The sequence below is a fragment of the Mytilus edulis genome, chromosome 6 (genome assembly GCF_963676685.1).
Source record: "Mytilus edulis chromosome 6, xbMytEdul2.2, whole genome shotgun sequence".
In the NCBI taxonomy this organism is placed as follows: Eukaryota; Metazoa; Mollusca; class Bivalvia; order Mytilida; family Mytilidae; genus Mytilus; species Mytilus edulis.
In genome coordinates, this window is record NC_092349.1 from 42,091,080 (window position 1) to 42,231,468 (window position 140,389).

The window sequence follows — 140,389 nt, forward strand, 5'->3', positions numbered from 1 at the left end:
GGATAACAATTGTCATATTCTTGACTTGGTTCTGACATTTTCTTATTTGAAAAAAATGGGGGATAAGACCTGGTTTTACAACACAAATGTAGTTACTTAAATGACAGTAATATACAATTTCAATATATTGACAATAGTATAATGTGAACTACATGGCATAAACACAGCAAAACAAAATTGTCTTAGTAAGAAGATAACTCCATGGATCATAATTATTCCATTACATAAAAGTTAAATAACAAAAGTTACCCAACTCCCATGAAAATTTTAAACGGAAAGTTCTTTGTCAAATGGCAAACACATCAAACGAATGGAAAATAACAGACATGTTTTCGACTTCCTTATTTAGAAAACTTTGAATTGAACCTGGTTTGTGTAGAAAGCTTAACCTCTCACTTTTAAATTATCCTGTCTCACAACGAACTGACGGGGATATGTTTTTTTCTGTTCGCTGTAAATACATGTGTTTCAATGAAAATACATGAATATCCGAAACAATCTTAACAACAAAATAATGCAAAGTATTGAAACGTATCCCAATATTATATCCAAAATATAACTTCATCAGTAAAGGGTTTCTGTACACAATGCTTACACAATAATTACAGATATTTGTCAAAATGGACTACCGTTGAAACGGGTTTCGTAATAACTGGCAAATCAGTGACATAGTAAATCAGTATCTACAAACGTGCTATGAACAAAATGCTCAAACTCAATTACCAAATCTTTATGCATGTATACATATAAACTTGATTATCTGATTTATCATGCGAACCACAGAAATATTTCCCTTTTGGAGCTTTTTATTTCGTTTTTAACAATTTAAGATAGGATATTGATAATAGGTATGCAATCAATACTAAAAGATGGCTCTGTGTCAAGATTTCAGGGTTTTGATATTTACCTTGACATCGGAATTACGGGGAAAATATAATCATTGGCTTCCAATAACCAGTGAAATATTTCTATCTAATCGGCATTGGAAGTTAAAAAATCAGAATCACAAGTCATTGCAAAAGTCCCTTTTTATGTCGGATTTTTCATGTGACATAAAAAGAAGCATACAATTCTATAGTCTTTTTATATTTGAAATGAAACCAGAATAAATGTCGAACATGTAGTTTAAAACTAGTCAAATATTGTAGAAGTGTAGTTAATAAATACAGATGGTGTGGCCATGACAGTTTTTATTCATTAGCTTCATGTGTTTGAGTTTTTTATTTTGCCTTTATAGTAGAATCAAATGGTTACTGTAAAATACTGTAAAACGATCATAGCCTTTACAAAGAGATTGTAGATGAGAGTTTTGTTAGAATTAGAATTAGTGATAAATGTACATAAGTTTTTGGGTGTGGGATATACTCGAAAAGAGAAGCACACCCACTGAACATTGGCGTCATGACTTAAGTAACTGTTATACAGTTGAACTGAAGAGCACAAAATCAATGGTACATATTTCTGAATAGATTATTCCTAAACCAAAAAATGCAAACAAAGATTGTGAGTCCAGTTATTTCATCTTGATTTGACAGCTCAACGAATATCTATTCAATTCTGGTTATTTCTATTACAGCAATAACTTTGGGTTATATTATCTAAAATTAGTCCCACAGTATAACCCTGAAGGCTCAATCAGACAGTTCAGAATGATAATTTGTCTTACAAAAATGCTATTTTGAACTACTAGTCAATCAAACTCGGTTCAGCCATCTCATGTTGTTAACTTTTTTCCGCATGACCATACAACTCATGCTAAAACGGGGAAAATATTTCCTATTTTTATTTATATATTAATTTTAGATTGCTACTGACAATCTTTTGCCAGAACCACTGACATTTTCACGTTTGATTTTTCTAATTATTGTTCATCGACCACAATAAAAAGCTGCAGATTTTGACAAATATTTGGTTGTGCAATGTTTAGTACAACAAAAACATATTTTAACTCTCTTTTTTATTCTCCCCTAAAAACTAAGAAATAAAGGGAAAAAGGAAAGAATAAAATAATGAAAAATACACTTTTAATAAACATCGCAAGAATATTATAAATATTGTGTGCTATTTTATTCTTTGTCAATTTGTTTCAAACTTGTTCTTTGGTAAAAGAAAACCGGAGAAAAAACATCTAGATAAATTATGGCAGAATGAATAATGATTACAGTAAATCAACATATTTATTAAACAAATTGAACAATAAATTACATGACATAATACTGCGGTTGACAAAATGTACGTAATGCTATGTGACTAGAATAAGTAATATTTTAGAGACCTATACAATCGCACTTTACTTAAGATCATCAATTATTGACATGTATTTACATCAGCTACACATGATAGTCCTATCGCTTCTGACTGGAGATTGAATTCGTCTTTTACAAGCGCATGTACATCCGACAGATATTGGTTCGAGAATATTCGTAAAAACCGTTGGATCACTTCCGGTATTTCGCTTTACCCACGTAAAATGTTTGATTTCTTCACACTTTTGACGTCTGCAACCGTTAATTGTAGACCCAAGACAGCTCGCAGTACTACACTGGGCTTCGTATATTTCTCTTGGAATTCTGTGTTCGTCAATATTCAGAACAAATCTCCAAGGACAAGCGGTTCTCTGGGAAATGTGGTTGTATGCTCCAGGGATTGAACAATCCATAGCCAAAGTCTGTTTAGTCATGGTTCGGTACTTTTTCTGTATAATGGGTAACTGACCGTTTTTATAGCTAAGAACTTGTCCTGGTAAAATTGCCTTTGACTCAAGTTTGAGTGATTGTAATGACCTGTTACCACAAGAAAGGTCTTCAGTTGAATCGACGTTGAACGATAGTTGAAACAAACATAGTAAGTGTAGTATCTGAAGAAGAAAAATGAAAAAAAAACCATAATATTATCTTACAATCATGGCCATTTCGACCTTTTGCTTTTTGGTGTTGTGTCGCTCTTTCCTAGTTGTGTGTGTTGATTTTGGTACACTGTTCGATAGGAAATAATTCATGTAAGTCATCGGTTTTATTTTTTGGAATTTACAAATTGCCAGAGTCATGATATTCGAATTTTGTTCTGAACGTTAGATTTACTTGGGAGGTATATTGTACCAGCCATTATTATGTACAACTCTGAATCTGCGCTATGTAGAGATATATCGAGAATTTGGAATGTTGTTGTTTACTAAGCAAAAGCAGCATTGCATATATTAGAATTATCTTTTCGCCGTCTTGGTCATTGTGGTTTTGATTTCATCATCTTCTGATATCCTATCCCACTCAAATTAGAATCTAATATTATCACGTGAACGTTTTTCATTTAAATGCGATTTGAACACATCAAATTGTTGTATTAAACATAACTTTGAATGACAAACGTCCAAATGATCATTGTCATTTTGAATTGATGATATGAAGTCTCGTGATTGTCTAGAAAATATAAAGATATAATACGGAAGTATTTTGTATAGTGTAGACGATTTTAAGTAACATGAACAGCTGTGTCTTTATTCTGTTCTTATTTTGGTATTTTTTCTGATACTTTTTAAAGTTTACTTTTGAACCTCACTGCTGTTGAAAGCCCAGTGAATAGTACTTCTATTTAAAGCAACGAGCACCAAATTTAACCAGTTGTTGAATGCTGTTTTATGGTTTTAATGTTAAAATTTGTAATTGCCTCTAGGTGTTATTAACTTATTCGTCCACATTTCTGTTTTTTTTTTTAACATTAGATTACTTTTTTTCTAATATAAGTATATTTTACTCTACTGCCATTAAAGATTCCCTTATTTGAGTTCATCTCTTCATGTAAACGTTTGCTTTCGTGTGTGTATATAATACTAGTCATTCTTTAATAAAGATATGTACAGTACTTCCAATCACACCTTGGTGTACATTTATGGTATATAGCATGATATACTTTTTGTATAACAATAGAAACAGATGTATAAAGTAATCATAAAATATATATTAACTTATAATTTCACTTACTAAGGGATAAAATACAGTTTTGGAAAATACAAACAGCTTCGAAAGGAGTAGGTCCGGTAAGGACTCATTTTGGCCTCAAATTTCAGTTTCATCTGACGAAAGATTGTGACCACTTTTTAAAGATCTAAGTGTCTATGTCACTTGATTTAATTAGTATAAGTGAAAGATTTTAACTGATTTAGTCATTAAAAACGATCCGATTCAAGCTCAAATATGCCAAAAAACGTAACTTTTCAGATGGTTTTTGTCAAAAATGAAAGTGGCCGCATCCGTGTTCATCCACAACCTTTATATATGTTATGTATTATCATAAAATACAACTTACATTTCAATATTAAGGATGAACACGAATGCGGCCACTTTCGTTTTGCAAGGAAACCGTCTAAAATTTAACTAAAATGATAGAATTTTGAAGATTTCAGTAATTTAGCATGACTTAATGGTGCTACAACCCGATATATGTGCATTGTATTGTCAAAAACAGCCCATATTTATGTAGCAGAAGCATTCAACTGTCAATAAATAACTAAAAGTTTACATTTTAACAATTTTGTAAAACTGTTATATTTTGGGGCCAAAAAGGGGTCTTACCGGACCTACTCCTTTGAATATATTCATCAAAATAACTCCAACAGAATGTGTAACAGTGGTGCGCTTGTTTTTGGTCGTATGTTTTATTGAAGTCAATCTCATTATCATTTGTATCGTTTTTCAAATTAACAATTATAATTACTTATTTTTGGTGCACAAATTGCGACTAAACAATATTCTGTGTCAACCATTTGTAACTTCTAAATTCTGCTACTGAATAGTTTAGTAACATCTTAAAAAAATTGTTTTTGGTAATTCTTACTGTTTTTAAATAAACATTAGGTTTCTAACGGCTTCAACAAAATTTGACTTGAAACGATAATGCAAGTTAATAAGTAAGTAATCTGTTTATTGTAGTGACTTGTGAACATGTATCAATAAATATATTTACGCAATCGCAAAAAAAAAAAAAAATATTTACAACTTGGGTTCTTGACATTTGGATATTAATATGTGGTCTATGAGGAGGTTTAACAATTCAGAAAAGAGAAACGAAAATAGTGAATATTCTATTTGAAAAACTTAAATTAATATCCACGTTGTTTTGTACATTAGGACAACAGTTACCTTGTTTGTTCTACTCATTCTTTAGATATTAATAGCTCGATGTTTCGACTTGTTTTGATAAATGATATAGTTTAGAACCCTCCTTATATACAAGCGAAAAATATTTTTACTATGGTGGATTTTCTATATGATATTTTGGCTAATTATTTATAATTATCGTCTTTAAAAAAAATAGCATGTAGGAGCCAGTGCTCTTCATTGAACGTCTAATTACTTAACAACTTCCTTTTAAAAGAGCTTTGTGTTGTGGTCTTTCTTGTATGTTAAATGGTCAAACAGAATTAAACTTATACAAGCTATAAAATGGGAAACTTGAAAGGAAAGATTAAATATGTTGCAATATTAAATCAGAAAGCGGAAAAAGTAAAATGATGTTCCTTCTGAAGATGGAATTTAGTTGCAATACTCTCCCAGTTTAACGAGAAACAATTGAAAAACAGAAAGTTAAATGTAACGCCTTTTGTTTCTTGTATCTATAAATGGAATTCGAATTTAATTCATCTTTTTTAAATAAAAACATATAATTATTCCAAAGAACGAGAAAATGGACAATTTTGACTGGTAGAATACGTGATTTTAATGACAACAGCAAAACTCTGTTCGAAGAGTTTTCATGTTCATAAAGCTCATAACGTTTGTACGTATTTAAACATCCCTACGACGAATTTTCTAAGGATTTATAAAAATTATCCCTACAAAAAGTTGTCATGTACATGTAACTATATTCTAACTTTAATACGTACATTCCTACACAGCGTTTTTGGTGTTCATAAAACTCTAACGTTTCTAAGTATTTGTAAATCCCTTTAAAATGTTTAGGTTAAGCGTTCTTCCAAAAAGCGTTTTCATTTTGATTCATTCAAGAAACATTGGTGTATGTGTACTAATTCAATTTTATCTCTTTGTTGCGTTCGTGTCTTTTTTCTTAAAATGCAATTTACATCAGATTTTACATATTAATAATTGTCTTTATGCATCAATTTTTTTTTATGTTTTAAAACCATCTACAAACAAATGTAATACTATTTAAGTCCCCAAAGCCAGAACATATTAGAAAATAAGATGATTTTGTATATAATTCTTCAAAACTTTAGAACTTTAGAATGCCATTGTCGACAACATACGATCCCAATGTTTTTTCTGTCTTAATTGATTTTGATATGTTGAAAATGAATTAATTTTGTATAAGTTACAATATCTCAATAATTTTTATGTGGAGAAAGTATTTTGGTCCGTTTAAAAACAAAAAATGAAAAAACCTATAAAATCTAAGAAACAATTTTTATCCACTGAGCAAACTTCTTTGCCTGGATGAACCAAAAGCGCCATGTTACTCAACTTTCTTCTAGAACGCTTTAATCCAATATAAGTTTGAAAATAGAAAAAATATATAAATAGTTTTATAAATTAACTACGTTAGCATTTCACTGTTTAGTTTATATCCTGTGGTCTTTATCATTATGGAATATGCTCGTGATTCGCATTATGTGGCGTCTGATGTATTATTTGATTTTGCGTTTCTCTGTGATTACATGTGTTTGTGGTATGTTTCTGTCGCGTGATATATAATAAAAGAAGATGTGGTATGATTGTCAATGAGACAACTCTCCACAAAAGACCAAAATAACACAGAAATTAGAACAGATGTTGTCATTTTAGCGATACTTTTTACCTTTTCATAGTGCGGGAGGTTTGTCTGGCCGTTGGAAAAGGTTCATTCCGCCCGTTTTTCTGAAGCTGTCTTGTGTCGAGTCAGGAATGTTCTTTTGAACACTGGTATACTACTGTTGCATTTGTTCATAGTATATGCGAAAAGATGAGACATTTTCTAAATGGTCTTAAGACATATGTTAATGCTATTTAAAGGGTCTCTCGATTTGATACACCAAATTTAGCACCCAAAAATTCATTGATGAAGTGAATTTAGCACACAAAAAAAATCATTTTTTTTTATCAAGCTTTACTTTCGACAGAGTATGTTGAAAGGAATAATTATATTTTTTTTTTGTTTGTTGTTATCTCGATGTTGCTGATTCGAATTTTTACAAATAAGATCCCTGACTTCCCTGACACATTATTTTTTTTTTTTGGTCTAGATTCTTAATCAAGTCATGCGATGCTTATGCGATGCGTTCCTTGCAGAAATTTCTATAATTCTCACAGACGTTTTAGCAGGTTATAAATCCAATTTTATACAACTTTCAATTCGATGGACATGATGCTTGATCAAAACAGGTGGTACTGCTTTTAATGTGTCTTAGTTTAATTATAGTCATAAAACGAGTTCTTGCTTTGTATGTATAGATGATTTGATGAATTGAAAAAAAATCACATAAATATAAAAAAGATGTGGTATAATTGCCAATGAGAAAACTCTCCACAAGAGACCAAATGACACAGAAATTTACAACTATATGTCACCGTACGGCTTTCAACAATGACCAAAGTCCATACCACATAGTCAGATATAAATTGCCCAGTTTTTATCTTAATAAATTTTTAAATATTTATTTACTGTTGAATGAAGTCCCAAACAATTTTCGTATTGGGCGAACAAAATTATATTTGTCTGTATCCGACTTTTTTCAAGAGTGAAATGTTTATCTGAGCTATGCAGTAACTAAAATATACATGTACTAACTTTTAAATACCATTAAAGGTTTGTGTTGTTGGATGGCTAGCTGTCTCATTGAGGTATATATATTCCATTTAGTTAATTCTGAACAGGTTCTGTTATTTTATAGTAATTGCAGGTTATTTGGTTATTTATCTTGATATGTGGATCTTTTCTGGTCTGTCAATGAAATAATACTTACTTCTAAGTCTTTCTATATGTGTTATATATGAAGTTCCAAACCTGATGGAAAACATATATTTAAACTTCTAAGATTGCAATTAGTGTCATGTTCCACTCCACTTCATTTCATGTTTAGATATCCAAACTTCCGGATTTTAAAAAGTGTCCGTCGAATTCTTATCGATTACAAAATGATTAAAGTCGTCGAAAATTCATGAAATATGATTTTTTTTTATCAATATTTTGTATTTTCAACTAGTATTTTCAGTAAAATTGCTTTACAAGTAATGAATTGAAAAGTAAACAAATGCCAAAGCACCAATTCCTGGAAACACGATGCCCTTCTGTTATGTGCAACTGGATAACATTTTATCTGTTTGTTTGCAGTAATGAACCACTTCAAGGGTTGACATTTGTTAAAGCTAAATGTTTTGGGTTCTATTGTTGTTTTTCTTTTTGTGTTTTTCTTCTTGTTGTTATTTTTTTGTGATGTGTTGTTTTTAGTTGTGTGTTTTTTTTCAGGAGGTGTTGATTTATGGAACTTTATAATGACGTTTATCATCCTTCACTGGCTGCCTGTTATGTATGACCTTTTCGGCTGAACTCTGGAAAAGGAGATTAATAGGGAAAAAAGGATATGGAGTATATATCTATCTATTACACACAATCAGTACATGCACAAAAACAAAGCCACAGCGCTTTATTGACATATTGCTTTATCCTAAAACTCCGTTTATTCATATAACGTATCATAGTCTTTCCATTTGCATCAATATAATTTATTCTAATACTATCTGAACATTGTTAAAACGTATTAGATAATAACTTGAAGTTAAGTAAAAATAAAGTCTTGACAACACACGAGAAAGATCGTTTATAGAATAGTATTATATACGGTTTTTCATCAGACTGCAACCTTTATCATTGTTTAAGAGTTAACAGAAAGAAATAGTACTAAAGATGCTTTGGTCAAATCAATCGGGGTAAATTAATCTGAAAAGTTTCACAAATTGTATAAATTAAAGGTTATCTTTCTTCAATTGATATACTATTAAGTCAACTTGGTGAGATGTTGGGGTAAATATTGATGAGACAACAACCTGACAACATGTTCTACCACTAATACTAGTACCAGGCAGTCTGATAGAGGTACTTATTCACATAATACTCAAATACAAAGTTTGATACTCCGCTTTCATATAGTTCCAAGGAAGATCGAACGTTCATACGAAAAAGAAAAACAAATCCTGAAGACACTTTGCAAACGCAAATCAAATTATATGATCTATAAAATCATTAATCTTAAATAAAGACAACAGTAGTATACCGCTGTTCAAAACTCATAAATCCATGGACAAAAAACAAAATCCGGAAAACAAACTAAAACTGAAGGAAACGCATTAAATATTAGAGGAGAAAACCGACATAACATTAAAATGTAACACACACACACACACACAGAAACGGACTAAGCATTAGACAAAATCCTATGAGAATAACAAATATAACATCAACACCAAATACATGAATTTGGGATAGATAAGTACCGTGATACGTCTTTTAGTAATGTGAATTCACACTCAAAAATAAGAGAAAACAAACGACACAACGGAAACACAACGTTAAAATTTAACACACAGAAACGAACTATAATATAACAATGGCCATATTCCTGACCTGGTACAGGACATTTTTAAAAGAAAAAATGGTGGGTTGAACCCGGTTTTATGGCATGCCAAACCTCCCTCTTTTATGGTCATGTGTGACATTAACGGTACCAATTTTACATTACCAGATGAGCGTTTTGACAAGATTGTCACTTTAGTGGTCTTCAGTGATTAACGAGACCAAAATATTTGGCACTTCAAAACTAAAGTAATACTTTAACCCAATAGAAGAAACTTTAATCCTAGCTTATTTCAAAATTCTTTCCTTTTAAAAAAATATCGAAGATATTGGAGAACACTCTTAATCAAACGTGGTTACTTTTTAATGCCATTATTGTGAAAGCTTGGTGAAATCAAATATTTTGAAAATATAAACTGTATCTAAGGGATCAACAAAGTATTCATTTAATGTATTGCATATACTAAGAAAAAAATTACAAATACTGAAAAGACATCCTAAATTTGGAAAAACAAAAACATATAAAGTTATATAGTATCAAATTGAATACTGTTTTTTTAACGATCTATTTCAGAACCGAAAATTATATTTTCATTTTATGTCGTGAAGTCGTTACACAGAATATGTAATTCGACACGTAGTAAACAACGCAATCTTCCTACATTGTCTCTTTCTATGTTTAGGGAAGTCAAACTCATGTATTGGACCATTAAACTTAAGTGTTTAAAGATACAAATATAATGTGTATCTAGCATAATGTCACTTTAAATTTCAAAAGAAATTACACTATTATTTTTTTTCTTTCAGAATTCCCGATTCGTCAATCTATGGATTAAAATTTCTTTTGTAAAACATAATGATATTATAGTTTTACCTATCTTTTCAACATTTGATTAGTTCAATGATGCATACGACTTACGTTTAAAGAAGAGGAACAACAATTGCGGAAACTAAATCTGTAGTTCGACAATATTCATTTGTTAGGTTATACTTAAATTTGACAAAATGAGAAGTTTGCTATAAAGAAAGTGTCAGATATATGTTTTTTACATATATACATTTAAAATTATAGCCACTGTTATACGTTTTCTTATGCTGCAGCATTGAACAGAATAACGGGAATTAAATCGTGTGTACTTTATCAGAATGACGATCCATACATTTAGAACATACACTTTTCTCTTTAAAAATTAGGATTTGGTTTGGAAAGAATTATCATATTTTTATTTATAATTAAAATACTTATAGTTTGTATTTTTCCAATTTATTTGCTAAAGCATTCACAATGCATGATATATATCAAGAGAATATATTTGGTTTTTAGATTAAAATGATTTGTAATCTGAATTTTTTTTACGCTCCTATAGAAACATCCTAAGCTATCAAATAAGACATGTAATGATGTATATTCTTGCCGACAACTTTTTTATAACTATAGTTTTCGAAACACGAGTGGGTTTTGTTTGGGAAATCGTCTGCAAGAAACCCACCAGGTTAGAGAAACATATATCCGAATGATACTAAAGACTTCTTGATAATAAACGATAATATTATTTGATAAATAACTGTTGTATAAACAGAGTCAATGCATGAAAGACAAAATGTGTTTTGGGGTTTTAAGCATTCTGACAACAACACACTCCAAATTCCGAAATAAATATTACAGACCAACACCTTACGCCAACTCTGAATTGGTTAAAATCCAGAAATTAAAGTGTTTAAAGATACAAATATAATGTGTATCTAGTATAATGTCACTTTAAATTTCAAAAGAAATTACACTATTATTTTTTTTCTTTCAGAATTCCCGATTCGTCAATCTATGGATTAAAATTTCTTTTGTAAAACATAATGGTATTAAAGTTTTACCTATCTTTTCAACATTTGATTAGTTCAATGATGCATACGACTTACATTTAAAGAAGAGGAACAACAATTGCGGAAACTAAATCTGTAGTTCGACAATATTCATTTGTTGGGTTATACTTAAATTTGACAAAATGAGAAGTTTGCTATAAAGAAAGTGTAAATATATGTCAGATATATGTTTTTTGTATATATACATTTAAAATTATAGCCACTGTTATATGTTTTCTTATGCTCCAGCATTGAAGTGAATAACGGGAATTAAATCGTGTGTACTTTATCAGAATGACGATCCATACATTTAGAACATACACTTTTCTCTTTAAAAATTAAGATTTGGTTTGGAAAGAATTATCATATTTTTATTTATAATTAAAATACTCATAGTTTGTATTTTTCCAATTTATTTGCTAAAGCATTCACAATGCATGATACATATCAAGGGAATATATTTGGTTTTTAGATTAAAATGATTTGTAATCTGAATTTTTTTTACGCTCCTATGGAAACATCCTAAGCTATCAAATAAGACATGTAATGATGTATATTCTTGCCGACAACTTTTTTATAACTATAGTTTTCGAAACGCGAGTGGGTTTTGTTTGGGAAATCGTCTGCAAGAAACCCGCCAGGTTAGAGAAACATATGTCCGAATGATACTAAAGACTTCTTGATAATAAACGATAATATTATTTGATAATTAACTGTTGTATAAACAGATTCAATGCATGAAAGACAAAATGTGTTTTGGGGTTTTAAGCATTCTGACAACAACACACTCCAAATTCCGAAATAAAGATTACAGACCAACACCTTATGCCAACTCTGAATTGGTTAAAATCCAGAAATTAAAAAAACTCTCAAAAAACTACAATACATGTAACACTGCATTGGTCACGGCCGACACTCGGCTAACCGAGAGATTGGTCGGTTAGTCTATATTGAGTATGCGGCTATATCGGCGGTTGGTCTGTTAATCGGGTTGGCTAAAGTCTGTTAATCAGGTGTTATCGAGAAAATCATTGAAAGTTCAGCATGTTTCATTGTATAACTTTCTAAATATATTTTCATCATAAAAATTATTATTTTTCTAGCTTCGATGTACGATCTATAAAATGGGTTACTCATCAATAAATTTATACACATTTTACACACATAAAATGTACACAAAATGACACATTGGTTAAATTTACTCGCATTCAATATTTTGAACATCAAAAAAAGAAAGGCATTGTTTTTGTTAACCATATTGATATCATTGTGTGAAAAATCTACACGAAAATCTGTATTTTGGTGACATAAATCAATCTTTATTTAAAACTTGGTCTGTTTATGGGTCGGATGTATAAAACCCGGTCTGTTAATTGGTCTGTTAAGAGTTATGAATGGCAATAAAAGTATAATTTTATTGCTATATGGGGTGTTATCGGATCAAATGAGTAGGCTCAAGACGAGCAGCTAAAACATACGAAAACAACACATGAGCAATGAAACAGAACATTTACGGAAACAACACATGAAATTGAAAATTGATAAAAATGGTTTCGAAAAGTGTAATATTAAAGTAATATTAATTTCATCGAAGAATGATCGCATGTATCATATTGATTCTGTTTAATTGTCATGAATGACACAAATTTGTCATCTACATTGGTAACCAGTATATAAATCAGAGATAAGCGTCGTAATGTAACTAAACATCAGTAAGTAATATATATTGGGATGACAAAATATGAAAAATAAAGAAAGAATAATGAGTAAGACAAAATAAAATGTAGAAAAAAATGACATAATAATTTAAAGAATACAGAAATAAACAATTATATACCCCCAATCCGGACCCTCATGGTATACACGAGAATCTGGATGGAAACGCAGAATATAGAATATTATATAAGGACAGTAGAGAGTGATACATTGCTAAAAATGAAAAAAAAAAATACTTGTTTAAGAATACATACATGAAACACCGATGACTGTTGAAACAGTAACGGATTGCGATGTACTTATATTGGTGACAAATTCTAGAAGTTTACATGCGGACAACTATGGTGGCAGGTTAATTCCATTTTGCGTTTTAGCGCTTTAGCGTTTTCGCCTTTCATATTCTATATGGCGAAAACGCGAAATTGCGAAGTCGAAAACGCGAAAACGCGAAACCGATTTCTCGTTTTCGACTTCGTTTTTGACTTTGCGATTTTGCGTTTTCGCCCCATAGAATATGAAAGGCGAAATCGCGAAAACGCGAAATGTAATTTACCGGCCACCATAGATAACTATAGTTCTCCTCTGCACTTATGTAGAAAGGAACTAAACGGAATAAAATTAATTGAAACTTAAAATAACCAAATGTAGCTGCATTCGTTCCTTTCCTTTTACTTGTTTAGAATGATTTGTAAACAACATATGATTAAGTAATAGAAGAGAAGAACCAATTGGATGATACTGACGAATTAGGATTTAACGTCCAGTGACAAATATCATATAAGCAAGAAGATGTGGTATGATTGCCAATGAGACTATCCACAAAAGACCAAAATGACACAGACATTAACAACTATAGGTCACCTTACGGCCTTCAACAATGAGCAAAGCCCATACCGCATAGTCAGCTATAAAAGGCCCCGATAAGACAATGTACAACAATTCAAACGAGAAAACTAACGGCCTTATTTATGTAAAAAAATAACGAAAAACAAATATGTAACACATAAACAAACGAGAACCACTGAATTACAGGCTCCAGCTGACTTGGGACAGGCACATACATAAATAATGTGGCGGGGTTAAACATGTTAGCGGGATCCCAACCCTCCCCCTAACCTTGGACAGTTGTATAACAGTACAACATAAGAACAAACTATAAAAATCAGTTGAAAAAGGCTTAACTCATCAGATGGACAAAAATACAAGTGGACGTGGCCCGGTACTTATACATCCCGACACAAAACGACACAATGAACAAATCTGAGAGTACTCGCAGTTATAAGCTAGTTCAAAGCCACTAACAACTAATAAAAATATCATGCAACTAAGACTAAACTATCAATCCGTTCACATGTTCATATGTGAACGAGAACACGTTATATGTACCCTGTGTTGTATTAGAAAGACACTTTCAGTCGGAAGTAAGAACGTGCTACTTCGAACAAACACAAAAATATAGGCTGATTGAAAATGTCAATTAAAAATTCATGCATATTCCAGAGGCCAATCCATATCACGCTATATTGAAGTGATACACCCTTCAATAAAATGCAAAGAAAGTCAAAATAAAAATGCTCTTTCTAGGATACTGTGGCACCGAATTGTCATTTTTGTTCCCTCAGGAACATCTCATTCTTAAATTTTTCAAGGGGAAAATATAAAGGTAGCAACATTATTGTCGTGGCTAAATAACTGTTAACTGACACAATTTCAATTGACCAACCCATTAACAGACTTTATTCCCATAATTTTCACTAAAACGTGGTATTATTCACGTTATTTTACAATTATGAAATATTTACTAATGTCAATTTATTTTTTAGAACCACAGTACTATTTTGTGTCCTTTAAATAATATCTAAATGTGTTTGTTTCACCTTTTATCAAAAAAATTGCTATGCGTATAAGCATAAATACTACATACTTGCGCGACGCCTTTTAGTTTTACTGAAAACTGCGCAGACTAAGAAATGTTTTTACAAATGCAAAATGTTCTATGATAGATATCATTTTGTCAGACACTTTTCTTTTTTTGATTTGGTTCTTATAACATGCCAAAAATCTGTATATTTAATAGAGTTTAACATTAAATTAAGCGTTTTACTCTTAACAGACGTATAACCAACCCGATTAACAGACCAATTGCCCATATAGCTACATACTCAATATAGATTAACCGACCAATCTCTCGGTTAACCGAGTGTCGGCCGTGTTGGTGAAAAGGACGAATGTATAAAAGTATACACAAACCCATCACCGACAAACTAAATTTTGAAGAAAAAGCATTACATGTATCATAGACACACAGAAAATAACTTTAACTGATTTGTTGTGTTGGTATTTATTTTTTCTTATCTCCTTCTATTTTCATACTTTGAAGATTACTTTAATTATCAAGAAAGTATTTAATTAAAATAACAGAAATGAACAAAAGTGAAAAAGATATGTTAGTATACAAATGATTCAATAGCATCACCAGTGATAAAATAAGTTCCTTATTCAGTTAAAATATGAAATTACTTCCAGTCAAGTTGTGAACTAATTCATCAGATTTTTCCAGATATTGCTGTTTCTTAAAAATAGTTCCTAAAATACTTAATTTCTAAAACAGATCGTGTATTTCACAGAGTAACCCTATGGTCAAACATTCCCTTGCATCATAACTTTTAATCATATCAAAATCCTGGATTTTCTGACTATTCTGGTTTTTTTAAGATAGCACACTTGATAAGAAAAAATGTTGTTCCCTATCATCACGAAATTCATTACTTGTATAGGAAAACTTTTAGAGCAGACAAACCAAACAAGGAATTTGTTACAAGTCGGAAGTACTGATTTCCTATTATCATTTAAATCAGAATATACTGGACAAGAACAATGATTAAAAAGGTACTAAATTGTAAGGTGTATACCAACAATAAACGTCTATCTATAATGGCTATTCTTCTTGTTAAGAAACATTGTGACGTGTTTTTTTTTTTATTTACCTAGCTCAACGAATTACGTTTCCTCTTCCGTGTTCCTTAAAAAAATCGTACTGCTGTAAGCTCAATGAACGGAAGAACGTCTTGCTTGAATCTTCTTTGTATAATATTCTATGTCATTTACATTCTTGTTTTAATTAATAGAACAGATAAATAGGGCAGATTGTGACATTTATCCGACTATTGGACAACCTTGAAAATATTAAATCACCGAAAATAATGCTCTACTTGTTCTGTTTAAAGGCGGACTTTGTATGGCTTTTGTACAAGATACTTCCGTAATGTGTACTCACCGGTAAATATTTACAACATGTTTGATAATGCTATTGTATTTGAAACCTTTGAAGATACGGTCACGCAGTACAACAAGTAGGCATGAACGAGAAAGATCTCATAAAATTGTAACTTTTCGATAACTATGTAATAAAGAGAAAGCGAACGTAAACGAGAAAGTGTTTGGACTAATTTTATATTCTATTTTTTAATGAAAGAACAGTGATTAAAATTTAATAATCATTTTAATTTTACAAAGTTGAAGATGTTTTCCTTTCCTTAATTAACACATTTAACATTTACATGGGCAATCCGACGGCTTTCCTCAGTGTTGAGAAACTCTCCCCTTCCAGAACACCAGATGTCACTACTGTTCCTTCCTGTTCCCCTCCCCCCCCCCCCCCCCCCCCAATGATACAGTAGAGTTTCTTTGACCTTCGTCTTTTTGCGTTATTTTGGGAAAAGATATTCTGTCTCTTACCAACTCATGGTTTTCCATTGCACCATGGTATTATTTATTTAAATACATTAAATCCTTGAAAAAACATGGTAATAAATGGTACATCTAATATTGATATCTTCAAACGGACATCATCCTGACGGACTTATTCTCAAGATTGCACACTTTTCTCTAGTGCAGGATGGAAAATCCGATATACTACAGGAACACAAAAAAGTCCTAAAAAATTGATTTCTATTTTTTTTTATACTGGTTTAAAACTATGAGTGATCGGATTCAAAATAATGTGTTTGGATAAGGTGGCATATGTCTGGCGATAAAGTGATAACTTTAGAGATTATCATAGTATTTTACTTGAGTGTGGTACAGAGAAAAGTGTTTTCTTATAATACCGAGGATTTTTCTGAGTATGCATTAACATTTTATTATTTTCCTCTGGATGTTATGCTCCCATCATGCATCAAATGCAATCAACATTTTTTGTATTGCTTATCAATTTAATTACCAAAATCAAGACACAATAAATTATTCAAAAGATGAAAATTGAAAAAAAGACAAAATAAATTATTCACAAAACAAAATTTAATTTTTGTCCCAGTGAAATTTACATAACTGCTGCCCTTGTCCTTGTAAAGATATTCAATTGCTGATGGATTTTACAATAGAAGTCATCGACAAGATGGCATAGAAATTGACTAGAGATGTACGTGCTAACCAAGGGTCGATTGGTTTGCAAACTAATCGATAGGTTAGTTGGTCATCCTGTTGAGCCAATACAACAAAATTTGTTGCTATTGTAGAACTATCATTGAATTGAATTATTTGAATGTTCTTAAACACCAACACACTATTCATGGATTTCCCTTTCAAAACACTTTATGCATAAATGCCTCAATTGTGTTTAGGAATATTTTCATCATATAAAGTCAGTTGTTACACTTTTCCCGCAGTATAGCTGATTATTTGTTTATATGAAGATTTATTAGTAATTTTGGATGAAAGATTGATATCGTTAAAAATTCTAAATGCTACAACGCATGACTTCAGTTCATGGTATACAATAACGAAATATTTCTTTTATTTGTTACAACATTTTGTAATAATTGAGCGATACCGTATTTCTTCTAATACCTTAAATTAAAAAAATATATATATAAGTATGACCTCGTCGTTGATTCCAGCCGATTGATAAATATAGGCAACAAGAGTATACCGGTGTTCAAAAGTCCTAAATCGTTTGAAAGAAAACAAATCCGGGTAACAAACCAAAACCGAGGGAACACTTCAACTATAAGAGGAAAACAACAGGAACTCCGAAGTGCAACAAAAACAAACACAAACGCACATAGAAATGAACCGAAATAGATAAAAAAAGAAGATCCGATGATATTTTTCCCATGCATTTTCCAGGTCGAAGCACCTAGTCGGTATTGTTTATGAAAGGGATCATTGCAACTTTTTTGGCTTGTCACGGCTTTCTCGAGGGTTGTGTTACAAAATGAGAAAAGGTGATACAAATTGACTTGAGCAATGCATAATAGATAATCAATTACTGTTCTAATATCTTCAAGTTCAAGCGCCTTGTCAATATTTCAATTTTTGGTGATTAATCTCCTTGGTTGATCTTATCATTCCATTTAACATGAAAAATAAAGGAAATTATTGATACAGACCAGTCTGTTTCGTGTATGTTATTTTTAGCCATGGCGTTGTCAGTTTATTTTCGATTTATGAGTTTGACTGTCCCTTTGGTATCTCTTTTAACTAACAGGTTAAGAACTACTAGTAACTTTTATGACAAATAGAGATGATTTCATATTTTCAATTTGTGAACTCTATTTCTATAAAGCTAAATTTTAACAACAAGATTACATGTAGCATAAATATTATATACCTCATCATCGAATATCGTCCACCAAGTTATTATAACAGGAGTAATAAATGTAACTACAATTGGAAACAAACGCGACAGTAACCGCTATTGCAGACTAGGATCAGTTCTGCTTACACTTTCTGAACTCATGAGATCAGCCACAATTTCATCATTGCTCTTTATGGCAATACTGTTTTCTATCTGTTTTTCTTCGACTTGTGATTTTGTATTGTCCCTTTGATATCTTTTGACTCTTTATCTAAAGTTTTATACTTAACTATTAGGTTAAATAAAATTGATGCCATATGTGAAATGAAAATATATAAAGTAACACCACAACATACTAACGTTTCTATAATACTTTTGATTCAAACAACGACTTTTATTTTCGAGAAAGTAGGTATTATTGTTATGTGGTATGGACAAAGTCATATCTATTATTGAAAACAGTAGTTGACCTTTAAAAGCTCTTGGTTTGGTTTTAATGTATTAGTGGGATTGAGTCTGTTTGACATATTCTCCTTCGATGAATTTAATCGGACTAAAAACTGCATGCGGTAACAATATGTGTATGCAATCAAATTGAAAGCCTGTCATCGTCTGGACAAAAGAGAAATAACTCAATTTTAACCAAAATATAGGCAGACAGATCAAAGGAAATGAAATATAGTTTCCTCAATGAAATAAATAGACGCGACCGCATATAGTAATGGATAATTAGTTAACTGTCGTGCAACACTTGATACCCCCGGTTCATTTGGAGTTGAGCATTCATCCGAGTTAATTAAATTCATGGTCAAGTTTTTAAAATTATGATTGTAGGAAGTTAAAAAGTTGTTCTTGTACTTTTATACAAAGAACCAATGTTTCACAAGTGCACGTGTGGAGTTTGAAATGTATTTTGAGAATTATTTCTTGATACCGTGTTTAAATTAAGCTGCACTCAGTGTGGTGTAAGTTTACTAAATACTTAAACTAGTAAACTCTATTATGTTCACATTGACAAAATAAATTGTTTACAAAAAGTTCAAATCAGGTTTGACAACATACAGTCAAATAGGCAATATAGGCCTTGAGTATACGTGGGTAATGTGTCCATAAGTACCGATTATCAGGTTATCTGCATGTTGATATCGTAAAATATCAGCTGCGAGACATACTATGAAGCTTTTTGTCGAGTTAGCGTAGCGAACGAGATAAAAAAGCCTTCATATAATGTCAAGCAGCTGATATTTTACAATATCAATATGCAGATAATCTGATAATCGATTTATCGGGCTATATATGCGTGTTTCAGAAGTGTTTTTTTTTTGTTTCACCAGCACACAAAAGATGACTTGATAAGTTCGGGTCAAAGTTATTAACGTCGGTTCAAACATTATGACGTCGCTGATATGTCCGGGTCAAAGTTATTAAGGCCGGGTCAACGTATTTGACGTCACAAAGACATGATACCGAATAATATTAAGAGCTGAACAGAGTGATATAGACAGTGGGACGACCGATAAAACTAAATATCAAGAACATGGATTTTGATATCGATACTAAAAGAAGTTAGTTAACACACATTGAAATATAATGATTATAATAATATTATAAAATAAGTATTTTTTTATGTCAAAAACTCAAAAAATTTTCAGTTCAAAGCATGTATATATTTAAATAGTTTTAGCGAACCATTTAATTTTCAGTGGGAGGGGGATTTGTGCTGATGGAATATTCATGATACGGCTTATTTATTAAGCACGTAAATTATTTTCACGTTTGGTACACAACTATTTCTTGCAAAGTCCTACAATATTTTTTTTTTTTTTTTTTAAAGTTAGTATCAGTCTAGAATATGAATTTTCAAAATTTTCAAGGTATGTTAACTTAGGTCTTCTTCCGATAGGTAGTAAAAAAAATCACCAAAATTCAAAACGGAAAATCAAATTGCAAAAATCAAAAGATAAAACACATTAAACGAATGGACAACAACTGTTATATTCACGACTTGGTACAGGCATTTTCTTATGTAAAAAATTATGTTGCACCTGGTTTTAGAGCTAGCTAAACCTCTCACTTGTATGATAGTTTCAATATATTGATAACGATGTGTGAACAAAATAAACAGACATATTAGGTAAACATATACAAAATAGGGGTACATCAGTCATTAATGTGTCATAGTTTTAATCACTAAAAAACAAACAAATATGAAACAAAGAAGCACAAAATGGCATATAGACCAAACATATTAGCAAAAATTAAAGACAAGAATACACAGATTTACTACAGTACAATAACACAATGACAGGATGTACAGAGCCCTGTCATATATGTATCAAAGAAACATAAAAAGGCATATAGACAATCCGCATAGCAAAAATGAACGAAAAGCAAGTGTAATGTACACACATGTTTTCCAATAGCACAATAACGGGATGTATAAGAACAGAGTCACGTTAAATGTATCGAAATTAACACCAAAAGTCATATAGACATAGCACATTAGCAAAAATAAAAGACAAGAAAACGAGAATAATTATCATAAACAATAACATAATGACAGGATGTACAAGTACAACATGTATCTTAATCACAATAAAAACAAACAAATATTAAACAAAGTAGCACAAAAAGGCATATATCCCATTTAACAACTTCATTCATTGCTTTAACCTTGATTCTGGCGTAAAATTGTGCGTTTCACGTCAGAATTTAAACGTCACACAGGTAGAGATATAAAAAAATAATTTGTCGTTCAATATATGAAAGAATATAGTCTATAGTTCTTTTATGCATACCTTCTACAGAATGTTAAAGAGAAGTTTACCTTTCCTCCTTGCCGCTTGTCTATATGCTAATTGTGTTTTACTTCTAAAATAAACTCAGTCACGTTTGGTCAGAAGTGGGACATTAAATCCGATACCTCGTGTAGAGAGAGTGTCACTTTTTCTGCATTTTCGGAACCCTTGCAATAATTCTTTCATGGGTCCGTACTAGGCAAATTAACTGTCCCCATCCAATATAAAATTGCCATAATTGCAGTTCGAAATAAGGCAATATTCCAAGATACCTACAGGAATATCGGATAAGGATGTGAAATTTAGAAGTCGGTATTTGGTCCGAGACCAAAATTGTCGTCCCTTGACGAATGTAGTCCGTAGTGTGGACAGTGTGTTACTTGCCAATTTTTTGGTATACCCCTTCCAATTGTATTTCTCCATGTTTTATGCCTCAAATAGCAAGTCAAGGGATGAAATAACACTATTCAAAAATATTTGGTCATGAATTTTACAGTTAAGTAGTGAATTGGTCCAATTGAAAAGTAGTACAACATACTGTAAAAAAAATTATTGAGAAAGCACAGATGGATTTTTTTAATTTCCATTTTTTGTCTAAAAGAAATGCACTACGAACTAATTGTGATCATTTATTGAATATAATACCAGAACCAGTCATAAATGCATCAGATATTTTCCAAAGTTAGCTGTATTTGACAAAGCTTTTAGAAATATTTGGTCCTCAGTGCTTTGTCCTCTATTTGTCCTTTTAAACATTTTTTGATTCGAGAGTCACTGATGAGTCTTTTTAGACGCAACGCGCGTCTGGCGTAAATATAAAATTTTGATCCTGGTATCTGTGATGAGTTTATTTGTTTATACTTGAGTACTTGATGTCGCTCATCCCGACAACAAAAAGGATTGAAGTCTTCCGAATTTTACACACAATCTATTCGAAACTATATGATATAACCGGATATAACCGGAAACAACCGACCTTAAAACGATGTTTCTTATATCATCATATTTGATTAAAACACCATGTAGCAAAATATCTTTTCGAATAAGCAGCTGATACTCATGTAAATGACATATTGCGAGTGGCTAATTTGACATTATTAACAACCATTTTGTGTCCAAAAGCATTTGAGTATTAAAAACAATTTACAGAAAGATATTGTTTTTTTTTAAATATATGAACACACTGCACAGATCCGAACTTATTTGGACAAATGTAAAATTATTTTTTTGTTAGAATAGGCCAAGCATGCAACAATAAATAATCATCAGCCTGCCTGATGTTTATTGTATATTCAAAGGAGAAGAAGTAACAAAACAACAAATAATACCCCCAAAATGAAGTATGGAAAAATAAAACGATATCAATATCATAATTTTATCAGGAATTAACTGTTTTATAAAAGACTATAAAGCATGATTATTTCTTATTACAATTTCGTTATGCACGTAAAGTTGATATCTATTAAACAATATAAAGTCAAATTTGTTCCGCCATAATTTATCTTCCTATTAAGATATAACTAATCCTTAAACAATACTTAAAAGTATGTATATAAAATAATTAAAACAGTGTTTATCGAGCGATCTATAAAAATTTAAATAAATAAATGCTTGTATTTTATCCCATTGTAAACTAGTTTTGTATACAATCAATTAATTTAATATGGTTAATATTGACCAATAGTATGAAAAAAGAAGCAAAAACAAATTTATATCAGACTTATTAAAGGATAAACCTTTTTTACTCGTTTGTCTTATCAAACTGTATATAAAGGTTTGATGCCTTGTTAGTTTTCATTCCCAAATAAACAACAGAAAAATGAATCAGTTTTTAGTATTAGAGGTAAGAAATGAAACGAAAATTTCTTTCAAAATAAGGAAACATTAAAAATTATTTGACCTTATATTACTCCATGAGAAAAGTATGGCCAATTTCTAAAAATGATCAGAATTGTTTTTAAACCTTTTAATTAAATTACGAAAGGGGATTACCGTAAAAAATTTGGTGCATTTTCTGCATTCTATGATATTCGTTTCCTACGGTGTAACTATTCTATTTATCTATACTCCATTCTTTCGCTTTCGTCTTTGTAACATTCCCTTTACTAGCATACTGATTGTTTCCTTCATTTATTTCTGGTCGCTTGCTTTCCTTTCGTTTGCAAACTTGTTTCTGATTCTTTTGAATTTTCTTTTTCTAGTTATACATTATGATGCATTTAACAGCATCATTTCTTACATGTTTACCTATACCAAACCAACTGCAACTTTAATTCTAAATTACAAACACGTTTTGAAGGATCTCAATAATCACGACTTCAAGTCTTAACATGTTGATTGTACCTGTGTTATAGCTAGTTCCCGATTCATGTATAATCCAGCTGGCCACGTTATTTACAATAACATTTCCCTGCAAATTGTGTTATCCAAAAGGGCCGACATACCGTGTCTCTAAATCCATCAATTGGAAAAACAACTTCAAAATACTGATAGATTTAGTGGAGGATTATGAAAGGCAATGGGCTAAACGCGAGAAAGAAGAGGGAGATACTTTTTCCGAATGAATTAAGCATAATTAGTTATCAAAGGTACCAGGATTATAATTTAGTACGCCAGACTCGCGTTTCGTCTACATAAGACTCATCAGTGACGCTCATATCAAAATATTTATAAAGCCAAACAAGTATAAAATTGAAGAGCATTGAGGATCGAAAATTCCAAAAAGTGGTGCCAAATACGGCTAAGGTAATCTTTGCCTGAGATAAGAAAATCCTTAGTTTTTCGAATAATTTAAAGTTTTGTTAACAGGAAATTTATAAAAATTACCAAATTATTGATATTGATGTCAACACCGAAATGTTGACTACTGGGCTACCCTCGGGGACGAAACGTCCACCAGCAGTGGCATCGACCCAGTGGTGTAAATAGTTATCAAAGGTACCAGTAAATCTATCAGTATTTTGAAGTTGTTTTTCCAATTGATGGATTTAGAGACAAGGTATTTCGGGCCTTTTGGATAACACAATTTGCAGGGAAATGTTATTGTAAATAACGTGGCCCGCTGGATTATGCATTAAGCATAAGCAACACGACGGGTGCCACATGTGGAGCAGGATCTGCTTACCTTTCCGGAGCACCTGAGATCACCCCTAGTTTTTGGTTGGGTTCGTGTTGTTTATTCTTTAGTTTTCTATGTTGTGTCATGTGTACTATTGTTTGTCTGTTTGTTCTTTTTCATTTTTAGTCATGACGTTGTCAGTTTATTTTAGATTTATGAGTTTGACTGTTCCTTTAGTATCTTTCGTCCCTCTTTTAAGGTCGTTGATTCAAATAAGAATTAAAAAAACTGTTTAGGTATATCAATACCCATGTTACGTTAATCTTTAAAGAGCCAAATGTTGCAAAACACTTGTCCTACCTCCATGACAAATTTGTTATTGTCTCCAAACAACGTCGTTTTTGTCTGTAAATCACAATTTCATTGAAGTACATATACATAGTCAGGCAAACTATATCGACTTCCAAATAAAATACTGTCAATCTGTGATTTGTATGAAACCTATAAATGAATTTGCAAACGTGATGTTGTTAGGTTCCAAACTCATGGACGTCTGCTTAACATCTATTTCCGTATACATTAGATAATTTCTTAATATTTTTTTTTATAGATTTTTGTTTTTATTTCACACCTGCAAAGCTACCACTCTGCTACTCAATCAGAATGTCGAGAACCTTGTATACTGCCAGATCTTAAGAAAGCAATAGAAGATGTATCTACAGAAACTACTTGGATCCAACCTCATATTGTACCAGACAATACTTTCACAGCAAGGACAAATATCACCTATGAACCTATTGGAGAAGTGAAAAACTGTAGAGATTACATCAAAAGGAACAATGTAGTGTATTCTTCTAATAATATCGGATTTGAACCTGTCTCTATAGGATCAACATGTCCTTGGTACTTTGTCCGTAATATTGATCCAAATAGAATTCCTCGAGTTATCACAGAGGCTGAATGTGCATGTAAATGTTGTGGAAAGCCAGACCATCAATGCAATCATAGTCGTTGTTCAATTTCCCACAAGCCTAAGCTATGCCAAAAAATTTACACGTACAGAAAAGTTCTGAGGAGAACCGGATGTGTGAATGGAGAATATACATATAGTCAGTATATTGAACCAATCAGTGTAGGTTGTACATGTTCACGCTGCCCCAAACCCATTACTAGAAGAATGCATAGTTAAAACCTTTGGTAATTTGTTGACATGTCACAATTATATAGTTACATGTATTGTAACATGATATGTAAACAAAAGTATGATGTTCGATTTGAGCTCTTCTCTATAGGATCAACATTAAAAAGCGGGTTTGTTAAATGCATATGTGTGTTTTAGGGGTAGAGGGTAGTATATTATAATTTGAGAGAGTGAGAGAGAGATAGCGTGACTATAAATAAAATAAATGCCATATGAAAGTACTTGTTTGTTCCTATTTATTTTTTGCAGTTCATGCAAGTGTTCTAAGTCAAACAAAAGATTGGACACGACCGTGGTTTCCAATCACCATTTAAGCTATGGCTTTTCTTCTTTTAGTGTATGTTAATCAATCATGTTTTGTCTCATAAACCGGATAGATATAACTGAGTTGGTTCATAATAAAAATTGTAAGTTTATTAAATTCTCATTACAATGGCAGATACCTATAATGTTGAACAGCTTTTTCTATCAATATTATGTTACAGTTATTGAATATCACATATTTGTGAATAATAGTTACCAATAATATTAAAGTACAGATGCTCTTTTCACGAAATATACTATGACTAAAATTGAATGTTAGATTTATGTAAAACTTAGAACTGCTTTTGAGACAAAATTTCTGTAAGTAATAGTACTTGTTTTAAAAGATAAAAAAAACAGAAATAAAACATGCAGAAATTTGATGAAATAAATTTATTTCATTTAAGGTGTGAACAAATTAGTGGTTTTATATTTTACTTATGCGATATCCTGCAGGAAATGCAAATCCATCATTGGTACCATAGATCCACAATCCAAAGGACGCCCCGTTGGTTGTTTTTGCTTCATGCCTTCCCTGGCTAATGGTTATTGTAAACATGGAGTATTTACTGTGAAATTTTACAGGTTCTTGTATTTCTGTAATTCTACTTGGTGTAATCGTTGCCCCATCAATTTTAAGCGCTGATTTCTTTGCAGTTTCAATGATAATTAACAACGAACTAGAATAAGATGGCATGGTGAAATAGTAGTGGGTTAGATATTTATCTATTCCTGGAATTAATGTCATGAAGGCTTTTTGGTTTGATACTTTATGACTATAGAATTGAACCATTGATGGACAGGACGATACAATGGATGCCATGTTAGCATTATTGACCTCAATAAACCTCTTACTGATATTCAAAGAGACTGTAGAAAGAAGGTTCAGACTAGCATTGAAAATATTGATACTGCATGTCGAATTTGCATATATTCGAACTGATTTAACCGTAATGCCTTTGAAGCTTGGAACAAAAAATGTGTTGCTGTAGTCTCGCATTGGTATAACCATATCTGAAAATGGAGAGCAGCTACCAATGCTGGTGCAAACGATGTTTGAGAAAACAGCAACAGACTTTGATGTTCTGATATAGGATCCACTTATATCAATATGATCATTATTATAATTATCCCATACTATATCTAGGTTTAAACTAGTATTTATTAACGATTTTCCTATTTGTAATATTTTTACATCTGTAGCTGGGTTTGTTGAAATGATAGCTAAATAGGTCCCTGGCTCATGACCTTGATTATAGGCAGGTACAATGTATTCCGTTGACAGATAAGTTGTCGGTATTGCAATATAACCATCAACACCGTAATGACCTTTTTCTATTACATATAGTTTGGTAGGAATGTTACATTCCAGTTTGTATCCCTTTCTGTTCACGTTGCTGAGTGAATGAATGCTTGAGGCATTTGCTAAAATTATTTGTGCATACGTAGGCATCCCAAGGAATTTCAAATTGCAAACTCCTCTTCTTACAGATGAAAAGATAAGTTGTGCTGTTACAATATTTGGTGAAAAATGGATGTAAAATGTATGTCCCATTGGTTCTGAAAAAAAGAAAACGAAAGTGTACACCATACATTTAAGTTTTCCTGCAATGCTGCTATCCAAGAAGTGGAATATCAACCCGGTCACTTCAAATCGAACATTTAATTTTTTCTCTTTACGTTAGTTGGTTGCGTTATTAAAAAAATTATGGATGAAAAAATCAATCGAATCGCCAGTGATGGTGATACAAGGCTGAAAACACATTATGTATATATAATTCGTCAGAATATCAGCCCCAAAAAATTACATTTGATTTAAGGAAGCGAATATTTTGTTCTTCCCTGGCCGGGGTTTGAACTCATGCTACATAGATATCGTGGCACCAAATCGCCTTGCACTGCGCTAGACCATTCGACCACATGGGCTCTACAATAATAAAGCTTTTGCTGACCGGTGTTACCTGTCCTCGTCAGTTTTAATCTATCGCCGTAACACGGTACATGATATATATAAGGCGTGAAGATGGAATTTTTACAGATCAGCTAAATTATCTATAGTAAAGGATCCTACAAGTTAATGTAAGATCGATACAGTCACAGACATAATTATATTTATAAGTACGTCTAAACCAGTGACAACTCTACAACAGATTTATTCATCGGATCACCAGCAGACAACTATGTAGTACCCCGCGTCATGATAGACTAAATATAACCGAAATTCCCCTTTTATATACTTCTATTGAATGGAATTTTAAACCTCGACATATGGAAATATAAAACAACCAGCCTTCTTTTATAGTTGTGATGTTAGAAAACTTAATATCATTCATGGTTCGGAAGTATCATGGCGAAGCTCTTTAAATGCAGATCTGTCTTAATACTAAACTAAATCCCGCATGAAGCTGTAGCCATGCTGTTGAGGATTGTATTTACAATTGTTTCGAGTGCCCATTTCATTCTGAAGCAAGAGAAAAAAAGTTGATTTTAAAAAGATATGTTATACCAATTGAGCTTATATTGGCTGTTCACGGTGACCTTTATAAATTTCAGCAAAGTAAAGCAATTTTTGAATCTGTGCAATCTCACAACAGAATTACACAAAGATTCATATCTTCGCATACAATTAAAATTCTGAATTCCAGTTCACATTTACAAATATATCACGTTGCTTTTCATTTTTATTTATAGTTTGTATTACATGTATATTTACTATTTTGTTATACATTATTTTCTTTATTTATTTTGTGTGCAATTCCATATGCTGCTTTTGAAAATAAAATGTGTTCAAACAAAAACAAAACAAAAACGAAGATAAGTCACACAAAAAAAAAACTGAAAGTAACAAACTTGTACATTTGGTACATGTACATGTATATGTCAAAGAAATCACTAATCGATGTCAATGATCAGGTTTTAAAACAATACACGTGCCACACTCTTTTGATCGTCATCTGTGTGTAATCGATCGAAATTCATGTTCATTCAACAAGACCCTGTTAATAACGCACGTGTATACAGATTGTAAATGACTATATTATCTCAGCATATTATCATGGTTATAGGGTTTTTGTTTTATGAGTCTTGAATTTTGTAAAAAACAGATAATCTACATTGTATGGTATTTCAAAGCACCGCAATAAAAGTTGTTAAACATTTATTATCTAATTTCCAATAAGTTCAATATGGATAGAAAAAAAAGAATATTTTGTATTACACAACACAAACACACAACTTATTTAAAAACTGACTTGCTATTGCTTCATATTTAACTGGATAATCAGAGGTTTTATGGAAGTTGCATGTTGAGAGACCTTAGAAATGAAGCCATACTGACATTTTGTAGAAAACCTGCATACTGCAATTATTTCACTTAAATCCTGCATTTTCAACAATTTTTTTTAGGAGAAAAACAATCAAACGGAAAACATGTTCAATACATGGGAATTTTTAATTTTCCCATGGGAAATGTACTTTTAATCAGCTGTGGCAACAACAGGGACAACGGTGACATGATGGGACATATGGGAAAATTTATTTTTTTGATTATACATCACTTGGGCAAAAAATGTTTGTGATATCTTGTAAACCGACAAAGTCAGATTTGCCGATTCTGGAATGGCAAATTTGTCCCGCAAAGTGTTCATGTCTGCCATGTTGGTTGGCAGGCAGTCTCAGACTCATTTTTAAAAACTAAATACCCTGATGCTTATTTGTGGTCAAGTTTGGTTAAATTTGTGTCAGTTGTTTTAGAAGAAGACTTTTGTAAAAGATTACAAAAATTGACGAAAAATTGTTAAATTTGACTTTAAAGGGGAATGACTCCTTATGGGGTCAATTGACCATTTTGGTCATGTTTGACTTTTTAGTAGATCTTAGTTTGCTGAACATTTTTGCGGTTTACAAATTATCTCTATATATAATAAGATTTAAAATAATAGCCAAAAGCAACAAAATTTCCTGAAATTTACTAATTTAGGAACAGCAACCTAGCAACAGTTTGTCGGAATTGTCTAAAAATTTCGGGACACATATATCTCAACCTGATAAACATTTTTATCAACATCAAAATTGCTCTAAATGCTTTAGTTTCAGAGATATAAGTCAAAAACTGCATTTTAGATTTGAGTACGAATACAACTTTTACTATAAAGGACAATTACTCCTAAAGGGGTCAATTGACCCTTTTGGTCATGCTGACTTATTTGTAGATCTAACTTTGCTAACCTGGGAGAGTGGTGTAACAGTTCAACAGCATTTAGGCTAAGTAATACATTATTTGTTTAAAGGGAAACGATTTCATTTTAACATCAAATAAGTCACAGTAGAATAATGATTTCTACAAGTTATTGTTTAAAGGGAAACGATTTCATTTTAACATCAAATAAGTCACAGTAGAATAATGATTTCTACAAGTTATTATCTTTTTCTGAGTAAAAACTGTACTAGTAATTACAACATGTACACGACATATGTTGATGATAGGTAACACTAGGCCACCAGAATCGGAATTTTTAGTTCATTCAAGATTGGCGAGTGGTCTAGACCGATTGGCACTGTGAAGATGTTGTTGTCTCGATATCTAGATAGCATGAGTTCGACCGAGGGAAGAACAGAGATTTAACATTGTTGTGCTGATATTCAGAGTTATTATGAATATAATAAGTGTTTTAGCCGTGTATCACCGTCACTGGTGATAAAATTGATTGATCTGTTGTAGAGTTGTCGCTTGTTTATACGTACTTTTTTACTATTTTATCCGTTATATATATGTACCATTATACACACTTACAGTATTGAAATAGTAACTAAACATGCGGTAATAGTTCTATCTCAAGTTTTCTTGGGTAATAATTAGACAAACAATTGTAATTATGATTGTTATGTTATGTTGTTTCCATTGGAAATTGCCTCTATGTATTGTATACTTCGTTACTTCACTTTTAAAACCAATCGTCAATTAAAAGTCATTCGTGTATATAATTTCAAAATTCATGGAAAGCCGGGTTCTATGAAAAATCGAAGGGAAACTACTGGTTTTTCATTGGACGAACATATATGAGTATGGTCTATTGATCATTCTTTTTTTAAACTTTTGGTCCTCGATGCTGTTCGACTTTGTGCTTGTTTCGGCTTTCAAACTTTTGTATCTTGGCGTCACTAGTAGATCTTGTGTGGACAAAATGCACTTCTGGCGTATTAAAATTTTGAACTTATTGCCTTTTGTTGGCTGTTGTTCGTGTGTTTCTTTGTCAATTGTGTTCTCCAATTTATTTATATTGTAGTCCTGTGGTGTTGAGTTGTCATTTTAATGTTATATTTCAAATGGCTATAAAAGAGGGAGGTTTGGCATGCAACAAAACCAGGTTCAACCCACCATTTTTTCCTTTAAAAATGTCCTGTACCAAGTCAGGAATATTGCCATTGTTATATTATAGTTCGTTTCTGTGTGTGTTACATTTTAACGTTGCGTCGTTTGTTTTCTCTTATTTTTGAGTGTAAATTCACATTGCGATAAGACGTGTCACGGTACTTGTCTATCCCAAATTCATGTATTTGGTTTTGATGTTATATTTGTTATTCTCGTGGGATTTTGTCTGATGCTTGGTCCGTTTCTGTGTGTGCTACATTGTAGTGTTGTGTCGTTGTTCTCCTCTCATATTTTATGCGTTTCCCTCAGTTTTAGTTTGTTACCCCGATTTTGTTTTTTGTCCATGGATTTATGAGTTTGAACAGCTGTATACTACTGTTGCCTTTATTTAGATATGCTTGAATATGAAAAGTATATAAAACTGACCACAATATCCGCAAGTCATTCTACATGCATTCCTCTTGTCATCATTATTACTTTCACATATATTAGATTCCCTGTTTAGATATTGACAATCTTTCCTAGTGTCAAGACACATATTATTTACCGGTGCCAATTCCGTAGTTGGTGCTGAAAAGACTAACGACCTCTTGGTTACTAGTATGTAAATTATATGCATGTGGTACAATAAGTTTGTTATTCTATAATATTGCCCAAAATATGGTTATTTGGCTTTTGAATTGCATTATCTATCCTTATTTTATTGATAAAATGAATAATCTGCTTACTCTTTTGAACGCTGCTATTCCTTAAACCAATGCGGCATTGAAAATATGTTGAAATTAACTTCTAAGTCATTAGGGTACTGATTGATAGTTGTCTCATTGGCAATACACCACATGTTCTAATTTGTGTGCATATAGCCCTAACGTGTTGGATGTTTTCAATGCACTTGTACTTGTATTTGATGTGCTTTCTAACTGTTTTGATTAAAAAAAAACATGTGCAACTGATGCGTTCTAAATGTACGCACATTCGGTTACTTAATTTTTACGCATGCTTTATGAATAAATTATATTAAATGCTTCGTATAAACTACGTTTCTTATTATGTGGCATCCATAATTTTTTATTAATTCATTAATCGTAGGTATTGCTACCTACACGTTGGTAGTTTTCGAATAAAATGATTGCAGTATGTTACCCACAGTAGAACTTAAGTCTTCCTGTGGGTTTTTGTCAATTACTGTGTACCTACCGTGAGTTTGTTGGGTGTGTAAAATGTTTCTGTGACACTGACTATTACACAAATCATCTGTACAACATTCATTGCATAAATCTTTTGTCAGTCGTTTCCCAAAAATGGGCTTTGCAATGATTGCACCAGGACACACCTTAAATTATATTGCAGCCTTGTAGATCATTACATGCGGGGTATTTTCTGTGTTTAACACGGGGCGAGGGCTTTGAAGTCAAGCCAAAGGTAAAAGTATCAAATTTACACCAAAGAATTGTTCGTACGGAAGTTGTAATTTCAGAGTCTATTTCCAGCCAACAGAAGCAAACGTCCCAAGAGCTCTGTTTTCTCAATCACCCCTCTTCAGGTTTTTGTTTTGCAGATTTTTAGAGGTAAAATTCAAGTTTCAATATATAAACTACGTTGCGGTGACCGATTTTTCTGATTCCTAGCTATAGTACATTATATGGTTATGAATTTATATAATAGAATTAGACCTAATGCCAGCCTCCCACTTAAATTTTGTGGATTTAAAGTTACTTTTCATCAAATAAATGTGTCGCACGGGATGACAAGTAAAGTATCTCTCACAGGTGAATATTCAATTTTGTATTCAGGATCATGAATCGAAAATCATTAAATTGATTAAAATTATAATGGAATGTTACATGTATTACTCAGCATAATCACAATTTCCCAGTAGGTTCGGGTTGTGGTTTATGTGACCACTAGATCAGCCCTTTATTTCATACATTTTTGTTTTTCTTGATCGGTACTTATTTAAATAAATTATGATTTTTATACATTTTCTTAATTTTGACTTTGAATAATACCTTTGATGAGATGTTACAAATATATTTCTTAAACAACATTATTTTGCATCTTCCAGCTCCTAAAGTTCCATTCACAAACGTTTTGTCTTTGTGATGATTTTGTATATAAGGTTAATTGTTTACATTAGTTACAGTTCGGTAGAAGCCTCATTTTATATATTTGTATAATACTTTAATAAACATAAAAAGAATAAGATGTTTCGCAGGTAAACTTTGGGTCAGGTCAAATGTAAAGGGGTGTTCCTTAGGAAACTCAGATACTGGTAAGAAGGCACTTTGATAGAACACCCTCCTTCAAGAATGATACAGTTTAAATCGGGGTATATAAAGAGGAGAGATTCCTAGCTCAGGGTCGATTGTCATAAGTCTTCAGAGACATAAGACCAAGGTACGGTACGTTTATATTCGAGATCGCTGTCTCTTATAATAATTGACAACTAATAGTGTTTGGCGAAAGGTGCTTTATTATAGTAATGCATATATAGTTATACCAAGCATGGTATCAATAAGCTACAATGAACAAAATGTGAATATGAAGCACCTGAACCCCAATGTGGGTAATAATAAAAGTAATTAGAAAAAATTAACAATAAAAAGAAAAAGAAAAAATGTTTTATATCAATTACATAATAAAAGTGGCCTGGAACATGCTCTTCCGCCCAAAACCACATGGCAATACAAACCCGGATGAAGCATCAAAGGGAAGCAATTCTTACAAGGCGTCATCAATTATGTACAATGAGAGTTGCCTCCCATTGTACGCAATTGACAACTAATAGTGTTTGGCGAAAGGTGCTTTATTATAGTAATGCATATATAGTTATACCAAGCATGGTATCAATAAGCTACAATGAACAAAATGTGAATATGAAGCACCTGAACCCAAAACGAAGTCGCCAAACACAGGGGTTAATAATATATACATAAAAAATAAAAAAAAAATAAAAAACCAACAAACCCAACAACATCAAATCAAGAATATAAAAATACACCGGCGAAAATACCCTAACACTAACTACCAATCAAATAATTCATAGCTGACGTAACCCGATACATATCAACACTAGCTTGTTTAATGTAAGTCTGAAAACAATCAGATCTCCAGTCTCCGTGATGTTTCAATAAAATCTCAGGAATACCAGCCTTGGTGGCTAATGTAGCCCCTCCGTGTCTCAGCGAATGAAAAGAATAAACTGAAGGGTCTAAACCAACAAGAACAATTAACTCTCTAAAACGGTTCAACAAAACGGATCTAGATAAAGGCAATAATTTACCATGAACAGGTAAAGCAAAAACGGGAGCATTCTTATCACCAGGTATTAAAGACACAAGATGCTTATAAGCTCGAGCAGGACATATTGATGGCTCAACTGAGCAACACAAAGAAACCTGATGGGTGTAATCATGATTTTGTCTAGTCTTTGACCATTTTAATAAAAGGAGGATACCCTTTTCACTAACAACAACATTATCTCTGATCAATTGTTCACGGGAATTAAAAGATGTAGAGCTTCTGCTGACCAGGTTTGACGCCCTAAGCATACCAAAAAAAGCAAACGTTAGAAAACACCATAAACAAGCATCTAAATAATCATAAATATTCAACAACCTAACAATATCAATTAAATGTGTAGGTAACAATGGTAATTTTGACACAGCCACATGCTGATTCTTATGACTCAATCCTCTTAAAGTCAATTTGAATTCTGTAGATAAAAAAGGTTCCACAGTAAAACCAAAAAGTTGACTCCAGGTCTTAATGCCAGAAATATAATTCTTAACAGATGAAAAACTGCTTAAACTCTTGGATAGAAAACATGCATAAGCACACAATATATCCTTAATACAAGGAAATGGTCGAAATTTATAATAAACACAAAAAATATGGTATGCATTGAGTTGACTCTTCAAATTTGAATAAGTACCAGGCCGAAAGGCTGCACCCTTAGCAAGCTTGACCTCTTTCTGCAAAACTGCTCTTCTGGACTTAAGACCTGGAAGTCATAAACAACAGTAATTAGATAAACAACAATGTCATATTAATTATCAAAGTTAGTCTTATCTGACACTAAATATGCGCAAAAAGAATGTCAATGTATCATGTATGAAAACCTAAATGTTTATAATATCATTAAACATATGACCAACACTTCTTTCTCAATAAAATCTGAATTGTAAAGTTTAGATTCTATAAAAAACTGTGATCTGTTCTTCTCCGAAAGATTCCAACGGGATAGCAAATCCGATAACCTATTTTCAACAGATGCTATATAACTCACACGCAGTTGAACATTACTTGACGAACACAAGTACCATATTTGACGTGCCAAATTCAACATTTCCTGATCACGTCCTGTTCCCCTATTTAAAATTTCAACACATGATTGATTGTCACAAAACAGCTGTACCCGTTTATTTGAGATACTTGATGTCCAGAATTGAATTGCTATGTAAATCGCATACATTTCAAGCACAGATATGTGCATGTCCCGCAAAGAATCCGGTATATCCGAATGAAAAAATTCAAATGTCGTGAAGTTGACACCACCAATACCCTTGAGACACGCGTCAGAGGAAATAATTGCGTCTGGTGAAGACCAATCTACATCGGGAATTATACTAATTCCATTATAGTCATGTAAAAATAATAACCACCACCGAATGTCTTGTCTAAATTCATCTGTAATATGAACACGATAATGATTGAAATGGTATTTTCGTAATGTCTGTAACATGCGTGAAATAAAAAGTCTTCCGCTTCGGACACATTCGGAAATAAAAGCCAACTTGCCAATAACTTGTTGTAACTGACGTTTGGTGCAATGTTTTTTCTTTTCAAATCTTTGTAACAACTCATAAGTCTCTTGTAATTTAATCTCTGGAATTCGGACTGTCATGTCAATTGAGTTATACTCCTTGCCGAGAAATGTCAAAACTTTTGTCGGCGGCAAACACTTTTCTTTGCTGACTTCTAATCCTAACCTCTGAAACAATTCTAAAACAAAATTATAATCATGTTCAGCGTTCTGATTGTCACTAACACCACCAAAATCATCAACATAGTTTATTGTATGAATGTTAGATTTCCATAGCATATAGGAAACAGCATTCGTTGTTCGCTGACATGCCTGTGGCGAAGAGCGCATACCAAAAATAAGACGATTGTCAATAAAAATTTGTCCCCTCCATTCATAACCTTGTAAATGCAAGTCGTGCGGATCTAATACTAGCTGACGAAAAGCCCGGGACAAATCCAACTTCCAAATGGCACACCCACGACCGTGATTCAAGAGCAAAGAAATAAATTCTTCGTGTCTAGGATAATAAAGTTTAAAAGTTTCATTCAAAAAGGTGTCCGAAGGTATGCCTTCATTTATGGACAAATTATTGCCATGCGAACAGTCAACAATTACTCTCCTATCGGAATCTCCCTTAGGAACTGTGAATAATGGTGATAATGTTAAATGACAACAAAGAGGGTTCTTTCGGAAAGGACCATAAATAGCCCCAAGGTCTGATTCTTTTGAAATATATGAATCAATAAAACTTGAAAACTGATTAAGATGATTTTGTCGACGTGTGGGGGGATCGGGCAGTGTATCTTTGATATAGTTTAACGGCCATCCATACTTCAAAAATGCAACGACTATTTTATCATGATAATCTTCTAAAAGTTGTTCCCACAATTGTATGTTGAAATTAAAAAAAATGTAGAACGTACTGGAATTTTACAATATGCAAAATTCGGCTTGCCACTGTAGAACACGGCTTCATGAACACTTGAAAAATTATTTATATTCATTTCACAAAATTTGGTTGATACATCTTTCAAAATATTTCCACTCATATCTGGTGAATACTCAAAATCAATAGACCCTGATGTTTTCGTAAACCAAGGACAAATACTTGAAGCTAAAAGTACATTATTAGTTTCATCAACAACATTGTAATTCATGTAATTGTTATCTTTGACAACAGTGTCAAAATCAGTGCTACATAATAAAGATTGCAATAAATATGAATCATTTTCATAAATAGACACACCTGTAAACACAGGGGACGTTTTTTCACTACAAGCATTGTCACAATAACCAACGCCTGTTAAATTAAAACCTACGGAACTTGACTCGCCTATAGATTCACATGACGAAACATCATAAATATTACTCAAAACATCTGCCTCATATGCAGAGGATATTCCTAATGAATCTTGTGAATTATCAAACAACACACCTATATTTGCAGGGGAATAAGATTTCGTTAACTCATCATACACACCCGAATAATCAGGGGAAGCAATCGCACCTGACATAATTGCAGGGGGTTTCACAACATCATTTTCGTAATTATCACACAATAACACACCTGTAATTACAGGGGAATATAATTTCTTTTGAATAATACTATTACTGATCATTTTAGTAGATTCACAATGTAGCACTGAAGTTGAACATCATTGATGATGCGGACAATCCTTCGAAGGATGTAGCACAGACGCATCACTCGAATCTTTTCCTTTACGGACGCACTTTCTGCAAACATGCAATAGTTTTTTGTCTCCATAGGCTCCAAAATGATCTCCGGATCGACTACAGTTTCCCGCTTGATATGCGCCGCAAATTGGATTGCGATTAACCGGCTTATCCTTGAAAACTGTTTTAGTCGGGGTAGACGAAGACGAAGTGAGGGGGGTGACGAGAGTACGGCCTTGTTCTTCAACAAATGCATGCGACCAATTTTTGTGACCTCTTTCTATGGAACGCAAAACTTCGGCGTGAAAATCCTTTATCTCCGCAAAGGGGTATTTTTCAACGAGATAAAGCAAATTAATGAGATGTTTTTGTCTGTGCACAGAAATGGCTTGTTTTTCAATGTTATGCATAATGAATGTTTCACCTCTGACTAGTTGTGCTAGACCGAAATCTTTATCAGAATAATTGACCGATTTGGTTTGTGCATGCTCATGTGGCCATGGCACATCATATTTAACTCTATCCTTAGCAGCTCTTGCTTCACCGGAAACTGCTGTTCTTTTTTGTTTATCTTTGAATATAACATATGGTAAATCATTACCTTTGATTTGAGCTTTGTCCTTATCCTCGTCGTTATCATTTGAAGAATCAGAATCAGAATCATCGGAAGTGGACGAAGATTGATTAAGCAGCTGTCGAGTAAGCTCTTTAGCCTGTTTTCCAACTTTATCTTGATTCCGTAACTCATTAAGCGATGGAAGCTTTAATGTTTTAACTTTTTTACCATTGTCCTTCGCTTTGGTTCTTGAAGATTCACCACCTGATGTTTTCTTGGCTACAAGGAGCTCGTGTTGTTTCGCCAACAAATCACGTTCCAAAATTTTGTTTTGTATTGTTAATTCTTGAATTGTCTTATCAAGTTCACTCACAATGTTCGTAGATGAAGGTAATTTTGGACGAACGCCAGCACTTGCTTCGTCTGATTTCGGTGTTGATGTCTGACGATGAACCACGTTTTCAGAATTAATTATATCTCCAGCTTCTGTAACTGAATCGAAATCCTTCTGCATTTCAAAAGATGATAGAATAAAGTCTTTTAAGTACGCTGGAGGTTTTCTTGTTCTATTGTTTTCCATCGGATGTCAAGAAAAAATGTTTTATATCAATTACATAATAAAAGTGGCCTGGAACATGCTCTTCCGCCCAATACAAGATTCAAAACCACAGGATTGAAAAATAAGATTTCCAAAATGTAATAAAAATTGAGTAAGAAAACCAAATTGAAAGCAAATATAATAAGCAACTCACAAATTCAACTACCTCATTACATAACGAAACAAGAATGTGTCCATAGTACTTGGGTGCCCCATCCGCACTATCATTTTCTATGTTCAGTGGACAGTGAAAATGGGTAAAAAATCTAATTTTGCATTAAAATTAAAAAGATCATATCATAGGGAACATGTGTACTAATTTCAAGTTGATTGAACTTCAACTTCATCAAAAACTACCTCGACCAAAAACTTAAACCTGAAGAAATGTTTCGCAGGTAAACTTTGGGTCAGGTCAAATGTAAAGGGGTGTTCCTTAGGAAACTCAGATACTGGTAAGAAGGCACTTTGATAGAACACCCTCCTTCAAGAATGATACAGTTTAAATCGGGGTATATAAAGAGGAGAGATTCCTAGCTCAGGGTCGATTGTCATAAGTCTTCAGAGACATAAGACCAAGGTACGGTACGTTTATATTCGAGATCGCTGTCTCTTATAATAATAGATATAGTGTTATTATTACGCTTAGGTAATAAAGAACAGGTTGGTGCCTGTTAGAAATACCGAGTTGTACGTTTACAAGCTGAACCGTATTGTACTGTATAGGACAAGTGTGAGTCTGTGTGACCACCTTGTAAAGTACATAATTGTACCAACAGAACAAAGACAAGTTTGTAAACTCGTAGGGTACATTATTGTACCAGGAGGACAAGTTTGTTCCTGACCCAGAACAAATTTGTAAGAGTACAAATTTATACCAGTGTATATATTTTAAGTAGATTAGTTTATAGACAGTTCATTTGAGATTTCAAAGAGCAGTTGTACATATTTTGGTTCATTGGCGTTAATTTATGAATAAAAACTGGTAACAGACTCATTCTAAAATAGAAACAGACACGCTTACCCTTTGTACACGTTACATAATTTGGTGGTGGCTAGCGGTGGGATCCAAATTGTTCATTTTTAAATGCATAGTGAAAGATTATATTCAAATTTGATCATCTTATAAACTTATATCCAAACTGTCTTGTGAGAATTTACTGTTCACTTTTACACAGATCGTTTATGTTCAAACTGTTCACTTTTGCACAGTTCAAAATTGTCCTGTTAACGTTTTAAATTTCCCAGGTTTAGTTGTGATTATTATTTACATTAGGGATTAACGATCGATAGTGGTATAGGCAATATTTTGATTCACATTTATTACATTGTACATTTATGACATTTATATTTTGTGTATATAAAAAAGAAGAAGTGGTATGATTGCCAATGAGACAACTGTCCACAAGAGACCAAAATGACACAGACATTAACAACTATAGGTCACCGTAAGGCCTTCGACAATGAGCAAAGCCCATACCGCATAGTCAGCTATAAAAGGCCCCGATAAGACAATGTAAAACAATTCAAACGAGAAATCTAACGGCCTTGTTTATATAAAAAAAAAATGAACGAAAAACAAATATGTAACACATAAACAAACGACAATCACTGAATTACAGGCTCCTGATGGTTAAATTGCATATTAAAGTACAAACATGTCTTTTGATGATACATTCGACGAATACATAAAACAATAATATGATATGGAAGAAGGAACAATGTATAGAGACAGTTTTGTTTCATCAACACCAAAAGATCAAGGTGTTCGCCCAAAATATGGCATTGTTTCAAGAAACGATTGGGGTCTGGGATCAAGAGGGTCCTCATTGTGAAGAAAGGGAAATAATCAAAAAGTTGAATTACCAACATTCAACAACCCGAATACGCACAAAACTGTTTAATTCCCACATTGATTTAGAGGAAGGGGATACTTTGCCTTTATCTATAGATAATAGTTACATTAGGGAAAAAGACAAAACTGACAAATCAAAGTACCGACATACTGGTAACACAGGTAATTCTGGAGTAAAAATCAAACCATGTCAATATGATGGTAGCACATCATGGACGGACTATTTGTCCCATTTTGAAATGTTTGCACTTGTAAATAAATGGTCGGAAAATCGAAAAGGGTTATACTTGGCGGTATCGTTAATGGGACAAGCACAGGATGTACTTGGAGATTTACCAAGTGAGAAAAGACAAAACTTTTCCTATTTAGTCAGTGCACTTGAAGAGCGATTCGCGCCTCCTAGTCAAACTGAGTTATACAGAGTTCAGTTTAAAGAAAGACGTCAAAAAGCCAGCGAATTACTTCCCGAATTAGGCCAGTCAATTCGGAGATGGTCCAACTTGGCATATCCTACTGCCCCGTTGGACGTACGATAAACTCTCGGGAAAGAGCAGTTTATTGACGCGCTCGTTGATTCGGAAATGCGACTTAGAATAAAGCAAGTGCGACCGAAAGGTTTAAATGATGCCGTGAGATTTGCCGTTGAATTAGAGGCGTACAATAAAGCCGAAAATAAAGTAAGAGAGGGACGAGGTTATTTACGGCAAACTATGAATAGTGACAAGTTAGATAGGTAAGAAAAGATTTCAAATAGTCACTCGCCAAACAAAGACATTGCATCATGGATGCAAACAATGGAGAAAAGTCTTAGTGCTCTTGCGACTGAAATGGCAAAATTAAAAACTAGTGGTACAAATGAGGGGTGTTCTTATGATTAAGGGAGATATACCCAAAGTAAGAGGACAAATAAGGATTGTTACAATTGTGGCAAATTTGGTCATTTAGCAAGGGACTGTCGTCTACCCCGAAGAAATCAGAACAATTATAATGGAAATAAGGGGGATGGGTCTGTCAAAACATTAATGAAAACTGGGAAACAAAATAACCGTAAGACAAAGGAAGGTGCGGTTACAACAGCATCTGAAGAGCCTGGTATGTATGTCAACCTAAATGTAGGAGATATGAAGCCAAGTTTGTTGTTGATACAGGAGCAACTTTGACATTGGTATCTTCTAAGTTATACGATATGTTGACTCCATTAGATAAATCATATCTAAGCGAAGTTTAGACAACTGTAAGGTCAGTGTGTGGCAATAAGCTACAGCTTCGTGGAAAAGGCAGGTTCAATCTGCATTTCGGTCCAAATATGTTGCAATCTGAAGCTGTTGTGACTGATCTGCAAGTTGATGGTATACTTGGTTTGGACTTCATGAAACGACATAACTGTTTAATTTATGTTAAGAATGGGCACTTTTGCATTGGGGATTTTAAAGTAGATTTGTGTTTTCAGGAATCAATAGGCTGTTACCGAGTTGTTGCTTCTGAAGCGGTTGTCATATCGCCAAGGTCAGAAATTGTCATTAATGGCACGGTTTGCTTAGCAGAAGGTAAAAAATTACCTGCTGACAATGCTTTGTTAGAAGCAAATGATCATGCAGGAAAAGACCACATTTTTACTGCTAGAACGTTGTTCAGGTCAGGCGAAAAATCCCTGTTAGATTAATGAACACAGAACTAGATCCTAAGACAATCTATCCTGGTACTACTATAGCCCAAATGTCTGGTGTTGACCAAAAACTAGATGGTAATATTAGTTCAAATGAACAGAAACATGACGAACTTAGACCAGATTTACAAGATCTGTTAGACAGGACATCAGATGAATTGACTTCGAAAGACAAACAAAAAGTTAAATCTTTGTTGATAGAAAATCAGAACTTGTTTGCTTCATCTGATGTTGACTTGGGAAGGACCAATCTTTTAAAACACGAAATCAATACGGGAAACTCAAGGCCATTTAAAGAACTGCCTCGTCGTACACCTTATCATTTGAACAAGGTAGTAAATGACAACCTTGACAAAATGTTACAAAAAGGGATAATTGAACTTTCCCACAGTCCCTGGGTGGCAGGGATAGTCTTAGTTAAGAAAAAGGACGACAGTTATCGCTTTTGCGTAGATTATAGACGCTTAACAGCGTGACCCTTAATAAAGACGCGTATTCTTTACCGAGGATTGACGATTCGTTGGACCATTAAGCGGGAAATAAATGGTATAGTACTTTGGACTGCTGTTCAGGATATTGGCAGGTGGACCTGACCGAAAATGACAAACACAAAACAGCTTTTGCAACGAGAAGGGGTTTATTTCAATTTCGGGTCATGCCGTTTGGGTTCTGTTGCGCTGCACAGACATTTGAGCGATTGATGGAAACCATACTAGCTGGTTTGCAGTGGGAGACATGTCTAGTTTACATTGACGATATAATCGTTTTTGGAAAAACACTAGATGGTATGCTTGACAATCTAAGAGACGTTTTTGCTAGGCTTTATTCGGCTGGTTTAAAGTTGAAGGCAAAAAAGTGCACCTTGTGTACCACCAAGGTTCGTTTCTTAGGACATATTGTCTCTGAGGAGGGAATTTCCACTGACCCCGATAAGATTAAAGCTGTTAAAGACTAGAGTGGCCTGACCCTACAAATATAACTGAAGTTCGTCCTTTTTAGGTCTTTGTGGGTACTATCGAAAATTTATTAAAATTTTTGCGCACATTGCTAAACCATTACACAAAATAACAGAGAAAGAAATAAAATTTGTTTGGAATTTAGAATGTCAAGAATCATTTGACCAATTGAAAGGTAAATAAATAAACGCGCCAGTTCTTGCATATCCAGATTTTAACAAATAATTCATTTTGGATACTGATGCAAGCAATTTGGCAGTCGGAGCTGTCCTGACTGAGAAATCTGATGAAGGGCTTGAACATGTTGTGGCTTATGCTAGTCGTACACTTTCAAAATCAGAACGAAAGAACTGTGTGACACGCAAGGTGTTGCTTGCTGTGGTTTGTTTTGTAAAATATTTCAAACCATACCTTTATGGTAGAAAATTCACAGTAAGAACTGATCACGGATCATTAAAGTGGTTACTTACCTTTAAGAATCCAGAAGGACAGATAGCTAGATGGATAGAGACACTTTGTTCATTTGAGATGCAAATTCAACATCGACAAGGAGTTCAACATAGGAATGCAAACGCACTTAGTCGCATTCCCTGCAAACAATGCGGTTATCATTCCGGTTAAGAAAAAGAGACTGTTTCGACTGAGACTGAAGACCAATATGACACTGTTAATGCTATCACCCGTTTACAAAGATGATAACAGTGGACATCATGATCTGTCTTTAATAGAGATTCAGAAAAATGATCATGACCTAAAAATAGTGACAGAATGGGTAGAAAAGGACAAACGTCCTAATTACAAAGATATTCTTATAAGGCATTTTTCTTAAGATCACTTTGGAATCAATGGAACAATTTAGAGTTAAAAGACGGACTTATCTTCAGACGGTTCGAAGACCCTGCAACCAAAATTGTTAAAATGCAAGCTATTATTCCTTTATCAGAACGTAAAAAGGTTTTACAATTTTCCCATGATGATAAATGTTCTGCTCATTTGGGTATCCATAAAACTTTGGCAAAAATTAGACCATCTTATTATTGGCCAGGGTTACAAAACGACGTCAGAACTTACATAAACGGATTTGACAAATGTGCAAAGCGAAAAAGTCCACAAAAGTCCAAAAGAGCTCCAATGAATTGATTTGAAGCTAATGGGCCAATGGAAAGTGTATCAGATCGATAAACATTATAATTTTAATCGATAATTAATTTTGGATTGTATGGCGATTATTTTAATCTGATAACGTTTCCGATATTAGTATTGATTTTATGACGGATTTATCCTGAATTGTTGATGTGATAAAGTACAGTATACGTTAAAGAAGTGGTGCTCCAAATTATGGAGGTATTATCATGAGTAGGAAAGTACTGTATACAGACTCGTTTCTTTCCCCTTTCTCGATTAACACTGAAATGGTTTTTGAACTTCTTTATTCATTCTGGAAAACCTACAACAAGTTAATAGCAAATGATTGATATGATATAGGCCGTCAATGCGTAAGTGACATGCACATTATTATTTAACGAATGTTTGAACTGCTTATTGTGTCTAATTAACGGTTGTCAATCGCGATGTCAACATATCAAACTTGTGACTTGTGTGTTAGTTGAATATTGTCATATTGTGTATTTTTAGGTTGAAACATCATTTACAATAAAAAGTTACAGCTTTGACGAATTATCTTCATACAGAAAGGATAGCTACAGATATCCTTGGTGAGTTGCCAGAAACAGAGAGTGGTAACAAATATATCTTGGTAGTTTCTGACTACAAAGTGGACGGAATCTTTTGCCATGCCAAATATGGAAGCTAAGGCTGTGACTAAGATTATAGTTGAAGAAGTCATTGTGAGATTTTGGTGTTCCTCATTGGATACACTCAGATCAAGGCAGGCAATTTGAAAGCTTGTTGTTTCAAGAGATGTGTTGTATTCTAAACATTAAGAAAACACGTACCACTCCATATCATTCAAAATCTGATGGTATGGTGGAAAGGTTTAATAAGACTCTTGCAACATGTTGTTTATGTTTATAGAAATTAATAGAGTGATATAAATTGTTGATTTCTATATGATTGTTATAAACATGTGTTTTAATTGTATTGTTTGCAGGCATGGACAGTTTTGTGAGGAAATAATACAATTATATGTAACTATATTTTGAAATGGCATCTAAATCTCTAATAAACTTAAGTAGTTTAAATTTAAATGGTACTAAAAATAAAGCCAAAAGAGACAGATTAATTGAATGGATTAAATGTCAAAATAGTTCTATTTGTTTTTTACAAGAAACTCATTTTGATGAAAATATAGAAACAGAAATTAGAAACAATTCAGAATTTGATATATTTTGCAGTCACGGAACGACCTCTAGTAGGGGTGTGGCTATTCTAATAAAAAAGTCACTGAATTATAAGTTGATAAATAAACATAACGAGGTAGATGGACGATTAATTCTTTTAAATGTAGAAATTGATGAAAGCGTTTTTACACTAATGTGTATATATGCACCTAATTGTAAAAGTAATAGAAATATATTTTTCAAAAAAGTAAATAATATAAAAGAACAAGGGATAGGAATTACGATAATGGGAGGAGATTTCAATGATACGATGAAAGCGATAGACAGGAAAAATACTCGCTCAGAAGTAAAAAAAAATGTCCAATCAGTAAATAGTTTAAAATATTTAATAAAAAATAACTTAACAAAATAAACAACAATATACTTGGCGAAGAAAAGATAAATCTCAGGCAAGTAGGATTGATATGATTCTGATAGGTTCAGATTTCATACCACTAGTATAATGTTGTATAATTAAAACTGCAGTTATTGATTCTACGGATCATCAAAGTGTTTTTATGAAGTTTAGAACTGGTGCATCAAAAAAGGGAAGGGGGTACTGGAAAATAAATAATTCTATATAAGAAGATAATGACTTCATACAATTAGTTAATAAAGAAATGGAAAGCTGCTTTATGGGTAATCGTAATTTAAAAAACCTTGGTTTAGCATGGGATATATTTAAAATAAGGGTAAGGGAGGCAACTATAGCTTATTGTAAATCTAAAGCAAAATTTACAAGAGAAAACTTACCAACTCTTAAAAAAAAACTAGAAATAAAATTGAAAATTAGAGATGAACAAGAATCTGAGGATAACGTTTTAGATAAAGATATTGAAGAATTTGAAAATAATATTGCCAAAATTTATGAACAAAAGGCTCAAGGGGCTCAAATAAGATCACGAGAGAAATGGGTTGAATTTGGGGACAAAAATAACTCGTACTTTTTAGGTTTAGAAAAACAGAGACAGGTTAAAAAGTCAATCAATAAATTAAAAGGGGAAAATGGTGAGATTTTAACGGATCAAAGTGATATACTTTGTAGTATTAGAGAATACTATAAAAAGTTATACTCGACGCAAAGCCCTGATAAAACATCAAGCGACAAATATATATTTGAGACAAAACTCGATAAAGAAATGGATAAAAATGAGAAATCACTCTGCGATGGGGATATTACAGTAGAAGAATGCTCAGAGGCTATTTATAAAATGAAACTTAATAAATCCCCTGGATTAGACGGTTTAACCGTTGAATTTTGTAGAAAATTTTGGGATAACTTAAAGTTCATAGTAGTAAACATTCTTAACATTGGATATAAAGATCAAACCCTTACATATTCACAGCGTACAAGTGTATTAACGCTTTTGTTTAAAAAAAGGTGATCCATTGTCACTAGATAATTACCGTCCTATTTCTCTTTTAAATATTGACATGAAACTTCTATCGTACGCTCTGGCACAACGATTGAAAAAAATCTTACCAAAACTTATTAAAGAAGATCAGACCGGATATGTTAAAAATAGATTTATTGGTTTTAATCTTAGACAGATACAAGATATTATTGATTTTACTGATTTATACAAAATTGAGGGGCTATAGTCTTTGTTGATTTTTCTAAAGCGTTCGACTCTCTAGAATGTAATTTTATGTTTTCAGTTTTAAAACATTTTGGATTTAATGAATCTTTATAACATGGGTTAAGACTTTATATAGCGATATTCAAACATGTATAATGAATAATGGTTGGATATCTGAGGTCTTTAAAAACACAAGGGGTATACGTCAAGGATGTCCTTTATCTGCCTTATTATTTGTTTTATCTGTGGAAATTATGGCTTCAAGATTAAGAAACAATACTGATTTTAAAGTCATATGAAACCTCAAATTAAAAAAAAAATATGCATATGTTTTTTAAAACTTAATGGATAGTTTTCATTATACAACTTAGAATGAAATTCAAAACAGTGTGGCTGTGGCCATTGATTGACACATTAAATTCATCCATTGACTGGGACAATTTACGTGAACGTTTGTCTGTAACGACCACTGTTAACGACGTACCTACGATAGACATTTAAACTGTGGGGTCACCAAAGGTTTCTTAACGCCTTTAATTATAAAATAATTCGAAAAATTAATCAGGAATAACCTTTATGTTTTGATTTATATAATTGGTATAAATCAAAACATCGTGTTATTTCTGATTAATTTTTCGAACTACTTTATTAAGGTGTTGAGAACCTTTGGTGACCCCATAGTTTAAGTGTCTTTAAAAAGTACATAATGAGCAGCTGTGGTCGTTACATACAAACGTTCACTTAAATTGTCCCAGTCAATGGATGAATTTAATGTGTCAATCAATGGCCACAGCCACACTGTTTTGAATTTCATTCTATGTACATATACTTTTTTCTGAGGAAAATTCTTTAATTTGTCCCCATTTAGAAGAAGTTTACTTATTTTTAATTGCTTGCTGCCAGGAAGCAATTCGCCGACATATTTTCCGTTATGCATAGTGACCTAAGCGTGACCCTCCTCGTAAAAATCCGGAGGTAGCAATACGCATGAATCTGTCATTAAAATAAACAATTACCTGATTGTATATGTTAAACACGTGCTAAAACCCATGCTTTTTGTTGATTATTTACTATAAGGTGACAATCGGTAAACTTCGGCTTCAAAACACGGCATTTAATGAGTAGCCATATTTGTTAAATCATAACAGACAGAAATTTAAAAAATTGACGAATATACGATATATTTGCGTAAAAAATGATAAAATCGTGCACAGAGGACTTAGTTTAGGATGTATACATGCATTGGTTCAAGAATTGGATAAACATTATTTTTCACCAGTCACTCGTTTCTGATGACTTTAAAGGTATCAGAGTAAAATTAGACTGCAAAAACCATACTACAAAAATTTCGCAACTGGCAGATGATACTACTTTATTTTGTTGTTCTAAATATGATGTTCAAGTAGCTATGAATGAAATTGAAATTTTTGGTTCTTATTCAGGACTGAAATTAAACAGAAACAAAACAGAGGGGTAATGGGTAGGAAAGCTTAAATCTTGTAAAGACAAAATTGAGGGAATCAACTGGAGCAATGGACCAGTTAAAACTCTTGGCATTTACTTTGGGCATTGTAGAGAGGAATGTGAAAAGCTAAATTGGGAAAATAAGATTGAAAAGATGAATAAATTATTTTGTTCTTGGCAAAAAAGAAATCTGACTATTTTTGGAAAAATTTTGATAATTAAAACATTAATTGTGCCCATTTTTACTTTTGTGGGATTTGCTTGCAGAGTTCCAGAGAAATTTTTAAAAGAAATAGAAAAAAGTTGTTTTAAATTTGTTTGGGATAATAAACCAGATAAAGTAAAAAGAAATTCAATTATTGGTCCATATGAATAGGGGGGATTGGATATGATAGATATCAGAAGTTATTTCACTGCTCATCAGAAGTTATTTCACTGCTTTAAAAGCTATGTGGGTAAAAAGACAAGTAAATGATTGTGAAGGAGGGTGGGCAATTATACCTCAATACTATTTTTATAATTTTGGGTCAAACTGGTTAGTGTTTCAAACAAACAGTGAGGATAAGACAGACGAAAACATAGAAAATATCCCAGAATTTTATAAAGATATTATTAAATGTTGGAAATTAACTGGTGGAGGTCTAACAAAAAAAACCGAAACATTTACTGATATAAGAAAACAAATATTATGGAACAATAAATTTATTAAATTTTTAAAAAATTGGATTAAAAGCGATCTTATTTATGTAAATGATATCATAGATGAAAAAGGCTGTATTTCTCAAGACAGTAAACTAAAAAATAAATCAAACTGGATAGCTGAAATTAATTTAGTAAAGAAATCTTTACCAAAAGACTGGGCAGCAATTTTAAAATCGGAAAATTCTATAAAAAGTATTGTTAATATAAAAAGAAACCAATTTATATTGGATGGTTTACCTATAAAATTAGAAGCATTAACAAATAAACCAGCTATTGGACCAAAAAAATGGCTGCGTCTATTTGATATAGATGATGTGTTATATCAAAACTCTCTATATAAATTTTTATTCAGATATTTAAAAGAAAATAAACTTAGAATTTTTAGGTCGAAATTACTACAACATATTCTACCTACAAAGAAACTTTTATGCAGGTGGAAAATTGTAAACAATAGTTCTTGTAATATTTGTACACAAGAAGAAGATTATGATCACTTCTTTATACTGTGTCCGTATTTAAATATTTTTTGGAATAAAATAAATGAAGTTTTAAAGAACAGTAAAATAACTTTTAAGATAAAACTAAGACACTTAGTATTTGGATATAAAACTTCTCAGGAAGAATATTTTGACTTGAACTATTTTTAAACAATTGTGGGTTTTTCAATTTACAAAGCCTACTACATATCTGATCAAAAGACCAAAAACGTCAACGTTTTCTCAATTTTTCTCAATGAGTTCAATAGAAAAGTATGTTTGAAAATTAAAAGTAATGTTTTAGCAACTATTAAAAAAAACATATTAAGTGATATTATTTAATATATATATGATGTAAAAAAAAAATGAAATATGTATTTTACAACTAATCACTACCCTGCGTGATTAGTGGATTGTAACAGGGAACATCAGGAGGAGCTTGGACTCCTGAATGATATTGTAGCAAGCCAATATTTGCAATAAATATTTATTTATGTTGTTAAAAAAAAAATAAAAAAAAAATGCAACAATGTTAAGTTCATTTGTGGAACAGAACCAGAGAGACTGGGATGAATAAATTCCTATTGTTATGATGGCATATAGGACATCCGAACACGAGACGACTGGGCAAACGCCAAATAGTCTCATGTTAGGTAGAGTGCTATCAACCCCTTTAGACATCATGTATAAAATGCCACCATCCGTTAAAGATATCCCTGCACATAAGTAGGCTTGGGAAAAGTTAGAAATCTCCCACAGCTTTGTCAGACGTAAAATAAAAGGGCAGTAACATTATCATGACCTCAAATTGTTATACCAAAATTTCAGAAAAAATGATGATGTTATCGTCTATTTCCCAGTAAAAAAACCTGGGATGTCTTTCAAAACTGACTAGTTTCTGGAAAGGTCCTTTTAAAATTCTCGACAAATATGGTGACCTTATATATAAAGTTGACTGTGGATACAGAGGGAAACCACAAGTCATACATGTCAACAGACGTAAGAAAAAGAACAAACAGACATTAAGGACAGAATCGGATAATAACACTTTTGTTCCATTACACACTGAAAATGATACAGCTGAAAACGTCCCTATAGAGACTCCTTATTTTCAAGACATTGCTGTAAACGAGTCAACGTTGCCTGTTGAAGAATGGGAAAGACAGGACCCTGGTGAAGTTATTAAAACAAATTCGGAAACAGAGTCATAAGAAAGTGAATTAAATGGGACTGACAAAGATGACACCGAAGTAACTCCAGAGAAATAAAGTGAGAAATATATTCTGATGATTTAATTAAAGTAACAGTAGAAAAAGAGAATGAAACCACCAGGAAAGTTGTTTGTCGTAATGATGATCCTATAGCTGTTTCAGCAGTGCACGTAGGTAGAACCATACGACAACAGACCTCGTCAAGACTACCTGGAAGACGTTGAGAGGCCGAGAAGAGACATATTAAACCCATTTCTATGAAAGGTTCCAATGAAACAGTTGATATTAGAAGTTCGGTTCAGGAAAGAAGAGAAGACTCTTGTGTTGATCAGATTGAATCTTTAGAGAACAATAACATTGTTAAAGATATTGGTATTCAACAGACGACACTTTGTCCTACTTGCTCAAAGAGGAAGCTTTCTGTTTCTTGTGGTGTCAAATGGATCCTATATTTTACACCAAGACTCTTAAAACTGAGACAAGTTACCGTGAAGACTCAAAAAGGATAAAGATAACCGAGTTGAAGGATCCATTTAGATTTTATGTTGTTGTATTAAAGTAGTTGTGTAGAACATTTATATCTTGTTAGTTTTATCTTAGACATGCGCATGTGTTTTTGAGGCATCAGTTATGTAATGATTTTGTATATAAGGTTAATTGTTTACATTAGTTACAGTTCGGTAGAAGCGTCATTTTATACATTTGTATAAGACTTTAATAAACATAGAAAAGAATAAGATGTTTCGCGAGTAAACTTTGGGTCAGGTCAAATGTAAAGGGGTGTTCCTTAGGAAACTCAGATACTGGTAAGAAGGCACTTTGATAGAACACCCCTCCTTCAAGACTGGTACAGTTTAAATCGGGGTATATAAGCAGGAGAGATTCCTAGCTCAAGGTCGATTGTCATAAGTCTTTGGAGACATACGGTACGGTAAGTTTATATTCGAGATAGCTGTCTCTTATAAAATAGATATAGTGTTATTATTACGCTTAGGTAATAAAGAACAGGTTGGTGCCTGTTAGAAATACGGACTTGAACGTTTACAAGCTGAACCGTATTGTACCGTATAGGACAAGTGTGAGTCTGTGTGACCACCTTGTAAAGTACATAATTGTACCAACAGAACAAAGACAAGTGTGTAAACTTGTAGGGTACATTATTGTACCAGGAGTTCAATATAAAAAAGATGTGGTATGATTGCCAATGAGACAACTATCCTTAAAAGACCAAAATGACAGACATTAACAATTATAGGTCACCGTACGGCCTTCAACAATGAGCAAAGCCCATACCGCATAGTCAGCTATAATAGGCCCCGATAAGACAATGTAAAACAATTCAAACGAGAAAACTAACGGCCTTATTTATGTAAAAAAAAAAAAAAAAAAAAAATGAACGAAAATCAAATATGTAACACGTAAACAAACGACAACCACTGAATTACAGGCTCCTGACTTGAGACAGGCACATATACAAATAATGTGGCGGGGTTAAACATGTTAGCGGGATCCCAACCCTCCCCCTTAACCTGGGACAGTGGTATAACAGTACAACATAAGAACGAAATAAAAATCAGTTGAAAAAGGCTTAACTCATCAGATGGACAAAAATACAAGTAGACGTGGCCGGGTACTTATACATCCCGACACAAAAAGACACAATGAACAGATCTGAGAGTACTCGCAGTTATCTGACAGCTAGTTCAAAGCTTCTAATAACCAATAAAAAAATCATGCATCTAAGACTAAACTATCAATCCGTACACATCCAACATCCAATGGATTTAGTGTTAAAGACGTCATAAACAGCCAGAGAAAAACATGACCTTGTGCAATGCCAAGTTACAGGTATCGACAAATTGTAGATCCATGAATATGTATATGTATATAGCATACTAGTAATATATAGTTAGCTTTTATTTTACTGATAACACAATCAATATTTATACCAATAAAAACAATATTCAATGATCTTATCACAGTGTTGAATAGGTAACCTTTTATAATAAGTTTATTTAAAGGAGCGACAAGTTTACATGGATCATTTCTAAATTTCCGGGCACGGTTAACAACATTTCCGTAAAAATGAGGATGTGCTATCCCGTTTGAAATAAGTTTTCTACAGGTACAACCAAATTTCAAAACCAAATCTTTATATCTATGGAAAAATTTAGTAAAGGTTTTAAGTAATTTTTGATAACGATATCCCTGGTTTAATGATTTACCAGTAATACATAGGTTGCGTTCGTTAAAATCAAAAACGTCACAACAGACACGGGCATAGCGAACAAGTTGTGAAATATAATCACCGTAAGATGGTGTCAAAGGAACATCGCCATCTAAAAATGGAAAATTAACAATAGGGAACGAAAAATCGTCTCTTTTGTCGTAAATTTTAGTGTGGAGTTTCCCGCTCAAGGGCATACGATACAGTTTTGATCCCGTATTTACAAGTTGATGAAAATTTCCATATAGGCTATTTTTTACCTGATTAAATCAAATATGTAATAAAAATTATACCTTCATGTGCTACTTTTTGAGGTAAATGAGGTCGAAATATTGTATATTTGCTCAAAATTTGGATGTGCGGCCGTATTTTCCTTTTTGAAAGAAAGACACAACTTTTTTGTTTTAAAAGATAAACACAAATTGTTTTTTTGTTAAATAATTTGTAATGTCTGTTTTTTATAAGTATTCTAAAAATGTATGCATTTTTTGTTCAGAAATGACTCATATTTATCAAATGGTCATGAATTGAGAAAAAAAAACGTCATTTTTTGCTGTATATTTATCAAAATTAAAAAAAATTGCACTATTTACAGTTTTATAAAGTTTGGTCCATATAATCTCCCTGCAAAATGAAACAAAATGTCATTTTAAAAAATGGGGGTCCATGCACTCGTTTTCAAATTAAATCAGTTTGAATGATAAAAATCAGTCGAAAAATGCATCTTTTACCGATATGTCAGAGTGACGTCGCGAAAATAACATTTTACGTTAGCAACGTCATGACCTCCCCTGTAACTGTATCGTATGCCCTTAAAACCGAAATATATAAATCCAGGAAAGGACAGTTATTACCAAATAAATTTGATTTATTTAAAGTAAGTTCCTTGGGGTAAATTTCAGCAGTATATTGAGAAAATTCTTGATTATTTTTAACGAAAAAATATCATCAAGATAACGGTAAGTGTTGTTGAATTTATCAATTAAATGCAATTTCGACGGGTCTTTACTGAGTTTAGTCATAGACTATGATTCGTAACAGTACAAAAACAAGTCTGCTATTAAAGGGGCACAATTAGTTCCCATGGGGATACCTACAACCTGTCGATAAACTTTGTTGCCGAAACGTACATTAATATTATCAAGGAGAAAATTAATAGCTTCAATCACACATCCAGTAAGTATATCTATCATATTTACCTTTCTCATTTGAGAAGAAGGCTTTAAATGAGTTGCAGCAAATATATCTACATTCAGCTGTTTGTTCCTGACCCAGAACAAATTTGTACCAGTGGATATATTTTAAGTAGATTAGTTTATAGATAGTTTATTTGAGATTGTAAAGAGCAGTTGTACATGTTTTGGTTAATTGACGTTAATTTATGAATAAAGTTTAATTGTTATATATTTTGTATATAGAACATTTTGGATCCAGTATCAAACTGGTAACGGACTCATTATAAAATAGAAGCAGACACGCTTACCCTGTGTACATGTTACATGTCTGCATAATTTTGAAGTCGTTGTTGTGATGATACAGGCGCACCGATTATAATCCTAAATATTTAACTATATTACCCTACATTGTATGTTACCTTGAAATATTGTTTTAAGTCTTCTTGTTCCTTTGACTGGAAGGTCAAAATCGTGCTCCGTGTATTCAAATGATCAATAAGACTTATCAGAAGTAAAATACCGGAGACGAAATCGGAAAAGCAATATACAGAGAACAAGACTGCCCGCCCCCTCAACCACAAGAAAAATATGTTTTTTTACAACACCCAACAAAGACAAACAATCTTGAAAGCAGATGCTCAGAAAGTGTCATTCTAAGATAGTCTCACTAAATATCGATTTGATTTTGTTTTTTTTGTTTTTTGTTTTATTTAACGGCACTTTTAAGCACCGCTTTCGGACTATTTCGTGACGGCCAGTTTTTATTTGTGGAGGAAGCTGGAGTTCCAGGAGTTCCAGGAGAAAACCACCGACCTTCGGTAGGAAAACTGACAATCCTAGTCAAAAAGGATTGGAGTAAAGTGCACCAACACAGAAGTAACTATAAAGACCACACGTTCACCAAGGCCCTACACTGAATATTCAAAATAAGAAAACAATCAGATATATGTAATTTGACGGGGTGTATTTTTGATACAGAAGAAAAGTAACAATGTATGCATGCTCACCCATTATTCTACATTATATTATGTAATATCAGAGCAGAAAAAACGATAAAATTTGTTACTCTGAAATGTAAGGTTTTTTCTACTATAGATTCTTTAAAAAAATTGATATTGTTTATGATTATGTAAGCCAAAGCTTTTTAATTCATACTATAAGCTATGACTATATAACGTGTAAAAAGGACAGGAGTAATGCCAAGTTATCCTTGGTTGAATTATTGACTCATGACGTGCGACACATTGCATTCCAATGGTGAATTTACCTTACAATGTAGACAAGAAAACTAGCATTGTCCCTCGGTCTTATTCAATGAATAGAACTAGGTCGGCGAACAATTATGTTATCATTATACTTGTACTTGGAGTTTCAAAAACTGCGTAAATAATAATTGATAAGTGTTTTGGAAAATTAATGCTCTCGGTGTGTCTGCTTCTGCTTGCTAGAGATGTACTATGAGTAAAATTGGTACCTCCTGTGCAACACAAATTTGTACTATTTTCAATAACGTATGTTTTGATGTCATGTATTATCTATAGGTCGTTAAAAAATGCAAAACTTATCAACTGAGTAACAACAGCATTGTTAAGTTACTGCGGTATATATGTGCTTATAAACTGAACAATCGAGCAGACCAATAGAAAAGAATAGTTTTACATATCCATATATTTTTTTTATAATTTTGCTATTTGGTAGCAAGTCATTTCGTGCATTTACTATTTCGTATCTCTGGTATTTCGTGCCCAAAATTACCAGTTCGTGCCCAAAATGACAATTTCATATCCAACATTTCCCATTTCGTACCTACATATATAAACCATTTCGTACCCTATGGGCCAAAAGTACCTACTATTTCGTGCGTCATTGATAAATACATGTTTAATTACTATTTCGTATCAACTCTAAACATATGAGGAAAATTAACCAATAGATTAAAAGATATATTGCATATTTTCTCGTGACCTCTACCGCTCAGTAAAAAGTCGTTCAGACTGTTTTAAATAATCGCAACCGTAGTATACCGCTGTTCGAAACTAATAAATCGATAGAAAAAAAACAAATCCGGGTTATAAACTAAAATTGAGGTAAGCACATCAAATATAAGAGGATAACAACGACACAACAGAAACAACATTAAAATGTAACACACACAGAAACGAACTAAGCATCAGACAAAATCCGATTAGAATAACATATATAACATTAAAACTCAATACATGACTTAGGATAGAAAAGTACCGTGACACGTCTTATAGCAATGCAAATTCACACTCAAATATAAGAGGAGACAAACGACACAACAGAAACACAACGTTAAAATGTAACACACATAGAATTGAACTGTAATATTTCAATGGCCATGTTCCTGACTTGGTACAGGACATTTTTTGAAAGAAAGAAAAGGTGGGTTGAACCTGGTTTTGTGGCATTCCTAAACTCCCGCTTTAAAAGAAATGTTACATATAACATTAAATAACAACATAACATTACAGGACTACAATACAAATAAATGAACCAAGAAATGAAACACATATAAACCTTCAACGAGGTATGAAATTGCATACATATAAACTTTTATGAGTTACGAAATGGTCAACATATCAACTTTTATGAGGTACGAATTGGTCAACATATAGATTGTGTTCAACCAAGTAGAACTTCTTTTATCCTCCGTTTCAAGAATCTGTTATCTCACTGATAAAGCTAATTTTGGTCAAGTTCAATTAACAAGTATATTTCTTGAAATTTTATTTAATCAAAGCCTATGCATACACAACCATACTATATCACAGCTAATAGATTTGAACATGTATCATGGAGAATTATCTACCTAGAATCAAACTATTCATTTAGTTTAACATATCGGTGTCCAAACTTTGTTTACAAGGATCTTATAACACTTAGTTTTACTTAGTTTTGGTAATTATCAAAATCGGCAAATGAAATGTCAGCTTTCAATTTGAGAAGATGTGTAATAATTCGACGAATCCAGAGGATTCCGAAAAATCTTTTTTACATATATGATCAGATTGGTCAAATATTAAATGTGTTTGGAAATGTTATATAGATACCATTGGTTGTCAACATATTCAGGCTTACATTCTAGTATATATTTTTTTAATTACTATGTAAGTGATTTGAATTAAGACCTATTTGTTTCGAATATGAAAGTAGCCTTTCCAATTTCTAGTTGATACATTTAGTGATTCGTACTAATTTTAGTTTACTTACATGTCTGTCTTTACACCCACTTGTGAAGAAACTTTCACTGAAAGCTTTTCCTTCTTCAATAAAACAGACCTGTTTTGAAAATAAATATATAAACTAGAAAAAAAAAAACGTATAGTTTTGAAGAGGTTAAACTTGAAGAATTTAAGGAACTCCTGAATCCTTAAATCAAATTGTGGAGGTCATGCAATTATTTTAATCTATTAACATTTAAAGATATCCAATGATTAAATGGTGGTCTCAAGATATAGAATGATGGAGTTCCATACATTTTTAAGAAAACATGAAATATTTAATAACCTCCTGAAATAAATCAAATTAATTGTTGCAGACCATTTTTTTGTGACGTCATTGTCAAATTTACGTCACGAGTGAGTCAATTGTAGACGAAACGCCAGTCTGGTTATACAATGTATACTTGCATTTATGACAAATTCATTACTATTTGTTATATATTTTGTTTACGTTTACACAGATTATGGCCACTAGCTGCCATTTATTGTCATCATAACCTAAATCCATCTATTTTGGTTGCTTACCAAGATATATCAACATAACGGAATGATAAATAACTGTCGTGCAAGTTGGGAGTTAAGTTAGCTAATAAAATGGGTTTTAACCCACAATTTATTCGGGAAATGTCTTCAGCAAGTCCGTTAATGAGGGACATTGGTGAAGATTTCCCCACTTAGTTACAGATGGCGCTATGTTAGATCAGGTCCAACAACATCTGTTGTACTTTAAGACAGTCAGTATTCATTGATACAGTTTACACAAACATTTTATGCACTGATAATTTAGATATTATAAATTCCTTTGTTACATTTTTATTTGTTATAAAGTGTTTAATAGTCGATTTCACTACCAATATGTCAAATTAAGGAAGCTGGACAATGCCTGAGCTTAAATAAGAATTAAAAACAAGAAGTGCACGTGTATCAGGAAGTAAAAGAGAATTAATTGAAAGGTAGGTTTTTAATATTCATATGATTAATTTAAAGTGTATATATATTTATTTATTTGTCTCTCTTCACGTATAAACTGGAATATGGAAGTCTCTTTCGATATAATTAAATTTATTGCATATTCAAACATATTTAAAGAAAATCGTATATTTCAGAAAAAACAGTTCTCTTCAGTAGCTAAATATAGATTTAAAATAAATCTAAGGCAATGTCTAAAGTAGCTATTTGCAATTTTTTATGGATTTTCCAACGATTTAATGCATATATATTTACTTATTCTTAGACTGGAATCGTATGACAGAAATCAGAACTTTGGAAAAGAAACTGCTGATGATGAATTTAACATGACATTGTCATCTTCTTCTATATGTATAAATATGAAATCAGAGACAGACTTCTCAAATTTTACATCACAATCAATAGACATATACCTGGAACCAATTGGAAAAACACCGGACACTAAAGCTAAGCAATTGTATAACAACAGATTTTTTGAAATACTTGAGACTGGGGCCTGACAATGATCAGAGTGTCATGCTGAGATGAAAAGAAAAAATCACATACAAGGTTGATGTTTGAAAAAATAAAGAACTAACTGTCATAGAGACACAGTGTAAAAGTGTTGCAGGTATAGACCCAACAGCTCATTGTAAACATGTATGTGAAGTCCTCGTTGGAATGGACCCTGTTTCAAGAAGTTGAGGACAGAAGAGACTTGAACTCAACGGCTACAAGCTTTTCATCTTTGTAAGCCATTTTCTGGTTCACATATAAAAGCTCAGAAATTGCCAATTGCAAACGAGGCTTTGAATGTAAGATTTGATCCACGGCCGCAAAAGTTTCGCAGTGTTATTGGATATAATGACTATTTTAGGAATACTAGTATTTGTTTGAACCATCCAAACATTGGGCCATTCCTACATCACACCTTTTTCAACCAGCTAATCCGTATGTCATTGCAGTAGATCATGACTATATTAAGCTTTCACCTGAGGAACGCTGGCTAAAGGAAAACAAATTATTTCAAATTTCAGATAAAGACATAACTTCAATACAGGCTTTAACAGTAGATCAATCTAAAAACAAACAATGGCTTTATGAGAGATACAAGCGTTTGACATCTTCAAATTTTGGCAGAATATGTAAGGCAACAGACCGGACAGACTTTTAAAAACTTGTTTTATCATATACAAGGAGTTCTGTATTATATACAGCAACTATCAAGCATGGTAGACAGTATGAACCAGTAGTAAAAGTGAAATATGAATCGATTACGAGGCTAGAAGCTGTAAAATGTGGATTATTTGTGTTAAAAATGCATCCTTTTCTAGCTGCTTCTCCAGATGGATTAACTGACACCATACATTGTTAGAAATCAAATGTCCGTATACTGCACGAAATAAATTGATCACACCACAATCTGTTCCTTACTTGTCCGAGGTAAATGGGGTGTTTATTTTGGACCGAAACATAATTATTACTATCAATTAAAAGGACAACTGTTTTGCACTGGAAAACAAACATGCAACTTTGTTCACACACATGAAGATCACAAATTAATAACAATTCAAGAAATGACAGATTTATTGTTGAAATGAAAGATGCTTTAAGTAACTTCATTTTGTTTAAAATATTTTGAGCAGGTAGTTCTTGACAAATTTATGTACAGCTGTTATGATAAGTATTCCTGGTGGCACATGTGATTTCAATTTATCAATAGAAGAATATTTTCATTGTTTACAAATGGATATTGAATAATATGCATAGACTATTAAATGTACGCATGTGCATGATGTTTAAAGGCTTTACATATTGTTTATAAATTCGATATATTTTAAAATGCAAGTTCTTTTACACCTTCATTTTGTTATATTTAGGATTACGCATGTCTTGGAATGATACATTGCCCAAAATTGCAAAGCATAAAAACTACAAAAATTATGTCACTTGTAATGAAAGTTTTGTTTCTGTTCTGATCATTGTAACGGTAAGGATTTTAAATGTCTTTGCTAATCCTATGATTCTTTCAATGTGGACACGCTTACTGGATATTTTTCTATCTCTTTAATAAAACTGTTTTCCCAGTTATTCTGTTACGTTTTTAAAAATGTTGGAATATTAATAGTTACGTCACTTGGTGTAAACAAGTCATGAACGTTGAAGCCTTTATCTGAAATAATGGAATCCCCAGGATGATCACATAAGTTTGTCAGAAAACTCCTTTCCACTATTTGACGATCACTAACTAATCCCCTGTATGAATCAGGAACATAATTAAGACACCAGACCACTGGATAAGCATCTCACCAAGACTGTATCTGTATTTTTGTTCTTGTATTTGGAATAATTTGACTGTTGAGCAATTGGAGACTTCGGTTTCTAAACAGGCATTTCTGTCCACAAGAAGTCTGGTTGATGGAAATTTCAACTTGAAATCAGATGGACTAAAAAAAGCGGACTAATCACGGCTTGGCCACAAATCTATTTTCTTCCATTGCCCAAACATAAAGTTCAGCCATGTGATCCATATGTTAGTCACTGAATGTTCAGACATGCTAAACAGTCTACTTTGTTCAACATTGGTTTTGTGTCTTCTTAGTCTGATAAGGTTTTAAAAAAAATGATTTTCAACATTAAGTTGGTCCGCTCTGTTATACATGTAGTTCATGTGGTATATTTCCTCTCAAAGAAAGGCAAGACAAATTTAAAGCCATTGTAATTTGTCAATCCTGTATAAAACAATACACCAGCATCATTATGCCTAAAATGTTTTATTACAAGAGAAGCCCAGGATGGGGTTTGGCAGCTAAATTTAACTATTCAGTGGAGCAGCGATATATAATATGTCTGATTCTGCATCAGGAACTAAGGGTGATGTCGTAGACTCGACACATACTTCTCGTCCTATATCAAAAGTAGATGGATCATTTATTTCAATATTTTCTTCTGTAAATGATAGTTCAGTTTTTGTTTTGTTTCTTTTTAAAAGTCGATCGTTTCTGTCTGGGGTGATTGAGGATAATTTTCTTTTCCAACAAAATACAGTTGGACCTGATTATTTTTTAACTGTTTTCTGCTAACATCGGTGCCTACAAGAATAGATAACTGATTGACTATTAATATTAAAAAAGTTGATCTGATAATTAACTTTTTTTTTATCTGTTTATCATTAATCCAGCTTAGTTTACAGATTTAACAAACACGTTAGAAATCATCACATCAGAGTATGGCATGTGAAAGTACATTATCTGTATAAGCATTGATAATTAACAAATTATGCTACATGTAATGATGACACATTACAAATAAATCTTTGTATGAGTTAACAAAATAAAGAAAACATCTATTTACATTTCTATTGCAACAAATGCTCTCATCTTATTCTTCCCTTTATGAGATTTAAAATAAGAATTAAAAACAATTTCATGAGCGTATTATATACGGAAGCGTATTAGCGCCACACATTTTTTTCTCCTATCTTTGCGTTTAACGCAAACCTTTGCGTTATAACTCAAACCTTTGCGATATAACTCAAACCTTTGCGTTATAACGCAAACCTTTGCCTTATAACGCAAACCATTTGCGTTATAACGCAACCCTTTGCGTTAAACGCAAACCTTTTGCGTTAAACGCAAACCTTTTGCGATATAACGCAAACCTTTTGCGTTATAACGCAAACCTTTTGCGTTAAAATGCAAACCTTGGCGTTATAACGCAAACATTTGCGTTTACGCAAACCTTTGCGATATAACGCAAATGTCGCAAACCTTTGCGTTATAACGCAAACATTTGCGTTATAACGCAAACATTTGCGTTATCTCGCAAATATCTTGATATCAATTATTCATAAAGTTTTGTATATATGTCCGTCTGTCATTCATTTCGGATGTGATTTACTAGTAGATAAAAAAAGAAACATACAAACAAGGCCAAATCATTATAATGAATATGCATAGGAATAATAGAATACTTGAAGTGCGATTATACATACATTAAGACTTATATGTGCATCAGAGAAGTATATAATTTAACAAGAAAATAGATATAGTATAGTATATAGTCATATTCAAATTGTAAGATCAAAAATAATGTCATACAATTGTGAAACCTCCAAGTCAAATAGACAAAATGATCTTTCTGCTTTAAATTGAATTATTAATAAGGAAACTTTTTTTTAAATCTCAGAATATGATCAAGATTCTTTGATAGAAAGTCATTGAATTTTCATTTCAATATTATGAAGTATTTTTAAGATGCTTGGGTAGCAATTTGAATAGAGAGAACATAATTTTATTAATAAAACATCTTCATTCTAAGTGTAGCTTGTTTGAATCTAACCTACTTTACACAGTTCTCAAACGAGAGCTTGCTTTGGAAGTATATTTATATTCGGTTATAGCTATATTAGTATGGTTGATTTTTTTTCTTCGGTATAACCTCAATTTACTCAATTTTCTTTGTTATATATATACTAGTAGTAACATAGATATCGTTTGTGGGGGCCTTTATAGTTTGTTTTTCAGTGTTAGCCAATGCTCCGTGTTGGAAGACCGTACTTTGGCCTATGATGGTTTACTTTTATAAATAGTGACTTAGATGGAGAGTTTTCTTATTGGCACTCATACCACATCTTCTTATATTATTCTGCTCATTATAAGTCAATGATATGATCCAATTATTCCAGCATTTTACTTTGCAATGTCTACAAAGATGATAAATTTTTATATATACAGCCTCCTCCATTAATAACTACTATTTCCTTTGAATCTTAAATAAGAAATAAGATAAAACAAATGTTTGCGTTATTTTGCAAAGATTTGCGTTATAACGCAAAGGTTTGCGTTATATCGCAAATGTTTGCGTTATAACGCAATAACGCAAAGGTTTGCGTTATTTCGCTAAGGTTTGCGTTACAACGCAAAGATAGGGAAAAATGTGTGGCGCTAATACGCTTCCGTAATTATAAACCTTTTTTTAAATTATTTTTTAAAAGTATTAATCTTTGGAATTTAATTTCAATATACACTTACCAAAACTGGTAATTAATGTATAATCACTTTGAAAATAATGATCATAGCAAACAACACTCCTTTTACTTGGTGTCCACTCCTTATGTATTTCTTCATAAAAGTTTCTTTTGATTGCATTTAACCATTTCTTTTTTAATTCCCCATCTTTTGGGAAAAGATGTCCACCTCTGTTTGTACATCCAGGTACTCAACAACAAGTAAATTGCATTTCAATTAACAAAACTTATAATTATTTATATGTAAACAAATATCAACACACTTTTATTTTATATAGGCTAGAGATAAAAGATGCTGTGTGTGTGTTGGATTGTGTTGGACCTGAACTACAGCACTGTCATCTGGGTTATCATTTAAGGGGTACAATTGACCAATGTCCCTCATTGATACTGTTTGATTTTGTCAGACGGATCGGAAGGATTGACCTTTCTGACGGATTGAATTCTTCTGCGTATATGTTGGACTCATGAACATTATAATAGAAAGAGGACAAAACTATGCAGATAAAATTGACTTAAATAGTTTTAAAGAATTCGGATTTTCGTTAACATCTATGATGAGTGTTAAAACGGTGTTTATCGCGAAGATTACGTTCATTTTCCGAAACTGCTATAAGATAAGAAATGAAATGATCATTCATTGAAAATTTTTGTGAATATTTTTGATGAAATAAAGAAATATGCAAGTTGGTCACTAAAAAACAATGCAAACAAAAACAATTATTATTCCTCAAAATTCATTATTTTTTGGGGGGAACAACCCAACACAAATTATATCCAATGTAGGTTTTTGTTAAATCTCAATAAAATAAGGCAAAACAATATCTTATTCATCACAAAGAAGGTTTTAAATATCTTTATTCCTTTATCATTTTAATTTTATTAAAAGTAACTTATCCAAAGGCAATAAATAACTGATTGCTAAAAATTATTGCTATTTTAAACAATGAAATCAATAATAATTACATTTCTATTCAACAACAACAAAATTTAACTAAATTTGTCCTTATATTATTAATATATCTTATTAGAAGGCATTTATAGCGACAGGTTGCAAATTCCGCTGCATCATTTCTGATATAAAAGAAGAAATAGTTGCACTCTCAGCAATGCGAAAACAATTTAAACATCTTTTTCCTAAATTCGGCATATTTTATGAAAAGTATCCAATTATGTTGTACAAAATACACTGAAATCAAATGCCGATTTAAATTTCTTTTAAAATATAGAAAATTTCATTCTTTAGCAACAAAAACAAAAGTTTGAGTATTTTCATCCTCATATGATTGACATTTATTGAACAAAAACCTTATATTATGTTATGGCCTTGAAAATACCTAATTACAAAGTACATTACATTATGTTTGATCAAAATATTATCTATCGGTAATTTAAACAATCGGAATATTTTGGTATATTTTCTCGGATATTCATGAAATTTAATGAAAAAAAACGATCATCAAGATCTACAGAAAGTGTTCAAATCAAATGACGGTCAATAATTTCTATTAAAAAAGAATTGATTGAGTTATTATTCAACACAAACAAAATATTTACTATCTTTACCTTTTTCCTCCTATTTCATCCAAAAAAACTCATCTTGATGATTTTGAAGTAACTCATTGCTAACAACAGTGCATAATTTGATGAAAAAAGATTTGTTTGCATTCTTAATCAATGTAAACAAATTTTAGCATCTTTTCTCTGATATTTATATTTAATGTAAAACAACTGATGAATAATAAATTCCAAAGGCGGTCCATGATTTTCATTAAAATAAAGAAATGGTTGCATTTTCAATCAACACAAATAAACATAGCTTATTTGAGGTATCTAATGGATTCACAGGTCGTTGGTTTCCGATCATTCATCGACCAGTCAATCATCCGTCACCGATAATTCCCCGTTCAGTCAAGAAACCCGTCACCGATCATTCATCGACCAGTCAATCATCCGTCACCGATTAATCACTGATCAGTCAAGTACCCGCCAAACAGTAACGCCCCGGGTTGCAAGTACTATATTTAAGGACATTCTTCTTGAATTTGCCTTGGTTTTCGGTTTTGTTGTTTTTACTCTTTTCTAATGACATTTTGTAGCAAAAAAAATTAATCTTGCATACGATTGCTAAACTCTTCCCACAAATCCTCTGTTTAAGTATACAAAAACATCAAGGTAACAATGATCAATAATTTGTTACGTCGGAAGAGCATTTTATCTACACCAGACTCGAGTTAAAATTACTGAAAGCAAAACCAATTACGAAGATGATGAGTATTAAAACATATAGAAAATATGAAAACGTCGTAGACATTTCAAATATTATATTTCAAATAATTCATTTTCCATAGAACTAGCAATTAAATAAAAAGTAAACAGGCACGACTTCCTAGTATCACGAGTACCGGAATTAATGACAAACGAAACGATTTAATTTTCAAATTATCAATTTCTCCCATCTTAGTATTAATACACAAACATCACCTGCATAATTATGTGATATACATTTTCAGACTCATTCGGTACTCAGCTGCTTCTCAGACTTTATGAAACATCATCAGTGTCTATGCAGAGAATTGATGAACCAGAGTAATGTCAAAGAACGTCTCGTTTTTTTTTTCTTTCTTTAAAAGTTCATTGGAAGATATCTTGTTAATTAATATTCGCCAAAATACATGATGGTTTGGAAATATAGATTCTATGTATTGACGTTTTTCATCATCTTAATTACGTAACACAATCTTGACTGATGTATCCCTAATTTGACAGCTAACACGTTAAGTTGTGAGTTCGAATCCCGCTCGTGCGGGTGCACTACACTCTAATCTTAATTGACTAAGATTGTCAGTTTTCCTATCGAAGGTCGTTGGTTTTCTCCAGTACTCTGGCTTCCTCTACGAATAAAATCTGGCCGCCACGAAATAGCCCAAATGGGTGCTTAAGAGTGGCATTAAAACACCAAATTCTAAACCCTTTTTTTGATATTTTTACCTATTATGTATGTTTGTTTTGTTTACACCTTATTGCCAATATAACGGCAATTCATATGAATGTCATATATTAAGTGAGAGGTTAAACTTTGATATTTTCATTTGCTCAAATTTACTGAATAAAAACAAAAAAAAACGACCTCCAAGGAAAATTCAAATCGGAATTCCCTTAGCTATTGAAAAAAATCAAAAGCTCCAACACATCAAGCGAATGGAAAACAACTGTCAAATTAAAAAATTAGACTTAGAAAATTCATTTGCTTGTGTAGAAAAATGGATGATTAAACCTGGTTTTATGAAGTTGCAGGTCAAAACTGATTTCCTGACTTATGGACCGTACCTAGTATAAATAATGTATTTATAACTACCATATAGGAATTGAAAATATCTATTATCAATAGTATGGAAGTCAGACAATACATCTAGCAGCTAAATATTACGTAAACTTTTGAATTTACTTTTAAATATATTTTAGCTTATTTCAAAAAATGAGAAAAAAAAGTTTAGAATAAAAAGAACTGCCAAGAGTGTGTCCTTAGATATGTTTTCAATCAATTCACGACAAAAACAGATCAAACATATTATGTTTCTGTTTAAACATTTAATTTATCTGTTTTGGCATAAATTATAAAGACTTTCTTTAATAAAGTTAAACTCTAATTATAAGCTTCATTGCAAAATGTTTCATAAATTAATGTAATGAAATGCATTTTTCTTTATTGCAAATCCTGCTTTATTTTCAATCAACAAAGGATGTATAATAGTTGCAGGGTGTTGTTAGCATTGCACGTATTATACAATCGCAAACGAATCGCTATTAGACGAAGAAAATGTTGCTTACTTAGATATAACAAGTACAATAGTAAAATTACAGACGATTTTATACTCGTTCTCAACTGTACCATATCGTTGTAGCTTTATACTTTAGAGAACTGTACAATATCGTTGCAGATGTATTATGTTTAACATTGTACCGTACCTCATTCGGAAAACATTCCTTTACGTGTTTACATTCATCACTTGTAAGAATACCTTTGCAATTGTAGCATAAGTGTCCAGTACGGTTACCATGACCTAAAACATGAAAAAATAGTTCAAAATGCAGATGTCAGCTTGGACAGAAAGGGGAATGGTTTGCGTATACATTATGGTATTAAAGAAGCACTGCCTACTAAGCCGGTATTTTCGGGAACTTAAAGTACATCAACAGCTTTTTCGAGCCTGTGCTAGTATATAACTACATTTTTGTTTTTCTTCTCCTGGAACGCTAGAACCTTAACATTTGAAAGCCGTTGATGTATATATACATACAATGTAAGGAGCAATATGGCCAAAAAGGACCTTAACATAATTGCAAATTCAAAAAAGGTAATCTTGAAAACATTCCGATTTTCCTCTTAGTATGAGAAAATGTCGGAATGGCAAGAGCATTGTAAATTTTACATATAGCACAACATCATCATATGAACAATATTTACGCCTGGTATTTTTTATGAGTTTTTTAATACTTAAAGAGCGGACTATATCTTTGGTGACTATATATTTTTGCACGCCAGATGCGCGTTTCTCCTATATAACTGAAACAGTTAGAAGGCCAAATCAAATACAAAGTTCAGGAGCTTTAAAATGGAAAGTGACTGGTTTACAACAAAATAATGACCAACCAGGTTCTCCACAGCCTTTTGTGTTGCAAAGGTCTTTATTGCAACATTCAACACATGTCCTCGTTGGTGTAGGTTCAACTCGTTTCTGGCCACAACTCTACAAAAAAACACTTTAACGCAGATGAATGCATGTATAGTGTAAACCAACGTTTACAAGCTATATAGAAGATTCGACAGGATCTACAGGTTTTCTGTTTAAGATTGAACTCACAAATGACTCCAAAGTACTTAAATAGATAGATAACACAATAACTAGTATATTATTGAAAATGGAATAAGTTAAAAAAAAAAAACGAAATTTAAAGTTACTAGACATATATAGTGCCATGACTAATAAAAGAAGAAAAGCAATTCCAGAATATCCTTGTCCTAATTAACAAAAAAAGGTATGGCACAAAAAAAATATTGTCAAATTGATGTTCATCTAATTCACTATTGAGTTGACCTCCGAAGACCTCCGATGATCATATAAGCGATATAAACATATGTATAGATATAAATAAATAGTGAACTCATGCAATTGGATTTCTCAAGATCTATTTAATTTCATAACATAGATAAAAAAAGAAAAAAAGATCATCGTTTTCACCTGTATACGAATGAGATTTTGTGGATCGAATCAGTCAATCAAATGATTTACCTTTGTTTCACTTGTAATGTTGACATTCGTTTTTAAAAACCCGTACACGCACACAATTCGTGCGTTGTCCAACCCTATCTAAGGGGTAATTGAGGTTCATATGAATACGGATTCAGTGAAGTCGGGTTATTACGTGAATAATTCATCATTAATGTTTCTAAGCTTATTTTGACAAAATTGAACCATTTTGGCATTGCACTATTTCACTTTTAAAAAATCATATTTTTTTTGTTTGTGTATCTTGTAGGTACTGTCTCTTAAAAAAAAACTATAGACTCATATCGTAACACTATGTGATAACATTGGTTATTTAAACGAAAACTATAAATTAGAATTTTTGAACAATGTTTCATGTATTAGAATCGTATACTATGTATTGATTAATTTGAAAAAAAGGAACAAAAACATTGTTTTAACTTAAATTTTTTGATGGTGGGTACATTGCATGTTTTCATAATGAATATACAGTAAAGATTTATAAGTGATAATAAAATTAACACCGAATAATGTGTAAGAAGTTCTAATTTGCTTCTTTAGACCAATGCTTATAAGTAATATGGATTCTATCTTATTCAGAGTCCTCGCCAATATATATTCACCGAAATAGTTGTTCATGTATGACAAATTTGACAAAATTGAAAAAAAGCATCAATAGTAAATGGATTGATTACCTTAACAAATATTTATATAACAGACAAAAAAAAATGTCAAAATTAGATTGGAATATTATTTCAGAGCTTTCCACAAAAAATTCTCAATTGCTAATTTAATAGATATAGGAAGATGTGGTGTGAGTTCCAATGAGACAACTCTCCATCCAAATAACAATTTATAAAAGTAAACCATTCAACCCGGACAAAAAGCTATAAAGTGCCCCAAAATTACTAGTGTAAAACCATTCAAACGGGAAAACCAACGGTCTAATCTATATAAAAAACGAGAAACATGTATAAACTACATAAACAAACGACAACTACTGTACATCATATTCCTGACTTAGGACAGGTGCAAACATTTGCAGCGGGATTAAACGTTTTAATGGTACCAAACCTTCTCCCTTTTTCAGAAACAATAGCATATCATGAAAACATAAAAAAAAACTCTTTCACTTAAGGTGGTACCTAACACTTAAACTAAAATTAATTTGGCTCGTTTAATTTTCTTAAAATTTTGACAAAGTATTTACTTTGACCCTTTGACAAAAATATAAAAATTTGAAAAAATTTGAACCAACCGTTTAATCAGAAAAATTACACTGGTTATATAGCAGTTTGACAAACACTTATTTTGATCATTGAGAAGCTTAATATTCCCTTATGAACACAACGTCATTAAAACGTTCTGCTGATTTTACAGAGTTATCTCCCTGTAGTGTTATGGTAGCAGGTGGCAGTTAGGTCCGCTGCTGTATGCCCTGAGGTAATCGGTGCCCTCAGATAATCGTGGCAATAGTGCCCATTATGCGTAGTAATAACATGATCTAAAAATAGAATAAACTAAAAATACATCATTGTACTTTCTATTTCGACTGACAGTATATGTGCGAAAAATAGGAGAAAACAGGAACACATACAACTTTTGACAATAAGTTACGACAAATAATTCACGAAAAAAACCCAGATATTTGGTTAATTTGTGATCTTTGCAACGTGAACAGATATTTATTTAGTGAAACGTAAATGACTTAAAATAATTAAAAAGAAAACCCTTTTTGAATGGCGATTTAAACTTTTATAATAATAGTTGTCAAAAACTGGTTTCATAAAGATTTATGTAAATAAATGTATACAATTATTTAAACTAACTATTAAAGAATAAAAGTTATCCACACATGCCTAAGGCAGCAAACATTTGATTTTCCGGGGGGGAGGGGGGCTATGGATTTTTTTCCTTTGGCAAAAGACAATATTTTTTGGAGACCAGTCGAAAACATTTTTTTCTTTCATTTCAATTTTAGCATTACATATAGTGGCATCTGAGGGTGAAACAAACATTTTTGTTTCCTCAGGGTCAAAAACAAATTATTTGTTTCTCAAACAATTAGAAACAAACTTTTAAAAAAAAATCCACAGCCACCCCCCTCCCCCCCTGAAAATGAAATGATTGCTGCCTAAGTTTCGTGAATGTCCTGTTGAAACTTTGACTATCATTGTGTTTGGTAATGTATGACACTTACATATGGACAGATAACGCATATATTGATTTTTGTTACTTCTTTTAAAGTAACATAAGTAGAAAATGATAACATTTAATAGATAGGTTATTGAAAATCAGTCCATCTTGTCCGACTGCATGAGGGGCAGTGGCGGATCCATCCATTTAAAAAAAAGGGGGGTTTCCAATCCAGGACACAAGGAGAGGGTTCCAAAAAAAGGGTTCCTATCCCCAGAACACCCCTGGACCCGCCACTGTCCGTTGTTCAACTACTAAATTGTCTGTTTTACTTACTAGTACACTTGGTACAATAAAAAACCAGATAATAAATTGTTGAAATAAGGCCTTTGAAAATAGTGGAATTAATTACTTTTAGAGTGTCAAAAACTCGTTGGAAGTACTTGATAAATTGCATGCATATATTGGTGATTTTGAATCTATTCAAAGTTTTGATTTTTCTACCCTATATACCACTTTGCCTCATATTCTTATTAAGAAAAATTCACATCCCCAATTAACTGGGCATTTAAAAAGTCGGAATGCGAGTACATATGTTCAAACTCTTTTTGATCATTTTTTAGTAGCAATAAACAAAAGAACTATGTCAATTGAACATGCTTTGATACTACTTATGCGCTTGAATTTTTACTTGATAACATTTTTGTTCGCTTTGGAGATTCCGTATATCGTCAAGTTATTGGAATTCCAATGGGGACTAACTGTGCACCACTTATTGCGGACCTGTTGTTGTATTGTTATGAGTTACAATTTATGAATAAAATTAGCAAAGACCCATCAAAACAACATTTGATACAAATATTTAACAATACTTTTAGATATTTGGATGATATATTGGCTCTCAATAATGACGACTTCCGTATGTATACTAAAGAAATTTATACTGTAGAACTTACTTTAAATAAAGCTACACATGTAATGCTAACAATGACCACTGCCCATTCCTCAATCTTGATATCTATTTCATAAACGGGAAGCTGAATACAAAAATTTATGATAAAAGAGATGATTTTTTATTTCCTATTGTTAATTATCCGTTTTTAGATGGTGACGTTCCCTTGTCACCATCTTATGGTGTTTATGTATCTCAACTTGTACGATTCGCTCGTGTATGTAACAACGTATTAGATTTTAGCGAGAGAAATTTATGATATTACTGAAAAATTATTACACCAGGGTTTTCGATATTACAAACTGGTCAAAACATTTACTAAATTTTATCACCGGTATAAGGAAATAATTCGTAAATATAACTCAACATGCAGACATCTTATACGTTCAGGTATTTCACATCCAATTTTTATGGAAATATTTTTTGTAAAGCACAAAAATGTCAGTATTCTTCTCAGAAACTAACAAAACCTTTAAATAGACTTATTAAAAAGGGATATAGTTACGATACTGTTGTCAGGTCATCAAAGATTGCATATTTTGGCTTTAATATTGATTCTCTGATAGGGTCTTTGCACCGGAACTAAACACATTTATTTCTAAAAAACAGTTGTTGGCATGACACGGGTTATGTTCTTCTCATATATTTTATGATAGTATGATACTAAACCCCTAACGGGAGGGATTGTGCCTGATATTCATATGATGAACACATAATCTTTCAATCAGTTTTATTGAGGTCTGGAGCTGGCATGTCAGTTAACTGCTAGTAGTCTGTTGTTATTTATGTATTATTGTCATTTTATTTATTTTCTTTTGTTACATCTTTTGACATCGGACTCGGACTTCTCTTGAACTGAATTTTAATGAGCGTATTGTTATGCTTTTACTTTTCTACATTGGCTAGAGGTATAGGGGGAGGGTTGAGATCTCATTAACATATGTAACCCCGCCGCAATTTTGCGCCTGTCCCAAGTCAGGAGCCTCTGGCCTTTGTTAGTCTTGTATGATTTTTAATTTTAGTTTCTTGTGTATAATTCGGAGTTTGTTTGACGTCCATTATCACTGTACTATTATGCATATTTTTAGGGGCCAGCTGAAGGACACCTACGGGTGCGGGAATTCTCGCTACATTGGAGACCCATTTGTTGCCTTCGGCTGTTGTCTGCTCTATGGTCGGATGGTTGTCGCTTTGACATATTCACCATTTCCTTTCTCAATTTTAATAACTATGTTTGTGATCTAATTTTGTATTCTATAAACGGCATCTACAAATCTACAACTTTCAGTCTATGACTTCACGTGCTGATCTTATCTATATTCATGCATACTATTCATTAGCTGTGTATGCGTATCAAAATCGCATCATACGCGATGATGACCAGCCAGTACACACTGTAAGGATTTTATTCACCAGTATTAAAAAAGAGAAACATTACAGTACGAACAGTAATCTATATTTTTTTCATTTGACATTACTTTGAAAGTAACGTAGTAACAAGCACAGGTTATATAGTATATAACTGCTTTTTTAAAATGTTAATTGTCTTAATTAATCTTATTTGTACATATGTTGGATATTTTCAAGAAAAAACCTCACATCTCCAGTATACTTTTGTACATGGTCAGATAACCTTAGTTCATCTCCAAATAACTGTGTCTTGCCTGTATCTCAGATCATATCTATGATTGCTCACATGGTGAGGTTACCTCAGGTCACCTCTGTATGATTGAACATTGTGAGGTTACCTAATATCACCTCTGTATTGCTGTACTTGGTGAGGTTACTCTGTATTACTGCACATACTCGTATTACCACAGTTTGTATAAACTTTACAAAACACTATTTTTTTAGTTTTCCTCAGAGCACTTCTGCATTTCTATACATGGCCAAGTGCACATGTTAACTAATGTCATCTCTTAACTACTGTATATGAATATGTAACCTCAGAATACCTCTGTATGTTAGAATATGGTGAGGTTACCTAAGGTCACAACTTCATGGTCATTGTACCAGCTGCATGTTACCACAGATAAACTTTGCAAAACGCTTATTTTCTGGAAACCTCAGGTTACCACAAATGAATGTTCATAACTCCCTTCGTCAGCTTAGTCCAGATTATATCTATGTTCTTTTTTTCACGGACAGGCTACCTCAGGTCATCTGTAAATCACTGTACATGACCAGGTTACCTCAGGTGATCTGTAAATTACTGTACATGACAAGGTTACCTCAGGTCATATGTAAATTACTATACATGACCAGGTTACCTCAGGGAACCATTGTACTACTGTGCATGGTGAGGTTACCTCAGGGAACCATGGTACTACTGTGCATGGTTGGGTTACTTCAGGGAACCATTGTACTACTGTGCATGGTCAGGTTACCTCAGGGAACCATTCTACTACTGTGCATAGTCAGGTTACCTCAGGGAACCATTGCACTACTGTGCATGGTCAGGTTTCTTCAGGGAACCATTGTACTACTGTGCATGGTCAGAGTTCTTCAGGGAACCATTGTACTACTGTGCATGGTAGGTTTCCTCAGGGAACCATTATACTACTGTGCATGGTCAGGTTACTTCAGGGAACCATTGTACTACTGTGCATGGTCAGGTTACCTCAGGGAACCACTGTACTATGTGTATGGTCAGGTTCCCTCAGGGAACCATTGTACTACTGTGCATTGTCATGTTACCTCAGGGAACCTTTGTACTACTGTGCATGGTCAGGTTTCCCCAGGGAACCATTGTACTATTGACATGGTCAGGTTACTTTAGGGAATTATTGTACTACTGTGCATGGTCAGGTTACCTCAGGGAACCATTGTACAACTGTGCCTGGTCAGGTTACCTCAGGGAACCATTGTACTACTGTGCATGGTAAGTTGCCTCAGGGAATCATTGTACTACTGTGTATGGTCAGGTTACCTCAGGAAACCATTGTACTACTGTGCATGTTCAGGTTACTCAGGGAACCACTGTGCAACTGTTCATGGTCAGGTTACCTCAGGGAACCATTGTACTTCTGTGTATGGCTATGTTACCTTAGGGAATCATTGTTCTACTGTACATGGTCATGGTACCTCAGGAAACCATTGTACTGTTTTGTATTGGGAGTTTACCTCAGGAAACCATAGAACTACTGTGCATAGTCAGGTTACCTCAGGGAAAAATTGTACTACTGTGCATAGTCAGGTTACCTCAGGGAACAATTGTACTACTGTTCATGTTTAAGTTACCCCAGGAAACCATTGTAATACTGTGCATTATAGGTTACTCAGGGAACCATTGTACAACTATGCATGGTCAGGTAACCTCAGGAAAACATTGTACTACTGTGCATTGCCAGGTGACTTCAGGGAACCATTGTACTTCTGTGCATTGTCATGTCTCCTCAGGGAACCACTCTACTACTGTGCATGGTCAGGTTACCTCAGGGAACCATTCTACTACTGTGATGGTAAGGTACCTCAGGGGATCATTGTACTACTCTGCATTGTCAGGTTTCCTCAGGAAATCATTGTTCTACTGTGCATGGTTATTTAATCTCAGGAAACCATTGTAATACTATGCATTGTCAGGTTACTCAGTTAACCACTGTTCAACTATGCATTGTCAGGTTACTCAGGTAACCATTGTTCAACTATGCATGGTCAGATAACCTCAGGAAAGCATTGTACTACTGTGCATTGCCAGGTTACCTCAGGGAACCATTGTACTACTGTGCATGGTAAGTTTATCTCAGGGAACCATTGTACTACTGTGCATGGTCAGGTTACCTCAGGGAACCATTGTACTACTGTGCATTGTCAGGTTTCCTCAGGGAACCACTGTACAACTGGGCATGGTCAAGTAACCCCAGGGAACCATTATACTAATCTGCAGGGAACCGTTGATCTGTGTATATTCAGGTTACTTAAGTGAACCATTGTACTACTGTGCATGGTAGGTAACCTAAGATAATCATTATACTACTGTGCATGGTCATGTTACACCAGGTTACCACAATACAACTGGGCATTGTCAGGTAACCTCAGGGAACCATTGTACTACTGTCCAGGGAACCATTGTACTATTGTGCATGTTCAAGTCTCCTCAGGGAAACGTTGTTCTACTGTGCATGGTCATGGTACCTCAGGGAACCATTGTACTGTTGTGTATTGTGAGTTCACCTCAAGGAATCATTGTACTACTGTGCATGGTCAGGTTACCTCAGGGAACCAATGCACTACTGTGCATGGTCAGGTTTCTTCAGGAAACCATTGTACTACTCTGCATGGTAGGTAACCTCAAAGAATCATTGTACTACCCTGCATGGTCAGATAACTTCAGGGAACAATTGTACTACTGTGCATGGTAAGTAATTAGGGAATCATTGCACTACCATGCATGGTCAGGTTACTTCAGAGAATCATTGCACTACTGTGCATGATCAGATTACTTCAGGGAACCATTGAACTACTGTACATGGTCAGGTTACCTCAGGGAAAAATTGCGCTTCTGTGCATGGTCAGGTTACCTCAGGGAACCATTGTGCTTCTGTGCATTGTCAGGTTTCCTCAGGGAACCATTCTGTTATCCATTTGTTTTATGTGTTTGGACTTTTGATTTTGCCTTTTGATTTTTGATTTTCCTTTTTGAATTTTCCTTGGAGTTTAGTATTTTTGTGTTTTTACTTCTACTACTGTACATGGTCATGTTACCTCAGGGAACCACATTACTACTGTGTATGGTCAGGTTACCTCAGGGAACCATTGTACTATTGTGCATTGTCATGCTACCTCAGGTGACCATTGTACTACTGTGCATGGTCAGGTTTCCCAAGGGAATCATTGTACTACTGTACATGGTCAGGTTACTGCAGGGAAACATTGTACTTCTGTGCATTGCCAGGTTACCTCAGGGAACCATTGTACTACTGTGCATGGTAAGTTTATCTCAGGGAACCATTGTACTAATGTGCATGGTCAGGTTACCTCAGGGAACCATTGTACTACTGTGCATTGTCAGGTTTCCTCAGGGAACCATTGCTCTACTGTACATGGTCATGTTACCTCAGGGAACCACTGTACTACTGTGCATGGCCAGGTTACCTCAGGGAACCATTGTACTACTGTGCATTGTCATGTTACCTCAGGGAACCATTGTACTACTGTGCATGGTCAGGTTTACCCAGGGAACCATTGTACTACTGTACATGGTCAGATTACTTCAGGGAACCATTGTACTTCTGTGCATGGTCAGGTTACCTCAGGGAACAATTGCACTACTGTGCCTGGTCAGAATACTTCAGGAACCATTGTACTACTGTGCATGGTAGGTTTCCTCAGGGAACCATTGTACTAATGTGCATGGTCATGTTACCTCAGGGAACCACATTACAACTGTGCATGGTCAGGTTACCTCAGGGAACCATTGTACTCTTGTGCATGGTCAGGTTACCTCAGTGAACCGCTGTACAACTGTGCATGGTCAGGTTATTCATAAAGATAGACAAGAATGAGATTTACAGATAATTTAGTAGACTGAATTTTTTTCTGAACTCATTTTTTTCTGTTTGTTTATAGGTTTATGGTGAATGGAAACATAAATATAGACTTTTTAAAAAATCTTGCATCTTTTTGGGATATCATTCCAGGAAAATGGAAGGATATCATGTTTACTTGAAGTGGTGAGGTCTAGTAAAAATAGCAAACAGACAGTAGAAAAAAAATGAGTTGACTTCACGATTGCGTAACGTTTTATTCTTCGTGGCAAGACCCCCTTTTTTTCAATTAAATCACAATTTCACTTTGGTACATACATGATATGAACATGATTTTTTTCTAAGATCAGCTGTTTTGCATGTAAGCCTATGGAGCAGTCAATAACAAGACTGCAACCTTATGTTAATTTGATTTGAATCGATTATATTTGTTGTTATTTTTTGGGTTACCTGAGGTAATCCTGTTATGAAAGAATACTTCGTAGATACTTTGCTGGTATATGCATTTATGCTGTAATTACACAATTTTCTTAATTTAAAATGTAGGACTTCATAGATTTGTATTGTTTATGCGATTATATGTAAGTGTTACATGAGTTCACTTGAGTTAAATGGATTGTATTTGTCGTTATAATTGGGGTTACCTGAGGTAACCCTGTCATGAATGAATACTTCGAAGATACTTTGCTAGTCTTTACACTAATTGTAATAAACTAACTTATTCATTTTGAATGTAGAAACTCATTGAAGTTATATTGTTTATGAGATATATATGTAAAGGTGATCTCAAATAACTTCAGTTAAGTGGGTTATATTTGCAATTATATTTGGGGTTACCTCAGGTACCCCTGTTATGAAAGAATGCTTATTAGATAGTTTGCCAGTGTAAACATTTATGTTGTAATCAAACAATTTCTTTATTTTACATGTAGGACTTCACAGATGTAAATTGCTTACGCGATATTTAGAAAATGCGATCTGTCTTAACTCGATATAAATGGATTATACTTGTAGCTATTTTATGGGTTACCTGAGGTAACCCTGTCATGACAGAATACTTAGTAGATACTTTGTTAGATTATGTATTTATGGTGTAATAAACCAACTTCTTCATTTTGAATGTAGGAATTCATTGAAGTTATATTGTTTATGTGATGTAAATGTAAAGGTGATCTGAATTAACTTGAGTTAAATTTGTTGTAATTGCTGTTATTGCTTGGGTTACCTCAGGTAACCCTGTTATGAAAAAAATATTAGTAGATACTATGCTAGTGTATACATTTGTATTTTAATCACACAATTTCGTAATTTAAAAATGTAGGACTTCATAGATTTGTATTTTTTATTTGATGTTATTGGTATGGTTACCCGAGGTTATCCTGTCATGTAAGAATACTTTGTAGATAGTTTTCCAGAATATACATTTAAGTTGTAATAAACGATTTACTTTTTTATAAATTTGAACTTCATAGATGTGTATTGTTTATATGATATTTCGGAAAGGCAACTTAAGTTAACTTTATTTGAATTGATTATATTTACTTTAATTTTTGGGGTTACCTGAGGTAACCCTGTTATGAAAGAATACTTCGTACATACTTTTCTGGTATATGCATTGATGTTGTAATTACACAATTTCTTAATTTAAAATGTAGGACTTCATAGATTTGTATTGTTTATGCGATGTATAGATATATGTTACCTGAGTAAACTTGAGTTAAAAGGGTTGTATTTGTTGTTATTATTAGGTTACCTGAGGTAACCCTGTCTCAGGTAACCCTGTAATGAATGAATTCTTCGTAGATACTTTGCTAGTGTTTACATTAATTGTAATAAACAAACTTCTTTATTTCAAATGTAGTACTTCATGAAAGTTGTATTGCTTATGTGATGTACATGTAAAGGTGAACTCAATTAACTTCAGTTAAGTGGGTTATATTTGTAATTATGTCTGGGGTTACCTCAGGTACCCAAGACATGAAGAATGCTTTTTAGAAAGTTTGCTATTGTAAACATTTATATTTCTTTGTTTTAAATGATGGACTTCATAGATGTGTATTGTTTATGTGATATACCGGAAAGGCGACTTAAGTTAACTTGATATGAATGGATAATACTTGTTGCTATTTTATGGGTTACCTGAGGTAACCCTGTCATGACAGAATACTTAGTAGATACTTTGCTAGTATATGCATTTATGGTGTAATAAACCAACTTCTTCGTTTTTAATGTAGAAATTCATTGAAGTTATAATGTTTATGTGATGTATATGTAAAGGTGATCTGAATTCACTTGAGTTAAATAGGTTGTATTTGTTGTTATTGTATTGGTTACCTCAGGTAACCCTGCTATGAAAGAATTCTTAGTAGATACTTTGCTAGTGTATACATTTGTATTGTAATTCCACAATTTTTTTATTTGAAATGTAGGACTTCATAGATTTGTATTGTTTATGTGATGCATATATATTTAAAGGTGACCTCAGTGAACTTGAGTTAGATGGGTTATCTTTGTTGTTATTGTTATGGTTACCTAAGGTAACCCTGTAATGAATTAATCCTTCGTAGACACTTTGCTAGTGTTTACATTAATTGTAATAAACAAACTTCTTTATTTTAAATGTAGAACGTCATGAAAGTTGTATTGTTTATGTGATGCGCATATAAAGGTGACCTCAGTTTACTTCAGTTAAGTGGGTTATATTTGTAATAATGTCTGGGTTACCTCAGGTACCCATGTTATGAAGAATGCTTTTGAGATAGTTTGCTAGTGTAAACATTTATGTTGTAATCGGACAATTTCTTTATTTTAAATGTAGGACTTCATAGATGGGTATTGTTTATGTGATATTTCTGAAAGGCGACTTAAGTTAACTTGATATGAATGGATAATACTTGTTTCTATTTCATGGGTTACCTGAGGTAACCTGTCATGACAGAATATTTAGTAGATACTTTGCTAGTATATCCATTTATGGTGTAATATATCAACTTCTTCATTTTTAATGTAGGAATTCATTAAAGTTATATTGTTTATGTGATGTATATGTAAAGGTGATCTGAATTAACTTGAGTTAAATAGGTTGTTTTTGTTGTTTTGTATTAGTTACCTCAGGTAACCCTGCTATGAAAGAATTCTTAGTATATACTTTGTAAGTGTATACATTTATATTTTAAATACACAATTTCTAAATTTAAAAATGTAGGACTTCATAGATTTGTATGGTTTATGTGATGCATATATATTTAAAGGTGATACCTGAGTTTACTTGAGTTATATTGGTTGTATTTGTTGTTATTATTGGGTTACCTGATGTAACCCTGTAATGAATGAATTCTTTGTAGATACTTTGCTATTGTTTACATTAATTGTAATAAACAAACTTCTTTATTTCAAATGTCGGACTTCATGAAAGTTGTATTGTTTATGTGATGTATATATATAAAGGTGACCTCAGTTAACTTGAGTTAGATGGGTTATCTTTGTTATTATTGTTATGGTTACCCGAGGTAACCCTGTAATGAATGAACCCTTCGTAGACACTTTGCTAGTGTTTACATTAATTGTAATAAACAAACTTCTTTATTTTAAATGTAGGACTTCATGAAAGTTGTATTTTTTATGTGATGCACATGTAAAGGTGACCTCAGTTAACTTCAGTTATGTGGGTTATATTTGTAATTATGTCTGGGGTTACCTCAGGTACCAATGTTATGAAGAATGCTTTTTAGATAGTTTGCTAGTGTAAACATTTATGTTGTAATCAAAAAATTTCTTTATTTGAAATGTAGGACTTCATAGATGGGTATTGTTTATGTGATATATTGGAAAGGCGACTTAAGTTAACTTGATATGAATGGATAATACTTGTTTCTATTTTATGAGTTACCTGTGGTAACCGTGCATGACAGAATATTTAGTAGATACTTTATCTGGTGCAAGAAAATTGGTACCGTTAATTTTATTGCTAGTATATGCATTAATGGTGTAATAAACCAACCTCTTGATTTTTAATGTAGGAATTCTTTGAAGTTATATTTTTTATGTGATGTATATGTAAAGGTGATCTGAATTAACTTGAGTTAAATAGGTTGTATTTGCTGTTATTGTTTAAGTTACCTCAGGTAACCCTGCTATGAAAGAATTCTTAGTTGATACTTTGCTGGTGTATACATTCATATTGTAATTCCACAATTTTTGAATTTGAAATGTAGGACTTCATAGATTTGTATTGTTTATGTGATGTATATATATTTAAAGGTAACCTGAGTGAACTTGAGTTAGATGGGTTATCTTTGTTGTGATTGTTTTGGTTATCTGAGGTAACCCTGTCACGTAAGAATACGTCGTAGATAGTTTTCCAGAGTATACATTTAACTTCTAATAAACCATTTACTATTTCATTTTGGACTTCATAGATAAGTATTGTTTATATGATATTCAGGAAAGGCGACTTTAGTTATCTTAATTTGAATGGATTATATTTGTTGTTATTTTTGAAATAACATGAGGTATCTCTGTTATGAAAGAATACTTCGTAGATAATTTGTTGGTATATGCATTTATTCTGTAATGACACAATTTCTTAATCTAAAATGTAGGACTTCATAGATTTGTATTGTGTATGCGAGGTATATATAAATGTAACCTGAGTTAACTTGAGTTGAATGGGTTGTATTTATTGTAATTATTGGGGTTACCTCATGTAACCCTGTCATGAATTAATACTTCGTAGATACTTTGGTAGTGTTTACATTTATTGTAATAAACAAACTTCTTTATTTTAAATGTAGGACTTCATGAAAGTTGTATTGTTTATTTGATGTACATGTAAAGGTGATCTCCGTTTACTTCAGTTAAGTTAAGTGGGTTATATGTGTAATTATGTCTTGGGTTACCTCAGGTACCCATGTTATAAAGAATGCTTATTAGATGGTTTGCTAGTGAAAACATTTATGTTGTAATCAAACAATTTCTTTATTTTACATGTAGGCCTCATAGATGTGTATTGTTTATGTGATATATCGGAAAAGCGACTTTAGTTAACTTGATATCAATGGATAATACTTGTTGCTATTTTATGGGTTACCTGAGGTAACCCTGTCATAACAAAATACTTAGTAGATACTTTGCTAGTATATGCATTTATGCTGTAACAAACCATTTTCTTCTTTTGTTATGTAGGAATTCATTGAAATTATATTGTTTATGTGATGTATATGTAAAGGTGATCTGAATTAACTTGAGTTAAATAGGTTGTATTTGCTGTTATTGTTTGGGTTACCGTGGTTACCCTGTTATGAAAGAATTTTTAGTACATACTTAGCTAGTGTATACATTTATATTTTAATAACACAATTTCTTAATTTAGAATGTAGGACTTCATAGATTTGTATTGTTTATGTGATGTATATATAAAGTTACCTCAGTTGACTTGAGTTTAATGGTTGTATTTGTTGTTATAATTGGGGTTACCTCAGGTAACCCTGTCATGAATGAATACTTCAGATCATTAATTGAACTTTTATAAAAAAAAAAAAAAAGTTTATAATTTTACCAGCCATCCCCACCCTACACGTACATACGAAATAAATGATCGGTGAATACAATAATAAAATCATTTGGGAAGTTTGTTGACATCTTTGGTATTTGGTCACATTAAAATTTGGTATTAAGATCTATCTAAATAAGAACTATATTTTCGTGCGTATTAAATCAATGGCGCATTACCACGATTACCTCAGGGCACCGATTACCTCAGGGCATACAGCAGCGGACCTAACTGCCACCTGCTGTTAGGTACCACCTTAAAATATTGTTCAGATCTTTTGATATATACCCCTACAGGTACAGAATGAGTTTCTGCTGTCGAATTCAGTGTTCAGTTAGGTCTTTTGAACTGTTGTTTGTCTAGGTAATTGGGGCCTTTTGTTCTCCGTATACTTTGGTTCACCCCTTGGTATCTTCTTCCTAGTATTTTTGCTGTTATTTTGTTCGGTTCTTTGCAATTTGATTTAAATTCAATTTTTGTAAATATAATAAAATGAATAATTGTTTTAAAAAGTAATACTATTTGTTTTATGCTGAAAAAAGTATACATAATATAGAACATAAGTCTGATAATTAAAATGCCTGAATGACAATATTTGTGAAAATCATTAATAAATTCGGGACCTCAAAGTGCAATGATTACTACAGCATGTTGAATGCACGAGGTATAAATAGAGACCACTTAAATGCAATTAGTTATCAATGGTACCATAGTTATTGCGATAAAAGATACTGTTGAATAATAATTGACATATGCATTAAATGATCATACTTACATCAGACTTCAGACATCCTAAATTATATGTGACTTCTCCAGAAGGATCTGCGTATCTTTGTATTCCACATACCTGATAGTGTTGAAACAATAGTGGTGTGTCGGGTTAGATGATAAAATGTTAGGGAAGCCAAATAAATTGTTCAAGTTTGAAAACCAAAAGATCCAAAACAGATCAGCCAAACACAGTATAAGATTTACCTTCACTAATCGTTAGTTTAATTTTTATCGTACGTATATTATATAGCAAGATTTGGCACATTTCTTGTTGTTGAAGATTTGGTTTCGAATGATATATAAGTGATTTCAACACGAGTTGACCTTCCAAATATATCGTCATTTGTCACTGATGAGTTTTATCAATATGAAACTAATGTAAATGAAATAGTGCAACCAAGTCTGGTACCTTGATAATTTTTTAGTACAACTTCGTAGTTTAAAAACTTAAACCAACCGTTTAAGAAAACCATTTCAGATCCCAGAGTTTTTGTTTGTAGTTTCATCCGCTATAACACACGTAAGCCAACCCTTTCAACACAGTTGTAGTAAATTGGATATGAATGGTAATATTGATATATTTTTCATCGAAGACGCCTCCAAAATCTGAAGTTTAATGCGTGCAAAAAAACCTTAACTTTCAATATACTTTTAGTACAGTCGTTTTTATATACTATAAAAATTACCTCATTTCCTGTGCATATACTAACATGATCACAAAAGCGAGGATGTGTTATCCCGTAACAATGGAAACATTTTAAAGCTGTAAAAAGATTGAAATGCGTTCAGCTAAGTACAATAGTACTTATATTAGTGTTAACATTATATTTTTCAAATTATATTATTCAAAATAACGACTCAAGTCTGTAGTTGTTTGCTGCTAAACACTACGTTTAAGAAAATCCATCTTATCGTATATTATATTATTGCTGGACAAAGATTGATTGATCGATTGATTGGTTGTTTAACGTCCAGTGATAATTAGTTGTGCATATTAAAACGAATTAATCGAACCTGACATTAAATGAGCCAATCATACTGTATTTGATATGCCTTTTTTTAGCAGGTATTGTTTCCCTCTTAGCTATAGCTAGCACCATCTCTTCTCTTCCTCTATTGATACATTAAGCCATGCGTTAAGGTATAGGTATAGAGGGAGAGTTGAGCTCTCATAAACATGTTAAACCCCACCGCATTCTGCGCTTGTCCCAAGTCAGGAGCATCTGGCCTTTGTTAGTCTTGTATTATTTTTATGCATGCCCCACCTACGATAGTAGAGGGGCATTATGTTTTCTGGTCTGTGCGTCCGTTCGTCCGTCTGTCCCGCTCCAGGTTAAAGTTTTTGGTCAAGGTAGTTTTTGATGAAGTTGAAGTCCAATCGACTTCAAACTTAGTACACATGTTTCCTATGATATGATCTTTCTAATTTTAATGCCAAATTAAAGTTTTTACCCCAATTTCACGGTCCACTGAACATGGAAAATGATAGTGCGAGTGGGGCATTCGTGTACTGAGGACACATTCTTGTTAATTTTAGTTTCTTGTGTACAATTTGAAGTTTAGTATGGCGTTCATTATCCCTGAACTAGTATATATATTTGTTAAGGGGCCAGCTGAAGGACGCCTCTGGGTGCGGGAGTTTCTCGCTGCATTGAAGACCTGTTGGTGACCTTCTGCTGTTTTCTGTTCCATGCATGGTCGAGTTGTTGTCTCTTTGACACATTGCCCATTTTCATTTTCACTTTTATTATATTTCTGATACATTTATACGTAAATATATATATAATGCTTACAATGTGCCTATTCTCCGATCATATTACACGCGGTTATCAAACTCGTACTCTGACAAGTTTCTGTGCATGGTTCAGATAGAATTATCTCCCGTTAATCAGGAAAAACATTTTTAATATAACTTACTGTAAAACATGACGCATAATATGTCGTTTGCCTGATAGATGTGATGCTTTAGAAAAGTATAACTAACGAATCTTTTCAAATCCTTCACATATGCAGGATTAAAACAGCTTTCGACTTATGTTTTTATTGGTCTATATATATATTGGGTTTTTTTATTAAAACTTAATTTTTATAATTCTGCAGCATTACTCACATCTTCTGTGCACGTTTTCTGTTTTTGTCCATTAATAAAGCTTAATTTTCAATTTTTCTCCATTTATTTTGAATTTTGCTTGAATTTGTCCCCTCTTCATAGTGAAATTTGACTAAACTAAGTAATAAGAATTACTTATAAACATTAAAGGTGAATAGATGTCCCAAAACATACCTTCAACGTAATTGTATTGTATCCAGATTAGACATCCTAAAAATGTGAAAAACTCAAAATAACTAATTTCTGGCAAATACTAAATCAATGTAACATAGGTTTTAACTGAATTTCGTGTATGTACTATTCAGTAAAATAGTGGTGCAGAAAAAATTGGTACCGTTAATGTTATTACTACCGCTGGGTCCATGCCTCTGCGTGTGGACTGTTAGTCCCCGAGGGTATCACCAGCCCAGTAGCCAGTACTCCGGTACTGGCATGAAAATACGGATTTTTGTGTTATTAAATTTGCTGTTACAAAATGTTAAAAATTATTTAAATTAAGGAATGTATCTCCCTCATGCAAAGCTCTGATTCCTTTCACGGATTTTGCTATACCTTTTGGACATTTTGGATTGTAGCTCTTCATCTTTTATATCTGCTTTGGATTTTACATATTTTGGCCACGAGCATCACTGAAGAGACATGTATTGTCGAAATGCGCATCTGGTGCAGAAAAATTGGTACTGTTAATGTTATTACTACCACTGGGTCAATGCCTCTGCTGGTGGACTGTAAGTGCCCGAGGGTGTTACCAGCCCAGTTGCTAGTAATTCGGAACTGGCATGAAAATACGGATTTTTTTGTGTTATTAAATTTGCTGTTACAAAATGTTAAAAAATATTATAAATTAAGGAATGTATCTCCCTCATGCAAAGCTCTGATTCCTTTCACGGATTTGGCTATACTTTTTGGAACTTTTGGATTATAGCTCTTCATCTTGTATATAAGCTTTGGCCACGAGCATCACTAAAGAGACATGTATTCCTTAAAATGCGCATCTGGTGCAGAAAAATTGGTACCGTTAATGTTATTATGTATAACATTTATCGACATCATTTTTGCAGGTTTTGTTCCATAGCTAATTAGGAGATAACTGTATTGTATTTTAAGCTCCGACGGCATCAATTGGGGATTTGATGGTCGCAAATTAAGTTTACTGGCGACTCGTTAGCGGAGACAGTAAACGGGTATTTGCGACCATCAAATCCCCAATTGATGCCGTCGGAGCTTAAAATACAATATTGTTATCTCCATTCTAATGAAACTGACAGAAAACAACGTTAAAACATGAATTTAAAATCTGTCATATACCGTCTGCGCTTGCGCGTACGTCCCATAGCATCAATTGCCAATTGATGCCATGTAGATAAGTGACGTTATCCAATCAAAATGAACGTTACAAACGTTGTTGCATTAGAATGTATTTTCGTACTGCATAGAAATATTTGAAGGTACAACATTGAAAATATTGATTTTTCATGATCCAATCCAATGAATTGGAACATTTTCCAACTTCAACCCCAAGTGTTCTTTCCATTTTATCTGTTTTCAAGCTCATCTCCATACGCCATTTGCTGTATAACAATTCAACATTCTTTTTATAACACAAATTAAGGTGTTTTGTTTACTTACATTTAATGAACTAATCTTAAACATTCAGATGAAACCCTAATAATATCTGATAGAATAAGTTTTTGAAAGAAATATTGAAAGATTTGCTTACGACTAAACGCCATTAATTTCTCTTATAAATGATGGCATTGTATTTTAAATTAATATTTTGTCATGATTCAAACTTTTTACGCATAATGTTTTTAGATTGAACATTGAAAATTAATACTTAGAAAAATTCACTGTATTATCTTTTAAAAAAACCAAATACTGTATCGTAGTTAACATAACAAAAACAAAAGACTTATCTTACCATAATATAAGTACTTGTTCATTATTTGCCATATGCACAGTCGTCTGATAAGACTTAAAAGTCTCTACAACTGAAAAAGACGATAAGAAGTTATGGAATTATTCTTATCGTCTTTTATTGAAATGCAATAACCGGTCTTTCATCACAGTCATTGGACATCAATAGTTTTCAGCATACAGTCGTGAAAACGTGGTTTTATACACTGATTCAATAAACTTTATGTTAACAGAAAAAAACACATCTATTTTGATCGTCAGGTTGCAATTTTCTTGTTCACATTTACTATTACTCCGCAGTTAACTGATTTTTTAAGATATTAAAAAGAAAACCTCAACTAAGGGTGATAAGGTAAGGATTTACTTAAGTAAAAGGGTATTACTTCGCTTATAAGAACTAACATCAGATTTAATAAAAAAACATTTTTTTCTTCGTTTATATTCCGCCTAAAAGTACAAAAAAAGTTCCTTAGATGCTTTTGAAGGAATCAAATCATTTCTCTGAGAATAACTACGTTTATTTGGCAGGTGATTTTAACAGCAGACCATCGAAAGACTTAGATTACATAATAGCAGAAGAAAATAATTATGACGGTATACTAATTGAAATCCACCATTGCATACAATTATTTACAAATACGAAGTCTTGACAATCTTAATTGTCATTGAACTAAGAACAATTGGATAAAACAAATAATATTCAAAATAATTCACTTGTATTTTTATGCAGATACATTGAACCCCGATATGTACAATGTATACTTCTATTGTTAACAATAGAATAGGTGATAACATTGCTGCTATATTTATTAGTAAAAATGAAGCAACAGGTATTGTGATTTATTCTATGGCAACAATTGACCTTCTTAGTTTTATCTCAAATTTTTATCTGTTGAATTTTGATCATTTTATATAAAGAGGGATGAAGATACCAGAAGAACATTCAAACTCAAAGATAAAAAATAACCTGACAACGCCATGGCTAAAAAAGAAAAAAGCCAAACAGAAACACAATAGTACACAAGACGCAACATAGAAAACAAAAGACTGTAGCAAAACGAAAACCTGGAGGTGGTCTCAGGTTCTCCGAAAGAGTCAGCAAAACCTGCTCAACATGCGTCACCCGTCGAGTTGGTCATGTTATTACAAACCTGGTATTCAGTCTTATTCGCTGAAAAGTTGTTGACATTTTATAGATAAGTTACAAATTTATATTAGTCTATAAAAAATGAAAGAAAAAGTTTTTGGAACTACAATGTATTAATTATATTTGATTTTAATTTGAAAATAGATATACATTGAATAAGTTATCAAAGGTACCAGGGTTATAATTTAGTACGCCAGACGCGCGTTTCGTCTACATAAGACTCATCAGTGACGCTCATAACAAAATAGTTATAAAGCCAAACAAGTACAATGTTGAAATGCATTGATGATCCAAAATTTCAAAAAGTGGTGCCAAATACAGCTTAGGGAATCCATGCCTGGAATAAAAAATTCCTTAGTTTTTCGAAAAGTTCAAAGTTACATCATATCTAATTTTAGAGAACTATTAATAATATATCTAATGTTCAAGTGGTTTCAACACTTTTGATCATCATGCTTCAAGATATTGATTGACAATTGGTATATAATAGTTTCATAATGGCAAGGTACAGATCAAGTTTGCATTTTTTTCACGGTCTGATAATTTCTGCGCAGAGTTATGGTCCTTGGACTTAAAAATTCACTCAGACAATCAGTTTTCCACACTGTTTTAGGTCATCCTTGAAAGATGTTGACTTGATATTTTCTTTCTGTTTACACCGTGACAGCTTATAGAACAAGTAAGCATTTTGTTCCAGTATAACCATGCAATACTCTCAGAGTAATGTTTTAATATCATGATGTAATTAGATAATGGTCATACATGTCACCATTGCAATAACGAAGCGCCACCAATGCCGAACATTTTGTAATAATACAAATGTTCACTTTCAAAAGTTTTCGATGTAATCATTCTTGTCTTTTTGCTCAATAGCCACCAAAAAAAACACGGTTCTTTGGGTGTGTATTTGTTAAATTCCTTTATACGCAATTTTTTATTGAACTTTTTTTATCGGGTAAATTATTTTGTAGACACCCATATATTTGTGTGGCTGTGCATGTTTGCTAATCAACAATACCTCTTGGTTTTTTTCTGTTTCGTTTGGTTGCTGATGGATTAACATATGCCATAGATTACTTTTTAAATAAATCAATTACTTTAGTTATCTTTCACATCTCGTTTCAAGACAAATAAAAAAATTGTGTTTGTATGATCTTCAGTGATGTCTTGTATCTTGTTTTATTCCTAGATTTGCAATATGCAGTGGTTTCAAAACTAACCCAAAAGGAAGTTGCCCGTTTACTTCGTTTTAATTCATATCTATCAATTTTGCAATGTGTTAATGCATGTTAGTTCTAGAAATTCCACTTGTAGTCTTATCTTTCCCTATATCTAGTCCAAGTACAATGTTAACAATAATGATGGCTGATCGAATAGTTTGGATTTTCTTTTTCGTGTGTAGCTTAATTCCTTTTTCAAACTCGTTTTGCATGATGACAATTCCGACGTCGGGTAGGGAATTTGTTTTATATTTCAAATGGCTGCTTAAACTTCAAACTTCTTTGTATAATTAAAGCAAAACATCTATAGGTAAATTAACAAACTATTTGTTAAGGAAGGATGACAAAAGAATAACATGCAGCTAATTCAAAAGGGGAACATTATTATGTTCATGAAGAATGATAATCGTGTCCTATAAATTGAGAGTAGAAGCTTCAATGAGATACATTTGATGAATAAAAATGTGAACACATTGGCATATTCTGAAAACAAAATTTATGGCGTGAAGATAATACGTGTTTCAGAATGAAGTAAATGATTGTCTAAAGCTTAAATTATTTGAACTAAAAGCTTTGTTAATTTTCAATCATATTCAAGTACTTTAAAGTAAAATTAATAGCATCAATTTCTTATTCTTCCAGACACAACACAGTGCGTATACAAAAATGTCACCTTAACTTTAGGTCAGACATTTACAAACTATGACGACTGCTTGGAGCTTAGGTGTCTAAAAGATGGGAGTATGTCCATCTGCGGGTATGTAGACAGTACAATGTATATGATCACCACATAATAACTACTTAATATGTACTATTTTCCGGTATGTTTTTCCAAGCCCCGAGTTGGTGTTGTTCCATCATAAGTTATCCGAATTCTTTGCGGATGATTTGCCTAACACACATTATTTCCTACCAAGTTTTCTAAGATATCTCTCGAAGTGCCCAGTTGTTCCCCACGTTTTTTAGCGCTCCGAATTCAATGCTTGTCTAGATAATGACCGTAAACGTTTAATTTGTTAAATTAACATATCTATTTTAATTAATAATATTCACTTTCAATTAGGTAGCAATAAACAGTTAGGAAAAAATATTAAAATTTGCCCTTATAGATTTTACCATCCCCTTTTCATTGCTTTCTTGCAATATCAAGCTTACTGTTTGTGTCATATATGTGCATATGTATGTAATCAGAATCTTCCATAGATTTTATATCCAGTATATAAAATGGTAAAATATAATTTCTTTTGGTGTGTATCCATGGCAACAATCTGCATTTATTTGTTATAAAATATTGCAAAAAGATGTCACATATTTCCCCAAAATTTGGCTAAAAGTAGAATTTCAATCGCTTGAAGTAATACCTTTTCTGAAACTGTGTACATACATCATTCAGCAAATCCAATGAAAATCATATGTCTTTCGTCTCATTTTTTTGTAAAATTGCGTCAAAAAGTTCGTGTAGAAAAAAAGTGTTTGTAAACATTACATTAATTTCTGGACCGATAGCCGGTCTAGCTATGAAAATGCGGATTGTCAAACAGAAAATAGCCCATAAAACATGTAAAAAATAATCTTGATGCTCTTATAAACCATCTTTGAAGGTTAAGTTAGCACTCAGCTTTCTAAAAATGAATTTTATTACACAATAACTTTCCTATTTGAAAAATCCACCGGGGCCAAAATGCGAAACTAAACTCCTAACTGTGTATTGCTACCTTAATAGTTAATATTTTTTTCAAATTCTCCCTTTTAACTTATTTTCTGTGTTCTGCTAGCTAAATCGAGTAAAATGGCCTTTTATTTTTGAAAATTGGTTGAGTAATAAATATTTTATGAAGGTTAGCAGTCGACACTGAAACGCGACAAAAACTGATTTAAAGAAAGGTGCCAAGTCAAAGTGTAAAATCTTGTCTCTACCTCAATTTTTGGCAAAATCTTAAAAACTATACCTCTTTTGTCAGTTTTTTTTTTGCAGAAAATCTTAATAAGATCTCTGAAAATGCAAAATTGTACAAAATTTAGCAATTTCAAGCATCAAAATGTTAATCGTTATGCCTATTGCATAGCAAAGACTTGATTAAAAGACTTGGTGATAAAGAATCAATTTCTTACATCTGATTTAACTTTACATTTAATATATGCCAAAATGTAACATGAAATCTTGATAAAAACAATAATTTGATATATTCGCAAGAAAAAAACCAACGCGTTCAATACTTAGGCTACTACATGCAGCCCAGTTAATCAGAAGCAAGGGTTAAGCCGATAGAGTACAAATATAAGCCTTGTGTCAAAATGTCTAATTTTGGTTGCTAAGGACTGTAAACAATAAAATTGACATGCATTGTCATTCTTAAACACTTAATTTTCTCAGAAGTTGATTTAGAATCTAAATATCAATAGATTTGTGGCATGAAAAGTTTTAAATTATACAATTCTGAGCTTGGTAAGTATGCCATAAGGTAGCAATAAACAGTTAGGAAAAAATATTAAAATTTGCCCTTATAGATTTTACCATCCCCTTTTCATTGCTTTCTTGTAATATCAAGCTTACTGTTTGTGTCATATATGTGCATATGTATGTAATCAGAATCTAAAATGGTAAAATATAATTTCTTTTGGGTGTATCCATGGCAACAATCTGCATTTATTTGTTATAAAATATTGCAAAAAGATGTCACATATTTCCCCAAAATTTGGCTAAAAGTAGAATTTCAATCGCTTGAAGTAATACCTTTTCTGAAACTGTGTACATACATCATTCAGCAAATCCAATGAAAATCATATGTCTTTCGTCTCATTTTTTTGTAAAATTGCGTCAAAAAGTTCGTGTAGAAAAAAAGTGTTTGTCAACATTACATTAATTTCTGGACCGATAGCCGGTCTAGCTATGAAAATACGGATTGTCAAACAGAAAATAGCCCATAAAACATGTAAAAAATAATCTTGATGCTCTTATAAACCATCTTTGAAGGTTAAGTTAGCACTCAGCTTTCTAAAAATGAATTTTATTACACAATAACTTTCCTATTTGAAAAATCCACCGGGGCCAAAATGCGAAACTAAACTCCTAACTGTGTATTGCTACCTTAATAGTAAATATTTTTTTCAAATTCTCCCTTTTAACTTATTTTCTGTGTTCTGCTAGCTAAATCGAGTAAAATGGCCTTTTATTTTTGAAAATTGGTTGAGTAATAAATATTTTATGAAGGTTATCAGTCGACACTGAAACGCGACAAAAACTGATTTAAAGAAAGGTGCCAAGTCAAAGTGTAAAATCTTGTCTCTACCTCAATTTTTGGCAAAATCTTAAAAACTATACCTCTTTTGTCAGTTTTTTTTTGCAGAAAATCTTAATAAGATCTCTGAAAATGCAAAATTGTACAAAATTTAGCAATTTCAAGCATCAAAATGTTAATCGTTATGCCTATTGCATAGCAAAGACTTGATTAAAAGACTTGGTGATAAAGAATCAATTTCTTACATCTGATTTAACTTTACATTTAATATATGCCAAAATGTAACATGAAATCTTGATAAAAACAATAATTTGATATATTCGCAAGAAAAAAACCAACGCGTTCAATACTTAGGCTACTACATGCAGCCCAGTTAATCAGAAGCAAGGGTTAAGCCGATAGAGTACAAATATAAGCCTTGTGTCAAAATGTCTAATTTTGGTTGCTAAGGACTGTAAACAATAAAATTGACATGCATTGTCATTCTTAAACACTTAATTTTCTCAGAAGTTGATTTAGAATCTAAATATTAATAGATTTGTGGCATGAAAAGTTTTAAATTATACAATTCTGAGCTTGGTAAGTATGCCATAAGGTAGCAATAAACAGTTAGGAAAAAATATTAAAATTTGCCCTTATAGATTTTACCATCCCCTTTTCATTGCTTTCTTGTAATATCAAGCTTACTGTTTGTGTCATATATGTGCATATGTATGTAATCAGAATCTAAAATGGTAAAATATAATTTCTTTTGGGTGTATCCATGGCAACAATCTGCATTTATTTGTTATAAAATATTGCAAAAAGATGTCACATATTTCCCCAAAATTTGGCTAAAAGTAGAATTTCAATCGCTTGAAGTAATACCTTTTCTGAAACTGTGTACATACATCATTCAGCAAATCCAATGAAAATCATATGTCTTTCGTCTCATTTTTTTGTTAAATTGCGCCAAAAAGTTCGTGTAGAAAAAAGTGTTTGTCAACATTACATTAATTTCTGGACCGATAGCCGGTCTAGCTATGAAAATACGGATTGTCAAACAGAAAATAGCCCATAAAACATGTAAAAAATAATCTTGATGCTCTTATTAACCATCTTTGAAGGTTAAGTTAGCACTCAGCTTTCTAAAAATGAATGTTATTGCACAATAACTTTCCTATTTGAAAAATCCACCGGGGCCAAAATGCGAAACTAAACTCCTAACTGTGTATTGCTACCTTAACAGTTGTGGTGTGACTGTCAGTTTGAAAAGAATTCCGGTGCTAATGCTGTCTGAAGGGCAAACGATATAGTTTTGGTCCCATATTTAAATTTTGATCACAATTTGCATTAAGCCTTTTTTTTGCCTGATTTAATCAGATATGTAATAATAAAAAAAAAAAGATACCCTCGTGTGCTACTTTTTGAGTAAAATGAGGTAGAAATTTTATATATTTGTTCAAAATTCGGATTTTTGGACTAATTTTCCTTTCGACAGAAGTGAATAACGTTTTTATTTTAAAAGATAAACACAAGCTGTTTTTTTTTTGGTTTAATTATTTAACAATTCTTTATTATATATTTCTGTTCTTATTTGTGCATTTGTTTTTTCTTCTTCAGATTACTCATATTTATCAAATATTCATGAATGTAGAAAAAAAACATAATTTTTTTCTGTATATTTATCAAATTAAAAAAAATTGCACTATTGACTTCTTCATGAAAATTGACACACATAATCTTCGTACGTAAACAAACCAAATGGCATTTTAAAAAAGCTGGGTTTTTTTTATTTAATTTTTTAACGCTTCTTTATTATATATATCTGTTCTTATTTGCGCATTTGTTTTTTCTTTTTCTTCAAATAACTCATATTTATCAAATATTTACGAATGTAGAAAAAAAACATCATTTTTTGCTGTATATTTATCAAATTAAAAAAAATTGCACTATTGACTTCTTCATGAAAATTGACACACATAATCTTCGTACGTAAACAAACCAAATGGCATTTTAAAAAAGAGTGGTCCATGAACTTATTTTTTTAAGTTAATTAAGTTTGAATGATAAAAATCAGTCAAAAACTGTATCTTTTCCCGATAAGGCATAATTTGACGTCGCGAAAATAACAATTTACGTTAGCTAAGTCATTACCTTCCCTTAACGCCTTTAATCTTGCAGTGAGATAGGAGAGTTTGTGCATCGTTATGCCGTGTTTGACGTCGTTTTATTTGTGGAGATTTACATATATATCTTCGGATCTTAATACAATCAGAACTGAAACTTCGATTTTTGTGTGGATCCTCTCAAGGCCCTGCCAGAAAGACAGGGCAAATATGTTTATGGTTTTTTTTCAACGAGTATCTCGTAAATGATAACTCTTTTCTGCATTTTAAAAGAGAAATACACCTTGTCTAGTGTCTTTTCTTAAAGTCAAGAGTTAGTATACCCAAACAGTTTTTGACATCCTCTAAGTTTTAATTGCAGAAATGAAGGGTCCGGGGGAGGCAAGGTTATTTGCCAAAAACATTGTTTTTTGTTCCCCCTTTCGCCAAACTGTTTAAGCAAATTATACGTTGATTGTCAATTTCAGAAGTTTCACCCTAATTGTAAGTATCCTCATGACCTTTGTCCCGACGCTGAAGTAGATATGATAAAAGTCACCTTAATTTGGAAACCTTATTCATTTTTTGCATTTCTTGTAGCTTTAAGATCACGAATATTTCACAAAACAGTGAATAAATTGACCGGTTCCGTCAAAAGACTAACAGTACAACTGAGTAAGCAAATGTTACTTACCGAAATGAATCAATATTGAAATACATGAAAAAGATAAGTGAAAAATACCAAAAGACATTCAAAAGTTGAAAATAAACTGACAATGGCATGACGAAAATGAGAAAAGACCAAAGGACAAACAACAGTTTGCAAAACGCAACATACAAATCGAAAGACTAAACTAAAGATTGAAAACTATTGCTTTTGTATATGAAAATAAGTAATTGTGGTATGATTGCAAATAAGGCAACTATCCAATAAAGTTCAAATGAAGTGGATGTAAGTTATAGGCAACCCTGTATGCCTAGTTAAATATATAGAGTTCATAATTCATATGTTTCCTGTCTTACGTGTAGGTACATCTGGTTCGTGTATTATTTGGTCGTCTTTTTCTCGATATCACATGACCTTTCACACTCCTTATTAAAGCATTGTTTGTAACTACATAATAAAATTAAACGTAATAAATTTTATTTTATTTAGGATTGGTATACATGCAGGCGTATTTGTTCCGCCACCAGGATGTACTATTTCAAGAGGAGATAAATGTGCTTTTGAGTTTGTTTCCGCTAGAGATCGATCTCTTAAATGTGAAGCAGAAATTTTTGGCTAAACATAGTATATATCTATTGGAACATGTGGAAAGGATTAACAAGGAAAGGGGGATAGACACCGTATGCCTTCTACGCTGGAATCATGAGTTATAGTAAAATTTGTATAATGATGGACAGAATATGTGAACAATAACAATAAATGTGGTTATATTTATACCTTTGCTCAAAATTGTCAGTGTAATATGTTCCCATGAACCTCTATCAATATCGATTCTACCACGCAACCCTATTGATTACTATATTTTTCTAACTCTCGATAGTTAAGCCTCGGTCACACCTTACCGGATAACTCGAACGGACGCCTAACGGATAACTTTTTTTTCAATCCGTTCAGGTAGCAATACACAGTTAGGAAAAAAACTTAAAATTGACACTCATAATTTTTAAACACCCTCTTTCCCCTCCTGTCTAACAAAGAAGGCTTTATATGTGTGTTATGCATGTATATACTTATAGAAAGAGAATCTTCCATAGATTTGATTTCTAATGGTCATAAGGGTGAAATATAATCCCTCTTGGGTGTAACCATGGCAACAATCTGCATTTCTTAGATACAAAATATAGCAAAAAAGGGGGGTGAACATGTCACAAAAGTCTCCAAAATTTGGTCTAAAGGAAAATTTCAATCAATTACAGTAATACCTTTCCTGAATCCATAGGTTTTTGTCTATCAAGTGGTCCCAAAAAAATCATATGCTTATCTGCTCGTTTTTCCATAAAATTGAATTGAAAAGATCGAGCGCAAAATCTTTGTTGATAAACACTACTATAATGTATGGACCTATGAACGGTACGGATAGGAAAAAACGGACTGTCAATCATATAAATGGCCTATAAAACATGTTAAAAACAATCTTAATGTTCATATAAACCCACTAAGGAGGCTATATTATTCTTCAATTATCTAAAAATCAATTTTATTGTACAAAAACTTTCATATTTAAAAAATTCACAGGGGCCATAATGCGAAACTAAACTTCTAACTGTGTATTGCTACCTTAGACGTCCGTTCTTATCCGTTAGACGTCCGTCCATATCCGTAAAATGTCCGTTGAACGTCCGTTAGGTGTCCGTTTCGTTTCCGTTTTGTATCCGTTACGTGTCCGTTATACATCCGTTAGAGGTCTGGAAGATAAATTCACCAACGGACTTCTACCGGACGTTTAACGGATAAAACGGATGTTGAATGGATGAGAAACGGACTTCATCCGGACGTATAACGGATAAAACGGATGATGAACGGATCTGAAACGGATAAAAGCCAATTGAAAATTTCGCGTCAGAAATGCCAATTATTGGTATGTCAGATTTCTTAAGGTTCGTGAATTCTTATTATTCATAATCGATCTTAGAGTATAGGCACGTCTTCACAATCAAGCAGTTCTTATTCAGGCCAGACACTGCCCTTTGGTGGAATCTTGAAGAACAAACCACAACCAGTTACACAGAAACATTTTGAATATTTATGCGATTTACATGTATTATTATTGTCGCCTTTGCTTTTTCCGTATATCTTGTTCATCCGTTTTATCCGGTACGCTTCCGTTAGATGTCCGTTTTATGCGGTACTCGTCCGTTAGATGTACGTTCGACATCCGTTCTGTCCGGTACGTGTCCGTTTCTCGTTCGTTGCATATCCGTTGTGTGTCCGTTATGCTTCCGTTACACGTCCGTTTTATTCGGTCAGTACTTCAACGGACTCCCAACGGATAACAATTTTGTCAATGGACAACTTTTAGTTTCATCCGTTAGGCATCCGTTCGTGCTATCCGGTAAGGTGTGACCGAGGCTTTAGATTTTCAAACTGTAGAATGCGAGGTTAACTGAAATTTTAAATTCTCGATAGTGGATAAATAATGTAGTCCACGAGATAGAGTAGTAAATGAAATGATAATTAATGCAATACGTATAATGTTACCTCTTGCTATTGTTTCGATATTTAAGAGAAAAAACGTTAACAAAATCCTTGTAAGAACAAAGCTGGTTTGTCACATGAGCAAAAATTCTGACATTATTTTTTTATAGCTGGTATATACTTCAAATGAATTACTGTTATGTATTATTTACATGTAAAAAATTGTCTTCTTAACTAGAGGGAGTTGTCGGTTCTTCATGTTACTGTAAAAATAAGCTATATATACGATAACATTAACATTACATCTTTATTGCAATAGATGCATGTTTTGACTATTAATTTCTCTTCGTTGCTGCTGGTAATTGAAAATTAAAATGTCCAAGCTTTGATGAGTTGATTAAGTGGGACCAAACGTATAGCCAAACCAGGACCAGGAATCACAGATATTAATGATCATTCATTCATGAAGGAGATACATTCCTTTAACTATAATGATTTCTTAAGTTTTAGGTAATAAAGCAAATTTCAGTTGGACAAAATACGAAGTAGTGGCTACTGGGCTGTTGACACCCATGGGATAGCTTCATCAGCTCTACCTCAAAATATTGACAATTTTATTTTAAAGGGGTCTTCAAATCTTTTGACAGCATCCGAAATGATACCTTTTTGAGCCGGACCAAATCCCTCTAAAATTCATTACTTAAAGTTTTCTACTTGCTATTTGAGGCATAAAACAGGGAGAAATCAATATTTGAAGGTGTATAAAAAAAATGGGCAGGTAACACATTGTGTACACTAGGGACTATATTCGTAGAACCAACTCGTGATGGCGTCCGTAAAATTAGGAAAGGATGATTTCAACTTAACCATTTGGAACGCTTGGTTTAAACATGGTCATCAAACTTTGAATTATTTAGTGAGAGAACATACTCAATATTTCAAATCGTGAAGTTAAAGGATAAAGCTGGTTTCTTTTTATTTATTCTGAGAATCTGCTGTGTGGAGTTTCTTAATTAAACATAAAAACAAGTCGACAAGAAGACTTGGTTTCCAAAGAAATGCCGATTGTTTGTTGAAAACATGTCTTCTAACCATAAAAAATATGTCGTCAATAAAAAACATTTAGCATTCAGCATCTAGGAGTTATAAAAAAGAAGATGTGGTATGATTGCCAATGAGAAAACTCAGTATCCACAAGAGACCAAAATGACACAGACATTAACAACTATAGGTCACCGTACGGCCTTCAATAATGAGCAAAGCCCATACCGCATACTCAGCTATAAAAGGCCCTGATAAGACAATGTAAAACAATTCAAACGAGAATTGTCAGGTTCAGAGAATCTTTGGTTTGAATCAGAGAGTTTTTTTTTTTATATAAATTGTTATTTTATCATAGAATGTTTTTAGTTATTTTGGGTATTGTACGAGTACATGAAGTCACTCCTCCTAACTCTTTAAAAGTTCTTCTTTCTTGACAAAGTTTTTCTATCATGTTCGTTTTATACATTTGTCTAGGTTCGAGTTGTTTAGAGCTTAGCATATTAAATGAGCTTTAGAAATTATTTATATAATGTATTCTATTCAGCATGAAATTTGGCAATACTAAACCGACTATGATATGTTGAACTTCAGATGACTTTTGATTTTGTGTCCTTGGTTTAATGTCTCATTGACATTTCTCCCATATTTCCTTTCCTTTGATTCAAGGAGGATAACTTGTCATCAAAATCGAGAAATGCTTATACACAATATAATCACTGAATAATTTTACATTGATTCAAAAGTTATATTTCTTTTTCTTTTTGAAACCAGACTGTAAAGTTTGAAATATTACAAAATTAAAATTTCTTCCACTGTTTTATTAATATCATTACATGTATAAGACTTAAATAATATAGTTCAATAATAAACACAAAGCAAAAATAACAAATGTTAACCCTAATTATGAATAACAATTAGACTAGAGAATATGTGAGGCAGGATCAGTGATCTTTTATAACAGTTTATAAATGCATTGTTTGGCGACCAATTGGTTTTGGATCCCTTATACAGCTACAACCGACTGATATTGGTTCCACTATTGTAGAATATTCATATACACCATTCAAACAAGTAGTTCTTCTTAAAACATTTATATAAGTGTAAATTTTCTGACAAGTTCTTCCAAATCTGTGACCAATACAATTATCACAAACACATTCTACATCATATATATGTTTGGGCAACCTGTTTTCATCAATGTTCTTTCTATAGTACCATGGGCAAGTGCTGCCCACAGACATCGGTTCATTGGCAAAATGTTCACGAAACACGCGTCTTCGGTAATCATTGCATTCTCCAAGTTTAAATTCTGTTTCGTATTTGATGTTGATCAAATGTTCGGGAACTTTATACAATGTACCATATCCAGGGAGGATGTCTGAACCACGTGGTAAAATGAATTTGCTCGTCCTTGTAATATTATTTGTATTAAAATGTTGTTGAGGCAAGTTAGAGGGTGAAGGTTCTCTACAAGGTACGGTCAAGAAGGCAGTTTGAATTATCGACAGTAAAACTATCTGAAATAATATAAGTACAAATATTAAAACTATGTAAAACGTTGCGTCATTTCTAAAATTGAGTATTTTATTCCCGTTTTATTAGGGAATTCTGTATTGACTGCAGATCAAATGTATTCACAAATTTAAAGGCTCTTTTATTTAAAGCTTGACATATTGTAAAGAAGGCTGTGTATTGTCGAGGAATGTATGTTGATGTCTTTTGGTTTTCCAAGTCGTTATTTTGTTTTGTAAATCATAGACGAAGAATACCCCACATCTATTTTTATTCATATCGTGTTTGCTACATTAAATCTATGAAGTGTAGTGTGATTTACGTATAACCATCTTGGATATCAAAATTATGCAAATGCCTCGGTAAAGATCAAAACTTAAAGGGTAAAAAAGAATGCCTTGGTTGAACTTTTTCAAGCAAATGCATATTCTAAACATAAGAAAGAATGGTGATTAGATCTTTTTGCATTTGAAATTACAGTGCATGTCTTTACTCTGACAAATCATTTTAAACCAATTTTTCAGATTGGTTTTTTTTTTTTTTTTTAATTTTTTTTTAGATTTCTCCTTCACCCTAATTTCGTTTAATTTTTTAAATCGTTTATCTCCAAATTCTTATGTTGCAATGACAATCAAAATTGACATATGTTATTGAATGCTGTGTAATGGTCCTTAATTTGCAAACATTGTCGTAGAGGCGCATTAGTCACATGACAGCCTTCGATTATATTACATATCAAATAGAATTTCACAGTCGCAATAAAGATTCCATTAAACGGGTATAACGTTAAACTGCAAGAAAACATCACTTAAACAGTGAGTAATAGGGTTATATGATGTACTGACCATAACATAACATACGACGTTTATCTTCATTATTTGCAGTGTATCTGTCTTTGTAAACAGTTTGTCTGATGTTTGTGGAAGATGTACAAAGTTTTGTACTTATATACAGTTTGAAAACTAATTGAAACTTTTCCCCTATTTTTTAAAGTATTTTTAGTTCCCCTTTGATTAAAGGTCATTGGCTTGTCCACTCCATGGCGAATACAATGCATTTACATTTTTTTTTTATTAATGAAGATATAATTAAAACACACAAAAAATACAGATATCAAGGAAGAGAAGTTCATATTACTTATAGACTTTGTTGGTTTAATCTCTATCACTTTGTCAATGATAGAGATTTAATTAATTAATTTATGTCATATAACCTCTCTTCCTTGATGAGCCTGCATTCATTTGTTTTACGGAAGAGGTGGCGTAGTAATTCATCAATTTGTTAAGTTCTTTGTTTATACTGAATAGTTAGGATAGTCTCTTTCTTCTCAAGTAAATTCACAATGTATCCTTTAGCATCAGTTACAGATAGAAACGTAAATTATGTGCATACTTCCGATTGAGATTTTTTTTTAAACGTACACTTAACCTAGACCACTGGTTGAATACTCCAGTTCGATAAAGAGCTTAACAGATGGTTGGGATTTTTTTTTTACCTGACTGAAATGCAGATCCTGCATTCATGCTTCGCTTACAAGGATGCTTATCATTGGTTCCTTTGGTCAGAAAAGATGGTTTATTGGAATTTACCTTTTTTTTAATCATCAAATCATTATAGTTGATGATGTTTTTGGGAAATAAGATGTTATAAAAAAGATGGAACGTAAGTTTTTCTTAATAATATTTTCCCAAGTAACTTTTTCAGGAAAGAAACGTATAATAAGATAATGAATGTTTACAAGTTAAATACTAGATGCTGGTCTTGGAAACAGATAATTCTAAATTTTGAATTTTGCCTTAAGTCTTTAGAGAATAATAGTTTTAAATACCTATGATGCTATACTTGATGAAATAGACTTGTTAAATGCAAATAGGTTTCAATAAAAAAATCTACAATAAAATTGAGAATGGAAATGACGAATGTGGCAATGGGACCAAAGAACAGAAAACAGGCCAAATCCATAAAAGGTCTTTAACAGAGCAATAAAATCCCGAACCCGGAGACTAACTAAGACCTCTTTTTAGAATGAGTGACAAATCATAATTATTTTTATTTATATCTACTAAAGTGTTTTAACTGAAAAGCAGCGTTTAATTAATCTTTGATAAATAGAATAAGGAGATGTGGGATAGATGCAAAATGAGACGACTATCCAGCAGCCGCCACATGACATTGATTTAAACATGCATTTAAAAAATGTATCAGTCTCAGTCTGGGATTTACTACCTATCCAGATCTATAGAGTAAAGTCAGCTATAAAAAAACACAATAGGATAAATGTCCACGTTTGTTCACCATTGTTCTTCTTTTAATTTAATATGCATACATCTGTCATGCATTCAAATTACACCAAAAGCCAGTTCACAATAATTAATTTGAAATAATAGTTGAGTTCACCTTTATAATCACCAATTTCCCTGTTTTGTTTTGTTGTGATTTCCTACTTATCTTGTCTTACTTAGTTAACAAATTTGGTTTTCTATGTTGTGTTTTGTTGTTTGTCTATTTGTCTTTTTTTTCATTTTTAGGCATTGCGTTCTCAGGTTATTTTCGACTTATGAATTTGAATGTCGCTTTGGTATAATTTGCTTCTTTTTAAAAGTATTTCAACTAGTAGGGATTTTCTGATTTTAGCCAACTGATAAATGTAACCTTTAACAATCTTGTTGCCGCTGCAAATTTGTTCGCTTAGATAAAAAAAAGTTTCTGTAATATTAACTATACTTGCTATACTAGATAAAGCCTTGTCAATCTTGTTAAATAGTTCTTTTACACGCTTGTATTTCTACTTCGTAAGTATGTACTTTTTTGCCTTCCATGATTCCAAGGATTTTGTGTCGGAATTTGTATTCACAATTTGCTCATTAGTTCCACGGAAACAACTCTAAAATCTAACATAATTTCAGAAATAGCTGTGATAACAACTTTTCCGAAATAAATGATATGTGTTTTTTTTTTGTTTTTTTTTTTTGGGGGGGGGGGGGTAATTTTATTGAGTTCTAAAGCGTTGACCGAAGAACATTTTGTATGAAGCACGAAAGCATGTTCAACTCTTTGTCAGGTTGGCATATTTTTCCATTTTACTAGTCTAAATAATTCTGACCTCTCGCAAGGCTATTTCCTTTTTTTTTCTTTTGACTACACATTGATAATTTTTCTTTTAGCGGCATGAATTGCAATAATGTGAACACTGATAAATGGTGCATTCAAAACTGTGTTTATGTAAGTTATCTCATATGGAGTATTCGTTTTCTTAACACACGGTTTATAAGGATAGAAAAGAAGCTAAATTTCAAACGAACCTTGAAGCTCGTAACATTCATTCATTTTTCATATTTTTTATTTATTTACTGAAATAATTTCTGTGAGAATGATATGATTTAAACGCTTGTGTAAAAGAAAACCCTCCTGTCGTGCGCAACGTTATTTTTTTACGTATGGGTTTTTGATGAATGCAACTTCCGTACTGTTGTGTTCCATGTATGGATACTCATTATAAGTTATTAAACTGTAAAAACAAAGGAACATATTAAATTTAAGGTGTATAATGAGTAAATAACTGTCTGCTTATTTCTTTTTTTTTTTTTTTTTTTTATAATGTTCTATAAAAGGTATATCTCCGACGGCTTAATCATTCATGAACGTAAATGTAAAACCTTTATTAAATTATTCGGTATACGAAATCATAGATTTAACGCAACTTTTTTTTTAAAATCTGCTCTCAGTTTCGTTAACAATTTCTATGAATAATAAGCATAATTGTCCGGATTTAATGTTTTCGGTTGCAACCCCTTTGGTAACTTGAATAAAAATCAATCCCTCTCCTTGTCTGATTCCCCCCCAGTGATTATACACTAACACACCAAGTCCGATTGAGATATATAGATTCTACGGGCACATTGCATTTGCGCCAATTTTTGAAAAATCAAATCTTCTATTAGCGCCACAAGGTTATATTTCATTTGCGCCAAAAATTAAAACTTCATTTGCGCCATTTTACAGGTAATACAGGTAAGATATAATAAAAAAAGTTAAATATTCATTGCTCGAAAAGTTAATTTCTACGGTATTCCCCCGGGATAACTGAGTGAGTTCATACTCATTTCTGATACTAAACTGAGAGTCTCTAAAAGTAAACCATTATAGGTCAAAGTACAGTCTTCAAAACGAGCAACAAGCTTTAATGGGCTGTGTAATACCATTCAAACGGGAAAACCAACGGTCTTATATGTATATAAAAACGAGAAACATCTTTGAGTATGTTTGTTTTGTTCACGCATCGTTGACAATGAAATGGAATATGATGTGACTGTCATACAAGTGAGAGGTTTAGCTAGCTATAAAACCAGGTTCAATCCACCATTTTCTACATTGGAAAATGCCTGTACCAAGTCAGGAATATGACAGTTGTTTTCCATACGTTTGATGTGTTTGGACTTTTGATTTTGCCTTTTGATTTTGGACTTTCCTTTTTGAATTTTCCTCGGAGTTCAGTATTTTTGTGTTTTTACTTTTTATGAACCTCACTAACAAACGTCAACCACTGAACATCAGGTTCCTGACTTATGACAGGTGCAAACAATTGCAGCGGGTTTAAACGTTATCATATGAACCAAACTGCACCCTTTCTTGGAAGAATAGTGTTACATCAAACCTGGTATATATATATATATAAAAAAAAAGAGACGGAAAAAAAAAGAAAAGACCAGACTATCTATGAATACGAGGCGCGAAATTTTTTATACAATTACCTGCATTTATCTGTAATATTGGCGCAAATGAAAGGTTTTATTTTTGGCGCAAATGAAATATGGTTTGTGGCGCAAATGAAATGCGAATTGGCGCAAAAGCAAAGCACCGGATTCTACCACTGCATCGAGTGTAATACGAAATTTGTCCACTCGAGACGGTTAAATTTTTAAAATTTTAAACGCGAGGCTTGCCGGGCCTTTTAAATATTTAAAATTTAACTGTCGAGATTGGATACATATCGTATTTCACGAGATTCGGTGGTGGAATCTATTTTTCTACTGATTGTCAAACAATACGCAGGCAAACTTATTCCTTCTTTTCGAATGATCTGCAAAAAGATGTGTTCTTTCTATGTGACGTCATCAGGCATGGTCGCCTCTTTTCATGACGTCACATTAGGACATTCAGAGGAAAGCAAGAAAATTCGACATCATAATTGGATTTTAACCAATGAAAAACCTTGATATGTGTCATATCCAATTAATGTTACAAATCATGATATTTAAACACGCTTCAAAAATAAACATATTTAATCCACTCTAAGCTGTGCTTTTCGGGAATCATATACGTTAATTCTTAATAGGTGTGCAATGTATATAACTTATTCCTATCAGTTTACGTGCACGAGCTATTGTTTTGTGGTCTGTCCTACATGAATTTGTTTTTAAGGCAGTCACATTCTTTCTAATTCTCTTTCGGACATAATTTAATATAAAATACGATCTCCTATAATCCAAAGGTCCACATCATATGGCGTGTGCGTTTGTAATCCAATACCTTATCCGGGACAATTTTCGCACCATATGACATTGCTGCTAATATTGAACATTTGCGCATAAGCAAACGAGTTGCCGGAAAGATAAGGATTTTTACATACTCCTCCGTTTAGCCGCAACAGTGGACACTCTGTTAGTAAAAACTCCCAGTTTGTATATTTTGTTTTGTAAGAAAATTCCCTACAAAACTCTTTTAAAAATGGCTTAAAAGCAGGTTCGGAGCAGGACAATGGTCGTTTAAAATAATATGATATCAATTTATAAAGTTTATTTTCACATGTTTACTTATAAATCTGTAGTTTAATTACATTTCTAAGATGACGAAACATACGTTTTTACAGCAGCCAATTTAGGACTTCATAAAAAATATAATCTGAATTGCAACCGCGAACTTCAAATATCGTGAACAAGGATTAAAACTGCTACCACCAAAAAAGAGCGGCAAAAGATAACAACGGGACATTCAAATTCATAAATTAAAAATAAGCTGACAACTCAATGACTAAAACAGAAAAAGGCTTACAGGACAAACAATAGTACACAAAACAGAACATAGAAAACCAAAGACTAAGCAACATAACACACACCAAAGGAGGGGCGAAAGATACCTGAAGGACAGTTAAACTCATAGATTGTAAATAAACTGACAACGCCATGGCTAAAATATAAAAAGACAAACAGACAAATAATAGTACAAAAGACACAACATAGAAAACTAAAGACTAAGCAAAACGAACCCCACCAAAAATTGGGGTGATCTCATGTATTCCGGAAGGGTAAGCAGATCCTGCTCCACACGTGGCACCCCTCGTGTTGCTTATGTTATTACAAATCCGGTAAATAGTCTAATTCGGTCGGTCACAGGGAAGAGAAGGAACTAAAGTCCTAATAACAAATCTGTAGAATTATTTATGACAGAGTTTGTTAGTCGTGATCGGGACTTAAATTGGGGATATTGATTTCATATCATAGTTTTGGAATGTCAAAAACTTGCTTCCGTATTTATATGTATTCCATAGAAGGTCATTGTAGAAAATATTTCACATAAATGTCCATGTCTTTTTCTATCGTGAAGTGTCAATTACAAAAAAATCAATGGACACAACAACAAAAGATTATATGAGGGGCTTGTATTACAAAAACAATGTTTTTTTTTTTATTAATACTTCCGTTGATTGTAATAGATAATTACGTATTTTAATGACTTTTTTAAAATAACATGGCACAGTTTAAAACTACGAAAGGAAGTGTTTATGACAAAAAAACAGTTCTTTATGCTTTATAAAACGTTTTTAACTACGAAATATTTGAACATAAATTAAAAACAAAAGAGTCTACCTTTGCATTCAGGTTATGTTGTTATTTTCTTTTATTCAAATACAATATTTGTGGACTTTCAATTATTAGGTCTTCTTACAATTTTTGATCGACATATGCAAAAAATCATCAAAGATACCAGACTTATAATTGTGTATACCGAACGCGCGTTTTAGTCCTCAAAAGATGCACTTCAAGGACGAGTACTTATTCGGCTAGATAAAGTTAGAAGCTATATATAGACCACTGAGAACAAAACAAAATGTAAATAGTTTGCCAAATACAGCTAAGGTAAATTATATTCGTTTGATTACTAAGTTACCAATTTCAAATGTTTTTTTTATAAAGAAATACAGAAAGCTTCTGTGCTTTCGTTTGCTTTACCAACGCAAAACATCCAAATCCTTAGTAAATCAATGAAACACTATTTCTCCAAGGAACGTGCTTTACAAATACGAAAGAGGCAATTTGTCAAAACACGAAGATGCAAATTGCCGTTCAAAGTATATTATTGTAGTAGGTAGCTGATGTGCAATACTTTAATATTGCACATCAGCTACCTACTACAGACTCCGTTGATTCAATAGATGAAACAACAACATACAACAACACACAACACTTGGTTCATGTATAGCTAGCCTGACTTGGAACAGACACAAAATGTGATGAGATTAAATCCTATTTCCGTACGCACTTACCACCCCTTTGTAAACGATACTTTAATAGTTTTTTGATGTACGTTTACGTATGAACTGGTCTACTACCATTAAGACGGCACAATTTCTAAGTCGGGAGATAAAGCGATTGGAGATTGCTTTCTTTGCAAACATTCTTTAATATGATGCATCCGTAGTTAAATGTGAGTTAATGGGTTCACTTTTGTGTATGCTTATAAATAATATACTTTGAACGGCAATTCAAAATCCATTTAAAACTAAACCCTTGTTTTTAATCATTTTAAAACGTATAGAGAAATGATTTACAGTAACAAATACAGTATTACTGATGTGCTTTGCTGTTATTGACCTTCTTTATGAATAATACGTTGAAAAAAGTTTGTTAATTGCAGCTATTAATATTATGTTATATTCTATCAAACTATATTGTGCTAACATTCATGACCCACGAGTGTTCGTCATCACATCGTTGTCGCAAGAAAAAGTCCTTCATATTTGTCGGATGTTATTCAAATTCTTTTCGAATTTACAAAACGCTTTCGACTCCCGAAAAAATCTGAATCGGTTTAATTTTAAGAAACAATTGAAACTGAGGGTAAATTTCTGAAAGGAAAGTTGTCAAAATATCCCATATGAACTATTGTCTCCAGATTGGTTCGTTTTTTATCACAATCTCTTAAAATTTTAATGAAAGTGTCAAACCTTCAAAACCTCATTAAAAAATTCGAAACTATTAAATGTATACCAGGACTGGTAAAAATGTGTTTCATGCATTAGTTGTACTGCTTGTTGATTGTAATACAATATCAAAACTATGAAATCAACATCTCATTATTAAGTTCCCCTGTATGAGTGTCTTGGGAGGGTGTGTGTTGTATGTGAGCTTGCCAAAGAAAGGCTTTTTTCGTCGTCACAATTATAGTATATATTAGAACGTAAAATAGAGACCACAGTGAAAAAAATAAAAAAATGGGATTACATGTCTGTATCGAGTGCAGCAGAAATTCTCATTCTTTCACAATAATAAAATTAAAATTCGTTTAAAAACTGATGTGTATTCCAGAGTTCAAGTGCTTTAATAAGAGAACATTTTTGAAATGTAAACAACAACAAACATTCTGTTTTAGGTTTATTACAAAGATTTACCCGTACCACCGAACATTGTCATTAATCAAGACAACATACATTAAGCAAAATATTTATAAAATAATAATCAAATCACAATCAAGTCAAAAAATCACTACAATCTCAAGACGTTATCGATGCAATGTCAGCAATCCTTCGTGGTCAAGCTTTTTTTTCCACTTCCTTATTCAATATGATAGGTATTGATGGTACAATCTTGTCTTAGAAATTAATCTCATCTTACATTCTGGTCTATCTCATGTTTGTATAGGTACAGCACACGTGCATCCAACTTTTATTGGTTCAATCACGGTTTTGTAAACAAATACATTATTTTCACAACCGATTCTTCTCAAAACTCGTTCATAAAAATGTACAGGCCGACAAAGGTATTCTTTCATATAATCTTTAAGTTTATTTTCTGTTTGTCTAAGTAGACAATTTGTGCACGAACAGCGTGCTTGAATTATGGTTTTTGGTACCCTTGATACGTCATAGTTGAGCTCCCAATAAACGGGACACGTTGATATCATTCTCTCCGTAGATGGTTGTAAGTTTGTTGGGCATTCGATTGTACCTTGTAAATTCATGTTAAATGACTGTTCATTTCGTTCTATGAGTCTGTTGTACTTTCTTTGCTGTCTCAGTGTTGCATTTCTTAATGGATCCATTAGATAATACGAATTGTGAAAATTATTGTTGTTTTCATATAACGCCGAAACAAGTTCGTTTAAATTTGATGGTTCTTGACAGTTTTCTGTATGAATCTCTGCTATGGTCATTTTTATTAGACCGCATACCAGTAAATAGTTTACCTGAAAGAAATAATTTATATCGTTAACAGTCAGGACTCTACTTCGTCAAAATTATCTCCCCATTAAGCCAGTTCATTTTCACAATCGTAGAAACGGAAGCCATTGTAGGGATGACGCGCTACCAATTTTGCTCTTGGAAACCGATAAATTTATCCACATTGCACCATTACGATCCTTATATGTCAGTTGTATTTTTAAAGACAAATGTATCAACTAGCTAATGAGCATCAGTTAATAATCTTGTCTACATTGATTCAACTTAAAACTATTGTCTGATCGGTTGTCAGGTGGAATTTTCGAAAATTCATAATCATTTTAAAAAATTCTAATTAAAAATTTCGTGGAAGGGCAGACTAGATTTTTTTAGTGTATGAAGACTATAAACACTAGTAATCACACACAAAAAATTAGAATTTTTCGAAGATATCCATTTTCATCATCCAACTTGAAAGACTGTCGTCAAGTCCTTTCAGTAAAAAATAGCTATTTTAACACACCTTCTCTGTTTTTGTGACTCATTAGATAAGTATTTCACTTGACCCATATATTTCATCTTTTAGTACTGTGATTTTTTTTTGTGTTATAAAGTTAACCTGTAGCTTTAATATATAAAAATGATAGAATCTGAAGCGAGACGATGTATGAAATATTCTTACTTTGCACGATATCAAGACAAAATACTCAACTCAAACACGCCCTAACATAAAAAGGTGCACTCGATTTTAGATACAATTGTTACCCATTTTTGGGAAATTTTTATTCAGTCACATAACGAAAGGGCAGACACGAAAATTACTGAACTGATAGATTGATATGTTTTCCGTCCGTGGTAAGTTTTTCAAAAAAATCGGAGGTTATGCATTTTCTTCATCCAACTTGAAAGATACCCATGTCGTCGACTTGATATCTAATTGTTCTGCTTAATTATGTACTAGATAAATTGAAAACTTATGCAAATGGTGTTTTTAAAATAAAACACCTCGTAATTGAGAAGAAAATTGCAATTTTGTTTGTTTCTATTAACTTTTAAAAAATTTCGTCACTATAGTAAACAATACAGTAAACATTTATCGCCTTCTCTAACAAAGAGCTTCGATTCTTTTGTTCTATTTCAACCTGGTTTCCGACTGTAAGTTACACTTTAAGGTATCAAATTCTAACATGAATATCAAAGCGAGTGTATTAGCATAGAAAACTTATTTATGCACTATACATAGATGCTACCTACCATACAACTTCTATCATAATTTCTTTCAAAATCTTTATTTTGTTTCTATTTCTGTCTTTTTTGGAGGGGTTGTAATCTTGTTTTGTTTGTTTTGTACGACTGTTTGCTTGTTTGTTTGCTTAGATATATTGTTGTTCTATTTTTCTCTTTTTCGATTTTTTTTTTAATTATTGCAAATCATTTCATCATTAAGTTTGAGATTGAATTTCAATGTTTCAAGTTACGTTTTGGTCTAGTACATGTCTGATCATGTCATTCCAAACACATGTATTGTGTATAATGATTCCGTACATACTTAATATATATAACATTTACTCGTTTTAGTATTATATAAAAATATATTTGACAGATAATCACTTATTTTTTTTAGGAAATCATTCTTTTGGAATAAAAATCAAGTTGGAAGACATTTTTTGTGAAACTAAACCTTTTAAATCAGTCCAGTGAAGCCATCGTAGATTTAAAAACAGAAATTTTCTAAAGTTGAAATAGGAAATACCAACGGACTTTATATATACAATAACAGGGAAATTGGGAAGTCCAGATCTACCGATGCGACATTTATATAAGAGATTGATAGCATAAAAGGATTATATAACATTAACTGTATCCATTTATTTGCACTAGATTTGCATTTCAATGATGTTCACGGTCTATATATTTAAAAAGAAACTTAAGCTAATCACTAATTTTTAAGCTTTTGAAACAAAAGAGTATAGCCATAGTCGGTGAAGGATTGAAATGAAATATGTTCTTAAATTCAAAATAAATTCTCAAATTTTGTTGTGTAATTTCAACACATGACATTATCAGTTATATAAACATTCATTCCGAAGTGTTTGGTTATTTATTGATTCTTTTTTCCACACGATGGAAGTTATAAATGTAATACATTAACACTTCTTTTTCAATAAAATACTATATTTTCTAGACTTTATAATTTTCTATATTTTGAAGTTCATTTCTATCAAAACAATAGTACTGAGGAATTAGAATTCGAGGCATGTTTACTTACAATAAACGAGGAGTATAGATTAAATAGATGCTTCATTTTCAAGTATTTCCTCTCAAATGAAGAAAATAATAAGTTCTGCAAGAGATCATATTCAAAATTGAAATGTTTCAATTACCTATAAATTATATTTATTTTAGGTTCTTACGGTTTCTATGGTGAGCATGATAAAAGCTAAATCTTTGCGATAGGTTATTTAAATTACGACCTGTAAAATTCATCTAAAAGTATTTCGGAAGTAAACATTAGTTACCTGTTGACAAACAAAAAAATAGAGGTAATATTTTGTCCTTTAAATAGATCATTATTATATTTGAGAGATTGTCATTTGATCTCATTTCCTTTAATAAATAAACCTGATTAAGTATTTTATACAAAGTGCATTACTACCAGTCTATCATATAACTTACTAGATAAGATGTTAACAAATAAGAATGATATCAAAATCTTGCATATTTAATTTGGACCATTTCAAAATAAAGTTGGTTACATGTATCACACATTCTACAATGAGTAATATTCTTTATATTCATTTCTTGACTAATGAATGATTTCGTTTTTTCCTGCAATTTTACCAATTGATGTATTATTTTTTACTTTATGCTATGCTGCATTGTCTTGTAAATGTATAACAATGTATTTTATGAGGAAATTCTTCTCCGTATATTTGTATGTTTTAAATCGGAAATAACCTCTGATGATTTAAACATAAAAAAGTTGGGATTTGAATACTACGCTTTATGGTTATTTTGAATTTACATGGATTTGCATAGATAATTTTGAGAATTTACAAATATACCACAGTTAAATGTTGATACTGACGACTTTAAACATCTTTTGTTGTAAAAATGCTTCTATATTATTACAAGTGTATACTGAAATAGGCAACCACTAATCTAATGCATACATGTATATTGGACCTACCGAAATGTATTGACAAATCGATAAAATGATGTCTAGAATTATAAATATGATAACTGCATGCTAAATTTTGTACAGGTTTTGATATTTTTATCGAAGTTTAAAAGTTAAAAACATATGTCTCTCGCAAACATTTTAAACTAACTTGAAAATCTTTATCGATAAAAAAAAACAATAAAAAAAGAGAATAAAATTGTATCCCTCAATTTAGTATGTGCTTTCATCACATATATGCCATTGACATTAGGACTACCTTTGATACTAAATGCTGTGTCTGGTATATTCTAGATTTCTTTTAAATTGCGTGTATCACAAATATGTAAGCAAACAAAAGCGCGTCTGGCGTCTAACGTCTTAATTGATGAATCATGTATCTTTGATGAGTTTATTTTGAACCACTTGGTTGATGCCACTACTGGTAGGGGTTTTTATCCCCGAGTTTATCACCTGCCAAGATAATCAGCACTTTTGTGTTGACATGAATTATCATTGATAATGGTCATAAATATAAACTAACTGTTAACTAAAAAAGTTGAATTGTTTAAAGTGCTGAGGATTTTCTATACCAGGAGAGTCTAACTATTGAAGTACTTTCCAAAATCTTGTAAGATTTTGGATCATCAATGCTCTTCAACTCGAACATTATTTAGACGTTTTTGACTCGAGCGTCCGTGTGAGTCTTTTGTAGACGAAACGTGTTTCTTGTGTTCAAAAGTATAATTCAAAAAAATCTATGATGAGCTTAATAATTTTACATTATTGTCCTTACAATTAATGCAAGTCCATTCTTTACGTTGTCAAGAAATTTTGAATCTCTTTACTTTTATTCATTTCCTTACGTTTGTTTGTTCCTTCGTTCGTTTGTTGATTTGTTTAATTTTTTTCTAACTAGAATGTTTACCTACGTTAATCAGTTATCTTTTAGTTTTCTTAATTCAATCGTTTTTTTAATATTTTCAAATCAATTCAAAATTTGGAAAGTTTTTGTAAATCAGGTCGTATTTTAAAGTAAAGCATACTTCTGCAATAGTTGTTAAAATGTAAAACTAAAACACTTTTATCTATAGGTCAATCAGAAGTAGACTGACTCAAAATACGAATTAAAATTCAATTCGGAAGTAAGAATTGATCATCATGTGACGGATAATATGAAGCAGGACATATTTATTTTCCTTCAAACCTCTTCAGATAGGTTTTTGTAATTAATTAAAATCTGAAACATGTACAGACTCGGTATAAACTTCTTTGTTTTCTATACAACTATATATATACGATAGATGTAAGTTAACTATCTGAATTGCATTGGACCAAGGTTTAAATTATGTTTAATGTTTCATGTGTGTGTTAACTTTTATGTGTAAATATTGAACTCATTTCCTGTATTATATCGTATTTTTTATTGAACGTGTTACTGTACAAACAAAGGTATAAAAATATTGCAAAAAAAATCAGGATGTTACTGCTAATGTATTCATTTATATTTAGCAAGCAAACATATCTGCAAAAACAATAAGGATAATAAGAAATTGTCTATCATTTCTAATTAACAGACTTCAGTGTTCAACAAAGTCGTAGCTGTGTAATAGAAAAATTTAATAAAAGATATTTATTTCAAATAAACATTATCAAAATAATAATAGAAATCCAATCAAAATGGTTAGCATTTGTTATTTCCAGAAAACATGTATATTAATAATATCTATTCTCTAGTTTTTAAGCATCTGTATATTTTTTTTAAATAACCGATGTTCTTTTTTTATTTTTTTTTTATTTTTGCTGGATGGATATTATTCTATTTTTTTCCCCTAAATCTCCTTTTAGTAATCTATAGTAAATCTCAATTAAAATCTTTGTGTCACAGTACATAAAATAAATACATTGATACATTTTCCTCGCGTTGTTAACCTTTAGATCTTTTCTTTGGGTTATGTGTTTCGTTTTTTGATTGCCTAGTCATGTATGTCCTATTTACAAATTTACTCAGAGTATAAAGCAGGAAGAACTAAGATGTCAACATATTTGTTACATATATATAAACATCTTAATATTTTCAAATAACCATCACTGCAAACTGAATGTTTTATAGTTTTTATTTTTCTTTCATCATAACGTTTAGTTACAAACTAAAAAAAAGTATAATCACTTACTAAATAGGCTACACAGCAGTTAACTAGGTACTTCATTATTAATTGACTTCGAAAAAACTATTAAATCAATCGAAATATGGAAGGTATTTCTATACTTAAGTGGAACATTTCAATCAAGCAGATCGTAAATTCATATGGTGTTTGTAACTGTTTGTATCGTTATAATTTCAAAATGGAATCCTGAAACCGTTCCGTTTGGTCAATACAGATGTATCTTTCAAACTTGGTATTAAATTTGATTCGGAAGTGAATAATAGTTACCTTATTATGAAAAAACATGTTACAGGAAACAATTGGTTTTATAACTAGTGTGAACGAACTGAATTGACATCATTTAAATTTTGCGTCATCCTGATATTTACGAATTCAATAAAAGAATTGGTTTGTTTATTTGTTTTCCTTCTATATCTTAGATGCATTAAGTTTTTGATATGTTTTCCTTGTATAAAAGGAAACAATGCTTCAGGCAACAATGATTCTTCAAATGGTTTATCAGGACAAAATCAACATTGAATTCAAACTAATAGTATATCATATATAAAAAGATTATCACAACTTAATCGTATTTAACCAATAATAATAGTTATTATAGTAGAAAGGATATTTGTTGTAAACTTTTAAAATGTATTATATACTCTGTTTTGTGACTGCTTCCTATGCCATAGACATACGTTTTTGATAAAAAAAAAAAATATATCACATCACATTTGTGAAATACCTGACAGATGTAAAAACTAAAACCCAAGGGAATCGGTTAAATAAGATTGAATGATGGCTTTTATTTCGAGATATAATTTCAATTTGGAACTAATAGTCATTTAATCGTAATGTTTCATAATGAAATAATTTTGGGAACAGAATTCGTATTTATGTACGTATCAGCATATTGTTACTGACGTCAATTTTAAGAACAAATAGTTATCAAACGCACAAGGGTTATAATTATATACATAAAGGCAACAGTAGTTTACCGCTGTTCGAAGTTCATAAATGGATTGAGAAAAAACTAATCCAAGTTAATTTGCCGGACCCGAGTTTCGTCTGCGAAAGCAGGCCATAGATATTTAGTACCGGAAGCTTAAAAGAACGACTACTGAAGTATTGCAATCAACATTTCTTTTTAACATTTCGATATACTTTGAAGGATATTATTACATCTTTATATCATCCACATCTTGACATACATCATTATTCTAATTTTGAATTTGAAAGCATCTAGTATACGCATAACCAATATCTATAGATATGTTTTAATTATCTTTATTTCGAGACATGCCAGGTTCATTTGATCTTCAGTAATATACGTATATGAAAACAAAGTGCATTCAACGATTTTTCAATAACGCTAAAACAAACGTCTTGATTTTGTTTACCAACCTGGATAATTGAACGATTAACAAATGTACTAATTTTTGCAAAAGCAATTTTCTTTAGGACTAACAATGACAAAAGTCTTGAATTTGTAACTCTACAAAGTTTTGAAAATCAAAATGCAACTTGAGTTTTTGTTCATTGGTTTCTCACTATTCCGATGATTTACAGAACATTTCTTTATATGGCTATTGGATCGTTTTAGTAACTGAACTTAATTCAATATCAATATATAAAAAAAACATTTGTTATATATTGTAGAAGTTGTGCATTCCTAATTTCGCATTAACAAGAATTTCAAATTAAGTAAACAAATTATAACTTTATGTTTCTTCTGTCCATTAGATTATTTCGTTTTAACAGGAATTAAATAATTGTTGATTCACACTAGTGTTTTTTTACTAAATCTAATCCAATGAAACCCAAAACAATATTGCGTCCATCAGACAAGTCTTGTAACTCATTTCATTAAATTCACTAGTCTTGTTTATTGTCAATTATTGAAACACTGTTCCCTTTAAAACGAAAAGGACATTTTTATATTTCTTTTTAGTACTAACATACCATAAAAAATGCTATTATGTTCTTTAATTTAAGCATTTTTGTTTTATTTTGGCTGCGTATTGTTTCGATGTAGTAACTTAAGTATAAAACTGTCAAAACTATAAACACTTTACAACTATATTCGCGTTTTCCTTTAATCTTCAAAATACGAATTACCATGAGATATTTAATCTCTGCCACTCGAAACATTATTTTTCGATTTTAGGGTGAGTAGAACTATGCAACTGAAGGAACTGATATTGCACATAAATAACATTATGACGGTCTATACTGTACCACTTTTAGTTTAAGGCGTTAATATTTATGATTCACGTTTTCCATTGCCAACATGTAGAAATCTTGTTGTTATGATGTCATTCAAGAAGACAAAGTCGTATGTTTTAGAAAGCGGAAGATTTGAAAATTTGTCATAAATATTTAACTCAATAAATAAACTCGGTATCTGTTTTCCATTCAGTAAAACTAAAAGTATTACATTAAATCAAAGTATACAGATTATATAAGGTATGAGATGTTCGACCTGAACATACTTTTAGGTTATTTCTGGTTATGATTCATATGCGGAAATGTTTTTGATTAGCCATCATATTTAGGAATTGAACTGGATCAAAACTAATTCTACGGAAGAACGGACAGGCATGCTTTGTATTTACTAAAAGTAATGGTTGAAACAAGATGAAATATAAATATGACTGTGTAGAATAATATTGTGTCGAATAAATATTTTTTGCGAGCTGTCAGTTAATCTTTTCCTGTAATCATTTTATTATCTATAATCATATAATGAATGAAAGCATCGAAACAATCACAGTAATGATAAAATATAACGAGGCAAAATTACAAATCATGAACACGGGTAGTAAATAAATGGCATTCTATTTCTTCGACAACGGTACACAGTCGTGATCAATTCAAATAAAGTAATGGTTGGAAAGAAGCAGGCGCTCTAATTGATGTGTTCATGACGAAATTTCTTCGGAACGAGGTTTGCAAATTTCTATTCAACCTGGCGGTACAACTAATTGTTTTTCTTAGCAGTCACTTCTTGACAACTATATCCCGAATAAATTTTCAAAGAGCAGACTATAGCTTAGCATTTGTGTGTGACAGTGTTTTGGTAACTTTTTTCAACACATTTTTTTTCATTTCCTCTGTGTATTTTCAGAGCAATTCCCGTATCAACATACAATAGAATACGCTATTTAAATTATTCAATCAATCCGGTTTTTTGGCAAAGTATTGCTGAACTATCTTTAGCGAAACGAAACTGAAAGAATAGGACACAACAAGTAAATACCGAAGTATTAAGTTGGTTGGAAATTGAATATTGGATATGAGTTTTATATTCATTTGACATTTCATTTTTTTTCTTTAACTGATCTAGGTTTTTATGAAACTGTTTCTGATTTTCTTTTATAGAACCAGTTCAATTAAGTCATACATACATACATTATAATACCATACTATAACGGACTATATACTGGATTCACCTCGTCAATCGAGTAGCAAATTTATTGAACGATTCAGAACTGTTAGCACATGTCATGACTACCATACTCATATACTTCTTGTTTTTCGATGACATATAATTGTTGAATGAATTTTCATTACATTTGTCTGACAAAATTAAACAGTATTTTTTGTAATCAGTAAGTTAACTGAAATACGAGCGTTTCAATAGTTTCATGTCACAAAAAACAAAGACGACAAATGGCAAGCTGATATCCTTGTGGAAGTCTGGAATGTAGTGCAATTTGTATTCATAAGGAAACCTGCAATGGTAACAAAACAACCGACAGATTCTTATGATTGTATGTAAAACATGACTCCTGAAAAAATGCGAAACTTTGATAATTTTGTCTACAGCTTGCTTTTTGATGGTAAATATAAAGGAGATGAATATGTAATTTCGGCATTCACGAACCTTCAATATGTACAGATTTCCGAAAGAGAAAAAGAAAAACTTTAGTGTAGTGAGAACGGTTACCCAAAGCTCTGATTCCTTTCACGGATTTGGCTATACTTTTTGGACCTTTTGGATTATAGCTCTCATCTTTTATATAAGCTTTGGATTTCAAATATTTTGGCCACGAGCATCACTGAAGAGACATGTACTGTCGAAATGCGCATCTGGTGCAAGAAAATTGATACCGTTAATTTTATTACCCTTAATGAAACATAAAATAAAGCTTAGTCTAATATAGAGACAGGTATGCTTCAATGGAATACAAAAACAAAATTGTTATCATTTACATAATCGAAAAAAAAACTTTACAAGTTCAAGTATGCTCATGCCGAGATGAACAGTGGTAATATATACATTAGGTATATTACGAACAAGTAAATATTTCAAAGATAAAAATATATGAAATCATTGAATCTTGTTTATTAAGCCGATAAAATTTGAGACATATTTTGCCATTCAGATATTTTTCTTGATATGAAATATGAAAATTCATGAAATATTCAATAACCGATATCTCAGTAGCATGGGTTCAATCCCGGCGAGGGAAGAACATAAAATTTACGAAAGCAAATTTAAAGATCTAACATTGTTGGGTTGATGTTTAGACGAGTTGTATATACAGGTCTGTAAATTTGCTTTCGCAATTTGTTTGTTCTTCCCTCGCCGGGATTCGAACCCATGCTACTGAGATATCGTAACACCAAATCGCCTGCACTGTAGCCTTCCCACTAGACCACACGACCACCTGGGCTTCATTAATATGAAGCTTTCAGTGGCCGGGTGTTACCTTTCCACGTCAGTTTCAATCTAGCGTCGTACCACAGTACATAATATATAAGGCATGAGGATGTTATTTTTACAGATCAGCTAAATTATCCATAAAAACCAAAGTAAATGGCCTAATTGGTTCTATACTTACTGTAAAATAGACATTATAGCAAAAGTTTATTTCGTTATAAAGTCATAGCATATCATATCTTCATATCATCCTATTTTATTTATAGTTTCTTTTTAACTTTTAGCGCCTTTTCTTCATTCATTTTTTTGTGTACAAAAATAAATTTTAGTAAACAATGTTGGAAAATGTTTTCACACTATCGCATGGTGTTTTTTTTTTTTTTTTTTGACAGATTTAAATTTTATAGGGAATGATATGAAATATAATGGTATACCTCGCGTTCAGTTATACATTGTAGAATGACCTTGACATTATAAAGAATAGTATCAATATCCTCTATTATTTGATGATTTAAATGTTGCGGAAGTACAATTTGTCAGGTCAGTGTATATATTACAAAAAATAGATTACAGCATTATGTTTTTATTACACTAGTACAGATTGTAAGAACCACTTCGAATCTGTAACTTCTTGTTTAGCTTAAAGGGAAAAGAACACTTATATGCAAACATATATAACGGGAATGCAACAATGTTTGAACAACAAAAACGATTATGTATGGTTTCAAAACAAGCAAATAACACTATCGATTTCAAAACATTTCGATAATGACACAATTGTAATAAAAATAAAGGATGTGATATGAATGAACATGTATAACTACCATTATACGTAGATGTAACAACAATATTCGGTTCTTAATGACGAACCAAAGTGTGCAGTATTATGTTGGATATGACAAAACGTGAAACAATTCAGACGACAAGATATTTCCAAGAATTGAATGATTTGTTTGAATTAAATATCAGTTACTGTATTACGTATCCAAACAACAGATGAATTGCAACTCAGATAAAAGATAATATGATATCCATCCCAAACAAAAGATTTGAAAGCCAGTGATGTATAAAAACCGAAAAGTTGAAATGCTATAAGATCAGAAAGAACAACATAAAAGTGCTAAAATACATCTAATGTAAATAGTTATCAAAGGTACCAGGATTATAATTTAATACGCCAGACGCGCGTTTCGAATGTGAGCAACATTAGGGAACAATGTTGTAAAATATTTTTCCACTAATGCATTACTATTGGGGGTTGTTTTGATAGATTTACATTTTAAAAGGAATGATAGGTATATGGTATATTTTTCGTTCAGTTATACATTATATTTGACCTTGACATTTCATAGAATGGAATCAATATCCTCTTGGAAGTGCAATTTGTCAGTTATATTATAAAATAGATTTCAGCTATTAAAATGTTTTAAACACTAGTAAAGATTTGACCAACGAACACTATATATGCAAGCATATATAACTGGAATGCAACAATGTTTGAACAACCAATACGAATATGTTTGGTTCCAAAACATGCAAATAACACAAGAACAACAAAAATTTCAAATGTTATATGTCCAGAAATAACAAAAAACAAATATTTAAATCGATTTAAGGTCAATTAATCCTGAGAGAGTGTTAACAGAATTTTTTTTTTATATTTTACAAAATTTATAGACAGACAATTTTAGAAAGGTTTGTTATAAATTATGGCAGAACAAAGTATTGACTACTGAGCGGCTGATACCCTTGGGGACTGATAGTCCCCCTGAAGAGGCATCGATTTAGTACTGTATAAATATGAAAACAACGCGCAATAAATTTTAACCGTCTGAATGACCTTCATCGAGAACCCTCAAAGCTGAAAATTTGACAGCCGCGGAGGTTGCAGACCCGGAACAGTTGACGAAATATACATGCTATATGACATCAACAACTATTCATTTGCTTTAAACACCTTTTAAAAAAAAAACACAGAAAAGCAAGATAATGGTCCAATGGTATTTATAGATTTTTTTGTATTGGTAGACATTAAGATAATAATATTCATAAAACATACTTCATAGCATTCGAGTACGTGCTGATTTCCAATTCAACATTTTATAACGACAATAAGCGAGCAATAAGCTTTACTTCGGCTACAACGGCATACATTTACGAATGGACTTTTGACACATAAAACTTTAATGCTGAACAAAAAAATATCTACTAATATATTAAAAGATTATATGTATCGCCTAATTGGTTATACACTTACTGTAATATAAATCACAGTTCTTGACATTATAGAGAAAGTTGATTGCATAGTGAAAGTCATAACACTCTTCAAATCATCCTTTTTTATTTATAATTTTTATTACACTAATAACGCGCTTTTCTTCATTTATTTTCTTATGTACAAATTTTCAAATTTAGGGAACAAAGTTGGAAAATATTTTCCAACAAACAAGTGTGGGTTGTGTTGAACGATTTAAATTTTATTAGGAATGCTTATAATGAAAAGATATACTTCGTGTACAGTTATACATTGTAAAATGACCTTGACATTATATAGAATAGAATCAATATCCTCTATTATTTGGTGATTTAAATCTTACGGAAGTACAATTTGTCAGGTTTTTTTAGTTTAAAATTACTATCTGCCTGTACCAAGTTATAAATAACACTTTCGATTTCAAAACATCTGATAATAATTAAGATTACGCGTCTTCTTAATATCAAAATAATGAAATGTGGTATGATTGCACCTGTATAATAACCATCAGACAACTATCAATCAGAGTCCAAATGACGAAGATGTTAGCAGCTATATGTCACCGTACGGTCTTCAACGATGAGCAAAAATGTTTCGTATAATTAGTTTAAGTTTGATATGACAAAGTGTGAACCAATTCATACGAGAAAACTGACGCCCGTATTTAAAGCGAGCAATATAAAAAAAATATATATAGCAAACATGCGCCACTGACAACCATTAAATTACCGGTTTCTTACTTGTTTTCCCAGACTTAAATTTATTTTTAGATTATTGCTTCTTATCATTTATATATCACTGCTGGTGATCCGATGGACCAATCTATTGTAGAGTTGTCACTGGTTCAGACGTACTTATATAAGCTGACTTATCTATAGTAAAGGAATCTACAAATTATTGCAAGATACAGTTACAGAAACAATTATATTTATAAAAACCAGTGATAACTCAACAATAGATTTATCCATCGGACCACCATCAGTGATGGTGATCTTTGATTAATTTGTAGGATCCTTTACTATAGATAATTCAGCTGATCTATAACAATACCATCTTCATGCCTTATATATCATATATATATATATATACATCGGATACATCTGTTGTAGAGTTGTCACTGACTCAGACGTACTTATAAATATAATTATTTTCTGTGACTGTATATTACATTAATTTGTAGGATCTTTTACTAAAGATAATTTAGCTGATCTGTAACAGTAACATCTTCATGCCTTATATATCTTGTACTGTAGTACGCCGCTAGATTAAAACTGACGAGGAAAGGTAACACACGGCCAGCGAAAGCTCTTTTGATGAGAGCCCAGGTGGTCGTGTGGTCTAGCGGGACGGCTGCAGTGCAGGCGATTTTGTGTCACGATATCACAGTAGCATGGGTTCGAATCCCGGCGAGGGAAGAACCAAAAATTTGCGAAAGCTAATTTACAGATCTAACATTGTTGGGTTGATGTTTAGACGAGTTGTATGAGAGAGAGAGAGAGAGAGAGAGAGAGAGAGAGAGAGAGAGAGAGAGAGAGAGAGAGAGAGAGAGAGGTTATAAAAAGGACTAACCAGCAAATTTCTCCTGAGGGATTGAAAACCGAAGTTTCTAAATAATTTCCAAATATAGATGGACAATGTTAGATAGGTTTGTAATAAATCATGTTATTACCAAAGTATTAAATACTACTCTGATGATACCCTCGGGGAATGATAGCCCACCAGCAGAGGCATCGACCTAGAGCTGAAAAATATATAAACAACATTTAAATTTAATTTGTTTGCAGCGCTTTTCTAGATTTACCTTCATCGTCAACAAAGGATGTTAAAGAACCGAAACAGTTGAATAGCTATATGACATAAAGAAGATATCAGAACCAAAACTAAGAAAACCAGTTATAAATAAGCTGATCTATTTCTTTGATACCGGTATTTACAAAAACTTGGTTGCTTTACAAATAATATAATCATGTGTTTTTGTGTTTATTGATAAGTTTTTGTCTCTGACTTCGTGATATATTTTTGTTAATACGATAACTCATGTTGAGACTATTTAATTTACGTATATATGACATAATAAAAAAACGAATTTTTAATAGAATTAAAATTTAGGTACACAGATCTAGTAGATATTAAGGATAAACTGTTCCCCAAGAAAAACCTGTTACCAGTAAGGTGTTCCTTTTAAAATTTCCATCAGTAGATAAATAGAAAATCAAACCTGCGGGTTTACAATTGTATTTTGATTGTATTTATTCTTGTTAGAATTGAAATGTTAATCACTGTATGTAAATAATTTGTTTGCATACTTAACACTGAATATATTGGCACAAATGAGAAAGCTGTTAACCTTTAATTTCCTTTGGCGGAAGTAAGTAATATCAAAATATCAGGATTTATAATTCGTTTTTAGATTTTCAAACACGAAACAAGATTTATTTTACCTTCTCTATTTAACACTATTGTTGACGAATCCAGAGTATACATGGTAAACAAATTAACGCAGGGATTTTATTTTTATTTCAAATTAGTTACTGGTATAGATTAAGAACGCTTTTAAAAATTCGTTTTAATCTGTTGATAGATATGATTTGAACTCGTATTTGACACAACGTTTTGGAATTTTGAATCCTCAATGCTCTTCAATTTCGTACTTGTTTGGCTTGATAAATATTTTGATATGAGCGTCACTGATGAGTCTTATGTAGACGAAACGCGCGTCTGGCGTACTAAATTATAATCCTGGTACCTTTGATAACTATTTACAGCACTGAGTCGATGCCACTGCTGATGGATGGACTTTTCGTCCCCGAGGGTATCACCACCTCAATAGTCAGCACTTCGGTGTTGACATGAATATCAATTATGTGGTCATTTTTATAAATTTCCTGTTTACAAAACTTTGAATTTATCGAAAAAACAAGGATTTCTTGTCCCAGGAATAGATTACCTTAGTCTTGATATGAGCGTCACTGATGCGTCTTATGTAGACGAAACGCGCGTCTGGTGTACTAAATCATAATCCTGACACCTTTGATAACTATTTACACCACTGGATCGATGCCATTCCTGGTGGATTGACTTTTCGTCCCCGAGGGTATCACCAGCTCAGTAGTCAGCAATTCGGTGTTGACTTGAATATCAATTATGTGGTCATTTTTTTTATAAATTTCCTGTTTACAAAACTTTGAATTCATCGAAAAAACAAGGATTTCTTATCCCAGGAAAAATTACTTTAGCCATATTTGGCACAACTTTTTGGAATTTTGGATCCTCAATGCTCTTCAACTTCGTACTTGTGTCACTGTTGAGTCTTATGTAGACGAAACGCGCGTCTGGCGTATTAGATTATAATCCTGGTACCTTTGAAACTATATATATTTTATTGTAATATCAAAATGTTGTCGAGCATTTATAAAACATTAGATAATTTGCATCCTTTTTATATATCAAACTGATATTCTAAAATTAATGATAGATTTGTTTATGCTCCACCTACGATAGTAGAGGGCATTATGTTTTCTAGTCTGTGGGTCCGTTCGTCCGTTCGTTCGTTCGTTCGTCTGTCCAGTTTCAGGTTAAAGTTTTTGATCGATGTAGTTTTGATGAATTGGAAGTCCAATCAACCTGAAACTTAGTATATATGTTCCTTATGATATGATCTTTCTAATTCTAATGTCAAATTAGAGTTCTGACCCCAATTGCACGATCCACTAATCATAGAAAATGATAGTGCAAGCGGGGCATCCGTGTACTATGGACACATTCTTGTTTTATTTTATTCCATTTCTGTTTGAATTATCACCATGTATCACCTCTGTGCGGTTTTTAAATTTATAAAACGTTAATGTACTTTAATTACTTAATTAAAAAAATAACCTGTTTACTTAATCAATTTTTTGCATAAAGTTAAGTCAATCAATACCACACGTTAGAGTATTATACAAATGCTGTGATTCCCAATATTTCGACTTCCACCTGTATTATTCCTTATCATCATATACTTAGCATTGATATGATAGTTTTGCATATGTATAATGAACGGAAGTACACACCCATAATTTCCCATCCGGGCTGATAACCCATATCAGGGGCATCTCGTGCACAAAACCCATAATAGTGCCTCTCGTGCAAGTTACTTCCGTTATTTCCGGAATCGTTTGATTACTTTTCCATTGTTGCATCAGATGTTTTTTGTATTATGACGTCAACGTTTTACGGGAACTTTTGTGAAGTCCATTTATGGCAGTCTTTTTGAAAGAAGAGCTATATAACTTAATTTTTATTTTTATAAAAAAAACTTCAAACTAAAGATTGCATATGAATGTGAATACGACTATTATTCCTTCAACATGTTGAAATTTGTAGATTCAATGACATTGTCGAAAATGCTCACCAAGCAAGCCACTTGGGCCATTATTGCTGTGCTCAAACTATAATTCACTGACCAAATGCATCAATGCACTTTCACTGAAAGTATATACTATATCTATTAAGAATAGTCCGTCACTGTATGATTCCAATGTGAATTCTAGTGGTTATTAAATTACAAGCACTGCTAATCTCCATACACTAATATTCCAAGAAACGTGTTACTGGTGGCATCCTTGCTTGTGTAGAAATAGTGCGTTTTGGAACCAGAAACATAATCAGTAGTGCGTATCCATGCATGGTCGTCTTTGTTCATCTTATATAATGCAGTCATTGATCCACAGTCATAGTGACCATTACTCTCAAACTCTCCAGCCCTTGATATGCTGGTATTTTGAACAACCAACTCCGTGAATGCATAGTTATTCCCGCTTGTGCATATTGTCCAGGAGAATAGATAAATTCCAGATTTTGGTGATACGAATATGCCGTTGAAGTTATTGTAATGGTCTCCGATATTCATAATAACATTTCTGAATACGACTGTTGACTTCTTCTCTAAGTTAAATGAATGTGTTGTAGTTTTTGTTGTAGCATAAAACATTATCGGTTTAGACTCAAAGGAACCTGCAGCGAAACATAAAATATGAAAATATGTTATTAATATATATATTTATCATTATCAAGATTGCAAGGGTTTACATTGTAACCAGTGTTTGATAGCTATAGGACGATGTGGCATGAGTGCCAATTGGACAACTCTCCATCTAAGTAACAATTTATAAAGGTAAACCATTATAGGTCAAGGTACGGCCTTCAACACAGAGACTTGGCTTACATCGAACATCAAGCTATAAAGGGCCCTAAAAATTATGAGTGTAAATCATTCAAACGCGAAAACCAACGGTCTAATCTATATAAAATTAGTATGATAGTTTATTTGATAGGGGCTTTGAGGGTATGAAACCATAAATTATTTTCTGACATACAAGATGGATACATTATCATATTTCGTGTATCAATTGATTAAATGATCATTCCACAAACAATTGAATTGCTCCACTGATTTATGCAGTTCAAAATATAAATGAATATCAGTTTTGTTAATGTCTTGGGAAGAAGTTGTTTTTTCTTTTCTTTTCTGAATATTATTATAAATTCACTTGTATATTGTTAAAAATGAGAATTGAAATGGGGAATGTGTCAAAGAGTCAACAACCCGATCATAGGGAGTTTGTATTTCACTTTCAATTTGTTATTCAAGCGTCAAATATAATTTTGTTGGCGGAGTGAAATTGCTGTCTCAGAAAAATACTCAAGCCTCAATAATATCTAGTGTATTTAGTGATCGGTCGCCTCTAGGATTTTAACTCATTACAAATGACTAAGTGTTTGAATAATTGGGCAATTAAGGTTCTTTTCGTTTCATAATTAAACTGTTTTAAAAGCGTACATGTAGTATAATTGTGTATGACAAGGAAAAATATGTCATTTTAATTGTATTCTTACTTATACCGAAAATAACGAACTCTTTCTCCCAGACCAAATATTTGAAATAACATTACTTTAACTGTACTAAAGTCTACATACCTTTATAAGACGAATCGTTGAGATCCTGAATCCTACTTTCAAAGATCTGCTTAGAATTTTCTATAGCAGTGATACGTTGTTCAATTGTTTTTTCTGTCTCATTTTGTATGGATATAGCACATGTAGTGAAAGCAAGAAAAGTCAGTACTAACCATGGACAAAACTGTCGTATCGAGCTCCTCATCTTTGAAGGATACTTACGGGATAAAATATTGTTTCACGTTTATATACTGCCGTTTTAAAAAGCACAGATCACGTCTTTAATATTTATTTATTATCAAAAAGTAATTTTTGGCAACATATTAAAGTCCGTTTGCTTCATACACAAATTATTAATGAGAAATTAATCTATGATTTACCTCTGACATATGCCATTCTACGCAATATTCAAAATATAGAAATAATCTACGCGATATTTTCCTTCGACATAAAATGCTTGTTGAATATGTGCACGTGCTGTTTCCAATCCATGCATATCAAAAAGCAATTGAGAAATAAAGGTTAATAGATTTTCTTATTATCATGTTTTCGTGTTATTAATTATCCTTATCTATTACGTTGTACAAAATTCATCGTTATCCTTCATTACTATAATGTCTTTAAAAAAAACATTGCATTGGGAAAACCACAAAGCATCGTTAGCTCTTTGTTGGAATATATAATCTGGTTCAATTTGTTTCAAGATTTTTAAGCCACATTTTCATATGTGGTATTAAATTTGATATCATATCAATCAAAGTTATATACTACAGGTATCTTTATCAAAGTCAATCAATTTCGCACACCTTCGAGGCAATATTACAACTTCACCTGCATATGTGATATACATTTCCCTACTTATTTGGTATTCAAGAGCCTGCATCTCCTACTCAGATTTGGTAAAACGTCATCAATGTCTTAGCAGAAAAATGAACCAGGGCTATATCAAAGAACGTATCGTCATTTTGCTAAATAAAAAAGTTAATCGGTAGCTTATGGTACCAAAACCTTGTTGATAAACATTCCGTATCAACTTCACAAATAATACATGATGGTCTTGTAGTATAGATTCTGGATACTTATGTTGTTCACCATCTTATCAACGTGCTTAATTATTCTTTTGTTAGTCTTTATGAGTATTACTTTTACTGCTTAGTCTGTTTTATTGATATCATTGGAAGTGGCTCGGTACTTATATATCCCGTCATTGTGTTATTGTTCTATGATAGTTCTCGTATTCTTGTCTTTCATTTTTTGCTTATTTGCTTTGTCTATTTGCCTTTTGGTGTTTCTTTGATACATATTACGTGGCTCTGCACTTATGCATCTCGATTTTGTGCTATTGTTAAACATTTTTGTATTTTTAATGTGCATTGTTTATATGACTTTTATGTTTCTTTGATACATATATGACGTGGCTCTTTACTTAAACATCCCTTCATTGTATTATTGTACTATGATTTACCATGGTAAATTTGTGCATTCTGGTAGTTAATACTTGCTTAAATGCTTGGTTAATATGGAATTTTGAGCTTCTTTGTTTCACATTCGTTTGTTTTTATAGCAATTAAGATTATGACACAATGTTGACTGCTGTACTTATCATTTCTGTTTGTTTTGTTCACACATCGTTGTCCACATAATGAAATTTTATGCGACTGTCATACAAGTGAGAGGTTTAGCTAGCTATTAAATAAGGTTTAATTCACCATTATCTACATAAAAATTTGCTTATACCAAGTCAGGAAAATAACAGTTGTTATCAATTCGTTTCATGTGTTAAAGATTTTAATTTTGCCATTTGATTAGGGACTTTCCTTTTTGAATTTTCCTCGATGTTCAGTATTTTTGTGATTTACTTTTTTTTCAAATTAAAGCCATCATAATTACAATTTATGTAATGAATAATTTTTTTTTTTTTCAACATTTAGAATTAAACAATCAATATTGTATTTACCAGGAATTAAAGAAAACAATACTGATCATTTTAACAATGGGTAAATATGAAATGTGTTTCAGGATTTTTAAGTGATATGATCAACACTGTATTAACCACTGTATGGAAATCAAAGTTATAAGTGAAATAAAAACAAACACAGTGGCAAAAGAAAACGACGAAAACTGCATAGAAAATTAAAAACAATAGTTATACAAACCCCTTTATAACACAAATTCCTCATTTTTTGTCTTTATTTTAAGTTCTTAACTGAAACTCAATGTCAATTTGTAGATGTAACATAATGTACTCGGTATACTTAGGTGCATCTGTAGCATCTCTGTTCGAAGTAAGTGGATATAGTTATCGTCAAAATAACTGAAGGGATAAAATCTATATCGCGGAATCTGAAGTACAAGTAAACGATATGAAGATGGAAACTCGGTGCACTTAAACTGGAATTGCCAACTCCCACAGGAATTGTATATGTGTCTTGAAGATGTAATACTTGTCGAAAAGACATTCTAGTAACCTATATATCAGATTGGCAAATAGTTATTAAAAGTCAGTTTTGTGGGGAGTTTTACTTTTTGTTCCCATTTAATTTTACCATAAATTATTATTTTTATTAGTCCAGTAACATAGCATTAAATTTCTTTTATGATAATGTGAAAATATCAATCTATCAAGTAATTTAAACTATTGGTCGATTTAATGCTTCAGTAGTCATCCTGAATCTTGTGAAAAAGAAAACATAACTTCAAACACTTGCGTAACTCTCTTATAATCATAACATTATTTTTTTTTATCTTTTTTAAAACAACATAATTCAATATATTAAGGTAATTATATAGTGCGTTTGACTACAATAAATCATCTAAACGACGTTATCAAAAATTCAAATTTCTTATTTGTAACTTTACTTAGCATTTTCATTTTTTTTTAAAAGGACTCTGCCAATTTCCTGCTGAATTCTTTATGAATGATTTTAAAAAGTTACATATTTGTTCCATATAAATAAATGAGAAAAAAACTTAATAATCGAATGGCCTCTACTACACAAGTTGAAAAACTTTACATATTACAAAATGGATATTTTTGTAAGCTTACCAATCCAGACAGTCCATTTAAAAAATATGAATTTAAATAATTTGTACGCGCCTTGAATTTGTTCTTATTTTTTTACTACATATTTCATTGTATTTTGAAACAACAGCACGATAGATTTTTCAATCACTTTGTTATATTTGTCCGAAATTCAAATTGTCCCTATGAATAAACTTTAAATATTTTGATCAGGTTAGTTTGGGACGTATAGAACCATTTGGAATCCAAAACATAAAAAAGACCTGATGCAAAAACAGAAAAGCACAAGGCTGAACAACCATAACAATCTAGTATGTTATTGATGGAACCTAAATATTACTGTTTGTCACTTACGTGGTTCCGCTTCATTTCTAACCTATGATCAGTCAAGGCCGTAACTACCCTTGAGGCAAGTGAGGCAATTGCCTCACTAAAATTTCGACACTGATTATTTTTTTTAATACATATATACAAATAAAATAGTCTTTTGTTGTTCTGTCTCAACCTTAATTTCTATAACTTGTCATCATTCCTTTAAACTATTCTTCCTGGATATAACTCAGCATCTCAACGGGTGATGTTTCTCAATTACATTAACCTAGTAACGATAATCATCATGGATCTCTGGTTAAAAACCGGCTCTTGCAGAAAAAGGAAAAGCGACACTGAAGGTAAAGAAGGAATAATTCTAGTAAACTAATTTGTTTGTGAACGTAGTCTGCGTATTGCATATAACTTCATTAGAACAATCCAAAAACGATAAGTAGACTGACAAATCAAGTAGTGGGCATCGCAAGGGGGCAGTCCTGTCTGTTTATTCATTTCTCCGTTTCATCAACTTTAATCTTTCTCTTTACAGATAAATAAAATATAAATAATATGAAACATGCATGGATTAGTTTTTCATGATCCATGTTTCTTTAACCTTAAAAATTGAAAGAACATCCCATATTCCAATTTGACATTATTGAGGAATGGTATAGAACCTTTATCACAGGATTTTGTCTTTACTTATTCGGGACTACGGAATTTCATTTCTTTATGTTCGGGGTTTCGGAATCAGACACCCCCAACCCCTAACCCCTAAATTTATAGATTCTGGAACTAAAATACCACCGACTATTTCCAGAAATAATTTGAAATTACGGACCTACATGTAAACGTCAAAACTCCATTTTAATTCCCCTGTACCCATATCATATATACTTACTCTATAGATATATCATATACATGTATCTTATCTCATTCTATCCCTAGTTTGTTTACTCTTTGTCAGCATACAAGCGAGTTTAATATTTTGTAACTGAGACTGTATGATGATGCTAGCCTTTATAGGAAAGCTTAATTCCCTTTTGCAAACAAAACTGTTACTACCGATGCTGCTACCGAATTGCTGATGGAGAAGGAATTGGAAGAAGACATTGATCATTGTGTTGATGATAATGTGCTACCTTTAGAAACACAGACTGCCCTGAAACGACTGAAATCTAGGAAAAGAGCATACATGAGTGGCGAGAGGTTGTGCGGTCTTGCCATGCTCCATGTTCATCGCGATAAGGATATCAGCAGACCAAAGTTATGATTCTAAAACAATTTGACTGAACCCACCATAGAAATAATTGGCAAACTCTACTGAATCGATGTTTGTTCTATGTTCGGGCGGCAGATTTAAATTGATATTTGGATGATTATCTTACATACAAATTCAAATAAAGTTGTTAAAAATTTGGTATTAGTAAAAGTCTTTAAATATGAACAATTTATATAAAAACTGTCCAAATTCAAAACATTATCAAACTCTCTTAAAATGCCTAGAACGCAGGATTTTGCACCATTCATTTCATACCCTCCAAAAAAATTTAACGCCTCGCTTCGCTCGGCTCAATTATTTTGCCTCACTAAAATAAGATGCCTAGTTACGGCCTTGAATCTTTTTAGACTAAAATTATACTGGATCCTTCCGTCAGTTTGGGTATGATCCTGACGATGTTCATGATTTTATTTTTCGTTTGCACAAATTACACTTGCAAAATGTATTAAACAATCTTAATTGGTTTACTTGTATAAGGTTTTGGAGACTTTAAACTTGCAAAAAAAAAATCTTTATTTTCAAATACGTTAAAGATCTTATTAAAATGTCAAACAGATTCTAGTTCCTTCGTAGAGAGTTATTGATACCAACACGGCCGATCATCGTCATACAAACCTTAGTCATCATCGCAACAAAATATAATTTGCTTCTTTTTTTTCTTTTTTTTCTTTTTCATTTATAGTTGATACTATATGCTATATAGAGAAGTATTCATTAGTGTGAGTTTGGTCTTTCTCATCAATTTTTTCTTTGATATAGCAAATAAAATATTTAAAACTTAAGGTAACTTTGGATTCAAACAGAACATCATTGATTCTAATGATGATATTGTAGCAATTAGCAATAACATGAAATATTATCACTTTTGTATGTCAACATTTTTTGAAACATTTTTTGAACATTATTTTTTAATAATCTAAAGTAAAAACAAATACACTTTGCACACATAAATATTGATTCTATTACATAATAAATTAATTGTTCTTTTTTAATACAAAAAAAGTTCATTTGACATCAATACGTATGTTTTTTAAGATCCTTGCGATTTTCAAAATCTTGTTGTTTAATTGGAAATTGGTTTCTTGCAAACGCATGCTATTCCTATATTTTCTTTCACAGCCTTCCATTTGATTGAGGTCTTTTTATGGCGTCTCAAGACTGGAAATGCAATTGTAAGTCTCTCACAGTTATATAGTGATTTATCATAAGTTGTCTTCTGTCTAGGGCAACGGCATTTGGCATCTAGCATAACTGATGGATTTCTATTTGCATCGTACGTTACGTCATAATACCATGGACATAATGCATTCTCGTTTACGTGACGTAATTTACCCTTCAATGTTCTATTACATCTGTTTTCACCAAAGTAACGAGAACGGAGCGTAGATTTTTCGTAACTCTCTTCATTGTCAATGAATTCTGAGTCGTAACCAGTCCGAGAATATGTTACTAGATCAAATGCCATTTTGGTATGTTGGTGAAAAGTACTGATTGAATCTTTAACATTGAAACATCGTTTTGAACCATCAGTAGAAATAAAGATAAATTGAAATATGAGAACGTAAAGGAATGTCATTATTGTCTTGATATCAACTCTCTTTGTGACTTTCAACTAACCAAGACATTCATTTTATATGTTTTCCTATACGTTTGATATTATTTTTTTTTTTGTAAATAGGAAACACACTTTTAACATTGTGCTATTCTGTTCAAAATTTTGCAACAAATTCAAACTTTTTGACAGAAATGTTCAGCGTATGTAGAAACATATTTAAATAACATGTGTATTGCTTTCTATGCTATGATCGTCCAATACTTTGTAATGTATTCAGAAGGCCCTAAATTTTTAAGTTTTCATTTCATATTTGACCTTTGATAAAGAAACCAATAGATAAGAATCAAGAACCCATTAGTCCTTCCACAAAATTATGTTTTAAAGAAAATCGTTAATAAAAGAAAGAAATATGATTGAATTATTTTATTTTCACATATAATACTTTAAACAACTAAAACGGGTTCCGTTTCCTTGTGAAAATTAAAGACATGTGATGATGAATATATTAACTGTGGTAGTGATTTGAAAAAAAATCAATTAAATATAATGATACACAATAAATATTTCCTGTTAATTTACCATGTAATTTGATATAGAAACAAGAGGGGTTTGAAATTATCATAAACCATTTTTAAAAGTCATTTATGCAATAGAATTCGGAATTGTAAAAATTCTTCGTGTCTATGTTTACATTTGGCTTTGAAATTGTACTTTTTTTTTAATATTTATGATATCACGAACATGGCTATAAAAGGTATCACCTGTTTTGAATATAACTGTCAATGTAAATATTATGAAATATTTATTGTATTAAAGACATGGCAACAAAAGAAATCACATGTTTTAAATCTAAATTTCAATGAGAATACTACTATCAATTATATTTACTGAGGAGTAACATAGTATGTCCTTCTTTGTCGGTCTTTTATTTTATATTTTGACTTTAAATTTACGTAAATGGATGTATACAATTTCGGGTTTTTTATTAAGGATATCACAAAGTATCAGCCGCCTGCCACACATTTTTGAAATGTAAATGAAATTCCAACATGTGTGAATGCTGTATATTAAACATCGGATTTGTGTCATGATCAGACTTTATCAGCGACACTCAAAATTATTCTTAATATATCTACAATCGAAATGCACATAGTAAGTTCTTACATCGACAACGATGTTTTAACAAAATATATGTGAAAATAATTCTTTTTTTTTCGTCAGAATGGAATGAAGTTAGAAAAAAATATATATTTATCCTTGAAAATCAAGAAAATTGAGATTTGGCTAGGAAATCAACTCTATGACATATTGTACATTATATTGTATCTTTGTAATAGATTATCATATTGTGAAGAAAAACGAGGAAAACTGTCATCAAGAAGTTAAATAGAATTATGTATCTCCAAAAATTCTTCCGAACCATGTTTTTCGTTAGGGTTTCATTTTTTTCATTTTTTTTTTTTTTTTTTTTTTAGATATTTGGAATACCAAAGACAAGACAACAAAGTAATCGTTAGTTTTTTAAATATAACGTTCCATGTGTATACAACATTATACATTATGTAGTTCTACCCAGCATGAACATAATTCACATAATGCACATTATGTTGATTGGCTGATATTTTATGATGTCGACGCAGAAAACCGGATAACTATCTTGCTATTTCTGGTCTTTACTTACTTTTTTTAGTGTATACCAATATCAAATCTACTCTGCATTAAAAAATTAAAAATTATTAACAATGCGTCGATCGGCTGATATATTACGATATCTATATATCTAAAGGTAAACAACTCCATTAGACAGTTTACGCTTAACGCACGTAAGATTGATTACGTCTCCTCGCACATTATGATGTAAATGATAACTTTTCGTCTGACATTTTCAATTCTTCTTACTAGCTACACATTAAGATAATATGTTACAAAGACGCGATATAGTCTTAATTTTGTCAGAGTGTGTAAATGTCCCTGTCGATTTCAAATTTTCTTGGCGCACTCGTCAAAAGGGTTCACAAACAGCTGTAAAACTATACTTATCTTAAATACATCATGCAAATTAAACATATTTCAAATACCAAAGGAGTGTTTTGAGGATTCTTTAAAAATAGTAAAACCAAAGAAATTTTGAAAATCCCAATCAGGTTACTCTCGTAAGTTTTTTGTAATGATTTTAGCTATCATCGTGATAACAAAAGTATATAGAGACATATTTTAAATAAAATTAATGAATGAAAATCAAGATCTTCAATTAATTCAATCATTTCGGAAATCATCAGTCGACTCCCTGTAGCAGAAATTTCCTTCAAAAGATGATTTCTATTCATTTTTTAATTTGCCATAATCTTAAAAATAATTAAAGCTGGAAAGGAACTTTGAAGTAAACAATATCCGCATGATACTATCTATCATTAGAACTAATCTAGTTATACGACCCTATCGATGATGTATTATTCCTCAGTGACATTGTTTATTGCAATAAGATGAGATGAAGCAAATAAGTCAAAATACCGAAAATCGTCTTGTGAAACCTATATTATATTGTCCAATTTTACTAGTGCTTTATCTAATATCTTGAAACCTTTAATATGATATATCGACTTGAATTTGAAACAGCTAAAAATATTTGCAGCCCAAGATCTTCAGATGACTCCTTACAAATAACCTCCTCATAAAGGCAATAAATCGTCATGATCGTTTTGTCTGCATAAGACTCACCAGTGACGCTTAATTCAAAATGTTAAAAAGGCCAAATATAGTACACAGTTGAAGATTATTGAGGACTCGAAATTCCAAAAGGATCTGATAAATACAGCTAAGGTAATTTGTTAAGGGCGTAGAGAGGGTCAGAAGATATCAAAGAGAGTCGAAAACGAACCGACAAACGTTATCAAAAAGAGGAAAACAATCATAAGACAGAAACATATACACAAGAAAACTAAAGACTGAGCGACACAAACCCATCCCAAAAACTGTGTGACTTCGGATTCTTCAAAAGGGTAATGTGACGAATTTATTTTGGAAGATAATGCATAATAAAGAACGAAGTAATTAGTTTAGTTTAAACAGTTTGTATTATTGAAAAATGTAACGATGGAGTATTACGATGTTACATGAAATTCAAACATGGGTTTCGGAAACAAGTTTGGAAAAACTTTTATAAATTCGTCTACATTCAACTTTGCAATCCCCTTCCCTTTTATGAATGTGACCTACCTAATTAGACTATTTACCGGGTTTGTAATAACATCAGCAACACGACGGGTGCCACATGTTAAGCAGGATATGCTTACCCTTCCGGAGCACTTGAGATCACTCCCAATTTTTGGTGGGGTTCGTGTTGCTCAGTCGTTAGTGTTCTTTGTTGTGTCTTGTTTACTACTATCTGTCTGGGTTTTTTTTATCCTTTTTAGCCATGGCATTGTCAGTTTATTTTCGATTTATGAGTTTGACTGTTCTTCTGGTATCTTTCTCCTCTCCTTGACAATTCAGGGGCCTATGAATATCTAAGGCTATGTAATAAACTGGCAATTTAGTGAAACTTGTAGAAAGAATGCTCGGACTGTGATGCGACAAGAGTTTCATTAGTGTCTTTATGGTCTTCCAGGGACTCATCCAGGGTAAAAACACCCTTGTTACTATAGGCAATAAATGTTTATGGTTTTTTCCCACACTTATATATTCCGATCACCAAGGGGTATATAAGAAACCGTCATAGTCAGTCGTGGTCAGTATTTGAATTTTCGATCAGATCACACAGCTATAAATGATAAGATAATAGGTCTTTGTGTATCGTGTAACTGCCTATTCTAGAGATGGTGTGAAACAGATATTGATACACTTACTCAAGAGGAAAACTTAGATAATCATAGTTCTGTTTTATGTTCCTATTGAATTTCAACTAAAGAAAAATAACTGGATCTTCCATCACTGTATTGGATACCTAAACTATATAAGTATCCCTTCAAACAACGGTATATTGCTTGCTTTCCAAGTGCTCAACGAATCTGCATCTAAATTATGAACATCAATTTTATCAGCAACCAAGGCAAGGCTTCAAAGTTATCGTGAAACTGCCTGGTCTAGCGGTGGCGTGAATCGAATCAGATAACGATATTAAAATATTCCAAAGATCTTTCAGAGTACAAACAATCTAAGACACTTCATCTTGCCAAAGTATTAACACATTTGACTTTCCTACACTTTACACAAGTATTCCTTTTTTCAAACTAAAAGACAAATTAAAAGAGTTCTTATTGCTCTGTTTCATAAACAGATTGGCCAACGTAGATACAAGTATCTTGTCTTAGGGAGGGATAAATCCTACTTTGTACAAAATCACTCTAATTCAAACAAAAATGTCTGTGAAACTGACTTGATCAAGATGAATGATTTCTTGATTGACAACATATTTGTTCCGTTTGGAGAACGCGTATTTCAGTTTTCTCGTTTAAATTGTTTTACATTGTCATATCGGGGCCTTTCATAGCTGACTATGCGGTATAGGCTTTGCTTATTGTTGAAGGCCGTACGGTGACCTATAGTTATTAATGTCTGCGTCATTTTGGTCTCTTGTGGACAGTTGTCTTATTGGCACTCATACCACATCTTCTTTTTTCATATTTCAAAAAGCTGTCGGCATTCTCATGATAACCAACAGTGCCCTCTTCTTGCCTACTTGTATCTTTGTTTTCATTGAGGCTCACTTTATACATGAACTTCTTAAGAGGAAAGAAAAAAAGTTATCAGTATTGTTTAACTTCCCCTTCCGCTATATAGATGACGTATCTTCAAATTGATACGATAATCCCAGGTTTGCATTTTATTTAATGATTTCTTTGATAGAGAATTGCAGCTCACAAGGAAGCTATTTAAACAAGAGTTCCAAATGGTGAAGTTAAAATCATACCTTCGTAAATTTTACGGACACTATCACGAGTTGGCTAACCGTTATTGAATATCCGTTTCACAGATGATAGCGACTATGTTTATTGTGTCGTAACTACAATCCCGTTCCCTTGATACGAATGTGACCTACCGAATTATACTTTAGAGCTGAAAGAGCTTTTATTTTTATTAAGATAAAGATCTA

The 140,389-nt window shown here is 32.2% G+C and overlaps 1 protein-coding gene, 2 long non-coding RNA genes and 1 pseudogene across 3 annotated transcripts; 1 reads left to right on the top strand and 3 right to left on the bottom strand.

Annotated features, from left to right (window-relative positions):
• Window positions 1-26,460: 26,460 nt before the first annotated feature.
• On the bottom strand, window positions 26,461-84,870 carry LOC139526092 (uncharacterized). The gene is made up of 8 exons (XM_071321244.1): window positions 84,798-84,870; window positions 84,116-84,187; window positions 68,600-68,696; window positions 67,915-68,009; window positions 57,958-58,026; window positions 32,638-32,773; window positions 31,867-32,019; window positions 26,461-27,629 (listed from the first exon to the last, which is right to left on the bottom strand). The coding sequence occupies exons 7-8, from the start codon at window positions 31,976-31,978 to the stop codon at window positions 26,497-26,499; spliced, it is 1,245 nt and encodes a 414-aa protein (XP_071177345.1). The 5' UTR covers window positions 31,979-32,019; window positions 32,638-32,773; window positions 57,958-58,026; window positions 67,915-68,009; window positions 68,600-68,696; window positions 84,116-84,187; window positions 84,798-84,870; the 3' UTR covers window positions 26,461-26,496.
• LOC139528954 (uncharacterized) lies at window positions 60,799-62,296 on the bottom strand (annotated as a pseudogene).
• A 5,765-nt stretch (window positions 84,871-90,635) lies between the features above and the next one.
• On the top strand, window positions 90,636-97,279 carry LOC139526093 (uncharacterized). The gene is made up of 3 exons (XR_011665125.1): window positions 90,636-90,737; window positions 91,148-91,262; window positions 96,988-97,279. It is a non-coding gene; the product is annotated as an uncharacterized lncRNA (long non-coding RNA).
• A 30,179-nt stretch (window positions 97,280-127,458) lies between these two features.
• Window positions 127,459-129,349, bottom strand: LOC139527652 (uncharacterized). Its single transcript, XR_011665409.1, has 2 exons — window positions 129,151-129,349; window positions 127,459-128,187 (listed from the first exon to the last, which is right to left on the bottom strand). It is a non-coding gene; the product is annotated as an uncharacterized lncRNA (long non-coding RNA).
• Between the last annotated feature and the right edge of the window lie 11,040 nt (window positions 129,350-140,389).

Coding starts and splice junctions, on each gene's coding strand:
- LOC139526092 (XM_071321244.1), bottom strand. CDS start 31,978: ATGTGTCTTGACACTAGGAAAGATTGTCAATATCTAAACAGGGAATCT. Junction 27,630..31,866: donor AATGACTTGCGGATATTGTG/GTCAGTTTTATA, acceptor TCTTTTTTTCAG/AACCAATGGGACATACATTT.